General features: G+C 44.8%; 14 protein-coding genes and 8 non-coding genes across 40 annotated transcripts; 16 read left to right on the top strand and 6 right to left on the bottom strand.

Moving 5' to 3' along the window:
• Positions 1 to 6,373: 6,373 nt before the first annotated feature.
• On the bottom strand, positions 6,374 to 7,928 carry LOC100840282 (60S ribosomal protein L10). The gene is made up of 4 exons (XM_003561620.4): positions 7,761 to 7,928; positions 7,159 to 7,660; positions 6,950 to 7,031; positions 6,374 to 6,811 (listed from the first exon to the last, which is right to left on the bottom strand). Exons 1-4 carry the CDS (start codon positions 7,768 to 7,770, stop codon positions 6,728 to 6,730), a joined length of 678 nt encoding a protein of 225 aa, XP_003561668.1. The 5' UTR covers positions 7,771 to 7,928; the 3' UTR covers positions 6,374 to 6,727.
• Positions 7,929 to 22,100: 14,172 nt separating this feature from the next.
• LOC100839973 (acid phosphatase 1) lies at positions 22,101 to 23,798 on the bottom strand. The gene is made up of 4 exons (XM_003561619.4): positions 23,639 to 23,798; positions 23,063 to 23,487; positions 22,740 to 22,946; positions 22,101 to 22,579 (listed from the first exon to the last, which is right to left on the bottom strand). The coding sequence occupies exons 1-4, from the start codon at positions 23,771 to 23,773 to the stop codon at positions 22,399 to 22,401; spliced, it is 948 nt and encodes a 315-aa protein (XP_003561667.3). The 5' UTR covers positions 23,774 to 23,798; the 3' UTR covers positions 22,101 to 22,398.
• Positions 23,799 to 25,667: 1,869 nt separating this feature from the next.
• LOC100830659 (ABC transporter I family member 6, chloroplastic) lies at positions 25,668 to 32,079 on the bottom strand. Of its 2 annotated transcripts, XM_003557935.4 has the most exons (7): positions 31,727 to 32,079; positions 31,553 to 31,603; positions 29,177 to 29,398; positions 28,944 to 29,066; positions 26,913 to 27,089; positions 26,245 to 26,344; positions 25,668 to 26,024 (listed from the first exon to the last, which is right to left on the bottom strand). In XM_003557935.4, exons 1-6 carry the CDS (start codon positions 31,985 to 31,987, stop codon positions 26,255 to 26,257), a joined length of 924 nt encoding a protein of 307 aa, XP_003557983.1. In that variant the 5' UTR covers positions 31,988 to 32,079; the 3' UTR covers positions 25,668 to 26,024; positions 26,245 to 26,254. The 2 variants fall into 2 exon arrangements, with proteins under 2 accessions (XP_003557983.1, XP_010228668.1); XM_010230366.3 differs by having other exon boundaries at positions 25,668 to 26,344.
• A 1,148-nt stretch (positions 32,080 to 33,227) lies between these two features.
• On the bottom strand, positions 33,228 to 34,350 carry LOC100830353 (proline-rich protein 4). Its single transcript, XM_003557934.4, has 2 exons — positions 34,106 to 34,350; positions 33,228 to 33,988 (listed from the first exon to the last, which is right to left on the bottom strand). Exons 1-2 carry the CDS (start codon positions 34,263 to 34,265, stop codon positions 33,543 to 33,545), a joined length of 606 nt encoding a protein of 201 aa, XP_003557982.1. The 5' UTR covers positions 34,266 to 34,350; the 3' UTR covers positions 33,228 to 33,542.
• A 2,404-nt stretch (positions 34,351 to 36,754) lies between these two features.
• Positions 36,755 to 44,632, top strand: LOC100830048 (probable inactive poly [ADP-ribose] polymerase SRO1). Of its 8 annotated transcripts, none has more exons than XM_014897454.2 (11): positions 36,755 to 36,907; positions 39,242 to 40,286; positions 40,366 to 40,607; positions 40,698 to 40,777; positions 40,994 to 41,122; positions 41,220 to 41,315; positions 43,075 to 43,402; positions 43,483 to 43,557; positions 43,651 to 43,860; positions 43,940 to 44,143; positions 44,234 to 44,632. In XM_014897454.2, the coding sequence occupies exons 2-11, from the start codon at positions 39,334 to 39,336 to the stop codon at positions 44,374 to 44,376; spliced, it is 2,460 nt and encodes an 819-aa protein (XP_014752940.1). In that variant the 5' UTR covers positions 36,755 to 36,907; positions 39,242 to 39,333; the 3' UTR covers positions 44,377 to 44,632. The 8 variants fall into 8 exon arrangements, with proteins under 8 accessions (XP_014752940.1, XP_014752938.1, XP_014752939.1 ...); XM_014897452.2 differs by having other exon boundaries at positions 43,630 to 43,860; XM_014897453.2 differs by having other exon boundaries at positions 43,471 to 43,557.
• Positions 44,633 to 48,939: 4,307 nt separating this feature from the next.
• LOC100829737 (probable inactive receptor kinase At5g58300) lies at positions 48,940 to 54,568 on the top strand. 3 transcript variants are annotated; one of them, XM_003557933.4, is made up of 3 exons: positions 48,940 to 49,158; positions 51,880 to 53,237; positions 53,625 to 54,568. In XM_003557933.4, exons 2-3 carry the CDS (start codon positions 51,947 to 51,949, stop codon positions 54,254 to 54,256), a joined length of 1,923 nt encoding a protein of 640 aa, XP_003557981.1. In that variant the 5' UTR covers positions 48,940 to 49,158; positions 51,880 to 51,946; the 3' UTR covers positions 54,257 to 54,568. The 3 variants fall into 3 exon arrangements, with proteins under 3 accessions (XP_003557981.1, XP_024312512.1, XP_024312513.1); XM_024456744.1 differs by having other exon boundaries at positions 48,940 to 49,195; XM_024456745.1 differs by lacking the exon at positions 48,940 to 49,158 and adding an exon at positions 49,224 to 51,805.
• A 55-nt stretch (positions 54,569 to 54,623) lies between these two features.
• LOC100829228 (golgin subfamily A member 4) lies at positions 54,624 to 60,939 on the bottom strand. 7 transcript variants are annotated; one of them, XM_010230356.3, is made up of 11 exons: positions 60,584 to 60,939; positions 60,359 to 60,421; positions 59,402 to 59,845; positions 58,996 to 59,058; positions 57,605 to 57,667; positions 57,394 to 57,456; positions 56,631 to 56,693; positions 56,458 to 56,517; positions 55,984 to 56,121; positions 55,700 to 55,795; positions 55,059 to 55,457 (listed from the first exon to the last, which is right to left on the bottom strand). In XM_010230356.3, exons 3-11 carry the CDS (start codon positions 59,801 to 59,803, stop codon positions 55,059 to 55,061), a joined length of 1,347 nt encoding a protein of 448 aa, XP_010228658.1. In that variant the 5' UTR covers positions 59,804 to 59,845; positions 60,359 to 60,421; positions 60,584 to 60,939. The 7 variants fall into 7 exon arrangements, with proteins under 7 accessions (XP_003557979.1, XP_010228658.1, XP_014752524.1 ...); XM_014897038.2 differs by having other exon boundaries at positions 59,402 to 59,842; XM_003557931.4 differs by lacking the exon at positions 60,584 to 60,939 and having other exon boundaries at positions 54,624 to 55,457; positions 60,359 to 60,547.
• Positions 60,940 to 63,950: 3,011 nt separating this feature from the next.
• On the top strand, positions 63,951 to 78,144 carry LOC100828930 (ribosome biogenesis protein BMS1 homolog). 2 transcript variants are annotated; one of them, XM_003557930.4, is made up of 18 exons: positions 63,954 to 64,195; positions 65,268 to 65,414; positions 65,490 to 65,580; positions 65,674 to 65,792; positions 66,166 to 66,356; positions 66,596 to 66,806; positions 67,782 to 68,019; positions 68,514 to 68,911; positions 69,291 to 69,390; positions 69,559 to 69,737; positions 70,837 to 71,183; positions 71,386 to 71,479; positions 71,581 to 71,799; positions 72,412 to 72,651; positions 73,239 to 73,448; positions 77,028 to 77,294; positions 77,385 to 77,582; positions 77,671 to 78,144. In XM_003557930.4, the coding sequence occupies exons 1-18, from the start codon at positions 64,061 to 64,063 to the stop codon at positions 77,821 to 77,823; spliced, it is 3,537 nt and encodes a 1,178-aa protein (XP_003557978.1). In that variant the 5' UTR covers positions 63,954 to 64,060; the 3' UTR covers positions 77,824 to 78,144. The 2 variants fall into 2 exon arrangements, with proteins under 2 accessions (XP_024312511.1, XP_003557978.1); XM_024456743.1 differs by lacking the exons at positions 73,239 to 73,448; positions 77,028 to 77,294; positions 77,385 to 77,582; positions 77,671 to 78,144 and adding an exon at positions 72,185 to 72,287 and having other exon boundaries at positions 63,951 to 64,195; positions 72,412 to 72,521.
• Positions 78,145 to 79,263: 1,119 nt separating this feature from the next.
• LOC100828225 (receptor-like protein kinase FERONIA) lies at positions 79,264 to 82,858 on the top strand. Its single transcript, XM_003557928.4, has 2 exons — positions 79,264 to 82,201; positions 82,531 to 82,858. Exon 1 carries the CDS (start codon positions 79,504 to 79,506, stop codon positions 82,198 to 82,200), a length of 2,697 nt encoding a protein of 898 aa, XP_003557976.1. The 5' UTR covers positions 79,264 to 79,503; the 3' UTR covers position 82,201; positions 82,531 to 82,858.
• A 4,807-nt stretch (positions 82,859 to 87,665) lies between these two features.
• Positions 87,666 to 93,575, top strand: LOC100827004 (eukaryotic translation initiation factor 2 subunit beta). The gene is made up of 10 exons (XM_003557923.4): positions 87,666 to 87,826; positions 87,909 to 88,007; positions 88,574 to 88,679; positions 88,757 to 88,812; positions 89,149 to 89,200; positions 89,278 to 89,378; positions 89,701 to 89,846; positions 89,955 to 90,097; positions 90,543 to 90,628; positions 93,320 to 93,575. The coding sequence occupies exons 2-10, from the start codon at positions 87,963 to 87,965 to the stop codon at positions 93,395 to 93,397; spliced, it is 813 nt and encodes a 270-aa protein (XP_003557971.1). The 5' UTR covers positions 87,666 to 87,826; positions 87,909 to 87,962; the 3' UTR covers positions 93,398 to 93,575.
• Positions 90,761 to 90,845, top strand: LOC112270233. Its single transcript, XR_002962634.1, has one exon. It is a non-coding gene; the product is annotated as a small nucleolar RNA SNORD34 (small nucleolar RNA).
• On the top strand, positions 91,157 to 91,239 carry LOC112270232. The gene has a single exon (XR_002962633.1). It is a non-coding gene; the product is annotated as a small nucleolar RNA SNORD34 (small nucleolar RNA).
• LOC112270234 lies at positions 92,011 to 92,094 on the top strand. Its single transcript, XR_002962635.1, has one exon. It is a non-coding gene; the product is annotated as a small nucleolar RNA SNORD34 (small nucleolar RNA).
• Positions 92,181 to 92,264, top strand: LOC112270231. Its single transcript, XR_002962632.1, has one exon. It is a non-coding gene; the product is annotated as a small nucleolar RNA SNORD34 (small nucleolar RNA).
• Positions 92,467 to 92,550, top strand: LOC112270230. The gene has a single exon (XR_002962631.1). It is a non-coding gene; the product is annotated as a small nucleolar RNA SNORD34 (small nucleolar RNA).
• LOC112270236 lies at positions 92,638 to 92,719 on the top strand. The gene has a single exon (XR_002962637.1). It is a non-coding gene; the product is annotated as a small nucleolar RNA SNORD34 (small nucleolar RNA).
• On the top strand, positions 92,971 to 93,055 carry LOC112270235. Its single transcript, XR_002962636.1, has one exon. It is a non-coding gene; the product is annotated as a small nucleolar RNA SNORD34 (small nucleolar RNA).
• Positions 93,147 to 93,229, top strand: LOC112270228. The gene has a single exon (XR_002962629.1). It is a non-coding gene; the product is annotated as a small nucleolar RNA SNORD34 (small nucleolar RNA).
• A 196-nt stretch (positions 93,576 to 93,771) lies between the features above and the next one.
• On the top strand, positions 93,772 to 94,665 carry LOC100827920 (photosystem II repair protein PSB27-H1, chloroplastic). Its single transcript, XM_003557926.4, has one exon. It carries the CDS (start codon positions 93,928 to 93,930, stop codon positions 94,447 to 94,449), a length of 522 nt encoding a protein of 173 aa, XP_003557974.1. The 5' UTR covers positions 93,772 to 93,927; the 3' UTR covers positions 94,450 to 94,665.
• A 414-nt stretch (positions 94,666 to 95,079) lies between these two features.
• LOC100827308 (serine/threonine-protein kinase AtPK2/AtPK19) lies at positions 95,080 to 99,525 on the bottom strand. Its single transcript, XM_003557924.4, has 7 exons — positions 99,367 to 99,525; positions 96,767 to 97,757; positions 96,589 to 96,671; positions 96,394 to 96,514; positions 96,128 to 96,301; positions 95,912 to 96,019; positions 95,080 to 95,587 (listed from the first exon to the last, which is right to left on the bottom strand). Exons 2-7 carry the CDS (start codon positions 97,424 to 97,426, stop codon positions 95,288 to 95,290), a joined length of 1,446 nt encoding a protein of 481 aa, XP_003557972.1. The 5' UTR covers positions 97,427 to 97,757; positions 99,367 to 99,525; the 3' UTR covers positions 95,080 to 95,287.
• Positions 99,526 to 103,874: 4,349 nt separating this feature from the next.
• On the top strand, positions 103,875 to 113,377 carry LOC100839667. Its single transcript, XM_003561618.4, has 7 exons — positions 103,875 to 104,359; positions 106,989 to 107,069; positions 107,221 to 107,295; positions 112,179 to 112,223; positions 112,336 to 112,425; positions 112,515 to 112,616; positions 112,736 to 113,377. Exons 1-7 carry the CDS (start codon positions 103,922 to 103,924, stop codon positions 112,916 to 112,918), a joined length of 1,014 nt encoding a protein of 337 aa, XP_003561666.1. The 5' UTR covers positions 103,875 to 103,921; the 3' UTR covers positions 112,919 to 113,377.
• A 5,432-nt stretch (positions 113,378 to 118,809) lies between these two features.
• LOC100826692 (protein ENHANCED DISEASE RESISTANCE 4) lies at positions 118,810 to 122,761 on the top strand. Of its 2 annotated transcripts, none has more exons than XM_003557922.4 (3): positions 118,810 to 119,157; positions 120,167 to 120,408; positions 120,530 to 122,739. In XM_003557922.4, the coding sequence occupies exons 2-3, from the start codon at positions 120,288 to 120,290 to the stop codon at positions 122,341 to 122,343; spliced, it is 1,935 nt and encodes a 644-aa protein (XP_003557970.1). In that variant the 5' UTR covers positions 118,810 to 119,157; positions 120,167 to 120,287; the 3' UTR covers positions 122,344 to 122,739. The 2 variants fall into 2 exon arrangements, with proteins under 2 accessions (XP_003557970.1, XP_024313564.1); XM_024457796.1 differs by lacking the exon at positions 118,810 to 119,157 and adding an exon at positions 119,207 to 119,381 and having other exon boundaries at positions 120,530 to 122,761.
• Positions 122,762 to 130,222: the final 7,461 nt, after the last annotated feature.

Raw genomic sequence — 130,222 nt, 5'->3', positions numbered from 1 at the left:
TAATATTTGGACAGCAATTTAGAATCGGAGGGAGTACTTTATAGGTTGACTTCATATTGTATCTAAATCTAACTACTACATATCCATCATCATGGTTCAAAAAAGCGGTAAGCGTTAAGCCATCGGTGAGGCACCGATCAGAGGAACTACAGCTTAAGCGACGTTAAGCGGCGTGCTTCAATGTTTGCACGGACACCATACGGACGTTCTCAAGAATGCAAATTCTGGGCGCACATAAGCCAATTCTGGGCACACATTTGACATATCAATACTTAAGACTATTGTTATTCTTAAGCTGGGACTCACTAGGAAAATAACTCAACTACTTTCTTCTTGCTCTGCTCTCTACTCCGTATCTATCTCTTCCCTCAAAATAGGGATGTAATAGGGAGCAAATGTTTGCTCCCTGGTTTTCTGGCGCGACGGGTAAAGTTGCCATCCGCAAAGAACTAAGTTTGCCACCGTCACAGAATAAAGTTGCCACCACCATAGAACTAAAGTTGCCACCTCATGGAATTAAATGTTCGCTCCCTAGTCTTCTGGCACGGCGGGGTAAAATTGCCATCCGCACAGAATTAAAGTTGCCACACTCCCAGAACAAAAGTTGCCATACTATAGAATTAAAGTTCCCACGCCGCATAACTAAAGTTGTCACCCACACAAGACACGTGGCACGATCTTAGGCACAACCTTCTTAATCGGATGGCCAGCAGATCGTTCGCTCCGAGAGACTAAAGAACGAATGTTCACTCAATATAAATTCCGCTCAAAATATCCCAATAGGCCACCGCATCTCTTCCTTCTCGGTTCCTCCTACCACCGAATCCTCTCGCAAAATTGCAAAAATCTCTTTGCCTCCGTCGAATCCTCTCCCAACCTGAGGACGAAGTGGACTGGACGGAAGAGGAAGTACCTGAGGCAGTTGTCGATCCAGAGTTCTGGAGTCTGGACGGACAGGGGAAGGGCAGGTCCTCGATCTGGTCAGATGGAGAGGGGAGTCAGGGCGCGTGGAGGAAGAGGAGGGGGCCGTCAGCGTTGGAGAAGAAACGGACCGGCGGCAGCGAAGCATCCAGACTGGCGGCGCAAGAGGGTCTTCACCGGCGTCGCGCATCTCCCGTCCGCCCGAAATTTTCTTTTTCCTCCCTGCGCCGACCCAAATTTTCTCCCGCCACCTGCGTACCTGCCGCCCACATCTCCTGCCCGCCCACGCACCTACCGCTTTCTCAGCAAATTGACGCTTCAGCCCGCGGAAGCGGACGCTCAGTGTTAAGGCGCAATCGGCTGCTTAGGCCAAAATCGAGGCGGAACGCCTCCGCTTCGCTGTTAGCGCCGCTTAAGCAAACGCTTTTTACCGCTTTTTTTAACCATGTACATCATACATGACATCCAATGACCACTCCATGTATAATGATCACACATTACTCATTAGGTAAAAATCATATATGTGTAGGTTGAATTTCTGTATAGAACTACTAATGCAGTTGCACGTTAGGAGTTGTATTGTTGAGTATTGACTGATCTTTACATTATGATACATTTATTATTATTATTTTTACGTAATATCTGGCAAAAAAATCTGACCAATAATGTATGTATTCAGCTCGTTTCATATTTGTAACCAATATCATCATGTTTTTATTCACATATGACACAATCTATGTCTGACTCTCACTCTGACAAAAAAAATATGGTTGGAGATAGAGAGCGAGCATTGCATGTCTTCTATCCATCTATTTCCACCCCTAGACATGACCAACATGATGGATCTAGAGGTAAAATTAACCGATGCATCACTTTGCCATGGGTCGTTGCTTGAGGTAGTTCATGATGCTTTCATATTGGGTCTAACCTAATACGTACATTGGCCCATTTTAATAGTAAGTAGTATTAGAAAATATTTTTGGGCCCGCATTCATGTGCCTGAGGTTGAGTCCATTGGGCTCTGCACATGCAACCACGCAAAAACGCTAAGATCGAACTTCTTTTTCGTTACAAAGAGTCTTTAGAGCAACAAAACCTACTGCTTTTTATGGTAAAAAATAGTCAGGCCCTAACAATTCTTAGAAAACTAATCCCTTGATTCTTTTCTAAGATTTACCAAATTATTCACCCACCAGTCACTTGCCACTTGTGATTGATGATGTGATTTTCTCAAGATTTACTGAACCATGGTGTAGAAATACAATCATTAGGACTCTTCAAGATCTCGTTTGTTGGACCTAAAGTCCTTCCTAGAAAATCCTTATGAATTGAAATCCTACAATACTTTTTCATAAAATTCTACTAATCTAAAGTGACCTAAGGGTACGTCTGATAGTTCTAAGATAACTGTTGGTATGTAGGATGTTTTGGTTATGTGGCATATAATATATGAGATGAAAGAGTGAGGTTGTATGTAGATTAACCAACAACTCATGCACAAGCTTTAACGTAGAATGGAAGAGAAAATATCTACGTTCTCTCACCTCCTATTGGACAACATACATACTCTCTGCGTTTCTAAATATTTGTACATTTGGGGTTGTTCTAAATCAAATTTCTTCAAATTTGATCGATCTTATAGATAAAAATACCAATATATGTAACACCAAACAAATGCAGTATGAAAATATATTTAATAGTACTCTTAATGATACTAGTTTAGTGTTGCACATGTTTGTGTATTTTCGTACAAAGTTGATAATGTTTGAATTAACACAACGCCAAATGTACAGATATTTAGAAAAGAGAGGCACTACTACAAAAACGGTCATCAGTAACAGTCAAAAAAGTGCATCACTAACGGGTGGACGCCCGTCACTAACTTCTTGCCGGTGATGATGGGCATCATCAGTAACGGTCGTTCCACCCGTTAGTGATGATGTCATCATCAGTGGCGGGCTCTTCGCCCATCGCTGATGCTATACCCATCACTGGCAGGCTCCAAGTGAAACCCGCCACTGATAACATTCTCGTGAATTAAAAAAAAAGCAGGCCCGTGGCTTGCAAACTATGGTCGCGGATGAACAAATCACAAAATCATAGGGTATGGCATCTTACAAAATCGGATTGATCACACAAGAACCGGTACACAGGAGAGAAAATGGACAAACAATTAAAAAAAATCTGCAACTGCTCCACGACGGCGATGGCTGCGGTTCCGGCTCCACGGCGGCGATGGCTGGGCGACGCCGGCCAGAGGGCGGCCGAATCCCGCGGTGGTGGGCCGGATGCAGCCCAGCGGAGACGTGTGGAGGCGCGGTGGCGCCGTAGCGGTTGGTGGCGCCTTGGAGTCGGGTCACGGTGCTCTGAGGAGGGAGAGAGAGGAGGTGGAGAGATCGGGAGGGAGGGAGAGAGGGGAGGTGGAGAGATCAGGAGGGAGGGAGAAGAGAGGAGAAGTACGGGAGAGTAGAGGAGGTGGACGGAGGAAGATACGAGATCGGGAGAGATAGGGAAAGAGAGAGAGAGAGAAAGAAGGGAGGGGATCCGAGGGAGGAGATACGCACATACATGACGATAAGAGAGGCCATCGATCCAGTGCATTTTTTCTCCACCAATCACACGCAAGCACACGGATCTATGTTTCTTCAGCTTCCAGCCAGCCACCAGTAAAAAAACAGCCACAGATTGACCTGAAAATTTTGTATTATTCCTTTTAGTGGAATATACAAGTAACTTATTGTATTTAATGACACTAAATTTGCTTATAAGTTTACACATATGGTCTACTTTGTCTGAAAATTGGAGAGATGTCATGTTAAACCATATTACTTGTACTTGCTTCACAAAATATCACATTTTTTGCGTTTGGAAAATGAAAATCATTTTTTTATTGTAAACTCTTTGGCAATATTGTTTGACATGGAAAGATGGACTCTTGTGCCAAAATGGATTCATTATCATGAACTATGACATTGGAATGATCGTGACTTTGGTCATTTGGCTTGAAACCTATAAACATTCATACCTGATAGTGCCAAAAATCATTTTTATAAGCAAAAATTTGTAAACCTCTTTGGCAATATTGTTTGTCATGACAAGATTCACCTTAGGGGAAAAAATGGATACATTAGCATGAACTATGACGTAGAATTGGACAAACTTTGGTCATTTCGCTTAAAACATAAACTTCAACTACGGGAAATAACAAGTTTGAACTACATAGGTCATTTTTGAAATGTTAACATCTGATATTATTGTTCCACTATGTTAAGAAAGAAAAGATAAAACTTTAGCACAAAGCATCACGTTTTTCTGACTTTTTATGAATTAGTTATGATTTTTTCAATCTTCAAAGGTCTCAGGGGTTATCAGTGGCGGGCCTATATGTAATGCCGCCACTGATGTGTGTTTTTGCAATTTTTGCAATTCCTCATCAGTGACGGGTGTGGTACGCCCGCCACTGATGAAGAGTCATCAGTGACAGGATTTTTGCGCCCGTCACTGATGAGGGCCTCATCAGTGATGGGCGCGGGACGCCCGCCACTGATGAGGGGTCATCAGTGGTGGGCGTGACATGCCCGGTACTGATGATGGTCATCAGTGACGGGCATGACCATCAGTGGCGAGTAGGTAAGGCCCGTCACTGATGATCCGTCATTTATGTTGTGTTTTGTAGCAGTGGGGGCACACTTCATTAGACCACTTGTATGATGTATTGCTGACAGAGCCGTGGATATATTTTCTCACAACATAACATACAAATTGTTGGACATGCCCATAGCATTTAGTCTGGTCTACACCATGGCGCTGCATTTATTGCATCGATTTGAGCTGTCAGTGTGCGGTGTCCATGGTGTCCAACTAGAGTCAAAAGAACATATTATCGACTCTAATCATCTTAATCTCCTCTTACATGTTCTATTGAGATCTGAATCATGACCGTGGCCTTGTACTTCACCTTCTTTTTGTCAATATATCGAGACACAATACTTTTGCATTTTCTCAAAAAAAATAGATTCGTTGCTTTCCACATGTGGCATTTAATCGTTGAAGGTTATCTCTCCAACAAATCCTTTACACATGTGGCCTTTAATGGATGACTAGATAGTACATATACATGCAGGAAAGTATTTCCTGACACATTTCTAAACTTCTATACTATTAATTTTCTTTTAAGATGTGTCACATTTCTAAACTTCTTTACTAATATTTTTTCTTTGAAGATGTGTCACATTTCTAAACTTCTTTACTAATAAAAGTGACTTGGTTATGGTGATGTCACGGCTCACAGCTCCCTTCAATTCTCTTCCCCCAAAAAATATATCATGTGGTGCCGCAGCTTTCATCCAAAACAATCTAATCTTCCTCATTATTAAGGAGAGTTTGTAATGGCGGTGTCAAGAACTCCCCTCCCCTTGCTCCTTCAAAAAATCTCATGTGGTGCCACACATTCCACCCAAAACAATCTCATGCTAGTTAAAGAATACAACAATCTCGCACTGGTTTAAAAAAAATGCAAAATAGACGACACAAAAATCTCACACCATGCAAAATAGACGACCCTCCAACCCATTAAAAATATCTTATATGTCACTATTTTCTTTTTTTGCACAACAATTAAACAATATACTTGATTATCTCATGTTTGTTTGTTATGTACGGGCTAACACAAGTATTTTATTCTTCCTCAAATTTCTCTTGCATGGTTTCGTACCGCCTTCTCTTGCCACTCAATAACCACGGTTTCTACGGTGGTAAACATCACCACATCACGGTGGCACGGCATCACCGTCAACACCAGTCGCACCACTATTGAGAGACTCACTCCAGACCTAGTTGTGCGACGATCATAATGACTATAACACATTCATATTTATATACCTACAGGTTTGCAGGATTTTTGTATATGTTGTTGATGCTTTCTATTGCTACAAACAGATCAAAGTATTCGGGTCAAAAAAACACATCAAAGTACTCCCTCCGTCCCATATTAAAGTGTCTTTCTATTACATGTATCTAGACGTTTTTAAGACATAGATACATCCATGTTTGGATAAATTTGTGTCACTTAATATGGGACGGAGGAAGTAGTCTCTAATAAAAATTACCCACTACTTTGATATGAATCAACATTGGTTCGACATTTTATTATCAATGGTCTAATTTGATTGTCTTGTTTATCATGAAACCGCATGTGTGTTACATTTAGCTAGTTTGGATTAACATACAACATCGTCCCCAAGTCACTCTATATATAACATACAAAGTACGTAAAACATTTCATTTAAGTTGTAAAGTTTTAAAGCAGTGTGCAATTTCAGGTGGCTCATAGCTTTACTAATTTTCGTGAAGCTGCAACTGTATTATTTCAGAGTGCAACAAGATGAGATTACTGAACATCTCCCAAGTACCGTGGTGCTATGAACGACTAGTTCCGCTAAATCCTTGGAGCTGTCTGAAGCATTATATACTATCGCATCTTTATTTATGAATAAACCGACCTCACAAGTCACAACACGTTCAAAGACCAATGTATCATCGTACCTCGCTCAAAAAAGGAAAAAGACCAACATATCGGTAAGGCTGGCAGCACACATACACTGGATACCCGTATTATATCAGCGTAATTGTGTACGGACGTGTGTCCCGACGACATAAGTTACCTAGACGACGTACGTGTAGGAGCAGCTCCTGCATCAAAAGTATGGCGTGCGTAGTCCGGCCAGGTATACGAGGCTATATATATCGACGTGACGACGTCCCGTCCGAACAGTACGTAGTGATGCAAGTGTACTTTCTTCTTTCTTCAAACAGATCCTGCTGCAACGGAGGGTGGAAACACCCCTCGACCTGGCTGGCGACCCTCCAGCGACCCGTGCCAAGTCAGCAGCTGCATGTACACAGAAAACGGTTCGCAATATCGCATCAACTATATTCGATCATCATGCTAAACAAAGTTGGTTGATTAAACTCTTGGTCAAAAAAAAAAGTTGGTTGATTAAACTTGGAGAGAACCTGTGATATGTACCTTGGCGTTCACGCCGTCGGGCACGATGAGGCCCTCGCTCCTGAGCTTGAGATACTCTTCGCGCTTAAACTTGGTAAATCCCCTGGTAAATAACGCACGGTTGAGATCGATCCATCCAGCACAAGCATATTTCTCCACGGCACGGCCGTACGTACGATACTGTAAAAATTTGAAAAGACCGACCACGTAAATTAAACGAACGAACGTACCATTTGCCGCTGACGATGACCCTCTGGCGTCCCGGGAACTTGAACTTGGCCCGGCGCAGCGCCTCCTGCGCGTGGCCGGCGTGCGCGTCGCGGCAGCGGACGGAGAGCAGCACCTGGCCGATGTGGACGCGCGCGCACATCCCCGTGGGCTTGCCGAAGGCGCCGCGCATCCCGGTCTGGAGCCGGTCGGCGCCGGCGCAGGAGAGCATCTTGTTGATGCGGAGGACGTGGTACGGGTGGGCGCGGACGCGGAGGTGGAAGGCGTCCTTGCCGGCGTGCTTGGCCATGTACTTGTTGCAGGCGATCCGGGCCGCCTCCAGGGCCTCGCTCGTCACGTTCTCCTTCTCCCAGCTCGCCAGGTGCACGCACAGCGGGAAGTCGTCCACGGCCCGCTTCTTCTGCCCCACGTCGAAGATGCGGATCTTCGGGTCCGGCACCCCGCGGCAGTACCTCGACTTCGGGTACGGCTTGTTCTTGATCTGACGGTAGCACCGAGCCGGCCCTGCACAGCAGCACCACTACACATCGTTATTTTTCAGTTAATTTGAGCATCGTGCATGATCGGTGGGTGTTACGAGGAAAGAAGGGTCATGGTTGCTTACTCCTCCCCATGGCGAAAAGTTGCAGGCTGAGATGACTAGGGAGCCTTGATTCGAAGGAGATGAGGAGGCCAAGTGGTGGGTTTATAGAGGAGGCGGGCAGGACTGAAGGTGGGGTTGTTGCGTGAAGGTTCTCGTTTCTCCGCGAACGCGTGTCGACGAGCGGCCGGAAGGCCGAGGATGCGTTTGCCGTTTGGTCGAGGTACGCCGTGTCGCTAGGCCCTCGACGGGTGTTTTTTTTTCTTTCTTTCTTTTTTTGAGGGAAATGAGACGAGGGTTGAGAAGTACTCCGTACTGTACTTGAATGCGTGGTTGAGATAGCGTGGGCCGGGAAATGGCAGATGTCGGAACGGGCTGTTCTCCGTTGGTTTTTGGGTGTGAACGCTCCAGGCAGGGGCCGAGCCGAATTCTTCGTGGGCAAGCGAAACATAGCGGCAGGACCATGATCTGTTAATACCGTTTTATTTTTTCTAAAAACGCACTATACATTACAGTTTTGCTATCTCTAAATTGCCTGATTTTTAAGTTATAGATAAACCGATTACTCAATCGTTTGATATGATTTTTGTTTTAAGATTTGAAATAGATGATAAGAAGAGAAGGGCAAAATCAGGCGGGGCAACGCTAGGTGAACAATGAAGCAGACAACCGAAACTATCTAATGCCATAGCAAAATTAAAAAAAAAACTCACGGGATACTGGCAAAACACATGTCCGTAACCGGACCAAGCGTAATGGATGTCAGTACACGACATAATCTATCACTATCCAATTTACAGTATAGTATACTGATGTGTTATGATTTTAAATTGATCTAAACAACAAGAACAATCAATATTTTGGTTATCCATATAAGTAAAATTATCTCTACAGTTGCTTTTAGATTTTAATGGTTAGGATTAGCACTGGCGAGCGGCGGTGGCACCCGAATCGCGGAGACGGAGGCGAGTGTTGCAACACTGAGAACTGAATCAATCAAGTCATGTAGGTGATTATTTTTTGTTTTCAAAATCTGAAACTCGCTGGAAAATAGGCAAATATGTTTTTGCCATAGCAAGGCGAATCGCTGTATCCAGATTGATCCTATCGCGTCCTTCAGGCGGTAGCCATGAAAGCAAGTGCAAAGTAAACAAATCCGTTGTAACCAATTAAAAAGAATGCCATACGTCAACTATGAAGGGGGAGAAAAAGAGAATTGAAAATTATGCAAATGTTTGAAACATTGAGACTCGACCACTACTACAAAACAGTCTATATCTCACCGTTACTGATGAAAAATATCAGTGTCGATCACAGCCCGACCGTTACTGATGAACCGAGCGGGGTCTGCCCGCCCCCGCCCAGCCATACATCAGTGACGGTCGCGTGAGACGACCGCCACTGATGTACCATCATTCCTCGCGTGAGACATCAGTGGCGGTCGCTTAATAACCGACCACTACTGATGAGTGATACATCAGTAACGATCGCCCTAACGTGCCCGCCACTGATGCACAGAGCATATCACTAACAGTCGTTCGTGGCCCGGCCGTTACTGATGTGTGGTACATCTCTAACGGGCGGATATACCACGACCGTCACTGATGTAGCCCCTATTATCAGTAACGGTCGCCCAAGTCATGACCGACACTGATGAGCGTCGCGGTTTAAATACGCTGGGCAGAGCCACAGCTGGTCGTGCTGCGCGTCGTAACGGACCAGCCGCGGCCCCTTCTCCAAATCCGGCGAAGCACTTCCGAATTCCACCATGGCCACCGGTGAGCCCAGCTGCAGGTATCCCCTCCCTCTCCCTTCCTCCTCTCTCCCCCGACCGGCCCCCATCTCCACATCCGGCCGCTGGCCTTCAACGACCTCCATTTTTGGAGCCCCAACCTTCCCTCTCACTTGCGAGCTCTCTCTCCCTCCCGAGCTTTCTCGCCTGCCTCCAATTTCTCTCCGAAGTATCCCAATTTCAAATTTTTGAGCTCCGGCCGCCAGCATCGTCGTCGCCCCGAGCTTCTCTCTCCCTTGTGAGCTCTCTCTCACTCCTGATCTTTCTCTCCGGCCTCCAATTTCTCTTTGAATGTGCCCAATTTCGAACTCCCTAACTTCAAATTTCAAATTTTTAGTAAACCCCTTAATCCCCTTGTTAATTATTAGGGTAACTATTTTTATTTGTGTTTTCTTGTGTATTGTGTTGTAGATCGAAGGACCATTCTTGGATATACGCCACGGAAAGAATCAATGCTCGATGGATAACCGGATGGACGATTTTTTTTGGAGTCGCGAAAGGTGATATGGAACGAAAAGGACTTGTGATGATGTGTTGTCCATGTCGCAAATGTGGAAACACATGCATGATGAAGCCTGAAGATGTTCAGATGCACGTGCTGGCATCGGGTTTTGTGAAAGGTTATTCACGCTGGACTTGTCAAGGGGAGGATGCGGTTGATGTCGGTAGCGGTAGGGAAGATGATCATGTCCTGCGGTATGATCTGGCGAATGATTCCGAGGAAGAAATAAGGGTCGATGAGGAGGCTAATGTGGAGGGTGAAGGAGCTCCACGTGGCAGGATTACCGAAATGCTAGATGACCCGTACCTACGGGACCAGCTGGAGGACCCCAAAGATGAGGCATTGTCTGCTCAGTTCAAAAAATTGTTGGAGGACGCAAACACACCCTTGTATGATGGAGCTAGCGAAGAAAACAACATGCTCGAAGTAACGCTCGAACTTTTGAGGCTGAACGCAGCATCATGCTGGTCAGACAAGGGCTTCACGGACTTGTTGAGTTACCTTGCTTCGGTTTTTCCACAGCCAAACAAGTTGCCCAAGAGCACATACGAGGCGAAGAAGATTACATGCCCGCTTGGATTAGATTGCGTGAAACATCAGTCATGTCCAAACGACTGCATGGTATACATTGGAGAGTACGAGAACCATGAGAGCTGCCACATGCGGTGCATCGAGATACAAGAAGAAAAACGTCAGAGCTGGCGAAGACGATGGGAAAGAAGTGATGAAGGGTAGGCTGGCAAAGACTGTCTGGGATCTTACGGCAGGTGGCCGAGTTGAGCGTTTGATGCAGAACATTAAGGACGCGAGGTATCTCGTCTATCATGATCCGGCGCAGGCAGCATTCGATCCTGACGGGCACTACCGTGTGGAGGAACCTGGGGTCCTAAGACACCCTGTCGATGGGACTCAGTGGAGGAACTTCGACACGGCATTTCCAGATTTCGGGGCGAGCCCAGAAACCTGAGGCTCAGCCTCAGCACTAACGGGATAAATCCTTTCGGAAACATGAACAACAAGCACAACACATGGCCAGTGATGTTGTTTGTCTACAACCTTCCTCCATGGTTAATCATGAAGAAAAAGTACATCCACATGTGCATGCTCATACAGGGTCCAAAGCAGCCGGGAGCTGACCTAAATGTGTATCTGCCACTAGTGAAGGATGAGCTAAAGCAGCTTTAGAACCCTGGCAAAGTGGTTTGGGACGCAAACAGGAGGTAGTACTTCACGATGAGAGTAGCGCTTCTGACCTGCGTGCATGACTATCCTGTGAATGGAAATACTTCATGCCAGGTGACACGTGGCTACAAGGTCTATACAAAGTGCGGGGAAAACGCGACATCGGAGAAGTTGCCTTCTTCATCCAAAATTGTTTATATGGGCCACCGAAAGTGGTTGGATGCTAAAGACCCTTGGAGGGATGACAAGGAAAGGTTCAATGGGAAGACGGAGCACGGGACAGCGCCGAAGGAGAAGTCTGGTATGCAAATCCTCGAAATTGTGAACGATCTTGAGGTTGTCCCCGGAAAGATTGCTGCAAAGAAATATAAGGAACCTGAAGGCATCGTGTGGAAAAGGAGGTCCGTATTCTGGGACCTGGAGTACTGGGCACATTTAGAATGCCGCCACAGCATAGATGTTATGCACGTGGAGAAAAATGTATGCGACAGCGTGCTGGGATTGCTGATAAACATTCCAGAGATGACGAAAGATGGACCCAATGCACGGAAGGACCTGGAACTCATGTCTATCAGAAAAGAGTTGTGGAGCAAAGATCAAGTGTCGGCAGCCGACAAGAATGGTTTCGTGACGGTGACCACGCGGTGTCGTCTTGCATGTTACAACTTGTACAAAGACAAGTTGCATAGGATGTGCCAGTGCCTGCAGGGCATTAAAGTTCCATCGAACTACTCGTCGAGCATCAAGCATCTAGTTGACATGAAGAGTCACAAGCTATCTGGCATGAAGTCTCACGACAACCCTGTCATACTCACTCATTACTTCCAGTCGCAATCAGAGGTATCATGGAGCCGCACGTAAGGGAGACAATCATGAAGCTTTCTGACTTCTTTGACAGCATCTCGCAGAAGTCAATCACCGTTAGACGATGCGAGATAGTGCAGGATAGTATGATACAGATTCTGTGCGAACTCGAGATGTTCTTCCCTCAATCATTCTTTGATATCATGGTCCATCTAATGATCCACATATGCGATGAGATCTTGTCCCTAGGGCCCTCGTTCCTGCATAACATGTATGGCTGAAGCGATCCTCCCCCTTACAGGGTTTGATCTCTGTGCTTACAGTGCTAGGCACTGGATCGACTCGCTAGCACACACAGTTTTCAAGATGTAATATCAAGATACAAAGGTCAAAAGTATATTACATCGCATTAATCCAGAATTTAGTAGTAACTTACATATTGCATAACCTCATGGGTTATCTCAAAGAAAAGAAAATCTTGCAGCGGAAAGCAACAGATGCAGGAGTCCCATAACAACTCCACAGTCGAAACATGTTGGAATGTAAACTCGCAACCCTAACATTTCGTACCTCACTCTTCACCTGATTCACCTGCAACATTTAAACGTTGCAGCCACTAGGGGGTCAATATATTGAATGTATTGGCAAGTTCACCAAAAGGGTTATAGCAGACCTAACAAGTATATGCATTATTTGGCAAGGTAGGGGTTTTGGCTATTTGCATAAAAGCATCAATGTTTCATTCTATCATTTTTAAACAAATATTTTTATCACTATTGGACACGGGGTAGAAACACCCATGCTCCTATTAACCTAGAGCACGTTGAGTAGATACATCAAGTGCTCCTACCCTGTTCGAACCATTCATTTTATTTAAGAAATTGGAATGAGTGAGACTTTCCTTACAGCCCCCATATCTAGTTGCTCATAATTGTCCATAACCGGGGACACGGCTAAGTACTTAGTTTGACACTCTCGAGAGGTTGTACACATTCCCCACAGAAATCGACGTGTTAATCCCTTGCTGTCCTCAGGGTAGAGTAGCAAAGGCATCGATTACAGGAATATTCAGACCATAATCACCCCGACCACCTGAGGGACCTACGTTCCCACCAACACGGCTACATCTGCACAATCCCTCGGATCCAGGATCATATGTCTTACATAAATCCTGGCAGAGCCCATATTACCAGGATCATACTTGGTTTATTTTATTTGGGTGATTAACTGATCCTAAGCATTGGTAACTAAAACAAATGCATTAGGGTTTTAAACAAAAAGGCAAAAACAATTGATTAGAACCCTAAATTATAGTTTCATTGGCCTCAGCCAAATAATTTAATTCAAAATATTTATTTCTCTGTCCAATGGGACAGAGACAATAAAACAAAATTTTGGGCACGGGCTTCAATTAAAAAGGATCTCTAAATAATTAGTTATGAATTAAAAGGCATTAAACCCTATTCTGTAAATTGACTGTGATTAAAATGTTCAAATTCAAATTTAAACAGTGCCAACAGATTCTACAGGTCAAGAGCTTTCCAAAAAGGTAAAGTTTATCAAATTTGGCCAAAGGATTTAAAAGTTATAATCATTTGAAGTTACAGGGGCTTTTATGCAAAAGTGCCATTTTAATCTAATCAGGGGTTAAAATTTTATTTTCTTTTTTATTTAAGCAGTGCCACGTGTCAGCTCCTGATTGGTTGGTAACGGTTCGTTTAAAAGAAAAATACGAGATCTAATCTTGGCCGTTGGATCTGGATCGGACAAACGAGGGGAGAGCTAGGGTTTACAGGCGGCGGCGGCGCTCGTCGGAGACGGAGAAGACGGCGGCGCGGCACGGGAGGCGGCGGCGTGAGCGGTTCCGGCAAAACTGGCGGCTCAGGGAAGGCTCCGGCGAGGGCGGCGCGACAAGGCGAAGGCCGTGACGCGCGTTGGGCGGCGAGACAAGGACGGAGCTGCTGCCTAGGACGACAACGAGCGGCGGTGGCGCGACGCGGGCTTCGGCGAGGACGGGCGGGCGGCGTTCGGCTCCTACAATACACCAAACAAGAAACCGCGCGCGTCAAAACGTGCACGAGGTCGATGCGGTCCAGAAATTTGAGGGCACAAGCGGGGAGCCTCACCGGCGTGTCCTCCCGGGGCAAAAGACAGCGGCGGCGGTGTTCTTCGGCGGGGTAATTCGGCGGCGTGGGTGCGTGCGAGAGGGGGCGAGCAGAGGAAAAGAAGAGAGGAGGTGCAGGGCTTTATAGGGGTGAGCTCGGCTTGCTTCGGGAAGGTTGGGATCACCGGATTCCGGAGATGGCGGTGCGCAGTGTCCGGCGCGGCGCGGGCGGCTTTCCATCCGGGAAGATGGACCTGACAGGTGGGCCCCACCTGTCAGTGTCTCAGCGCGCGCAGACCAGCTGGCTCGGTTCAGCTCGGGCGCGGTCGGGACTGGGCCGGTTCGGCCCAAAACGGCTGGGCCGGTCCGGTTTCTTCCCCTTTTTTTTAGCCTTTTCTTTTTCCTTTTTCTCATTTCTTTGATATCTTTTGATTTTGAACTCCAAATTGGTCCAAATAAATTCCAGAAAATTTGTAAAATCATGTTTTATCATGACTCAACTTTTGGGAGTAATTTCCCCTCAAAATAAAATATATAAAAATACATTTGCCCTATAAATGCCTTTAAGGCTATATAACTATTTAAATAAAATAGTTTTTCAACTCCAAATAATTATCCAAAAATTATGGGATAGCTCATATATGCAATAAACCCCTTTTATAGATAAACCCTATTGGTTTGAAGATCCAAAGCTCAAATGGGTGAAAACCCTAGGGTTTAAATTGAAATAAAATCTTTTTAAAGCCTTTTGAGATTCAAATTTGAATTCAAATATGCAATTGTGGAATGATGCTCATAGATGCAATGCACATGTAAGAACTTGAAATTTTGGGATGTTACAATGGCCCTGAACGATACAACAGGGTTCTGAAGCGCTATGTTCGTAACAGATCGCGTCCGGAAGGTAGCATCGTGGAAAGCTTTAGGGCCGAAGAGTACATCGAGTTCTGCACGGATTGGTTGGCCGATCGGAAATCAATAGGTGTTCCCGAATCACGGCACAAGGGCAAGCTCAAAGGCGAAGGTGGCCTTGGACATACATTCCTTAATGTCTTTGGAAGAGGAAGGGAAGCTGACTTTGAAAGAGCACATTTGGTTGTGTTGCAAACTGTCGATTGCTGTCGGCCTTATCAGGAAATGCACATGAAACAAATGCGAAATGAAAACCCTAAAAGAGGAGAAGTCTGGATCCACTGGGAGCACAATAAAACATTCGTAGCATGGCTGAAGAATTATTGGTACGGCAGGGAGACGACCAATGAATCTGAATAGACGGTTGCATGTTTGTCACGGGAACTTACTTACCACGTATCTACTTGGCAATCATATGCGATCAACGGCTACAACTTCTACACTGCATCTTAGAACCATAAAAGCACGTATCAAAATAGTGGTGTAGTCATGACTTCTGAGACCGCGACCGACGACAACAGCAAAACCAAAGCGTTCTTCGGCATTATCGAGGAGATCTGGGAATTGGAGTACTCGATCATAAAGATCACAATGTGCCGTGTAAGATGGACCAAAGGTGACAAAGAAGAAAGTCACTGGTTCACGACGATGGTGCTACCTCCTGAGATCCCTCGTGAACAAGTTGACGTGAAAAAAATCCCGGCAATAGAGGAACCATGGGTCTTTGCTAAACAATGCAAGCAGGTATTCTACGTAGACGACCTGGCAAATAAAGGCCGCGTCGTAGTAGGAGGAGGGAGAAGAAGCATTGTTGGAGTGGACAGAGTTACTTCACAAGAAGACTACGAAGGTTTCCATGATCCGACGACCGCCGCAGATGACGAAGAAGCGGAACGCACGATATTAACGAGGAAAAGGAGAGGGAAAAGACAGTGTGATGGGAACGAGAGCGAGAAAATACAACAAAAACCCTACCTCAGAAGCACTACTGCGAGGAGTCAAGTTATGACTTACCGAAGGAAGGAGAAGGCCTAATAGTCACATTGTAATGTACTTGTACTGAATTTGAATGCAAACTTTGTACTAAGTGAAATTATGTGTGATCGATGTACTTTTGTGTATGCATGTGATGAATTTTTTGAATATAATTTAGCACAAATACTAGACAAATGCATTAATATATATGCTCATAGGAGAATAATGCTCATATTAAGTGTGTCAAATTAGTTGTTGTCATATATATGATAGGAGAATAATGCTATCATATATGTTGTCGTATATATGCTCATAGGAGAATAATGCTCATATTAAGTGTGTCAAATTAGTTGCTGTCATATATATGATAGGAGAATAATGCTATCATATATGCTGCCATATATATGCTCATAGGAGAATAATGCTCATATTAAGTGTGTCAAATTAGTTGTTGTCATATATATGCTCATAGGAGAATAATGCTATCACATATGCTGTCATATATATGCTCATAGGAGAATAATGCTGTTTATATGATGGTATACATGCTGCTTATATGATATACATGCTATATATGATTTTAGGTTTTTTATATGCTATATACATGCGGTTTTAGGTGTTTTAAATGATATGCATGCGGTTTTATATGCTATTTTGGAGAATTGAGTAATGAATTGTGGGCTCGACCATCGTGTCGGGTCATTGGAGAAGGGGCTGGCCATCGTGCCGAGGGGGTACATAAGCCGGTGGGTTTTTTATGCAGGTTTTGAGCTCCTAGTAGATAAAAATTGCTAGTTTTTTAGCACAGGTCATGCCGAAATTTTCGGCCGATATATATTTGATGGTTTTGATGGCATAGGTACGAAATGGGCAAGAGTAGCTAGAAATCAATTCTTGAGGACGTAGCTCTTGAGGAGGTGTATCGTGTCCATGAAGAGTCTTTATCCGGAGAGCAAATTGCTAGCTCTGGCGGCGATCCTAGCTCTGGCGATCATAGCTCTCGTTCAAAAGAGCAAGACAACGAGCGATGGGTGGAAGAGAGTAACCCGCAGCCAACTGCTTTTACGTCTAAGAAGCCAATGAAGAAGACGCCGAGGGGGAGCTACAACTTGAAGGAGTTTTGCTACGTGGTCATCCGGCATTCTGACAGAGGCCGCCCGGAGTCGCCTGAGAGGGCACAGCAGGCCTTCGCAACCACCTGTGGAGCCGTTGCACGTAAATATTGCAAGATCACCGACGAGTGGAATGACATCTCCGAAGTCGTTAGAAACACGTGCATGGCGGACATTGAAAGGAGGTTCCAAGTCAGTGACGAGTGGCGCTAGCGATTTCGAGCGTACATCAACATATCAGTGCGGAATGGTCTTGCTACTTGGAAAATCACCGCTAGAAAGTGGATGGACAAACCCTATGCCATCATCAAGAAGAAATGGCCGTCGATAACTGATGAGGCCGAATGGGAAAAATTCAAGAAGGAATCGTCTGACCCTGCTTTCATTGCGAAGAGTGAACGTATGAGGGCGTTGCGCGCGAAGAAGCCATTGAACCACATGCTAGGGAGTGAAAGGAAAGAGGGGAAGAGTAAGGTCTGGCGCAAGCAGGACCGAATTCTCGAGGCGGCAGGCAGGGTGCCTCCAGTGCATAACATTCTGGAGGATAAACGTGCTAGAGAATATGCACGTCAGCATATGACACCAGAGGAGTGGGCGGGCATTGAGCCAATGCAGCCGCATGTTAAAAATTTGACAGTAAGGGTTCACGTGCATTAATTTGTTTTCGGCGTTAATTATGACACTCATGATCCATATATACTCACGTTGGTCCTGTCTTATATGATAACAGGAAAATGCCCACAAATGGGAGGAGACCAAGAGGTCAGAAACATCCGCCGACTCCGTGCAGAGCAAGAGGTGGGAGTCGGCTGTGACCGCCGGCTTGCAAAAGGCTGAGCACACGGCCGTGTACTAGGGGAAGGCGAAGGGGCTTGCTATGATCATTATTTCCCGCCTGCTCCGAAGCGAAGCAGGGTCCAGAAAAAACTCCCCGCTTCTGCTGAAATAATAGAACAAGCTAAGGCGGAGGCGCGAGAGCAGGCATCTATGGTGTGTCAAGAGGTGTTAAGAGAATATGCAGTGGAAGCCGTCCATCATTTGGTGTCGGCATTGGCCAAAGACCACCCCGCCCTTGACACCATACTCGGGGGAGGAGTGGACGGTTTGAGGAACCTCCTTCCTCCTCTTCCTCCTCTTCCCCCGCGAAAGAGCACCCCGCTGAAGAGCAGCACCGCCTCCGACACACGTATGGAAGACGATGACACCTACACCCCAGGTTACAGCCCGGTTCCTAGCATGGACAACCCCCCCCCCCTGCTAGCCAACCGGACCCAAGCGAGGGCATCCGGGATAACGATCCGGGTCCGAGCGACAACATCCTTGTAAGCATACTTTTCAAACTCTTTTTCACTCCTTACCTTCATGAATAAAGATCTTACACACATGTGCTTGGTATCTCTTTACAATCAGCACCGGCCCTCTTTGACTCCATCTCCCTCCGCCCACAAAAGTACTTCTCAATCGCCGCTCGGCCTTTCCCCTAGGATACTGCCTCCTGCCGATGCCGGCGGAGATGAAGAGCGGGCAATGTCGATGCCTCCATAGCTTAAAGATAGCCAGACCATAGGGTCAGCACAGGCTGGAAACGTCCCTCCTATCTTCTCTCTCTTGGGTGCCGTTGAGTCCATGGGTGGCCGCAAGATTGATGACAAGTACAAGGCAGAGGAGCAAAAGGATTGGGACAATAAGAGGATGCATAAAAAGAGGGGGCGCGGCGGCAAGACCAGCAAGGACTCCTCAAATGTCAACCAAGATGAGATGCACTATGTGCCTAACATAACTAGAGTGTGGGAAGATAGTAGGCCTGACATTCTCATGAAGAACCCCCGTCAAGGCCACAGATTCGAAGAAGGATCCTATTTCGTGGCTAGGGAGTTTGACCGGGTGCTTATTTACTATCCTGGAAGACCGATGCTCACCAAAGCTTCCCCGCGTGTCGTGTCCAGAGAGATGCAAGAGCTTCATCAGTTCTACATGCAAGCATCAGTTGGTTCTCAGCAGCATGCCCAACAAATCAATGTTCGAATCCCACGAGACTATGGCTTCTTTGACCAAGAAACTAGGGGCATTCAGGAACGTCCTATAACCTTTGGTGTGGAGTTCAACGAACTGTTCCACCTCTTCAACCGCCAAAAGCTTGATACCAACCTCTTAAGGCTGTGGTCTGCCTACCAAATAAGGGAAATGCGGCGAATGTAGGTCAAAAAAGTAGCCATTCTAGACCCTGCGGTGTTCAACTATGATGACATCGGTCTAGAGCCAGAAAAGGATCACTCAAGAACCCTGGCGTCTAAATACTTGGTGGCATGTCTGGAGAAATACGCTGACCACGACTTTATCCTCTTCTTTGTTAATTTGGAGTAAGTTGAATTTTATATATGGAACCGTTTGTTTTTCTAATTCAGTCTTTCTTATACACCCTTAGTTACTAAAGTTTGTTTCTTTTGAAAACAGAGACCATTGGGTGACAGTACTCATTTGTTTGCCTTGGTCCGGTGTGTACTATTTTGATTCACTACTTCCGAAGAAGGGTGTTCGAGGTCGCTACTAGAAACCCATCAAATCACTCATTAACACTGCTTGGAAAGTTGCGAACAAGGGAAAACTAGCTGGTTAAGGCTATAAAGACGAGCCTCACCACAACCACGGGTTCCCTTGCCAGCAACAGCCGCCCGGCACTGTGTACTGTGGGTACTACTGTTGTCACATCCTTATGGAGAATGCCAGCATGTTCAAGCTTGAGTGGAAGGGGTCAATCGCGGCTGTGGAAGAGTACTGGCGGCCCCGAATGACAATGGCACACCGACCTAAATGGACCGTGTATAACATTCAACGGGAGTTCGGCCATCTCATCAACAATGAGGTGATCAAGCCTAGTGGGGACTTCTACGAACGCGTGGAACAAGTGGTTACTAGGGTTCACCCACAACAATAGCTTCAAACTTGATTTTGCTATGAAATTTTGACACTTTGTAATCAATGTCGTGAAGTGAGATACATTTGTATGCTTTATATGCTTTAAATGATGCGGCTTTATATACATTTGTATGCTTTAAATGATATGGCTGTGGTTTTAATTCGAAATATATGTGATGTGTTGTGTATTTTCTGTGTATTCGAAATATATGTGTTGTGTATTTTCTGTGTATAAATGATGTGTATTTTCTATGGTTTTAATTATTATTTTAATTACTGAAAATGTATCAGTGTCGGTCGCTCGCCCGACACTGATGGGACAAAGCGACCGTGACTGATGATACTATCGTCAGTGACGGGCGCGGAAACGTGACCGTCACTGATGATGGGTATCATCAGTAAAAGTCGGGCCGCCCGCCACTGATGATTGGTACATTAGTAACGGTCGTTGCGACCGTTACTACCGTTACTGATGATGACCATTATTACTGGCAGGAAGTTAGTAACGGCCCCGCCCATTAATGATGCTGTTTTTCGACCGTTACTGATAACCGTTTCTATAGTAGTGGACTGAAAAGCCAAGACAGAATGAGTTACTTCAACTTATGCTAAAAGGGGATAGATTTGGAAAAAAAATTAGCAAAGAAAACAACGTGGCGCAAATGCTAGCAAGCACATCAACACATTCGGCTTCCATACATCCACAGGTACACCCGTCACCGAATCCATTCATGCGTCAACATCCGTCGGCCGGGAGCAGCACCCTCACAACAAAAGTGCTAGCGGAAAGCCAGTCTACCAAAGGCGCACCTAAATCCATGACCATGATCGCAAACTGGACACCTGAAGTCCAACACCTCTTGGTACCAGCCACCGGGAGGAGCAACAAAACCAGAAACAACATGGCAAAATAAGGGAGATTTTGTGTCAAACATATTTTTCAAATTGTATCTGTTAACAGATACAAATTGGGGTAGATAAAAACCAAATACTTATTGCATCATCTATACAAAAAATAATTAAGGATAAAAGAAAATCTAAACATCTATAATCGATGGCTAAAATGAAACTCTTCAAATATCTAAAATGAAAAAAAGAACAAAAAACACATATGTTATCTCTAGAAGCTCAACAATTTTGTATTGCAGACGATGTTAATAAATAAGTGATGTGGCTAGATCTCGGGTGCCTGATTTTTAAGAAAATTCTTAAATCTCAGTTGACGTATTAGAGACTTTGGATTATTACCCTCTTTCCGTCATTTGTTCCGAATCTTAAAGCACAAATTATATCCAGTGGTTCGGAAATCAATTTATCTCTAACTAAAAGTCAGTCAACTTGGATATACAAAACAGATAAATAAACTCTCTCGCGCAAACATGTACTCCCTCTGATCCTAAATTCTTGACTCAAATTTGCTCAAATATGGATGTATCTACTCTTAAAAAGTGTCTAGATACATGTAATATTTCGACAATAATTTAGGATCGGAGGGAGTAATTAGTAACTAATCTACAATATATTGTATAATTAATTTAAAACCAATTTAAGCATTCATATCTATATATTTGGTAGGTAAAAATTATAACATGTCAAATATTTCAAGAAAATTACACTGAATAATTCCATTACAAAAGCATAATTAAAATATCATTTTGTTAACAACCGCTAGTTTGAAATGGATGATAAGAAGAGAAGGGCAAAATGAGGTCTACGTAATGATCCAACGGTTCTGATTTGTCAACTTAGATTTAATTTTTTTATTACAAATTAGGCAACTTAGATTTATATTTAGTCACAGCATATACCTTATATACACAGATCCTCAGAAATACACACATGCAATTAGAAATACCATACGAAAGCATGCATGTCTTTTCTCATAGTTGATGGATACGTCTTACTGAAAGAACATGCCGGTTAAATTTGAAAATAAATCAAGATAACTGCGAGCACTCATGCCAAATATAAAACTTGAATCTAGGTTGACTGTTTCCGTCACAAGAAACAAACCACGTGAGATAGGCTCAACCCATTTTTGGTTTTGTTTCTGGACGCAAGGGAATTAATACCGTCTAGTTCTTCATTCCATCATTGTTCACAACGAGAGTAGGCAAATGCCCTTGGAGCTACATCGGCCGTTCAGTTTACAGGACCGTCGAGTCCTCCTCGACGAATTAGTCAGGATGGACATAACGCCGGACGTTCGACTCGCACGTACTCTCTCCGATCCTAAATTGTTGTTGAAATATTAAATGTATCTAAACGCTTTTTAAGAATAGATACATTCATATTTGAGCAAATTTGAGTCAATAATTTAGGATCAGAGCGAGTACGTCTGTAATTCCTTTTCACGGACATGGTCAGGGGACGAAGTACATTGGGTTCGGTATCTTGAACACGCGGTCGCCGACGTTCTCGCCCTGCAGGTCGCTCCACTGATCCCCAACGTTGCCGCGGATCCTGTAACCCTCCTCCTCCGCCAGCTGCTTCCTCATCGCCGACTTGAACACCGACGAGGGCTGCCCTCGGTATTCAGGAGTCCTGCAAACATCATACGGTAGCCACGGGGAACGTGAGGTTACAATTAACATAAAGCCGTTTAATTGACCGGCTCCGAATTGCAAGCAACTGTTAACAATGTGTGCTTAAAATCAAAGGGATTCGAATAACAAGAGGTGTTTTATTCGGGGCTAGTACGTACCTCATCATGAGCCTCTCGTATCCAGAGAACCCCTGTGACTCCAGATTTTCGGTGGTGCACGAGCCCAGGGTCTCCTCGTCCCTCCCAGAGAGAAGGAAAACCTTGAATCCCTTGTCCCGCAACGTCGCGAACAGCCGGAGAACCGCGGGTATCCCCGGGCAAGCCCCTTGGCTAGCCCAAGTCTTGAACGCCAAAGGATCGTACGCCCTGAATAGAAACAGATCCTCGCAAAATCATTCCCAAAAACTTGAACCCTGCAGTTTCTCATCAAAATGAAAATTTTCGCTGGAAAGCAGTCGATCGAGTGGCGGCCGGTTTCGTACCCGAAACGCTTGGCCTCGTAGTAGAACAGGTTGGAGAGGCAGGTGTCGTCGATGTCGAGGACCCAGGCGTCGAGGCCGTCGTCGGCGGGGGGCGTGATCTGGTCCACGTAGGCGGACACCTGGTCCATGACGCCGTCCAGGTCCCTGCCGTACTGGCCACGCGTCATGTAGCCCGTGACGTAGCCGACGCACGGCGCCGGCACGGTGCGCCACCCCCTCGCGTTGTTGGCCTCCACCATGACGCGCCAGCTCAGGCACCTGCCGTCCTCCGCCGCCGAGCTCGGCCAGAAGCAAGGCGGCTTCGTCCCGTAGGCACTGCCGCCGACGCCGAGGGAGAGGAGAATCAGGAGATGCGGCAGCAGGACAAGCGTGAGCAGCAGCCGCTGAGGAAGCAGCGCCATTGTTGGAGCCATGTACCGTGGCCACTGCATGCGACAACGATAGAAAGATCGAAAGATTGAGTTGGCACACGTACTACGAGGTACCAGAAACACGCCATCTCGGGTTCTTTCCAGGTCACGGTCATGTTCCGTACCCAAACAAAAGGAAAGAATTAAGGGGAAATCGTAATCTAACCTGGATCTGCGTCTGCCAAGGCAGACCGATCGATGGAGACGTACTGCTGCCTGTCTGTCCGAGTACCGGGCAGCCGGTTTTTGTGGGTTTTATAGGAGAGGAGGGAATGAAGCAGGAAATTAAAGGTTCATGCATGCTTGCACAGCGGTATGAGTCATCGTCCAATGGAAGAAGAAGATGGGGAAAAAAATATGGAATGATTACGCCATGGAATGCATGCGACCTGCTTTGGTGTTAGGTTCGATGGCCAAGAGTGAGTCGTCCACCTCAGGATCGATGATGCCCGGCCCACTTGCACCGCCAGCGCTCCAAGTGCGGGCCACGTCGGCGGTCGGCCCAACCGCGCCGCCACTGCTTGTAAAGCAATTGCCAACGATCGTGTGATTTACTAGCCACATGGGCATGGCTGCTCTCTCTTTTGATTGATAGAGTAGCAAAGAGACGCTAGCTGATGATGTCGTTGCTGGTCAACACAAGCGCTGACAAACCAAAGGGAAAGCCGGCCTCTGCTAACGGCACGCACAAACATACATGCCTTTTTGCCAGTGCCGGCAATGAACATGTACACGGACGGCCCCACGCACACGACAACAAAGTCCAGTGCGGATCTAGGAATGGAGCATCACGAGTGGGAAAATGCTAACGGTTCCGAATTCACTTTTGAGGCCTCCTCAAAGTAGATTACCACGGGACAGTGTTCAAACATCCAGACTGACGTCGAAAGAAGAATATTGATAAAACCCGCCAAGAGTTGACTCGCAAAGAAGAGACTAGTGAGTTCTGGCATGATAGGTTGCTCAACGCCACGGGAGAATCCCATTCACTATGAGTGAAAGTCCAAGACCCAACTTGCAAAAGATCAAACGACACGTACAGCTTCTTCGTCTGAGACCATGTCCCTCGCTGAATAGTTGATGGGTGAGGCTGATAGGCTCGGTCGGCGTAGACAGTTTTCGTTTTCGTTTGGCGATGCCCAAACATTGTTTTAGCTTGGTGGCTTGCTTGTTGCATTGTAAGTTTCTTTTTTTATCTTTGCCTTTAATCAACCAAGGTTTATGTGGTTTTCGCCTCGATTTTCTTTTCACAGTAGGCTTACTGTGTTCTCTATAAATTATATATCATGTATTTACTGCCAATTTTCCATGTAACATACGAACCAAGCACGCAATGCTACCGCGTTGATCTAATATTCTAATGTTTGACATTACGAAACGATTAAAGAAATCTTTCCACTGTACTTCACTCCTATCAAAGAAGCAAATTAAAACACCCGGAACATTTGACCGACTTCCAGAATTATCCAGAATGCATACTTGATTGCGCCATAAACAAGACCAAAATCCACCACCAGATATTATTGTATTGATTGCACCTTTGTGCAAAGTCAAGACCACCTTGCACAACCAGCAAGGGCGCCGCCACCAACTTGAAAGATTCGGTTCTTAATGGACGCGTTAGCAATGGACAATGCAAAGGATGCGTTGCACAGGAACGGCTAAGTCAGTAGCCACTCACCCATTAGTGGCTGCTGGATAAAGGATAATAGTCTATAGCACCTGCCTGGATTGCACCTAAGATAATAGTCCACCACTCCCAATAAGTAAACCACAGAATTATATTGCTAGGAATAACTGTACTTAATGGAATAGCAAATCCAGGAGCTTCCTACCGTCAGTGCACTGGCACATTGGCCACTTAACAGGTGGTCAGCAGACTGAGAGGGCACTTGAACCAAAATATTTTGCCCGGGCACCAAAATGTTAAATGTACGTTGCAGTTCATAGTTCATACTAGCCAATGACATCTCGAATCTTAACTAATACTAGTATCTTGAAAAAATAGACAGTAACTTAGGACGCGTACAAAGGAAACTGCTTAAACATGGGCGGTTAGGCTTTTCAATAGCAGAATGAACACAAAGAGATAGCTATCTAGGCAGGGCTCGCAAATTAGTTAGAAGGCTCAAAACGTGCTTCTAAATTCGCAGGAAGGATAAATCTTGGTGATCAGAGACCAGAGAGGCAACAAGTGATATTCAAAACTAACTACAACTGTAGGGAAAATTCAGATACAAATTTGTTGGCCGTATGCACATGCAGGATGTTACCCTGCATATAACTATAATAATGTATAAATATTGTAATGCAAAAAAATTTACAGGGGAAAAGAGAAATATAGCTGGGGGCAGTTGAGAACTCCAGCGCTGCACCTCCAAAAGATGACATGTCTGGCCAAATGGGCACTAGCTCAACAATTTCACACAAGTTATGCGTTTTACTTCCAGGCAGCAGGAGTGCTAGGTGTAATAATACTGATTGCATGGAGCGCAACTAGTGACCAATCTGTCCTGACAAGTAGACTAGTGGCTGGGAATTCAAACATTGACCTACAAAGGAGTATCTAAAATCAGCCAAATCCATAAGAAGCTGGAACGTCTTTGCACAACCTGAACCAACCTACATGTTCCTTTCACCATTTGTCTCTCTTTTATCAGGAGGGATCACATACCATATGATGTTTACCATGAAGATGCATGGGTCTTCATGTCACCAGAAAAGCAAAAACAATCTCTCAAAGAAAGAGAAAAGAGTGAGCAAAAGAAAAACCTTATTCACGCTATACAAAAGTAGCGATTGATTTGAAACCACCCTCGTTAATGTGGCTCGCTAGAGAGCTGTCACCTGTCTTCACTATCTTGCCGCTCTCCTGGAAGTTACCAATCAGAAGTTTGAAAACATCAACTTACTCACAGCACTGCTCCAACATTCTAAAAATTTGGGGTGCAAAACATAGAAGGATTGCCAAGGTGTAAACAGTGTTTTAATTAGCTTCTTAAGATTATACAAGTGACCATGTTCATGTTTGCTACTCCCTCCGTCCCATATTAAGTGACTCAAATTTGCCCAACTATGGATGTATCTGTGACTAAACAGTGTCTAGATACATGTAATAGAAAGTCACTTAATATGGGACGGAGCGAGTATATATTTACAGTCATCTGGAGTGGAGTTTTTTTATCAGTAAGTGCTACAGTTGTTTGAATGCTAGAGTGAGAAGAGAAACAGTTAAATATATGTAGAACCTGGTGTAACATCACATAGACAAATTTAGTCTTTTCTTTGGCACTAATCTCTAGAGAATGACAGATATTATGATCAGGCAATTGCGAGTCCAAATATTTACATGAAAGAAAAGAGAGGGTAGGAAACATTAAATGCATTCGAACAGATAAATGTACTGTCAAGCAAATGAAGTATTTGGCTGTGTGACTTACCATGATGTGAACGTAGCTCGGCTTAATAAGATCCAAAAGGCGTTGATAGTGTGTAATCATCAAAACGGAGTTTTGGGGAGACAAGAGCCCATTCACGGCATGTGCTACATCTTCAAGCGCATCAACATCTAGTCCTGAATCGATCTCATCAAGGAGGGCTAAATCAGCCCCAACAACCTAAAATTACAAACAAATACCATGAATCAGAGGTGGAAATTTATTGATGAAGTACATAACCAGATGGATAAATTATGATTCCTGATTAAAATGTTCAAGAACCATTCTCTCTATCAGAGTGCTGACCACAATTGGGAAAAAGGCCTAGTGAATCTCAAATAAACACACCACTGAACTTGGTCTTGGCATCAGATATACACTTCATATAGGACATGTTTAGAGCTGAAAATTTATGCATGGGGACACAAAGTCTGGCAGACAAATCTAGAATGATTCCATTTGATAGGAAAAAACAGAAGAGTTTAAATAAAAAATTCCTGCAGCAAGAAGAGATCCTACATAATTAGCTCCACCAGCTTAGCGTATTATGCCTTCAGACCAACTTCATGCTGAGATCAAAGCACTGAATTGCAACACACGATCATGCTGAAGCTGTGAAGGAACACTTGGTTTTCAAAACAAATACCATAGTATAAAACACTAAATGTGTAAAGACATACACTTTTTACTCCCAAATACCATGCCATTTGCTTGGAAATATACTAACACCCTCTGGATTTATATAAGTTTCTAAAGATTCTAAATGTGTAAAGACATACGCTTTTTACTCCCCAAATAGAATACCACGCCATTTGCTTGGCAATATACTAACACCCTCTGGATTTATATAAGTTTCTAAACATTCATCTCTACTGGAAGGTATTCTTCTCTATTATAACTAAGAACTATGTGTGCTACTATTCTATGTTAGTCATTTGTGGACCCTCATATGTAATATGTACTGCTGTGATGCCGTCCTATGTTTGTTTGACATTATTTGACAAGTGTAGCTGCTTAGATTTGGCCAATTATTTATTATATGAAAGCTTTAGAGCACAAACTGATACGTAGTTGTTTCCCTTTTGTAGGTTTGTCACCTTTAAGTCGAAGATTATACAAGGATTCAAAGACAAGGAATCAAGGTAATTTGTTTTCTGTTCTTCCTACTATTTCTACTTTTGCATTTTTACTGGCTGAATATATAATTATATATATACTATAAAGTATAATGGTCGACCAATCAATCTGTCTGAAATCCGATTAATCGCTAATCCTTACCTGACCGAGCTGTTACCTATTATCAATTCCAAACAATGCTATTATTTCTTTCTCATATCTCTGTTGCCGTTCTTGAAATCCAGATACATGTGTTCAGCCCTCATACTGCCAGCAACCATCGCCCATAATTGCAGTCATGACTGATTTGAAGTTTTGAACCTCACCAATGGAGAACGCGATCTAAGGATCCCATGCGTGGCCACCTCCTGACTTATTATAGTCATAACTTCCATGGAAAACATTGCATGTGCCATGCAGTGGCTGCTACCGTGTAGCCCACATGGGCTGCCATGGGATACGTACTTTTGATATCTTCCTTTAGGAGTTTTAGCTAAAATCGAAGCAAATGGTCATATCGGTATGTTACCAGTCCAGCAAATCAAACAAGCAGTGTTCTTCTTCGCTCATCGGATTGATTGATTGAACTCATTAACTTGCAAGTGTTGAACAAGGCTTCAAAGTGGCAAAGTTCATATAGTCGGAATTACCATTCATCTAGTGAATTAAAAAAACTTGCTAGTTCAGCTTTTCTTAATACCCAATGAATACTTGGCCTGGTAGCTACTTCTTTCAACATATTGTATTTACTATTAAGCATTGCAAGCTCAAAACACTCATGATTTCCGTTAAATTAGGAAAATCTTGGTATATGAAAGTTGCAGTATTTCATAGATGGTACACAGAATTGTGATATTTGGACATGGTAGCATATAAATGTTGTAACAGCCAAACCAGATAGCTTCGTAGTGATCTTACAGAAAGTTGGAGTATCTCATTGCGCTTTCTTTCTCCACCACTAAACCCTTCGTTTACATTGCGGTCAAGGATCTTTGGTTCCATCTTCAAGGCCTCCACTTTTTGTGATACAACTGAATAGAACTGCATGATAAAGCAAATAAATGTCAGAGTTGTACTTATCTTAGAAACTAATTAGCAACATATAACACCGCATTACAGAAACTTTAATGTTGAATCTAAATTGTTCAAACCTCAAGAGGCCCCAAAGCTGGAAGACCATTCTTCTCTCTGCGAGCATTTAACGCCATGAGCAAAAAATCATAATTACTCACTCCAGGAATCTCAATAGGCGCTTGGAAACTCATAAAGAGGCCTGCAAGAGATCTTTCCTCTGGCTCCATGTCAATCAAGTTCTCACCCTTGAAGAGAATGGTACCACCAGTTACCTCATAATGTGGATGGCCAACAAGGACCTGCAACGGAAGGTCACAACAGTCAAATGAATATTTAGATAGGAGAGCGAGAAACATGGTAAATCTCTTGTGGTTTAATCAGGAATCCTGGGAGATGCAAACACGAGAAGGGATCTTTGCACGATTATCATGGCAGAACTACTAATAGAATTTTGCAACGCCAACAGAGCTCATTGAGTATTTAAGGACTTGATCTCCATGAAGCTGGCTATCCCAGCTACACCTTTTTCAGCTGCGCCTGAACTAATGAGGGTGCCTCAAAACATCTTGTATAAGCAGAAAATTTGGTTGGTTATTTTAGCAAGGAAAAAGCACCAGGGTTTCCTTTAATAACTGGTAGAGAAAATAATTAAATATCCTCTTATCGACTAGATTTGCACGATGCTAAAACAATCTTGCTTGAGAAGATTCAGGAAAATATAAGAATTATGGATCCACAGCAAATCTGTAAAACAAGTACTACCAAGAATATCAAGTTCAGGTGTCAAATTGCATATTCTTGCCTGGAACAGTTGGAAGGAAGCTTTGGACTGGGAACAAGTCCCAGGCTCACCGGGAAGGGGTTAAATGAATCTGCTTTCCCAATTTTCCTGTCTTTACGGCCAATTCTCAACACGATAGACACTAATGGGAGTTATTAACACATCTTGCTGATGACAACAAATAATTTTCTCTTTCCATCCATGGGGAACATTTGTTGGAGGAAAGTGGGCCAGGATAGCAAGCCAAGATAAACATGGCAATTACCAGAATCAAGCGACAGATTGAGGTTCTAGCAGGAAAAATAAGTAACCATAGGGAACCCTTGGCACATGATAAGGGGTAGAACCTTTCTGCACTCGTATATCAGAACTTGGTAGACTTTTATTGTTTCGGACGAAAAACTCTTATATCAGATCTTGGTAGACATTTGTTGTTTTGGATGAAAATTTAAGATGGTCTACTGTAAAAGCCTTAGTGTGCAATCTGTCAAAATAGGTTGATGTATGTGTCTGGTTAAAGGAGAACATCCGCTCATTGTTCTAGAAGGGGTGGTATGTAGGATGCTACACAAAGTAATGGATGGGTTTTGTTTTATATCTGAGTAGCTCTAATTTCTCATTGTAAGCTGTCTCTTTTCAAGTCTAAATGTCTTCTAGATTGGTGCCTAAAAGGTTTGTCAGAAAAGGGCTCTCATATGTACAACTTATCCAAAAAACAGACATACAAGGCATAAATCTCTCGTAAATCCATAACACTCCCAACTAAGAAGGTGTTCAATTTGAGTAATCACCACTTCCATCATGGGTTGGTCTATCATTACATGATGCGCAAAGTTTGGTGGAATGACTCAATTCTTCATTTTGTACTTGGCTTGCACTCTCTCCATATCAAATTTTAGGGCAGATAAAGAAACTCCAGATACCAAGGAGGGGCCACATGCACTATGTCCCTAATTTGTCAACACAGATCTCTTAATTAATCTCCACAAATCTCCTTGCTTCACGTGTTTCACCTGCTAGTCCGCGCATATCATTCACATGTAACAAGCAAGTATTTGGCCTCGATCACCAAAACGGCTACATGCATGCTCACTTAGAAAAGGAAATGAAGCGGAAAGGCTAATAAGCCATAGAATTTGGCAGGACTTGGAAAAAAAATTATCTGCCCTCGAAATTTTTTGATATCGAGGGAGTACTTATCAAGGGAAAGGTAGTGATGGACTAACCAAACAATGAACCTAGAATTGGATTGTACATTAACCATTTGATTCATCAAACCAAATAACACCTAAGAACCCAATCGTAGCTGCCATACTGGAGAAGCCACACCTAACTAAAATGGCAGGGTTTTTTGTTTCAAGCAAAATCTCATCGCAAGAGACAAATAAAACCTAAGAACCCAATCCTAGCTGCCATACTGGAGAAGCCACACGTAACTAAAACGGCAGGTTTTTTGTTTCAAGCAAAATCTCATCACAATAGGCAAAACCGGTGCGATTGATCAATATATGGTGAAAACGAAATTGCACTCTTCAATTTGCCATTTTGGTTCTTGATCCTGACAAAGCTGCCTCCTCCATTCGACGGAAAAGTCTCAAACAGGCACATAAATGTATATAGGCAACGATTTACAGTCGAGGCAAACGTGGACGGATTAGCATTAGGACCTAACCTTTGTGAGGGTGCTCTTGCCGGAGCCGTTCTTCCCCATGATCGCGTGAACCTATCATCACACGCAGACAGAAACAAACACAAATCAACACCCCCAAACCTTACGGCACCAATCAAAACACTGCCCCCGCAAGCCTCCAACTCTTCCAGACCCACACCACACAGCGACACGAACCTCGCCCTCGTGGATGGTGAGGTCGACCCCTTTCAGGATCTGCTGCCCGGTCTCCTTCACAGAGGCGGTAAGACCGCGCACCTCGAGAAGCAGCCTCCCGGCTGACTCAGCCGCCGCGGCGGAGGCCGCGAGCGAGAGCCGCCGCGGCCGCAAGGAGATGGAGGTCAGCGGCAGCTGGCGGCGGAGGATGGGGCGGGATGACGACGGGGAGAAGAGAGGGGACGAGGAGGAGACGGCGGCGGCGGCGAACGGCGGCGCCATGGGAGGGGGGAGGTGCGCGCGTGAAGATGCTTTGGTTCGTGGCGGCTTCGGATGACGGACGGGGTCAGCGGGCCACCGGCGCCGTAGGCACAAGGCAATTGCGTACTTGCCGTCCTCGAGTCGAGTGCTATTATCTATGGGCCTCACTCGGCCGGCGGCCTGTCTACGACCAACCTCGCTATGGGCCCTCTTAGGCCGCACGGTGATTCCAACCGCGTTTCTTGGTTAAAACCCATCTACAATAATAAGAGATTCTCAAAAGAAAATCTACAATAATACAATAATAAGAGTTAGTGTCAGCAGTAATATAAATGATTTGTTATATGTTATGCAATGACCACAATGTTAACTCTTAGGTGATTTTTCTTCAAGAAAAAAAACTCTTGGATGATTCTTAGCCATCCCCTTAAAACAGCACATGATTCTTAGTCGATTCTTTCTGCACATCACCAAATTCCAAATAAGAGTCGATTATGAGTCATCCTTTGCAGATGTCCTAACGGTTCGGATGGGGTGCAAGATAGTAATTTGTCCCCATTTTTTTACCATCTATCCTCCCTCTCTCTCTCTTCAAACTACTAGTGATGTTTACTCATATATGTATGTCAAAAATAGCACTAAGAAATAATGAAATGAAAAAAAAGTGACGGACAAATGGAAATTACCATTGGCTACTATGATATTTTAGTTCATCTACATTTGTCCAAACAACATCCAAAATAGGAAAGACAAATAGGAGCTCCCCCTGGAGGTTCTCTTACTTCATTGGGCGTCATGGCGGCGTGCTGGTGCATACGAGCAGACTGTTCGGACGATAGCGACACTTGTGATTTTGGGTAGCTTCTCTGCACCTCGGGATGTTCTCAGCTAGGGCGCCTCGAGCTCACTGGCTGCAACTTTTGGTTGAGTCATCTCCCGGACGCTCCGAAGCACAAAACCTGGTCATCTCTACGCGAGCTATGGCCTGTACAATCATAACTTTGTGTTGGAGATATGCCCTATAGAGGCGTGCAATCATCTGATGATGATATTTTTTATGTATTTATGACTAAATGTAATTTTTTTTGAACATTATCACTCATATGTATCAACAAATTAATACGAGATTTGCTTGTGAAACTGTATATTCTATGATGGTGTTCTCGTAGCTCCTAGTCATGCATTGAAGTTATTTGTCCAGACACTGAAGTTATGTGGACACATAAACTGAACTAGCAACACAACGGGGGGTGATCACTAGTTTGAAGAGAAATATGGAAGCACCCAAAAAGGTTTACACTTACATATTATCTCATTAAACAGGAACATCTGATACACACACTTAATTGTCACAACAGAAACATCTGATACAACTCGCAAAAAAAGAAAAAAGAAACATCTGATACACACACTTAGTTGTCACAATATTTATTCTCCATCCAGGAACAAACAAGGAAACTGGAAGTCGTTCAACTGACGATGTAGCACCACCAGCGAGGCAGTACCGAGGCGGTGGGCATCCTTCAGCGTGTTGTAGGGAAGGGCGACATTACGAAGTGTGCACGCGCAAACGATTTTAGTGGTAGATCGGAGTACTCGGCGATGGTGGTGCGCTACCGTACTCCGGCGACGGTTCTGGCTTGGGCTCCGGCTTGGGCTTGGGCTCTGGAGCATCGGGCTTCTTGTGGAAGAAGTCGAAGAAGTCCTTGATCGGGTCACAGAGGAATGCCGATGTGCACGCGGTAGACAACGAGTAGTGCGTCTTGCCGGCGACGGCGACAAAAGTGTTCTTCTCATGGACGTCGCCGTCGTGGTCGCCCTTGGAAAGTGGCATGATCTTGGACGGAGCCTGCCCGGGGCACGGCGTGTTCTCCTCGCTGTGGAGCTGCGCGAAGCAGTCGCTGCTGTGGAGGTCGGTGTCGAGGGGGATGCTGAACGCGCCGGTGCTGTCGAGCTCGCCGACGGCCTTGCTCTCGTACTCGCCGTTGTCGTCGTTCTTGCACTTGATGGCTACTTGAAGACCTGAACACATACACGCACACACGCATATGGCATCATTAACAACAGCCACCACGGGAAACAGGCAAACAGCGAGCTGCATTTAGCAAGTGAAGGATCAATGTGCGTGTATATACTTACCTTTGAAGGCATCCTCAGCTTTCAGGTTCTTCCTACCGCAGTCAGCACACTTGGCTAAGCCGACAACGACTGACGCAACATCTGCAGCGTCCACAGCGGCAGCGATCGCGATCAAAATGGCGCAAACAACATAGATCAGGCCTCTTGGGGCAGCTCCCATGGCGCAAACACGTACGATAGATATAGCAAGCTATGGCTACTTGTTTGTGTTGTTTGTATGGGTGAAGACTGAAGAGCCAGGAAGAGGCTATGCATGCTTTTATAGTTGTCGATCTGCACTGGTCATACAGCTCGCTCGACCCGACGTGACATGATTTCGAGTGATTTGATATGAAAAAGCGAGTTAACTTTTGGCGCCGAATTTACAGGTCTGCAGTTAATGTTGACCATTGATTTGATCACCCACCGATCGATCGATATAATGCATGCAGCCCTCTACCAGCAAAAAAAAGCCCTAATCGAGGAGTACATTGTATCGTCCATTCCACACCTCCGATTCATGGTATTCCGCAAGCAAAGTTTGCTTTCTTGTAGTAGCCCCTTATTAGCTTAGGTGCAAAATAAATTGATTTGTACTGCACTTAAGTACTTAACAGTGCTTTGCTTTACAAAAGGGGCAGCACTGCAGCAGTACGTTAAAATAATTGCTTATTTCCAGCGCATGCCTTTATTTTTCCTCATAAAACGAGCTAATGCGTAGGTGCAGCACTGCAGCAGTACGTTAAATAATTGCTTATCGCCTTTAATTTTTCTCATAAAACGAGCTAATGTGTAGGTTTTTCGAGATGTACCCTTTATCATTTTGTGTCGAACACTAGATCATGATAACGTGGCCGCGCTTGTCCATTTTTTGTAGTAGAAAACATGAAAGTCAAATTGTTTAGAACGACCAACACATTTTTGTGAAATGATTTCACAGAGAGGAGAAAAGAATGGTAACAACTCACGCAAAGGGGTTTATATATGTATATATATATTTAAACACACACACACACACCAAACAATAAATAATAAATAATGTTTTTTTTTGGAAAAACGGTATTTTCGTCCATAGTTCACTACAACAAAAATTGAACTCATCAGTAAAACAAAGTTAAAACATAATTTATTAAAATCTGAACTAGCTACAACATATATATACTATCGTTAGAGGATGACGCAAAATGTGGGTAAAGAAAAGACAGTCGAGATAGTTGTGAGCAATTGTACATGGACATAAATGGTAAAATGAACAAAAATACCTAAAAGGGTGTTCTATATGAGGGTAAGAAGCTACATCTCCCAGATGCAAAATCATGTCGAAACGCCACACACATCGACTCCCATGGGACCCGTCATCATCATCGTAGGTGATGCTTAACCTACCACTGATGTCGTTGCCTCCTAAGGCGCTCTTATCGAACGTCGTCCAAATGCATAGCTTGACCCTTCATCATCGTTGTTGCCTCTCATTATTCATAATTAAAGTTAACTTCATTATAAAAGACGTAGATACAAATCCAAAAGACCTGAAGAAATGCACATCCAACAACGATTTATTAACTTGTTTTAGATTAATCCGAATAACAAACAATTTATATGCAAGTTTGTACTCTTTGTTCATCTACGTATTCTTAAATGTGTGAAAGCTAATCTAATTAACTTTCTGATCAAATTGATGTTTGTGTCGAATGTGATTAAAAAATAAAAGAAACTGAAGCTAAATTCGAAAAAGTCACATGCGTTGTACTGAGTATGTGTATCTCAAAGAGTTGGTCATAACTGACTTGACACCTTGTCAAGTGCAGCATTATTAACAGTTGATCCGACTCAGCGAGATTTGCAGGAAAATAAATGTTCCATCTCGCGTGAGTGCAAACAGTAGAGAGCTTTTCAACTGCATCACCACAAGAGATCCAATTCGCTGCTGCTAAGTTGATTAGATCTGCGTTGCAAACAGTGTTGTAAAGAAGTAAAAAAACACAATTCATGGGCCGTGGTTCAAAGAATGAGGAAAAAAAACTTCACGTTGAAAAAAAATACACTTCATGAGCAGTGATTAAAAGGTACTCCCTCCGTCTCATAATTCTTGTCTCAAATTTGTTTAAATACGAATGTACCTATAGATACATGTAATATTTCGACAAGAATTATCGAAGGGGGAATAATTATTAAACTATTTCTTTTTGGGGGAAATTGGTTAAGAGAGACCGTTATTCTGTGGCCTTTGCCCAAACACACTATCCGAATTTGGATTTGTCCAGTACCATTACAATTCTTGGACCACTTGCTGAAACACACCGCCCGTCCAAAAGTGGAAAGTTGACCTTTTTTGATTGCTCATGACTTACTTCGAATGGTTGTTTTGAATAGTGTTTTTTTTCTAATGAAAATTTTGACCCTTTCAGTCGGTACCTATGTGTCAATTTTGGACAAAAAAATATATTCTAAACAGCCATCCCAAGCAAAAAGAAACGTGCCGGTCAAAAAAAGATCAACTTTTCGTTTTTGACTAACGGTGTGTTTCAGCAAATGGTCCAAGAATTGTAATGGTACCGGACAAATATGTTTGGCAAATGCCACGAAATGACGCTGTCCGTGGCCGATTTCCCCTTTGTTTTTTTACGTGGGCCGGAGGGCCCGGAGCTCACTTTTTCTTCGTTATTTTTTCTGGCCCATCTCGCTGCCGACTTGCCGAGCCCCCAAACCCCGTCGCTCGTCTTCCTCCTCGGCGCTCCAGTACCCATCCCGCTGCCTTGCGCCCCAGCCCCCTCGCTCCGTCGCTGTCGCTCGTCTTCCTCCTCGGGCAAGCGCCGCCACCAGGTTGATCTCTCCTTCGATTCTCTCGCTCCCGGCCGTTTCTCCTCCCATAACCTCACGAATGGATTCCGCCCTTTAGCCCCCCGTTTCATCTCCTTAATCTCCCCCAATTCGTAACTGAGGCAAAAGAATCAAGGTAGGGCGGCTGCCCTACCTTGCCCTACTGGGTCCTCCGCCCGTATTCTAGATCCTCCCCTGGCCGCGCGGCTGCTTGTGCCGCAGCGGCGGTTAACAGATCAGAAAGCGAGACTAGTTCACTGCTGCCTCCGATTGATTTTCGATTGGGGAACGTGGAATAGCAGCTGGTTGGGGACTGGATGAATGGATTTTGGGGGAGAGGATTAGGAGGGAGTTAGAGAACAAGGAGTGGGCTGTTTGGTTGAAATGGAACTAACAGGCCTTTTCGAATTATTCGATGTATTTCACAGCATATATGTATGTTATACATACATAATCATTTTTTTGCCATAATTAGTGTGTCTACAGATGTACACACTTGTACCTTTGTAGCTCTGCCCCTGCCGCTTGGTGACTGCCGGCAGTGACAAGAGATGCTGGCAGTAGATTATCGTTTCGAGGGAGCTAGGGTGGCGGGAGCGACCAACTGGTTGAGGGGATTTACTCAGGGGGGGCAAGCAGAAATGGTGAGAGACCAACCCTCACTGTCTCCATCTCCCTGCTCCCATGTCGCTTTCAGGGTTTATTTCTGTTAATTCCATTTATGAGAAGTGTGCTCCACCTGCTGATTGTATAACACATGCTATAGAATCTCCAGCACGGACCAAATTTGGTTTTATTGGAAGATTGGTGTTGTGACCCGCGTGTAATCTCATGTCAATCCTACGGAAATAATTTCTTGGTCCACAAGTAGTTGTATGTGGGGATTATTAATTATAGCATAAGGCATTGGTTAAATTGAAATGCGGTGTTACCTTTTGTGGCTTAATATTGTAGAATTAGTTTTTTGTACATTTAGTCAAGGCTATCTTGTTCGCTACGGTACTTAATCACTTATAGAGAAGGATATATTCGTTCACCAGCAAGGTTCTGGGATTCGACGCGAGATATCTGAATTTCAAATTTCTGTCAAATTCAATCATTTCAGTGGGGTCGAAATAGATTATACCGGTAAAAATCAGATTTGAAATTGTTTGGATGGAGAGGACTGCTTGTGATGCCTAGGGTTCCCATCGGCAGCAACCAATGCTGTTGTTGCCGGCTGTTCGGCGAGCCTCCTGCAGGCAAACACTCTCTCTCCATTCCCAACTTTCCCCAACTCCCGCATCCTGCTTTTCTCCTTTACTATCACTTCCATCATTCCCATCTGAGCCGACGTCAGTGGTGTTGGCATACCGACCACTGGTGGTGGTAAGAGGTGCTGTCGGTGGATTTACAAGAGGTGCTGGTGGTGGATTACTGTGGTGAGTGAGCTACAGTTTCAGGGGCGGTGAACTGGTTGGGGATTTACTCAAGGGGGCAAGAAGAAATTGTAGGAGATTCACCCTGATTTTTTTCTACTCCCTGCTCCTGTGCTACTCTCGGGTTGTGATTTGTATTAATTCCATTTTCAGGATGTCTGTTCCATCTGCTGGTTGGGTAACACACACTGTAGCATCTTCATCTCTGACTTCATTTGGTTTAATTGGATGATTGTTGTTGTGACCTGCCCGTAGTCTTATACACCTACGAGAATGATTTCTTGCTCCACAAGTAGTTGTATGGGAATCATTAGTTATTGCATAATTGGATGTTTGGGGTATTCAGTTAGTTCCAGTTTATCTGACATGTTTCATTTGCTATGTTATGGCCTGCAAGTGGCTCTATGACCATATTAGCATTATTGTTTAAAAACGTTACTTAATGGCTTAATATAGCAGAAGGAAGGTTAAGTTGAGAATATCTTATTTTGTTAAAGTATATATTATTATTTATACAACAATGATTTCTTGGTTAGCAAACAGTTCTTCAAAAAACAAATGTTGTGCAAGAAATTGCTCGAATTGAACTGCCATTTGTTCTTACTGACAGAAAACTCTGAGTTAAGTTTTTCGTCCGAAGGCCGTCTACGTTAGCAGCACTCAGTTTGTACTCTATATACTCTATAAATAAATTGTTATGACTAGGAGGCTAGAAATGAACTATCAAATATTGTACTTGTTTCTGTAAAAGAGCATAACTGGTTTTGGTCCTTCACATATCAATACTTCGTTTTTTGTCTCAAGTACCACAAATTCAAGTGTGCTTCTATAAAATTCATAAGATGCAACTTTTCCTGCATATATATTCTTGAACTGTGTGTTTTATATGAGAGGTACTCATTCATTTTTCCTCATACAGGATCATTCTCTATTGATCAAAAATGAAGTGAGACCTGTGAATTGTGTACCATATTAGCGTTAGATCTGTTCTGGTAGTAACCAAGTCAGCCCATGGCATTGTCACAAGAATCCAAATCCTTGTGCTTGAAGCGCAAGCTCGTCGATGACTGCCTGTCAAAAGAGTGCAAATCTCGTCGAGTCAAAGTTGACAATGGACCTTCAGCTGATCCATCTGCTAAACGATGCAAGTGTTGTTGCACGCGACCTAACCTTGCCAGTGACTGTGTCAATTACCTGAAAAGTGGAGTTCCCAGCCGTATCGTGTTTTACAAACAAGGTTCTTGGTACAATTTTCCTGAGCTAATAATGAACTCCCTGATTGAAGAATTCAAAGGGGGGAAATCTAGTGTTGTGACTGTTATGGATGATGAGCCTGTTCTTGTTGATTTCTTGTCGATGACCCTCGTCAACCTAAAAACCAGGAAGCAGCGATCTGTTGCATGGTTTGATGATACTGGAAAAGGCTTTTTTCCTTCTCTGTTCTTTGATGAGCAAGCTGATGAAATGGCCAATGTCACCTCAGGTAATGTCGAAGGCAATGCACAGGGCATAATGTTGGACAAGGTTGTAAATTCTCCACCTGAAGTGGTGAAGCAAGTTGTTCTTGAATCTAGCCCTCCAGTTCCACAGAATCCTTCCACTGCAGACGTATTGCGTAAGAAGATCACATCTGTGGAAAGAGGAACCGAAGACTTTTTGTTTGTTCAGGATCTTTTCCTCTCTGGTCTGGGTCCATTTGCAACACCAAATAACATACTTCATATCCACCGCTACGCACCGAATGATATCACTGCACAATGTCGACTTCAAGCTTTTGAAAGACAAATGAGTTGCACCAAAGAAGATCGTGGTGATTCAAATGTAAGATATGGATGGCTTGGATCTACAAAGACTGACATAGTTAGGATTCTGATTCATGGTTTCGGTACGACTGGGAAACCTACTGAGAAGGCATGCTTGAGCGCTGGTGTTTATCTCTCACCAGAAGATCGAGCCTTTACTAGGTGCGTTGTCTTAACTCAAATATTCTGACCATTCATTTTGTTAGTTAACATTTTTGCATCATATTTTGTTGGTTGGCAGTGTTGGTCTTTGTGATGTTGACGAAAAAGGGGTGCAGTACATGTTGCTGTGCCGAGTGATATTGGGCAACATGGAAGCTATCACGCCTGGATCACAAGATTCTTTCCCAAGTAGCGAGATATATGATTCTGGCGTTGATGATTGCTCAAATCCGAAGTGCTACGTTATGTGGCCATCTCATCTTAGCACTCACATTCGCTTAGAGTATCTTGTTAGTTTCAGACTTCCCTCAAAAGTTCGACGTAAGATGACTAATAAGTATTAACACCTTTATCATGTCATGTCGAGATAAGTGGAGTGAGTATTTGTCTTTTTGCTGCACTTATTTACAGATTATTTACTTGGCCTAAAGGGTTTATGGTTTCAGCCATCACCAAAGGAAGTTCCAGTGGATGTTTCTACTCTTCAACCTGTAAGGCACTTTAATTTTTGTCACTTGTCGTTTCATTGCCATGCTACTTTTCCAATTGAATGGATTGTACTGATCATAGTCTGAATAAAAGCTTGTTCTTGTAGAAGTCCAGCTTTGCTGCTCAACATTTTACTTCCTCTGCTTCTCAAAATGACTAATATTTTTAGCTTCAGTTCACAGTAATCCAATTATCCAACCAGACCGATCTGTATGCAGATAATGGGTGGAACTGGTGAAGCACCAACATCCCCATGGATATCCTTCAAAGTTCTGTTTGCGATGATTCAAGATAATATATCATCTGTAGCTAGGGAATTGCTCTTCCATCATTATGAAGAGCTGAAGGTACTATCTAGTCACCAAGTTATGTCATGTCTATTTAGCTGTGCTTTGTGGTTGGTATGATGGGAAATTGAACTTTTCATTTTCTCCAATTTGGCAGGAAAATGAAATAAGTCGTGAACAGATGGTAAAGAACATGATAGTAATAGTTGGAGAAAAGCTGCTTCTAGAAACCTTGAAGAAACTTCATTACTGTGTAAGTCTTCTGTACTGTTTTTGTTCTTCCTTTTTTAAAGTCTGTACTTGTGTTTCTTAGTGTTTTAGTGCATTTCCACACTAAGGGTTCATTTGGTTGCAAGGTAAATAAAATCCAGTGCACCAAACTCCCAGCGTTGAGAAGATCTCCCACCTGGGAATTGCCATTTGGCAGCGAGGGGGAGAGGATGAAATCCTGGACACAAATATCAGGAAAATTTGGGATTTTTAAAAAAAATATCCCAAATAATTCCGAAAATTTGCGGCATGTCACAGGAACTTCTAAATTTATCATATAACAGCACTTTCTCAAGAAAATTGAGATGAATCTCAACAGTTATTAAAAAGAATCAAAGTCATAATTTCAAAATAATAAATCGTTCATTACAAGTCCATAGAAAAATATGTATTTCGGTCTGAATAACATGTTAGTTTTCCATTCAAGGAAAACATTTCATTCCTTTGATTGATAGATGACAAATCACCCTTTTGCTGCATTGTTGCTGGAATGCAGTCACCCTACTAGAAACCTCCACTGTCAGCTTCTTTTGAACCGCTCCATGTCCTGTTTCAAGAAAACTACAAAGCTGTAAATTTTCTGAAAGGTGGATGATCAGCAAACTGGATTAGAAGTAGCCACCTGAAATAATAAGTCAGCTTTGCATCACAAGCATGGCTATGATTAGAAGGATACTTGTGGCTGCCATCAGTGTGCCTCCTCCTTGCATGGCCTTCTTCTACTCCTTCCTCTAATCCTTCCTCCTGCGCCTCCTCTCCTCACCAATAGGATCCTCTGCCCCAGTGCCTTCTCCTCAGATTGATCCTTGTCTTCTGGATATATTGACAACAAATTAAAAGAAAACCACGAAGAAAGAAGCATGTTCGATCAAATCTCTATCACTCAGCTTGTTTTGAAATGTGAACAATTCATCACTCGGATTTAAGAAAACTGCAAAGCGACGAGTTGTGAACAAATTCATGAAAATCATTAGTCTCAGGAGCAGGATTGGCTCATAAAACAATAAAAGCATTCTATCCATACAACGATATAATGTTCCAGTACAGTGGAGTTTTGATGATTATACGATCACACTCTTCTTTTGGAAAGTGTGTCTTGCAGGGGTTCTCAAAATTAAAGAGAAGAAAACATGGACTGATAAAGAAGAATATTTGAAAAGCATTGGAAATTCAAAAGTAGTGATGCCATATCTGAACCATGTTCCTGCATATATTATCAACATTCTCTGAAGATTTAGCTGGGTTGCCAATATATACTACTGCAATAAATACGCTGGGGCTGCATGAATACCAAAGAAGAATTCAAGCGATGAATTTAGAAAGGAAAAAAGAATACACTATTAGATTCCTACTGGCACTTTCATATATACAAAGTAATTTCAGTTAAAGCAGCGGCACTGGTTATAAACCAGAGAATAGTAGTGTAGCTTGATGTGAATTCTTAAATTCACCAGTAGTTCACGTTTCTAGAACAATTTGAGTTCCATGGCAAAAAATGTAAAGCATGCTAATTCTACCCATGGCCACACCACATCTAGCCATTTCATGCACGCAATGAAGATACTACAAGTACTCCCTCCGATCCATATTAAGTGTCTCGGATTTAGTATAACATTATACTAAGTTAGTACAAAATTTGAGACACTTATTATGGATCGGAGGGAGTAGTTATTTAGTTAATCAGCTTAATTTGCTGGTACAGTTTGTCTTTAGCATCACCATGTTCTTTGATTCTGTTGCAGCCATCATTGTGGTATAAATCTTCTATTGAAGTAATATCCGGTGATCCTGTAAGGACAGCAGCAGAAGATCCTGCAAGGACAACAAAAGGACAAATATCCTTGGATCAAAAAACCAGGAACTGTGCATTAACTCTTCGTAACCTTGGTGATTCACATGCACCAAATGCTCTGGCTGGAAGTTCCACAGCTCTTAGCAATAAAGGATGTGATGCTCTTGCAGTAGGCATGGTGCTCCAAAGCTACGATTCTTTGACACCAAGCAGTGTACCAGAAACATCTACTTCTGCTGGTGCCATATGTCGGACTTCGTCTAATCTGGAACCTAAAGGTAGGGATTATCCTATACAAATAGTATCACCTGAAAACTCTGCAAACCATTGTGCCAAAAAAACCTAGATCCTTTTGCAGCTAGAATGGCGCCTATAGTCCATGATGGACTTTTGAAGACAGCTTCTGGAAAAAATGCATGTCTTGGTGCGGAAGGTTGTAGTTGTATTGCACCAAGCATGAGACCTTCTGGTCATGCTTCTCTAGCACCAACTAACGCCTCAAAAGGTCATGTGATTGTTGCCCCAGGTCTCAGTCCCAAGGGCTCTGAATCTCTTGGACCAGGTTTGGCACTTGGAAATTCCAAATCTAGAGGTGTGAAAGGATCCAGTTCTGTGCGGAGAAGAACACCTGAAGGCCAGGAATTTCTTTCATTGAGTATTGCACCACAGTCACAAAGCCCGGTACTTCATTCAGTTAAGGACCATGGTGGCGTCGCAGCTCCAGTCCATGCACCAGGTAAACCTCTATACTGTGGGTCCTATGTATACTGATTCTTGCCTACCAAATTCTAATCAAGGTGTTCGTTATGATGCAGGACATGTAAATTCTCCACCTTTGAGCACTGTATGCTGCGATTCTCTAGCACTGAGTATCGCATCAAAAGGCCATGATCCAACAACATCATCAAGTAATAAAGAGCCAAAATGCCATAGAGCTCCAACAACTCATACAGTGTCAGAATCCCAGCACTCTCAAGTGCCGAGTGCAGCCACCAAGGGGCATACTGCTCCCACACCAAGTATGGTGCCTGTAAACTCTGTTACGTTGGATTATTATGGTTGGCGTCATTTCCTTTTTGCTATAGCTGATGCTTTTTCACTAATTGCAGTAACTGGGGAGCCGAAAAACCAGTCAGCACAATTTGAAAAGCGCAATAAGTCACCTGGACCAATCCTTGAGCCTGGCAGCAATATTGCTCAAGCGGCTGATATCCTCATTGCCCTGTCAACTCCACGAGAGAAGGGCAATTAGTAGAGCAACAGCCATTGTGCTGATGACCCTTTGGTTCCCGTTTTGGATCTATATCGTTGCACATGAATGTACCAATTTCATGTGCGGAAGCGTAAAGCTGGCTTGCCGCTGTACTCGCGGGTACTTATTTAGGTCAGTTGTAATGTAAACCAGTGGGATCTGCTAGTTTTGCTTACTCTTTAGGACATATCAATCAGCCTGTCGACTCTGAACATAAATAGTTTTTACCTGTGGAAGTTTGCTATTATCTCCGGTATTTCCAGTGGTGGTTGTAATCTCTGTGATTCTTAGGGCGTGTTAGGCTGAGTTCGGAAACAGTCCGCTCCCCTGAAACTCCGTAGATCCTGCTTGTCCGACCGATTCCAGCGCCGCGCATGGAGCGATAACGTTTGGCACCGCTCCGTTCTTCTGTTGGGCTGAAAGCCCATTAAGCCAACGTGGCCTAGCCTATCGTTGCCTCCTCTGAGTGTCGCCATGGACTGTGGCCTTGCCATCCGCCGCTTCTTCTACGATGCAGCAGCCATGGACCTCGTCTCCCATGTGGATGACCTCCTCACCGCCGGTTCCCACGACGAGTAGAGCATGGGTGGACCTCGTTGCCCTCACCGAGTCCGACTGCCACCATCATCGTCGCCCTCGCGGCGGAAGAACTTCGTGGCAGCGGATCGGTTGCGGATCCGGCGAAAGAACTGTTGCGTCGCAAGGAGTCGGCGAGCAAGAGGCTGACCAGCGCGGTGCGGAGCTGCTTTAGCGCCGTCCATCGTCGTGCCTCGTGCTCTCCTCCGCGCGCGTCCTGCCACGACCCCGACCGCGGGAACCCAGCCTTCGCCGCCCACATCTCCATTCCCAAGCTAGCATCCTCGTCGTCCTCGTTGAGTCCGACTGCGGAGAAGGCCCTGCCGGCGGCGTTGGCATTGGGCGAGGTCGTGAGGGTGGGGCGAAGAAGGGGATCGGGAAGAAGACCAAACCGTTTTTTCTCACTTGGCGGTGGCAGACAGCCGTAATTTTAGGCTACTCCATGTTTTGCAATTTCAGAAATCTCCAAAAGAGATGCTCCGAGTTTTACACGGCGAATTGGATTGGCTTCTCAGATCTAGCTTGCGGAGTTGAGGTGTTCGGCACTGCTCAACGGTGGAGTTTCGGAAAGCTGGAAGAGGAGTTCCAAACACACCCTTAGTTATACCATTTCATCACACAGGATAGGAACTGAACGAGGGTTCACGTATCTCATGGGCCCGAGTCACAGCCGCCCGTCGGTGCCATCTTCTTTTCGACCTCTGGCCTGACCAAATCGCTTTGGAGGCCATGGCACACTGAAAGTAATACGCTCTTCATGGTCCAGCCAGGCACTGCTTGAACAGTAGGTTTAAAATGCTTGGTCCAATTCTTATCCCAAAAAATAAAATGCTTAGTCCAAACGAAATTCTCCAGCCTGTTCGAAGAATAGGCGAATCCCTACCTTTAGGTTCCACTCCTATACGAAATATCGCCGGTCTAACATGACTACTTCCTTCTATCCATAAAAAGTGCCGGAGTAGATTATAAGTTTCTCATATTTGATCATGTCATGTTATAGCTCTAACCCATTATAGTCTGGCAGCACTGGTCACTAAGCAACGGTAGGTGCCGTTTTAGGACAATGTTACCCTGATTATGCATGAAAACCGTTAGCAGGTTCCAGGGATGTGTGCTGCTGATCACAGCTCTGCGCGGCTGCAGCCAGAGGCAGCCGGTTCTTGCTTCGCCCGTCCCGCTGTAGAGAAAGGATGGGCCAAGAGAGCGAGCAGGCGTCGAACTGGCCCGGTACGCGATGTCGCGACGCTGACTTGCTGACAAACTGCAGGTGCCATTTTACTGTGTTGTTTTCCTGATTGCATGCAAAACGTTAGCAAGGTCTATACCCCTCTGAAGATTGCAGCCATGCATGCCAGCAGGTTTTGGATGGGCCTTAGCCTGCATGCATGCCATATTTGTTTTGTTGCGAGACCAACAGAATGATCTTTGTGATATGAATGTGCTGCTCGAGTAAGAAAACAAAACAAAACAAAACTGTCAGCTCAGTTACTTGTTTTCCCACTGCCGGGCCGGCTATTTGTCGTGGAAAGCACATCCGCGATCGGGCGCCTCTGCTCTGTTTATCGGTGCGTGCTAGCTACTCTCTCTTTTCTGTTACAGAGCATTTGTTCTTCACCACCAAATACTATTCTCTCTTTTCTGTTACAGAGCATCTGTTCTTCACAAGTAATACGATTCTCTCTTTTTTCTTTCTATACAAAAGAGACGCATGGCTCGTAAATCATCACGGGTGCACTTTGTAACATCTGAGCCCGAAATAATTAGCGAATTTCAATAAGTTGTGTGGGTTGCAGAAACTCTCTCTCTCTCTCTATGTGCAGGCTCATCACGTGCCGATCGACTGCTGAGTTTGGTCTCCTCACCTTAGGCACAATTTTCTCGTGCGCGACTGAGGCTTCCTCACTCGTCTGTCCTGTTCCAGTTCATGGCCTTTCCGTCTCAACTTCCCAGCCATCCCTCATTAAATCAACTTGATTATTCCTTTACCGCCAAAGTTGGAGAAGAGAAGATTCCATTGTCCTATTGTGGAAGGAGCGATTATTCTTTTCCACCATAGTTGGAGAAGATCGCAGTGCTCAACTACGAAATGAGGTGCAATGGAATGCGATGGCGACAAACGCGCGCGATGGAGATGGAGGGAAGACACATAGCAGGGTCGCCGGGGTGTACGAGAGCATGAGGGCATCCACGGTCTAGATGCCAAATGCTGCGGTCCTTAGAGTTAATTTTACTCTTTTTTTTACGCAAAGAGTCAGTTTTATCTGAGTACAAAGTACATGTTGCAACAAGGCGAAAACAATTTGACGTGCGTGGCTGGCAAATAGCTAGATGCACTCATCATAAAACAAGAATGAGAAGAAAAAGCAGTGCCAGTGGTATGATGTGAGCCATGGATCAATCAGCCAAGCAATGTTTATCCCGGGCATCCCATAAAAAGCTGGACACATGCATGCATGGGCCATGAAGCTAGTCATCATTGAAACCCTGTCTCCCGCAATTACCTCTGCATCACGAGCTGTTGACGACGGATGCCTGCCTGGTCTCAGACTCTCGGTGGCCTGGTCAGGAGGCGCTGCACCGCGTTGGGCCCGGCAGCTTTCACACTCCTCGATCCTTTTTCCCTGCTTTATAAGCTTTTCCGTTGATGCAACCAAAATCTTAACGAGTAAGAAACTAGGGAAACCCCCGTCCGTTCTTCGTGCCAGCGACAGGTGGTGGCCGATTCGTGCCACAACACAAGAGATTCGTGCGGTTTCTCCGAGATAGGAGAGTTCCATACGGAAGTGGCAAAAATACAGATGCCAATTTTTTTGGTGTTGACAAAATACGGCTCGTGATTTCAAACCAGAAGTCGTGAGCGCGCAAATTGCACATTCTACGGGTTATTAAAAGGACTTTTGCAATTTTTTTTTCAGAATTCACGACCTACTCGGCTGATCCTTTGCGCATAGGTCTTAATTGGTTGTTTGGCTAGTTAAGCTGATTCTAACTGGTGGGACACACCGGTCAGTGCCAAGTAGGCCCAAGGGACATGCCACAGTGGTACATCTTGTCCCTGTTGTACACGCTACCGGCGGCGGCTCTGCCGCACGCTTGGTCTTGGCCGGCACGTCGAAGCCTAAACCGCGACCAGCCTCACCGCGGGGCGGCGTTGCGCCTCGTCTCCAACCACCTGGTGTCCCCAGGTGTCGCAGCCACAGGTCCCACCGCGGCAATCCTTTCTGTCGTCTGGCGCGGAAGCCGCTTCTCAAGACGTCTTGCGTCCCGCACGGTCATCCTCGTCGCCACCGCGCATCCGGTCGCCCCTTCGAGGACAAAGGCTCATGCCTCGGTGCATGCCCGACGAACGTGACGAGGTCATGCTCGGGGGACAAGGGCGATGATCTTGACAATGACGCTCATGTAGCGCAGGCTCTCTCTGCACATGCTGCCGCCGATCCTGTAGGCTCATTGAAATGGAAGGCTGGACTCGCGGCTGCGAGGATGGCCACAACGGAGGCGGTTGCAAGGATGGCCGCGGCCGGACGTGCGTCGACCGCAACGGTGAGGATGGCCGGGTCCTCAAGTGAGAGGGATGAGGTGGAAGAGGAGGCCACGGGACGAGGATCGTCGCCGCAGGCTTCGCGTTGGGCCAACTTGGCACTGGCCGATGGACCCCACCGATCAGAATCAGCGTAAACGAACTAAACAGATTATTAAAACTTATGTGCAACGAATTAGACGAGTATGTGATGAAATATGCAAAAATTTACAAAATTGTCTAGAACGCTGGATTTCCTCGTCGTGAGCAGGGGCCCAGACCCCAGAGAGCTCTGTGCTGCAGTTACACCCCGGGCCGGGGTTTGACTATGTGGGCCCCTCGGCGAGCAGGGGGGCAAAACGGTAAAAGAGCGCAGCCGCCCGCCGGCAGCTGCAGCGAGACTGCGAGGAGGAGGAGGGGCGTGCCGCTGCGAAACAGTTAATGCGGCCGATTCTCAAAAAGGAGGAAAAGCAGTTATTGCGGCTGCCCTCTGGCTCTGGTGTCAAGGCCCCCTCTTCCTCCAGTCCTCCTCCGCTCCTCGTTTTAAAACTCCCAGTCTCCTCACTCCCACTCCGAGCCGCCCTTCTCTCACTGCTCTCTGCTGGTCACCATCGGCAGCGCGTCCATCTCTCTCTCTCTCTCTGCTGGTATCAGGGGATCCCTTCCGCCGCGCTAATTAACCGGAGGTACTGCGCCGCTAGCTCTTGCACCTGTGCATTTGAGGTTATTTGTTTCCCTGGTATCTTTTCGTGTACTCAATTTTCTGCTTGGTTGCTCCTCTAGAGAAGATATGTAGAGCTATGTGGAGTAGAGCTGTAGAGTAGAGAAAGAGGATTGGTTTTCTGAGTTCGTAGTTCTTCCCTTCTGCAACCGGTTCGATGAGGCGTTTCTAGAGATACAAATGGGTCACCATTAGGGTACCCTTTAATCCTCTCTAGTTTGAACAGCTGAATTGATTTTCTAAAAAAATTGATGTGATTTTGGAATTTTAGTTTGTTTCATTGATTGAACCAAGTAGGGTAGTAGGAGTAGGATACCCTAATGGTGACCCATTTGCATTTTCTAATGGCCGTTACTTCTCCTCCCGATTAATTGTACACACTATCAGTTCTAAACTCGATTTTCTTAATTCACTGCACTAGGGCGTTTCCTCCCGGGTTTTCTGAAAACAACTAATTTGGTGGTTCATTGCTACAGTACATCTGAGGTTCTCGTACGACCCAACAGACTGATCCGCAAACAGTAATACTTATATTGAAGGACTGCACGAGCGTTAATGAGTTGCCAATAAATGAGCGTTAATCTTTTTGCTAGCAACATTTTATGTTTTTTTTCCTGGTAAAATAGTGGACCTAGCAACAGTAACAACAAGAATGCCATGATGCCTTCTAGCAGCACACTTGTACTGAGCTAACCATTCACTGAAGCCGTCTAGAAAAGCGAAACAATATGTTACACACGGTGACACTAGTTTTGATGAACTTTTAAGGTGGGGGTGGAAAGGCGTCAGCTCTGAACCATTGCAAAATCATGTCCCGGGCATTGGTTTTTGGAGGACTGACCACTACTCAATTGTTCTATGAAATTAACAATATGATACATTTAACTGGGTACTCCCTCCGTTCCATAATTCTTGTCTCAAATTTACCCAAAAATGGATGTATCTATTCCTAAAAAACATCTAGACACATGTAATATTTCGATGAGAACTATGGAACGGAGGGAGTAGTAAGCAATTGTGCGCCAACCAATGTCTAGTATACTAATTAAGTAAACAACCCTGCAACCCTGGTGGCGTCCTATGGCATGTGCAAATCTGAACACATACAAGCATCTCCTTGCCAGTGCCCCACCTTCCGTAGTTCATATTTTAGTTAGGCTAGTGTGGTTCAGATTTGCCTTTATATGTGAGTGAGACAACTTTTCCTTTCACCTTTCTTTTGTTTAATTAGTGGGATTCTCTGAGCAAGCGGCTTTTTTATAGTGGCAATTGCCTTGCATACTTCATTGTGCCAGGTTTCGGTACCTTGTGCAACGTTAAGGTAGCTGTATGTTCTTTTATCCTGGATGAATAAATTTGACGTGTTGATTTCACTTAATAGTGATTAGCTAAAAACTGACAGTAAGGTTGCTGCATGCAATCGTTCAAGAGTTGGCTCCTTGGACTGCGAGCTTAAGCGTGCTGTCCTTTACTGTAATATAGCCTGTCTTAGTTAAGCTGAGCCAACTTTGGTAGTGTTCCATTCGAGAAAATTCTTACATGATGTGGTTTGCCAGACTAGTGTTAATGTGCTAGATTAAACTTGGTTTGTGGTAAGCATGCTTTAGTGTTTCACTCAAGAAAGTTGTATGTGATATGATGTGCTCGTCTTGGAGACCAGTATTGATGAGCTTTAGCTTCCTTCTTGTACCCCCTTTCTCTGCTTTATTGATGACTTCTGTCTTTACATCATTACATGTCGACCCTACAATTATTCCAGTTGTTTTTTACTTTAGGTTGTTTCATTGTGTTACTTTTTAATCTCATGTTTGTGTTGCTTTTGAATGGGCACCGTCCTTTCGAAGTATAATGCATGTCCTGTATGTTGGTTAGCTGCTATTGATTTGTTAATCCCGTGATTTGACAATGCTTCGTGGTAATAGGGAATCAAACTCTTTAGTGAATAAGAAGGCTCATTAAAGTGCCTTGTTGATAAGATCCCTTAGAGGGAAAACAGGCAGGCTTCTCTCGTACATATTTTCTAATGATTCACACTGTCTGATTTCCTTCACATTATTTGACCCTTTTTTTTGTTTGAGAAAAGCAGACTGCACTAGCTTGGAACAAGAGTTTATAAAATTATCAGGCTTCGATAGGAATTTCCTTTATCTTTTGATAGTGCTTTGGCTTTTCATGGCATGACCACATTAACCCCTTGTGAGGGCAAGGGTTGTGCTTCCTCAGTCCTTGATATGTCTTCCACAGCCCACAGGCACGAAGTGTCTATACACAAGCACATGGAACCATGTTCCCTTCTAGGCTCAGCAGTTAGCTGGCGCAAACACATACACACATCTGATGAGTTATGACATGTTAAAGGCACTTCGAGTTACCAGTGGCAAAGGTCGAGAACTGGATTATTGGGTTCAATCCTTTGGACAACTGTGCAATTTTTCACTAATAAGCCAAGCAAATACTCCCTCCGTCCTGAAATAAGTGACGTGGATTTGCATAAGAATCTATACAAATCCACGTCACTTATTTTGGTACGAAGGGAGTATTAGATTAGTGAAGGAATTAGCTATGTCATTGGGTTCATTTGAACCCATCGGTTCTATACCAGCTCTGCCACTGTGAGTTACGTTTGAAGTTGGTTCTTTCAGTTCTCACATTTTTGCACTAACATTTCCAATTTCAATTGCGGCAGGATTGAATATTGTTGTGACATAAACAGGTGACGCTATTTCTCATTTAGTCACATTGATTGAGAGGTTATGGGTTATCTAAATCTTAGAGGTTCTTTGCTACTACTGCTCCATCTACATCTGCTGCTATCACTATACATCCCACTGGTTACGGCAGACATAGCCTCTGAGAAGGAAGCTCTTCTTGTTTTTGCGTCTGCAGTCTACCATGGAAACAAGCTCAATTGGGGTCAAAATATCTCAGTGTGCTCGTGGCATGGTGTAAAATGTGCAGCGGATCGATCACGTATATCTGCCATTAGGGTACCAGCTGCTGGGCTGATTGGTGTAATTCCTCCAAATACTCTTGGCAAGATTGCCTCCCTCCAAGTACTAAGCCTGAGGTCTAATCGTTTGAGTGGGAGCCTTCCGTCTGATATCACTTCACTTCCTTCTTTACGTTCCATATTTCTTCAGCACAATGAACTGTCAGGATATTTGCCTTCTTTTTCCTCTCCAGGCCTTGTTACCCTTGACCTGTCCTACAACGCCTTTACAGGACAAATGCCTACAAGCTTGGAAAATCTTACTCAATTGTCTATCCTGAATTTGGCAGAAAATTCTTTTTCCGGACCTATACCTGATCTCAAGCTTCCAAGCTTACGACAATTAAATCTGAGCAACAATGACCTTAGTGGCTCAATTCCTCCCTTCCTCCAAATATTTTCAAATAGTTCATTCTTGGGGAACCCTGGACTGTGTGGGCCGCCTCTAGCTGAATGTTCCTTTGTTCCTTCACCAACACCCTCACCACAATCGTCATTACCGTCATCACCAACATTGCCACGTCGTGGGAAGAAAGTGGCTACTGGTTTTATAATTGCAGCTGCTGTTGGGGGCTTTGCTGTATTTCTGCTAGCTGCTGTGCTGTTCACTGTGTGCTGTTCAAAGAGGAAGGAGAAGAAAGTAGAGGGAGTGGATTACAACGGCAAGGGGGTAGATGGTGCGAGGATCGAGAAGCATAAAGAGGATGTCAGCAGTGGTGTCCAAATGGCCGAGAAGAACAAGTTGGTTTTCTTGGAGGGATGCAGTTACAACTTTAACTTGGAAGACTTACTCAGAGCTTCAGCAGAAGTCCTTGGCAAGGGGAGCTATGGAACCGCCTACAAAGCTTTACTTGAGGATGGCACTATTGTGGTCGTTAAGAGGCTGAAAGATGTTGTAGCAGGGAAGAAAGAATTTGAGCAGCAGATGGAGCTCATTGGGAGGGTAGGCAAACATGCGAACCTCGTGCCTCTTCGTGCTTACTACTACTCGAAGGATGAAAAGCTTGTTGTTTATGAGTATGTTACTACTGGCAGCTTTTCGGCCATGTTACACGGTATGCCAATGTCTACCATTGTTCCATTTTTTAGGTGATGTGAAATTGATTTGTTTGCAAACTAGGAATCTAACAATCCATTATTAACATATGTCATAAACATGTATATCTCTGAGCTCGAAAATTCAAAATGCAAAATAATGACACAGCAGTCATAAGCTATGGTGTGTAGTAAATAATAGTATTGAGCTGCATGACTGAGAACTTACCTGCTGAAGTTACAATATTGCGTACATATGCATGATCTCCATTTTCTTTTGTTGGTTTGGATTCTGACCAAAAGCTTAGCCTAAAGTATTTGTACCAAGAAATACCACTTCTGTAGATGGTGTAGCAATGTTCATGCAATCCGTTGATATTAGTTCTCATTAAAGTTCTGGTGAACAGGTATTAAGGGTATTGTTGAGAAGACCCCATTAGACTGGAATACCAGAATGAAGATTATACTTGGAACAGCATACGGAATTGCTCACATTCACGCAGAAGGCGGCCCCAAGATCGCCCATGGCAATATCAAGTCCACCAATGTCCTCCTCGATCAAGATCACAATACTTATGTTTCAGACTATGGGATGAGCACCCTGATGAGTCTCCCAATCAGCACCTCCCGAGTTGTTGCTGGATACCGTGCTCCGGAGACCTACGAATCCAGGAAATTCACCCACAAGTCTGATGTCTACAGCTTTGGTGTTCTCCTCATGGAGATGCTGACCGGCAAAGCCCCACTCCAGTCACAAGGGCAGGAGGACGTCATTGATCTACCGAGATGGGTGCATTCCGTGGTTCGGGAGGAGTGGACCGCTGAAGTGTTCGATGTTGCGCTGATGAAGTACCATAACATAGAGGATGAACTGGTGCAGATGCTCCAGATTGCCATGGCGTGCACATCACGGTTCCCGGAGCGGCGCCCAACAATGGCAGAGGTGATCAGGATGACCGAGGAGCTCCGGCAATCCGGTTCAGAGAGCCGCACCTCCTCCAATGAGTACCTCAAGGATTCCAGTCCTCCGTCGGCATAGCGCTGGTGGTCTGTATGTTCGTTCTCCTCCAAGTTGAATCCATGGTTTCTTTAGTGAATCTGAGAGTTAATCTCCCCAATGTAGCTGAAAAGCTCAAGCACTGGCATGTATTCCAGGCGCAAGTGCTGCATCCTTGCAACTGTACCATCATTCCATGCACAAGTTAGTTGGTAGGTGGTTAACCTGTATCTCTTTTTTTTTTGAACTTCTGTTGAGCTGTATGCTTAATACTCCTGCTGCCCACCGTGGTCATGACCTCGGTAATTGGTAACCAGAAATTGTTGCTCTGGTAAATCTTCTACATTTTCTTAAGTACCGCGTGCTCATAAATCATTTAAACAACATAAAATTGGACACGAGCAATAGATCGAGAACAGTGGTACCGATTGATGGCATAATAATACCAGTATAACATCAGCTAATGCGTATACTATTCCCTGGGGTAACAAAATTTGAGATGTTAATAGAGAACTTAAATCTGGCCAGTACAACTCACACGGTCGAAAAGGGATGTGGTATATTAGGGCCATATTACACAGCCCTTCTATTGGGGACAAGAACTTCTCACGCCCCTGATAAAATGACAGGGGAGGAAGAAAAATCGGGAATGACATGAGCACTACAAGCAATCACCAGAGCTTCAGTATCCCGACAGAATTCAATGGACGCGTCCAAATCATTCCTTGATATCTTAAAATTATGATGAACTTCTAATGGCTTACTGAAAGAACTATGTCAGCAGAACAAAGAGACTCCGCTTTCCAGCATTCAGATCACAGGTAGTTCGATGGACATATGTGGGTTACTTTTGGTCCACCAAGTCAGCGCCGCTGACATACCTAGCAACAAACGAGATCAACCGGAAAGGGGCGCCAACAATTGGAGCATCAGTAAATGGAACCTCAGCTGTCTCATCCAATCCTCGTGGCTGCAGATCATCCTCATGAATTTGTATATCATCCAATGGTACTGGCATGATTTCTTCATTGATTCTTGGTTTATCAAATCCTTGGTGTGCATTCTCATGAATAAAGCCCTGGTCAGCACTACTGCTGGTTGCTTCTGGAAATAGCAACGAAGTTTCGTCTGGATGATTACTAATATAGGCAATGCTAGAACTGTTGTTGATATGACTATGGTTATTCTCTGAAGTAACCGTCACAGAACTGTTCAGACCTCTATTGCCAATCAATTCGTTACCCTGCAGGGAAAAACATTGGATGTAAGCAACGATGAATCAATATTTGTATGGTAAGTTACATTCCCAACAGGAAAGTGGGTGGTTAAATTGTAATCACCAGGAATGTATATTCATGCAAATGAACTAACTACATGTCCAGATAAAATATTAAATGGATAACAATAAGCAGAAGTTTTTTTGGTACAGTGAATCCTCAAGAAAATGGACAAGGATTCCCTCATAGTTGACCAAAAAAAACTTACTTCATTACTGATCAAGTTTGTAAAATCAGTGGTCTGGTTATGGAGAAGCGAACCAGTCAAGTCTGTTTGATGATCCATCACCTTGTTTTCAGGGACCTGCATTATCATTTCTCAGTTATATACATTAGCCTGAATGTCAATAAATTTATAACTGAAAGGTAAATAATAGGAAGTGATATTTCTGCCCAGAAAATTTCACTGAAGGTGTATATACATTCAGTTGCAGATTGGCGAAAATCAAATGGCAAAACGATCACTAGAGGGATGTTCTGCACAAAGAATACCTCTTTACTTATGGAGACTTCACTAAGAAAAATCTTTGCTTCAACGGCTTGTAGTCTTGACTCCAGTTCATATATGCTTGTTAACAAGCTCTGATTTTCCTCAACAGTAATTTTTGAAGCTTCATCCAACACCTTCACCTGCCAGGCTTTGTTATTAAGTAATAATATCAGAATATATATGTAAGTAGAACTGTGTACATGCTACAGGTGGAAATCAGACAATTGAAGCTCCAAATCCGAGATTATTTAATACCAACAAATGAACAATTTTTTTAAGAATTAGAAGTGAAATACATATGTTGTAACACCTTTCGGAAAATAAATGTTGTTTTCTCAGGAGAAAAATAACTAATGTTTGTCAATAAGAATATAAGATACAGATTACATAACATAAGTATCTTTAATGATACATTTTTCTCAACCAACTAAACTAAAGAGAAATAAACAGTTCAAGACAGACTTCGTAATTCTTACCTGCTCCAGCAGTGCTTTGTTGGTCTCCTCCAGCTCACTTAATCTTTCTTTAAGAGAAGTCTGAAGAAAAGAAGCAACATGCAAGTAGAAACAGAAAAAGGAAAGGAGTGATAAGCAATCTAGAAACAGAAAAAGGGAAGGAATGATATGTAATCTAACTATCTATGCATTACCTCCTCATGAGTTAGGACAACATTGGCATCCTCTATGCAGCTGACTTTGTTATCCAAAACTTCCTACATGAAGTTCCAGATAAAGATTATAACATGAATGGTAACAGAAAAGGGAGAAACACATTAGTTTCACTGTTTAAGCAACTTTAAAAGTTGGGCCTAGCTAGCTATTTACTCCCAACATGAAGGGCCAGGAGCCAAAGACACCACACATATCAGTGGTGATGCAAGTTTGGGCTGGCCCAACATTAAATCTAGTTAGTTTGCTTCACAATAAGCATTGCTGGAAGTGAACTACGAATTGAGTGAACGAGCTAAATATCAGGCTTTGCAGTCCATGGCACTAACTTAAGAAGCTACTCCCTCTATTCCAAAATACACCTCCTATAGATTTTTCTCATTTGTTCCACAATACACCTCATTTTTCTCTTGGTACCCGCATCCGGCCAATAACTACTCACATTCATTTACTATTAATCCAATATGAATGGTCAGGCAGTAAAACCGAGAGCTACCCTGATCCAAGTGCACAAATTTATAGGAGGTGTATTTTGGAATGGAGGGAGTATTAAAGATGATCCCGTCATTTTGGGATGGTCACCTTGTAAAATGGAAAAGGTACTTCATCTTATCTCAATTGTTTTCTATCATTATCAAAGCATAGACTCAAACTAAAGTTCATCTTTGGGCTTCGATCTCCTATCCAACAAGACTGGCACATAGATAGACCTTCTCAAGTAAACAAATAAGGAACATTAAATACCTCCTTTTTAACGAGCATATCATGCCCATGTTGTAGAATATCAAGCTTTTCCTCCAAAAGAACCTACAGTTAAAACACAATGTGAGGTAGGCAAATTCAATTCATTTCACACCTACAAGGCAAAAGAAAAATTAGACTCTAGAAAGTAAGATAAGTTCCCCAGCTGCATCCATCAAATCAAATGGGGGTTGCATCCAGGCCATAAATATACCTCATTCTGTGCATGATAACCAACTTTGTTATGCAACTTTTCAAGTTCGATCTCCATCATGTTCTGCAGGATAAAAAACAGTGAAATAGTATTTCGTCTGAGATGTTCCGGTACTGCAAAATGCATTTTTTTAGTGAACCCGTTGAGCAATTAAATCACATAAACACACGTCGACACGGACATAAAATATTGAACCAGAGAGGTATAATTTCTAACTACTTTGACATGAATGCGCCCAGAACTAAAGTAATGATGTACAACTGAGGAAAAATGGGTGAATAAATTACAACATATTCTTAGCAGTAATCGCAGGGGTAGTGCTGTTACAATACAGAAGTCTCATTTCCGTCATGAGAGCACACAAACTGAGTGTTGCCCTACATACTATTTTGATTAAAAGGCACAGCAGGTCCTTAAACTTGTTATGATGGTTTAAATAGGACACAAGACTCCAGAAATACACAAATGCTGGTTCAGCCCGCTAAGTTACGCACTTCGACCCTTGCTAATGTGGCAAAAGGAGGTGATGGGAGAAAGAGGCACAATGAGGTGATGGGCTTGGAGTACAAGAGCAGCCAGGACTGCTGAATCCGTTACTGTAAACCAATTGGTGTTTGTGTATTTGTTTGCTCTTGTTTCACTTTTGTGAATTTCGACAGCAAAGGACCACGTGCAAGCTTACGTGAATGCACATAGGGACAACAAGCTCCAGATGCCACAAGTTGGGCGTGCAGCCTCAGTGCAGTCATGGCCACAAGATTGTCACCTGCTGAGACTCTGTGGCCAAGCTGGTTGAGAAGATCTGCGCACAATATGTTTCAGAGACGCCTAAGAGGAGAAAGGAGATAAGAGACGAGGGTGTAACATGAGAGATTTGTTTCGGGGAAGGAGGGGGAAACAACAATATTCGGAAGGGCTTAAGTGCCAACTCAGTGGTCAGAGCTAGGGAGGTATAATTTGGACCTCAACTGAATCACTTAGTTTGGGGACTCATTCCGCAATTCAAGAATTTAGATCTACTTGCACCATCGCAGCAAGTTCTTAGGGGCAGTTTGGATCATGCCCGAGTGAGCCTCGCCAAAATTGGCACGTCAATGATTTGGCGGAGGATTTTGCCGCCGCCATCTCGCCGCCGCGCGGGCGCAGAAAACAGAACACACTGACCAAATAATTGGCATGGTTGCAAATTTCTGGCGCTGATCCAAACGGAGACCCTGCTAGCAGTCAACGACCAAAAAATTGGTGTGGTGAGCAGCGGCTGCAATCCAAACAGCCCCTTATGCATCCTACGGTGCATTTTACCCTAAAACCTTCGAGCGAGTGTTAACTATTCACGTACCAAACAAATGGTTCTGATCAATCTGTAGACAACAGACGGGCGCAATACATACCACTTTTTTAAGCCATAAACTCTTCTCGTCTTCTAACTGCTTTACTGTCCCGTGCAATTTATCCTGCAATGGCAATGTGAAAATAGAAAAGCGTATAATATTGAAAAACTTCAGACATAAAAATTCTTGATGTATTAGCTAAATGACCAGCACTACAATGAAAAATAATCAAAAGAGAGAAATGCTGAGCAGAGAGTGCTACTAAAGGAATCTAAGTAATAATCAATGATGAAAGAGTCAGGATCTAGCAACAAGATTGCAGAAATGACAATAGAGGCATTCTTCTTTACGGGAATAAATACATATTAAGCATAATCAGGATATCCTCTCCATGGAGAATTATCAAACTGGAAATGCAAAAATTGAGAACATTGATAGTGCAGTTATCCTTTACAGAACAACTTACGAGCTTTGCTTCATAAAGTCTATCTTTGTCAAGTTCCACACTAGAATCTGACATCCCAATACTCCTCTGATCTGCATAGACTGTATTACCGAACTTCTGGTTCTCCTGTGTCATGGTAGGTTCAAGATTCTCGTAACACGGAATCACCTGACCAACAGAGGATATAGTTTCATCAACATTTGCAGCATTCTGATTTGCCTGTGGATGATTCTGGTACTGCGGAATTCCCTCTCCAACACTGGACATTGCGTCATCTGCATCGGTACCGCTGTAATGGTCTTTTGGGGCTGAATCATGATTGTGGCTCTGAGGAGCAGCTTCTTCAGCAGTGGACGTTGCATCACCAGTATTCCTCCCTTGGTTTCCCTTCTTCTTCTTGTTCCTCTTCTTTTTGCCATCCATCTGTTGCTTTCAAGATCAGAGCTTCGATACTGTTTGTACCTACTACCATGACAAAAACAACGAAAAATAAACTTCCTGCTAAATTTGTTGAACAAACTGTTTTATCAGATAAATTATGTATGCTACTTTTGGTTGAACAAGACATATTATGTGTGCATAAATTTTGTATCCTATCAAAAACAATAGTAAAATTTTGTGACTCCAATAACTAAATCATATTTATTACCATAAAGAATCCCCTCTATTTAACTAGGGGGCAACACAAGCCCAGAGATGTGCAAGGAAAAAAAATCTCGGGTCGTAATTTCAGAAAGCTAGGCACATATGCTCGTGGGCAAGTCTATATGTAAGTAATGTATTGATATAACACAGAACTTCTTATTCAGAAACGACGGCACGATACATCGCCGGAAGCAGATTCTGCGAAGAGCATCTAGCTTGACGACCAAAAGGAAACAAAAGACTATATTTGTAAGTTAACGAGTTCGACATGAAAATTACAAGTGGGGCGCGGACGGTAAAATCAGGAAATGCCGGTGATGCGTTGATACTAACCCTAGAAACGCCGCCGCTTCTGCTCGGTTCGGATTGGGGAGCTCGGGGATCTGGCGAAGGAGGCTGGCAAGGGAATGGGTTAATTAGCTAGGAAGATTACGGTGGAAGCCTTTGTTTAATCACTCTAGAGATCTGCGCTACGTAGCCTGCGTGGGAGGGACTAGTATATGGAGCAGAATGGGTAATCCGGAATTTCGGGTTCGGGTTCCGGGTAATCCGAATTACCTGGAAGATGGAGATGGACTGGAGAATTTGAGCTTTCCCGACGCGACGGACGGCGGGGAGGGACGGCGGGGGGCTCGGCGGGGACGGGGAAGAGCGGCGCGGGGGTCGACTGGGCCTGGGCAGGACGACGCGGGTCGCGAGGGGCAGTGGCCGCCGACGGGGCTGGACAGCGCGGGGAACGGTGAGGTCAGCAGAGCGCAGCGATGGGAGTGGACGGGCGCCGGAGCTAGAGGAGGGCAGCGCGGGGTCGGCGGGGCGCCGGAGCTGGAGGAGGGCAGCGCGGGGAGCGGCCGGCGGTGGCTAGGGCAGCGCGCCGTAGCAGCCTGGCAGGGTTAGGACGGCACCGGGCATCCTCCGATGCGAGGGAGACACGAGAGTAATTTTTTGCGGTGAAAATGGGCACGTGACACAGTTATTTCAGGCCTTTGCCAAAACATTACAATTTGATGCTCATTGGTTACAACAAACCGTCTGATTTAAAATAAAAAAATTTGGCTTCCTTCACAATAAATTACCAGTGTATTTTCCCCGGAATTTTTTCCCAAAACATGTGTGTAAGAGCTTGCACTAATTGATTTTAACCTTAATGATCGACTTTAGGTTAAATGTTGAGCAATTTTGTAATGTCCAAAATTGATACCAGCTACTGTCTTTTGGGGCCAAATTTCAATTACTCCTGCCATCCTGCCAAGCAAAAAACGTTATCGGGAGGAAAAAAGTCAAACTTTTTCCGTTTTGAGTCAGGCGGTGTCTTGGCAAATGACCACAAAATTGTATTGATAATGGGCAAAGGCATAATTTGTGTTTCGGCAAAGTTCAAAAAATAACGGTGTTCTGCAGGAAATTTTCCCCTTTTTGAGAGAGGGACACAAAGTCACAAAATACTGATACTAGAGTACTATCGTGGGTATTGGGTGTTCCGTTCTTTTTATTCAAATCGGGCACTGAAATTAAAACCCTAAGAGCTCGAAGTAGTCTGTGTTTTCATGCACAACTGAAAATTATGTTCTGTTTCCTAACTTCGGCTTTAGGTTTTTCAGATCAGGAATTCGAGTATCGAGTTGAGGTGGAGAATTCATAGGCTGTGGCCAGATGCGTAATGGCCGATGGATTGTCGCTCCGCCGCAGGTGCACATGTTGCACACGCGACCTCTCAGTTTCTTTTGAGTCCTCGTTTGGCAGCAGTGTGTTAGAGTGTGTTGGGGAGTATTTTAGGGAGAGTATTTGGTGAAAATACACCCTTCACCAAATACCCTGGAATACCCTTCATTTTAATAGTCTAGCGCCCCTTCTCGTCACGACAGATGGCAGCAGCTGCGCTTTTGTTTTTAGCCTTAGTTTAGCTACTCCACCATCGACGTTGATCTTGAACATGCCCACAGGTGGTGGAAGCCACCGCGGGGCGGCAGTGGCGGGCTGCAGCCATGCACGGACCGGTGGCCTTTCATGTGAAACCTGAAGCTCTACCATCAACTTTTGAATAAATTCATGAACAGAGACCAGTCTCTGAAAGATAGCTTCGTGGAAAACTTTGCATCGCGCCGACCAGATTGCCCACAAGGTGAGGATGATCTGTGCAAACTCCGCATGGGAAGTGGTCTCAATGAGATGAAACAACCACTTGCGAGCATCATGGCAAAGTGATGTGCACATATGTTCAGTTAGTTGCTAATCAACCAGAGCCCATATGCACCTTGCCATTGTACAATCAATCAAAGAATGGCGCCATGAGTAGTTCGCAGCATGACAGATAGCGCACACAGCCATATCTGACATGTGTTGATGCTGCAGTACATCCCCAGTCTGTAGAGAGCTTTGTGCGAGCCGCCACGCGAAAGCATGCACCTTGGAAAGAACCTTAACTTTCCATACCCGAGTCTAGGCTTTCTCTGATTTCAAAGAACTCAAAGCAAGCCTTCCATCCAACCAATCTTTCCTTACTTTCCGGGTGGAGACTAGGCCTTCCTTGCAACCAATGTTCAATTAATCTATTACTATCTATTAAACTGGAGTTGGTGGTGATTGCCATGGGTGCCGTACGTCAAACTCACAAATATTACATATGTGCCACCGCTCCCCATCCTTTCTTCTTGCCGTCCCATGATTCCCCCTTCTCTCTCTACCCTCCCTCGATCTAACGCAGGTGCCTCCAACCCCCAATCCCACGTAGTCCGCGCCCAAAGCCGCGCTGCCCATGCCATGCCCTGGCCCTGACTCGCAGCGGGGCGGACGGCGGACGGAGAGTTTTTAATTTTCTTCTTTCTCTTCCACCTCCGTCGATTTCTCCTCTTCTCTTTTCTCCCCTGGCACCTCCACCTTTCTTCCCTAGACCGCCTCCTATGGTCCATAGGTCTGGTCACCCCTGATTCGTGACTTACTTCTCCGACGGCGCCGCCCTCCTGTCCTGCTGCCCCAACGCCGATCTGCTCCAACTCCCAAAGCTCCCCTGAGAAACCGCTACCCCACGTTGACCTGCAGCAAGCTCCTGTCCGACCCCTCCAGAGAGCGCCTAATGCTCCCTCCAGCGAGCTCCTGTACCGGCCACCTCCACTGAGCTCGTGCCCTGGAGACCATGGAGCTGCGCCGCCACCCGATCTGCTCCTCGAACGCCAAGATGAGCAACGCTGGTGGAGTTCTCGCCTTCCCTATACGTCCAACCTCTAGCTAATCACCGGTGCCTAGCCGTTTGGATCTTGCTTTTACAAGTTGCAGCAAAAAACTGTAAAGATTTTGCTTGCATTTTCCTTATTCGGACGCATACAAAAGCTTACTGGTGATTTGTTGTTTCCCTACATAAGGTGTCTTTCCCCTTATTTACCAAGGAATTTGTTGGCTGTATATTTTTTTTCCAACCTACCAGTATCTTGTTTGCAAACCTAAGGAAGAGTACTCTAGGATATTTTTTTGGTCATATATTTAAACACTATAAAAAAATGTACTATGCACTATAAAATGTCAAATTCGTTGAAAAATCAGCCATGTGCAGTAAAAATAGCTATTAAACATGTTGCTTTCGGTTAAAATGGTACAACCAAAACTTAGAATTGAGCGTGGTGTGTGGCACTGTGGTGACCCGTTGCAATGCATGGGTATCTTACTGGTGAAAAGTAATTCCGGACGGAGGGAACAACAACATTTTCGAACCTGAGGTGGCAAGCTTTTTTTTTTTTAAGTGGAGCCCGAGCTGGCAAGCTGGACGTCAAACCTAGCCAAGGCTACAACCCACAGTTTCTTTCAGCCCGTACCAGGTAACTTTCTCCAGCGCGTATGGTAGGGTCAGGCCCAGCTCACGTTGCCACCGAGAACTTGCTCGGCCCAGTCACGGACTCACCAACGTCGGTCTTTACGAAACTACACGCAGGCGCCTCCCAAAACCCTCGTCTCGCACTCTACCCCTGGCCGTTTGCCACCGCCTCCCTCCCTCTGGTCCGCCGCCGCGAAACCCCCACCAGCCAAGCCGACTCGAAACCCACCACCATGGCCCCGGTGGAAGCCGGCGTCGAGCAGCCGCGTAAGGCGCATCGCGTGGCTAAGTCCGGCGCGAAGGCGCGGAAGAAGAAGGGCAAAGGCGCCGCCGGCGACGACGATGGAGGCGAGAGGAAGAACCCCAAGGTACGGCGATACCGGCGGCTCTCTCTCTCTCGGAGAGGGCTTCTCGGCGCTATTCGTGGTATAGAATTTGACGCGTTGGCGAACATCCTATCCGGGGTGCTCCAGTGTAGTCCTTGGTGACCGTATCTTTTTGTCAGTGGGGATACATATGAGGCGGTTGCTTGTTAATCTGGTAGATATTTCTTATCACGAACGAGTACCCATATGCAGAGGTTGATATGTCTTGTAGAAGTTGATACGTTAGTAAACCAGGCATGTAGACTGAATCAAGTAAGTAATGAATTTTCTTGTAAGGAGCAGTAAAGTGACGCTGGTTGTGTTCAATACAGTCTTGAGCATAAAATGCAGAATTGTTGATGACTGGCCTTGGACAAGTTCTTGATTTCTTTTATTAGGAAGCTACTCTTAAAATCATTATCCATTTTTGGTCTTTCGATTTTGCAATAGTTTCTGCTGCCTTCTTGAAGTAATCTGTGGGACTGGCACTTCAGTAAAATTATTGTCTATTTAGTCCTTTGTTTTGCAATAATTTCTGCCATCTGCATGGGGTAAACTTTTTGGACTAATCAAATAGTTTCACTAAGGGCGTGTACAATGGGGTGACGTCAGCCTTTTCTTAGCGATGCCACATAGGATAAAATCTGACGTGGAAGAGAGAGAAATTAAGAAAGGTACAAGCCTTCTCTTAATTAAGAGATGATCTCTTCACAAGAAGGATAAGGCAAAAAAAAGGCAAATTCCCCATTGTACTAGATTTCAGCTTTTCTTAACATTTATTTATTTAATTTTATTTATCCAACTATTAATTGTAAGATAAGGCAATAAGAGATGACCTATTGTACAATATGTTTTTTTGTCTTTTCGAAATGACGTGGAACACATAAGAAAAGGCTGTCTTATCACCCATTGTACATGCCCTAAGAAAAATACACTGGTAGAATGTCCGAACCACTGATGGTGCCTAAAACTGGCAACAGCTTCAATAACTATAGTATGTTTTGCCTTCTACAATATTTGGCCTATCTTTTTTTGAAGCCTTATTTTAATTAGACTACTGTACTTCTCCCCACAGGCTTTTGCCTTTCGTTCAGCAACAAAGGCCAAGCGTCTACAATCTCGATCTGCAGAGATTGAACAACGCCGTCTTCATGTGCCAATTATGGATCGCTCAATTGGTGAACCACCTCCATTTGTTGTTGTAGTTCAAGGGCCTCCACAGGTATGTCCTACCTTCTTCATGCAAGTAATGCCTCTGTATCCTCCTCTGATCATTATTTTACCCCAAATTTATCAGGTTGGAAAGTCACTGCTGATAAAATGTCTAGTAAAGCACTACACTAAACAAAACTTATCAGAAGTCCGTGGTCCCATCACGGTTGTTTCAGGTCAATGAATCTTCTGCATCCCATACATATAAAACCTACACATATTGTTCTTCTATTTAACCATATTATTGTGAATATGTATATTTGCTACAGGTAAAAGCAGGAGGGTACAGTTCTTGGAGTGTCCAAATGATATCAACGGAATGATTGATGCAGCTAAAATAGCAGATCTCGCTCTGCTGCTTATTGATGGTAGTTATGGATTTGAAATGGTATGTTGTCAAAGTTGCTATTTATACAAATATTCCTAGCTTACTATGTACCTAAGCAGGCCTGTTGTTTAACAAACACCAGGACTAATGACAAAAATATGCTTTTTTTCCTTTTAATTGCACCTTAGGAGCACATCCCCAATGCGATTTATCCTTATATGTTAGGCTAAATGCTAAGTTGATAAGATATCCTGTACGCTGTTTGGTCCTTTTTTTCATGGTCTAGTGTACAACAGCCCCTCTGGATTTCACATCGACTGTGTTAACTCCTACAGATTGGTGGGGCAGACCTATTGTTTTGGTCTGTGTTTAACTGTTAAATATTTTCTATCACCATTGTGCTAATGCTACCCAAATGAACCCTTGTTTGCAGGATACATTTGAGTTCCTTAATATCATGCAAGTTCATGGATTCCCAAAGGTGATGGGAGTACTTACACATCTGGATCAATTTAAAGATGTAAAGAAACTCCGGAAAACTAAGCAGCGCCTTAAGCATCGATTCTGGTCTGAGATAAAGGAGGGAGCAAAACTATTCTACTTGTCAGGTCTCATTCATGGAAAGTAAGTTTAAGTAAAGTTGGTCTTTTTTTGTTTGGACTCTTAATTATAGTGAAATAACTGGAAAGTTGATCCATGCTTATAGCTGTTATTCAATTTAAGCCAATCTGAGCTCACCACTGCAGCTTCGTGATGCAGTTGTACATTAACCTGAAAGTGTCACTTTCCTTTATCATGGATCTGCTACCATTTATACTCATTTAGCATATGAGTTCCATAACATAACATATTTTTCCGTGCAGATACACAAAGAGAGAAGTCCATAATCTTGCAAGATTCATCTCTGTTATTAAGCCTGTCCCATTGAGTTGGAGAATGGCACATCCTTATCTCTTAGCAGATAGATTCGAAGATGTAACCTCGCCAGAAAGTGTGCGCTTGAACAGGAAATGTGACAGAAAAATAACGCTATATGGTTACCTTCGTGGGTGTAACATGAAAAGAGGGACCAAGGTACATGTACACATCTTTTATTTCTTTCGTCATTGCTGAACTTGATTTGAATTAGGGATTGACTTACTGTGTGCCAGCAAAGACCTATATGTTTCATAACAGGCAGTGTTATTTGAATTCTTATAACTTCGTTCCATGATTTTGAGTTAATAGATGAACCCATCAACATAGTACATACTCAAACTTAGCTAAATTACTCACAACCTGAGGCAACGAATAAGGTATTACTCCCTCCTTTTCACAAAGGTTGTCGTATTTGGTTTCGTTAAGACAAGGCTTTGACCAATTTAACTTTGGCGAATCTATGGAATTTTCTAGATATTTTTGTTCAGTTTGGACATGAGTATGGAATGAATATGAATGCATAGCGCTATTGAAAATAACTGTGATCGGCAATTCGGCATTGCTCAATCTGTTTCACCACATTTTTGCAAAAAAAGTGTTTGTAGTTTATTAGCCTATCTGACAACCAGTTTAATTCAACTTGAGCACCAGCTGAATAATATACACAGAGCTTTCATTCAATCACATGAGCCTCAATCTTGCAAATGCTCTGTTTTCATGGTCTGCTTGCAACACCAGATTTGCGTTGAACTTCTAACCAGCCACACACCTTTTGCTAGACCTTATGCTATAAACAAGTTGTGTGCTTTCTTATAGTAGAAACCAGCATTCCTAAGCTCTACTTTCAACTGATGATAATTCAAGTGGTCGAGCATTCTATGAAGTAGTTATATCCTGAAAATCACATATTAGATAGTCATGTTACTTGTGTGATATCTTGAGGGGAGATATCAGCGAAACCAGATACACAATTTGGAGGTGGTATTCAATTGTTACACCTAAAAATGAATTGCACTTTACTTTACCTCACTTAGAAGAATATGTGTGCATATTTATTGTTACCTTACTTTTCCTGCCTGATATCATTTTTCTAAATTCTTTGGATGCTAAGACATGTTACAATTTATGCAGGTGCATATTACAGGAGCAGGTGATTTCGTCTTGTCTGGTGTGACAAGTTTGGCTGATCCTTGCCCTTTGCCGTCAGCTGCAAAGAAGCGAGGACTACGTGACAAGGAAAAGCTGTTCTATGCACCTATGTCTGGTCTTGGGGATCTCCTTTATGACAAGGATGCTGTGTATATCAATATCAACGATCATCTTGTGCAGTTTTCAAACACTGATGAGAATGGTGCATCTAGAAAACAAGGTACTGCTAGAATATAAGCTATCAATACCTGAAGCTGCCCCCCTCATTCATTCACCGTGTTGCTTGCTATTGGAGTTCATGAAGTATGCTTTCTCAGGATTCTACTGTTTTTATGAAAGCCTCATGCGCACACATCTCTGGTTGAAAAGGATATTAGAATGCCCAAACTGGAAACCTAACCTAATTAACTTCTGATATTTTTTCTATTAAATCATTAATGGTTTGGCTTTGAAGTGTTTTTCAGGCTAGATTGAAAAGAAATCTTAGTAGAAGAGAAACTTATGCTAGTGGTCCAGTTAGTCATCCCGTATTGGTGGGTGCGTGCACGAGAGAGTTAGAGGGAGGGAGTGGCCTATAGCTATTATAGAGCTGCCAAAAGCATTTAACTAAATGTGCTTGTGTAACTTTACTTTAATAAAATTATCGTCTCTAATAGTTTTATTATTCTTGCTGTTCTTCATTGTTTGCTGGTCTGCTTGCCTGTTATGCTACAGGGAAAGGTAATGATGTTGGCGTGGCGCTAGTAAAAACTCTTCAGAACACCAAATACTCCCTTGATGAGAAGTTGGAGCAGAGTTTTATAAATCTCTTTGGTAGACGCCCTGCTGCTCAGTCCGAAGACAGTGAAAGGATAAGCAATGTCATCTCTTTAAAACATAATGACCAGGGAGATACTAACGTTTTGGATCAAGTAGGTGGTAATAACATTGGTAATGAAGACACCTTGGACAGCGAGCAGTCTTATTCTGAGTGCTCTAGTGATAGTGAAGGTGACAATGATGATGGTATCCAACTAAGTGATCATGGGGTTGACTTGAGAGAAGAAGTGGAATTTTGCAATGGAAGATTGAGGCGGAAAGCTGTATCAACTAATTTTCAAGATGATGATGAGGTTTATCGTTTACCCTTAGCATCAACTAATATCAAAAAATAGTTTTCCCCTCTTATTTTGTGTTACATTACTTAGTTTATGATCCTTTTACTTACTACCAAGGATTTATGCCAAGAAATATTTTGACATAGGTTCGTATTAGCTGTTCCTAAGTTGACCAGTGCAGGCCAGGAATTCTATTTGATTAAATAGCAAAAGTGGCGTCTCTTTGAGCATGAGCTAGTTATTTTATTACTTGCTATAGCAATTCAGGTGGTTTATCCGACTCAGGGCAAACCATGACCACCAACTTATTTGTTTATAGGAGCAACGATATATGGTACTACAGATTTTCTATCTGAAGCTTTAGAAGTATTTTTAACCTTGGTTTATCTTATAGTGTTCCGATGAAGATGTTAGTGGTAATGAAGATTCTGGAGATGACCACGTATCTGAAGGTTCTATATCATCAGATGGTAGTGGAGAAGCTCCTGATTCAGGTACCAGTTTCACACACTTATTGATGTCTGTCATGTCTTGCCTCCTGCACCAGAAAACCCACACATCAGATTATTTATGCTAATTCCTCTGCTGAACCAATTTCTTAGCAAATGAAGCACTGTCAGTATTTTGTTTTGTCATCTCAATTCTGAACTTTAACATTTTAGATGATGAAACTGAAAACACTTCGAAGTGGAAAAAGTCCTTGCTTGCTAGAACACTTTCCAGACGAAGTGCCAGTCTAATGCAACTTGTATACGGGCAACCTTCAACAGCAGTGGACACTAACCGTGTTGAAGAAGATAGCTCAGATGAAGAAATTTTCATACCAAAAGGGCAAAAGAAGGTAATTCTGCTTGCATATAGGATAATTTATTATCTACTATTTAAAAGTAAGTTTGGTGTGATCCAAACAAATCTAGTTCTCCAAGATATTCATGTCAAACGCCTAGGAAATAAGTTGGAAACTTATCCCCTAATGACTCAAAAACCTTCGATGTCCTGTGAATATCCAACAAAAATATTTTTTCTTTGTTGAAGGGCAACATGTTGGTTTTAGACAAGAGAAGATAATAGCCACAGCACCATACAATAAGAATGGACGTTGAATATTCATGCAGCAATCTATTGAGCATTTTTAAAAATGAACCAAAAAAGTTTTGTTGGAAACAATGCTGCAAAATTTAATTAGAGAAATCACGAGAATCCTGGGTTTGCTCTTGTTCGTTGCCTTGTATGTGGAATTTGTTACCTTATCTGTTGCCTTACGTGTGGGAGTTATTGGCTCCAGTGGTGCACATTGAGGAAATAGTTATGTTTGGGTGTGAGGTAGGGGATGAACCACCACCAACTGCAAATTATTAGATAATTTTATAGGTGTAGATATAGTTTTGGTTTAAAAAAGGTTGATAGATTTCAGAGTTTACTAAACACTTGTTATCCCTAATTATACTATAGATTTTTTTTTCATATCATTCTTATAGTTCCCCTCATCATAGTTTGTGTAAAGGTGAGAAGTGCTAATACAAGTTCGTGTGAGCATTTTCCCTTTTGTCTTATGTGTGCACAAAGTTTTACATATCGGCTTTAGTGGTGCGCATTAAGGAAATAATTATGTTTGGGTGTGAGGGAGGGGGGTGGGGGCGGTGAACCACCAACAACTGCAAATTAATAGATTGATATGGTTGAGAAAAAAGTTGATAGATGACAGAGTTTACTATACACCTGTTATCCTTTATTATACTATAGGTTGAATTTCATATCATTCTTAATTTCTTAGTTCCACTTGTCATAATTTTTGTAATGGTCAGCAGTGCTAATACAAGTTCGTGTGAGCATTTTCCCCTTTGTCCTATGTGAAGTTGCTATAGTGCACAAAGTTTTACATATCATGCTAGTTTTATTATTGGTGTGAAGCAATGAATGTCTTCTTTTGTGATTTACAGCAAGCAAAAAATGAATTACCAAGCTTTGATGATGTTGATGCTGAGGATTACTCCAAGTTTTTCAAAGCAGAGCTAAATGATTGGTCTGATGAAGATCTCGCCAAAAGCATCCGTGACCGTTTTGTGACTGGAGATTGGTCAAAAGCTTCTCTAAGAGGACGCGAAATAGATGAAAATGGAGAAGGTGATGAAGAAATCGATGGTGATTTTGAAGATCTGGAAACTGGTGAGGTACACAAGAGCCAGGCCGCTGAAAATGGATCAGGGAAGCCAGGTGTTCAAGATGAACTAAAAGTTGAAGAACTAAGACTCAAGAAGCTTGCACTTAAGGCAAAGTTTGATTCAGAATATCCTTATAACATAATCATCTTTTCCTTCTCTATTTCTCAGTTTTTGTCTGATGCACTTTTGCTTGCCTCCTAGATGGGCGGATTATCTCCATTGTCTCTTTACTGTGACAGGTCACTTGAACTTGTTGGTTCGTTTATTTGTTAGATTTAAAGTACATTACTGTTCTTTTTCTCGTTTGATTCCTTAACTTAAACCTACATATGATGGTTCTGAGCTGTCTGGTGAGCAAGTTGATGAGGACAGGAAGAAATCTAAAAGAGACCAATCTGACGGAGGGGGCTATTTCGACAAAGTATGCAATAACATGCTCTGCGTGTTGTTTTCTTTGAAGGTCTTTGATGAGATCCAAAGTATTAATATATCTGAACTCAATGCTCTGCGTGTTGTTTTCAGTTAAAGGAGGAAATTGAGCTGCGCAAGCAAATGAATATATCTGAACTCAATGATCTAGATGAAGACACCCGAGTAGAAATTGAAGGATTTAGGACTGGTACTTACGTCAGATTAGAGGTACATGGCGTGCCATTTGAGCTAGTTGAGCATTTTGATCCTTGCCACCCCATTCTTGTTGGAGGTATTGGGCTGGGTGAGGAGAACACTGGATATATGCAGGTCAGCGAATTTTTAATTTGCTCCCGGTTTTTCTAATCAGTAGTTTAAGAAACTAATTTGCATTGGAAATGCATCATCAGTGCATATGTGAAGAATATAATCCAATTATTCTTTCGAAGGCTGCATGCTGTGACAGTGGTTGGTCTGACTTTGGACAATATGATGGTGCAATACAATGTTCTATATAATAACTATAAAATAACGTTACGTGGAGCTTCTAGCATTTGATATTTACTTCATGTAGATATTACCATGGCAATCAGAAGAAAAAAGAAATATATCTGGACTGATTATTTAATGCCCTGGATTATAATAATGCAGATTAATCAAATTCTAGATGTTATAGTTAATGCGGTTGTCTAATAAGTACACTTGCATTTCCCAGTTACGGAGTTTTATGATAATTACAAGTTGTGCTAAATCCGCGCCAATTAATATGGAACGGAGGGAGTACAATCCAATTTTCAAGTATAAGGATGTGCATTCTAGTATGTAACACAATCCTTGAGATCAAGTTTTGGTAAAACTGTAGCGTAATATTATGATAATTCGAGTGGCCATTTCCATCATTTTCTCAGTGGATCACATATACCTTGTTCGATGTTCATGCAGGTTAGCTTGAAGCGCCACAGGTGGCATAGGAAAGTGCTGAAGACAAAAGACCCGATTGTTGTCTCAATTGGTTGGAGACGTTTCCAGACAACTCCTATATATGCAATAGAGGATCGGAATGGTCGACATCGCATGCTCAAGTACACGCCTGAGCATATGCATTGCTTTGCTATGTTTTGGGGGCCACTCGCTCCACCAAAAAGTGGTGTACTGGCAGTCCAGAGTCTTTCCAGCAATAAGGTACATTCGATTATCAGTTTATAACAGTCCATAGATGATTAGTAGCAATTCCTCAGACTAGTGTATCAGGTATATAGTATATTCCTTCTAGCGAATGGAGATCCCGATCACAAGTGAATATTATCCATGTAACAACCACATTTTCTTGCATGTTTTGGATAATTTATAGATTTCAATAGCTTTAAATGGAGTGATTTACGGAAAAAATAAAAAACCAAGGCTATCGCAGGTGCAGAAAAGTCAGTGATAACAGCCTGGTGTCATAATCTTCTAACTACAACCAAATCAAATATATTCTTCAATTTTGGTGTTGTCAAGACAAAAGTTGAACTCGTCATTTCTCTAAAGATGTTAGGCACTGTGAATGCCATGGAAAGCTAGTCCAGAATGGGCATCATCTTAGTGGATGGATATGTTCAATAATGTTTAATTTGGCAATTAAAATGTTTGCGAACTATGGTACATATTGTCACATTGTTATTTTAAGTTTTTAACATGTATCTCTGGATCACGTTCCTGTTTTAGTAATTGTCATTTTTAGGTGTATGCACTGATATATTTTGCAACGATGCTTGCACATATTCCAGGTACCATTTAGAATAACTGCAACAGGCTGGATTCAAGAATTCAACAATACTGCCCGAATTATGAAGAAGATCAAGCTCACAGGCGCACCATGCAAGATATTTAAGAAAACTGCGCTAATTAAAGGGATGTTTACATCTGATTTGGAGGTTGCTAGGTTTGAAGGTGCAGCCATTCGGACCGTAAGTGGAATCCGAGGGCAAGTTAAAAAGGTACATAAAATGACTTTCTTGTGTAATCAGTAATTTATTTCATCTTAGGATCGATGAATCTAGTCATCTAATTTTATGCCTGCACAATTTCTTTACATTTCTACATCTTTGCAACTTTGGTCTTCCAAGGACATTAATCGGCCCGTAAAGTGGCTTAACCAATACTCCTTCTGTTCACATATACTCCTCCGTTCCATAATTCTTGTCGAAATATTACGTGTATCTAGACGCTTTTTAGAAATAGATACATCCATTTTTGGGCAAATTTGAGACAAGAATTATGGAACGGAGGGAGTACATCGCTTTTAAGCTGTTAGCACAAATGGTCAAATACTAATAAAGACATCGGAAAGGATGATGCTAGCCCACGTTATTAACTTTGTTCGCGATCGAAGTGGATACTCATGTAACTAATGCATACGGCTAGTCATTAACTCTTACTAATAGCCAATGGCATAATAGGAATTGCCATGGCCAGTTCACCTCAGTATTCTAGAACGCCATCTATTCTTCTTGAGCAAGAAAACAACTCTAAAGTTTCGTACCTCTGTTCGTAAATAGGCGACTTACTAGAACACGTGCAGTCAAACTTCTCTAACTTTGACTCGTATGTACTCCCTCCGTCCAACAAAGGATGTCTCAACATTGACCAAATTTGAATGCATCTACACACTAAGTCATGTCTAAATACATTCAAATTTTGACAAACTTGAGACATCTTTTGTTGGACGGAGGAAGTATCAAAAATATTTGGTTTCATCGTTTCAAATGAATATCATTGGTTTTGTCATGATTTTTTTCATAGTGTTACAATTTGATAATTTTTTATTTGCTATTTCATGTGAATAATAATGGTCAATGCAGCTTATTGGAGACCATGTCCATTTCCAAAACGTCATCTATTTATGAACAGAGTGGTATTTACAAACATAATACATTTGTAAAATTGAAGTGAAAGAACTTTCTGCATCCCTGAGACGATTAGGGAAGTCTGAATTGATTCTCCCCACTAGGGTGGAGCCAGGAAATATATGTGTTAGGAGACGGGAGGGGGGGGGGGGGGTGTGATATTTGGAGAGCGGTGGTGGTGATTATATGAAAACCATCATGCTCCATTTATTTTTCGTTGGAAAATGGTAATGCTCAGATGAATTAACATAGTACAAAATACACGTTTCCTTGTCCTTAGTCGAACCACACGTTTGAATGACATGTAGTAAAACTGACCAGTATCATCTCATAGGCTATGTGCCTAATGTTATTGCTAACCTCTGAGTTTTAGTAGTTCTTAACAAGAACCTTTTAGCCTTTTAGGAATGCCAATGGAAGTAGACAACCCTGGAAAGATATGTGCAAACAATCTACAATCTTTTTCTATGCTGTCCTGAATCATGGTCTTGGAGAGCTTTAATGAGGACGTTGGGTAATGCTTAGGGACAACTAGAAGTATTATGCCCACAACACCCTGATTATCATGCAAGCTTGTTGCGGACAACTCCTTAGCCTTAAAGGCATCCTCGAAGCTTATGGTGAATCCACTGGGCTTTGTGTTAATTATCAAAAATCTTGCCTCCTCCCATCAACACCCTGGATGATAAAGCTTCTAACATGGCTGGTATTCTTTGATGTAAAGGCCGCTTTCCCTTTGACATACTTAGGTCTCTCTATGGACCTCTCCAGACCTAGAATTTGTGATTTTGCTCCTCATATTGATCGCATCCTGTTCTTCATTTTTGTTTCTGGGTGGTTGTATTATTTTCACCAAAGCTGTCATGTCTGCCCCTTCCCACCTTTTATATGTGCACTCTCAAACTTCCAGAGGGTGTCAAGAACACGATTAACAAATCCCATCGTATCTGCCTTCGGGACAAAATCTGCGCTCTTGGGTAGGCCTACATCTCTGACTGCTTGGGACAAAGTGTGCTTGCCGAAGAGCAAAGGGGGTATCACTAATCTTTCAGTCCAAAAAGGCCCTTCTTGTGAAGTTCCTCTATAAATTCTTAAATAAATGTGACACTCCATGGGTTCAGTTGATCTTGAGGTTGTCCTCCTTAATCTTATCGTCACTTTCTGATGGAAGAATGTTTGCAATGTTTCTAATTGCTTGACACTGTTCTGTTCTGGTCTGATCCTCGGTATCACATGAAAATCTCTGAGATGTACCCCTGTTTGTACTCCTTTGCTTTGGATGGCTTCTCTTCACTCAAAGATGTGTTTCAATGCAGAGAGCGTTACACCTTTTTCATCTCCCTCTTTCCTCAAGCTTTTTATTAATTCTTGAATTTCAGAACTGAGAACTCTCATCGCTTTACAACCTGTCAGCCAGTATAAGGATTTGTGGTCCTTTCAGTGGAAGTGGGGTAACCGGGTAACGACTTCTCTAGGAAAATTTATGCCAATGCATTTCAACATATCCAACGCTGCACTCTCTGAACTTGATTTGGAAATCCAAATGCTCCAACAAGCTCAAAGCCTTTGCCTTGTTGCTGTTCAATGAAGAACCCAACTAAAGATTTGCCTCAGAGATGCAGTTTATATCCAGGGGGCAATCAGTTCGTGTTCTTTGCGATCTCAGTAATCCTGAAGACCGTGGTCATTTATTTTGGCAATGCACTTTTAGCATGTCATGGTGGATATCCATTGGCATTCAACTACTCTTTATGATCGCAATGCCCTTTTAGACGAAGTCAAATCAAGCTTCAACAAACCTGTTTTCCGAGAGTCTTTCGTCACAGCGGCCTGGCATATTTGGAAGCAGCGCAATAGGAAATCTTTGACGTCATTTCCTGGCTGGATTTCCTCCTCCCTTGAGTAGCTCCCCCCTCTCTTTTGAATATTCCCTCCCTGTGTACAGCTCTCATGTGCTCCCCATATCCAAAAAAAAAACTAGGACGAATTTGAGGATTGAGGGAATCAAGGAGAATTTTCTCCCAACAAGGCCAACCATAGTTCAGCATTTAGTGGATGTGCAATTAAGAATCAATTCGGCAACGAGTAACGAGGACATTGGACGTGTGATGGGAGCTCAAGGATTAATTTGTCCTTCTATTTTTGGATCTCTCAGATTAAGATTTGTCTTTATATTTTTCTATGGAGTCATTATTTTCCTGATTAATAACCTTTTACTGCTGGGGCCTCCCCTACAATGTTCCCCTAAGAAAAGAATTAGAAGCATTGTGTGCTCGTACAATCCATCCTTTTCTTCTGTGTACTGTGTACACATGGACTAAGGACGAGGTGGGTATAGTTGTTGTTTTTAGTAAAAGGTTATTGTCATAGTTTGGATTTTGGTAAGTTAACCAGGACTAAGGACAAGTTTAAGTATTAATCATGTCTCTAAGCAAACTAGTAATATAAGGACAAGTCCTCTATGAGGACAGATGCCATGTAGGCACCCCCCACCATATATGTTTATTAGTGGAATGGGATCTTATTTAGTTTAGATGCATGCACGAGTAGCTTCTCTTAGGTTTAGCAGAGAGGAAACTTATCTCAGTCTGGATTATGAAAACCCTGAAGCCGACAAATTCATGACTTTTCTTGTAGTTCAAATATAAATAATCTTCTTGTTCACTACAGGCAGCAAAGATCGAACCAGGAGATGCGCTAAGGAGAAAAGGCGAAAGTACGGAAGGCATTGCAAGATGCACATTTGAGGACAAAATCCTTATGAGTGACATTGTCTTCATGCGTGCATGGGTCAATGTTGAAGTTCCCACCTACTGTAACCTTGTGACCACTTCTCTACAACCACGAGACCAGATGTGGCAAGGCATGCGAACTACTGCTGAGCTGCGGAGGGCACACAACTTACCCATTCCACACAATAAAGACTCGGATTACAAGGTTGTGAGCGTTAATTCTTTCTAAACGGCGCTTCTTACCTTCATATGTTTTTTACCATCTCTCTCACATGTTATCATGTCCATTGAGCAGAGCATTGAGCGGCGAGTGCGGAAGTTCAATCCTCTAGCGATCCCAAAAACATTGCAAAGTTCGCTTCCTTTTACAACTAAGCCGAAGGATAGACCCAAGAGTAAGAAGCAACCAAACAGCATACCGGAACTTATGGATCTTGATGAGAGGAAGAAACATGCAGCTATTCAACAGTTAATGTTGCTGAAGCATGAGAAGGTAACAAACATGTTATGTGCATAATAGCTGATTCAAGCTTCAGTTGTTTGTTCTGATTGATGCTTATTACCTGATTGGATTTCTGCAGACAAGGAAGGCAAAAATAAAAGACGTGCAGAAGAAGAAAATATTTGAGGCAAACAAAGCCAAGACCGAACTGCAAACAAAGAAGCGGCACAGGGAAGAGAGGCGCGAGAGATACAGGGAAGAGGATAAGAAAAAGAAACGAGCCCGGAGATAGGTGGAAAGAGTACAGCGAAGGGAATTATCCCATAAATACGGTGGCGCACCAACTAGAGCGCCTGGTTGGAGATGCCTGTTAATCACTCGTACGGAAAGGAAGGCTGGGGTGATTATGTGTAACTTCATGTAGTGATACTATTTTAGGCAGAGAAGAGTATGCTGCTGTGGAATTTTGTTCTATATAAGTGGCCTAACTTTATGTTAAATTGTCAAGCTCAGGGACATAAACATTGGCCAATTTTGGTTCCTGGGCTTGTTTTAATGGCGGAGCTGTGCTGGCATTTGCTTGGCTTTATTGCTATCATTTTATGCTTGGCTACATTCTGCTCCAGTCTGCGTTATTGAAACGATGTCTATTTCCCTGTAATCCGATGCACTGAGCAGCAGTTAGTCAGGGCAGCTCGTTCGTCCTTGGACTTGATCAAGTACTAGTAGTATTTGTACTTGGGACTGGCAATGAAGGTATTGCGAAGAGCACGGCAGCCAAAACCTAAAGAACAGGACCACATTGACGTCGACGGCTCTCTGTTAGCTACTAGTAGGACCACTAGACAGTCGCAAAACTATAGTTGCATCACTCATTTGATAGAGATTAAATACAGTGATCTGTGCTGGTTTACCAACGCTGTGCTTAATTAATTCAAGTGTGTACTGCTGCTCCGTATAATAAATCGCCGGTCCAGTCTTGATCCTCAGACGGAGGAGACGAGAGACAACACACGCAGCAGATGAGAAGAGACGGTGCGCGTCACGATTTCCCTAACTCCTCTGCATGTTAGCGGGGCCCACGCACGCCTCCTTCCTTCCTTCCCGCAGCGTCGCCGTCTTGGACGGCACTGATTGCGCCGACCCCGACGGTTTGGCTGGCTGGCTCACAGCTTGCATTTGGCAGCAGCAGCTGCAGCCTCAGGCTGGCCGCCGCGTTCCTCTTCCACTGACCCCGCCGCACTCCCTGACTTCTGGGCCCGCAGCCCTGCTGCACCCTAATTCTCGGCTGTCCACATCAGTACCTCACATACAATGCCGCGTCGTCTTAGGTCTGGCTGGCAACTCTCTCTGACAAGTAGGGCCCTCGCACATGGCCGCGGTTCCCACCACCGCGTCGCCGAAACGCTAAAAAGAAAAGGCCCCGTGGGAACGGGCCAACGGGGAAGGGAAAATAACCCAAAAACGAGACGCGCGGCTGCTGAGCACGACAGTTGCGAGCTGTCTGTCATCCACCTCCCACCACCACCGCCACCCCACGGCGCGCAGCACCCGTCACACTGTTGCGTCGGACCCACTCTCTGCGCCCCACACGGTCAGAGAGATAAACACGGCACCGCTTCCCACGGCACACGTACGGCTGCAGCGGGCAGTAGTACGAGTAAAGTAAACAAGCAAAGTTAAACAAGCGCGGTAGATTTGAGCGGAGTAGGTCGCCGTTGCCGTTGCTGGCCTCGCTCCTTAATGCCGCACCAGTAATCCCGAAACATCCCTCCCATTCCTTAACGCCTGCCCTCCTCTCCACCGCGGCGTCACTTTCCCCTTTCCTTCTCTCCTCAAATCTCACCGCTCTGCCGCTACGCTCCTCCGCGAATCAGTCCCCCAGATCGGCGCCGAGGTGGTCGCCGTTTCATGGGCGATCTGTGAGCCGCTGCAACAAGGAGGGAAGTAGCTAGCTACTACAACTGACGCCATGGGGAGAAGCCCCAGATGTGTGCTCCTGCTCCTGCTGGCCGCCTGCGCGGCGGCGCTTGTGCCCGCGGCGGGGGCGCAGGGAGGGGGTAACTCGACCGCGCCGGCGCCCGCTGCGGCGGGGAGCGCGCCCTTCGTGCCGCGGGACGACATCCTGCTCGACTGCGGCGCCACGGGGAATGGGAACGACACGGACGGCCGGGAGTGGGGCGGCGACGCTGGGTCCAAGTACGCACCGGCGAACCTCGGCTCGGCCATCGCGGGGGCGCAGGACCCCTCGGTGCCGCAGGTGCCGTACCTCACCGCGCGCGTGTCGGCGGCGCCCTTCACCTACTCCTTCCCGCTCGGCCCCGGGCGCAAGTTCCTCCGGCTGCACTTCTACCCGGCCAACTACTCCAACCGCAACGCCGCCGACGCCTTCTTCTCCGTCACCGTCCCGGCCGCCAAGGTCACGCTCCTCTCCAACTTCAGCGCCTACCAGACCAGCACGGCACTCAACTTCGCCTACCTCATACGGGAGTTCTCCGTCAACGTCACCGGCCAAACCCTCGACCTCACCTTCACCCCGGAGAAGGGCCACCCCAACGCCTACGCCTTCATCAATGGCATCGAGGTTGTCTCATCCCCTGATCTCTTCGACCTCTCCACTCCAGAATTGGTCATGGGTGATGGCAACAACCAGCCATACACCATGGAAGCTGGCACTGCTCTGCAGACCATGTATCGGCTCAATGTCGGAGGCCAGGCGATCTCCCCCTCCAAGGATACGGGCGGGTACAGGTCGTGGGACGACGACACGCCTTACATTTGGGGTGCTGGTGCAGGGGTGTCGTACCAGAACGATGCCAATGTCACAATCACCTACCCGGACAATGTGCCGGGTTATGTCGCACCGACAGATGTCTATGCCACTGCTCGGTCAATGGGGCCGGACAAGGACGTAAACTTGGCGTACAATCTCACCTGGATAATGCAGGTGGATGCTGGCTTCTTTTACCTTGTGAGGCTCCATTTCTGTGAGATACAGTCCCCAATTACTAAACCCAATCAGCGGGTGTTTGACATTTACATCAACAATCAGACTGCCATGGCTGGCGCTGATGTGATCTTATGGGCGTCTCCAAATGGTATTGGCAGTCCGGTGTATAAGGACTATGTGGTGAACACAATGGGTTCCGGGACTATGGATTTCTGGGTGGCTCTCCATCCTGATGTAACGCAGAAGCCGCAGTACTTTGACGCTATTCTCAATGGAATGGAGGTGTTCAAGTTGCAACAGAGTAATGGGAGTCTTGTGGGGCTCAACCCTGTCCCAAGTGCCGAGCCATTGGTGGATGGCGGCTCAGGGAAGAAGAAATCAACAGTTGGGCCTATTGTTGGTGGAGTAGTTGGAGGTTTGGCAGTTCTTGCACTTGGATACTGCTTCATTGTCATATGCAAGCGTCGGAGGAGAGCAGGGAAGGATGCTGGCATGAGTGATGGGCACTCTGGCTGGCTTCCGCTGTCGCTCTATGGCAATTCACACACTTCAGGCTCAGCCAAGTCGCACACCACGGGGAGCTATGCTTCATCTTTGCCATCCAACCTGTGCCGCCATTTCTCTTTTGCAGAGATCAAGGCTGCAACAAAGAACTTTGATGAGTCACTGATTCTTGGTGTGGGTGGATTTGGTAAAGTTTACCGTGGAGAGGTTGATGGAGGCACAACAAAGGTGGCTATCAAGCGGGGTAATCCTTTGTCTGAGCAGGGTATACATGAGTTCCAGACTGAAATTGAGATGTTGTCGAAGCTCCGCCACCGTCATCTTGTTTCGCTGATTGGTTACTGTGAGGAGAAGAATGAGATGATCCTGGTATATGACTACATGGCTCATGGAACTCTGCGCGAGCACCTGTACAAGACCCAGAATGCACCACTTAGTTGGAGGCAGCGCTTGGAGATCTGCATTGGTGCAGCTCGTGGGCTTCACTACCTTCACACAGGTGCAAAGCATACCATCATCCACCGTGATGTGAAGACGACAAACATCCTCCTAGATGAGAAATGGGTCGCCAAGGTTTCAGATTTCGGTCTGTCCAAGACTGGGCCATCGATGGATCACACACATGTGAGCACAGTTGTCAAGGGCAGTTTTGGTTACTTAGACCCGGAATACTTCCGCAGGCAGCAGCTCACTGAGAAATCTGATGTCTATTCTTTTGGTGTTGTGTTGTTTGAGGTCCTTTGTGCTCGGCCTGCCTTGAACCCCACACTTGCAAAGGAAGAAGTGAGCTTGGCGGAGTGGGCATTGCACTGCCAAAAGAAGGGCATTCTCGATCAGATTGTCGATCCCTACCTAAAAGGAAAGATAGTTCCACAGTGCTTTAAGAAGTTTGCTGAGACAGCTGAGAAGTGTGTTGCTGATAATGGCATTGAGCGCCCTTCGATGGGAGATGTGCTTTGGAACTTGGAGTTTGCCCTACAGATGCAGGAAAGCGCAGAGGAGAGCGGAAGCATTGGTTGTGGGATGTCAGACGAGGGCACTCCCCTCGTGATGGTTGGAAAGAAGGATCCCAATGACCCGTCAATTGATTCAAGCACCACTACAACCACAACTACTTCCATAAGCATGGGCGACCAAAGTGTTGCGAGCATCGACTCTGATGGGCTGACGCCTAGCGCGGTCTTCTCGCAGATCATGAACCCCAAAGGGCGGTGAGGTAAGAACTGGATATGTTTGTCACCCTCCAGACCTAATTTATTCGTTCATCGTATTTTTCCTGAGTTTATGCCCTTGCTGTATGGATTGGGAGTCAGAGAATTGTTTCATATTAGATATTTTGTCTTGCCTTGTATTTTTCTCCAGCACTGTAATGACTTTATATGCTTACTGGCTTGTATTGTACCACCGCTGCTACGTGCTAGGACCCAACAAAGTAATAATTATGAGAGAGTGATGTGCACGACCTTCTCCTTTTTAGCTGCCTTCATGTCATGTCAATTTTCAAATCGTGGTGATTGACACTGGATCGTTCTCCTTTATTTCCAGAGCAAGATACTCTGCGTTTTGACAAAACCCATTTGTACAAAAGCTGTGGACACTTGGCATTGTAGAGGCGTGTCATGGATATCATTGAAGAAAGCTGTTTTCGTATTGTGTTCAACATGCTGTCTTGATGTTGATTGTTGCAGCAGTTGTGCTCATGCATATACCCGGGGCTAGGCTGTGTTCCATGTATTTGTTTTAATTGTAAACTCAAAATAGTTGATGTGGTTGAGCTGTGCTTCCATCAGTTCTATGTAATGCCATTATCTGGACACCAGTTGTCGGTTTACTTACAGTTGTATAGTGTATGCTTGTTAAGTTTCTGGATCCAGTGTGCTGGCCACGTTTTCTTCTCTGCAAAATATGTCAATCGATCCAGCTGCTCGTCTTCCCTGTCGTCGGTTGATTAATTTGCTTACAGTTGCGTACGTCTAAAGAAAGAGTGGAATCAAATAAATCTAGGCCCAGCTGTGCTGTCGAGATAATGAGGACTTTAATATGATTCCAGAGTCCAGCGAAGAAAAGAAGAATTGGAAGATGTTCGGAACTTCGGATCATGTCGACGCGTCTCCGTCGTAAAATCTCCCGGTGAATGGACGCCATTGTTTCCCCGTTTCGTTAGCCCAACTGTGCATTTTCGGAAAACATTGATCGATGATGCTGCGAAACCTCATATCATGTGCTTGTCTTAGAATTCTTGGTGCGTCTTTCATGGCCTATCATATCATTCATATGTCCGTCAGTTTTCTTGACTAACTTTTCGGTCTACTAGTAGTAATTTCTTTGGGAACCGGAATCTGTTGTGCCCGGATCATACAAGGTTGCCGAACTCCCATGATCCGTTTTCAGAGCACATACAACCGTATCCAGCTAGAGCGAGCTATCATCGCAAGTTGTGTCACGAACCACGAGGCCGGTGATTACGAACAGTTGTTTATAAAAGTTTTTTTTTTCGTTGTTGTTGCATTTGGAATCTTGCTGTAGTACGTGCTATCCAGCAGACATCAGACCTCATCTTTCTTGCAAGGAATCAGTCCTGTTCGCATGGAGAAAGGGAAGGGTATTGCCTGGGTCCTGAATTCCTGAACTGTCCGACCGTTTCACCTTTCAAGTGTCCATTATTTACACGCAGTTGTCCAAGGATCAATTTGCAAGTGAGTAGGTGGGGCCAAAACCTGAACTCTGAAAGTCATCACATCGTTATCCTAGAAAAAAAAACAAAGAGCATGGTAGAGGTAGGAAAAGGAAACCTCTCGCCCCTTTTTCTTTTTATTTTTTTAAACCCCATCATTCTGCTCTATTGATTGCGAATAATAGTTACATCGTTCACAAGTAAAGACCAAATAAGATCTAGAGGGTCGTCGATTCGATACACAGGTCCAATCTCTTCTCTCTCTCTCTCTCTCTAAATTGTGCAAAAAGTTCTGATTCTCCGCCCGTTTTCCTTGTCTTTGACAGCCAATTTGGCATCGCGAGACAAGAGGAACTACAGATCAATATCTGGCAAATAGAATGTCACCTTTTTCGTGAGGTTTGGTGTCCTTGTGGCGGCATCCTGGCCGTGGAGACGACGACGTATGGAATAATGGTCTCCCGGCTTCAACACTGTCCCGGCGTAGTCAACATGGTCAACACCATGGAACTTGTGGATCTCGCGGTTTGTACTTTCGTTATTTTGGTCCTTTTCCTTGTTGGTTCGACAACGAATCAGCGGTTCCACAACATATCTTGCAAGCTTGTGTGTCCTCGGCCAGAGTACGTTCAACAATCTTAAGTTCTCATCATTTGGGGTGAGCGACTCATGTGGCTATTCAAAACCTATCAGGTTATTTCAGCTTGTGCAATTGTACACCTTTGGTCTTCTGTAGTTTCATCACCAGAAACATGTAAAGCTATCAAGATACGGATAACGGATCTAGCAATTTTTACTTCGAAGAATCTTGATGTACCATTTTTGTTTTATTAGGGATCTTTCTTGTCATTTTTTAATTCGGTTTTGTCTATCATTTGTACTATATACTAAACCTTGTGGAATCACTTTCTAGTGAAGTACCGGACAGTGTGGTCGATCCGATGTGCGGGACCAGTCTCTTCTCCTCTCTCTCTCTCTCTCCCTCTCTCTCTCTTATATCTTTCTCTCTCACAGTCGCTCTCTCCCGAGGGCGGAGGCAGGAGAAAAGCATAAAGAGGGCTAAAACGGTAAATACAATTATCAGGGGAGGAGGCAAAGTATAAAAGTATACAAGTTATAGCATGAAAAGAGAAGGGGCATAAGCAGAAATATTAAATCTCAGGAGAGACTGCCTCCCACCCGCCGCACGCCTCCCACCTGCCTCGGCCCCCTCGCCCTCCAGGCCGCGTGCGAGGAAGGAGGCGTCGGCCTCCTCCTCCTTCTCCTGCCCGTGCGCAAGGAAGGAGGCGTCGGCCTCCTCCTCCTCCTGGTCGCCGCCGGCCACCGCCTCCTCCTTTTGGACACCTCCTTCTCGTCAACTATGTATGTTGAAATTGAATAAATAGATGTTGAAATTGGTTGAATTTGGGTTCAAATTGTACGAATTTGGGTTGAAATATGAGATATCAGGGAAATGGGGGCTGTGATTTGGGGGCTATTGATGGAGCATACACTAGTTTTGGGGACCCTACTTATTGAGGCTGGCCCCTATTTGCATTTTTAGGGACTCAATTGAGGGGCTATTGCTGGACATGCTCTTATAACTTTTGAAGAGTTGCCCACTTCTTGAAAACTAGATGATGCCCGCACGTTATTGCGGAAATTTTTAGTTAACATAAAGAGTATTCAAAACTGAAAACACATAATAAAATCTTACATTCTTCACTTGGATAGCTTGATGGAAGCAGCATGCATGCATGTGCAAAAGTATGAGTTTCCACTAAATAGGTGTGAACAGATTAATTATGTGATGATGTGACATGCTTGCGTGTTTAGAAAAATCAAGTAGTGGGTTGCTTCTACTTAGATATAGAAGATTAAAAACTTAATATTGTTGAAAGCAAAGTGTTCAAGGATGGAGGTGAAAGATCGGTATGATCGTTTAGAAGGGGGGTGAATAGTCGACTAACAAATTTTACTTTTTATTTTTCTTTTGTTGAAAGATACAAACACTTAATCTTAGGGTTTACTAAATTCTCTAAAGTGAATGCAACCCTAGTATAAAGTGCAATAGCCGAAGCAACAATATCACAATTAATATTACAAGAATGTAAAGGGTGAAAATAGATACCACACAAAAGACGAAGATTTCATCGGAGTTCCAACGATTGGGGTAGGTGTACTTCTCCGCTTGGAGGCGTGCTCTACCTCAAAGGTAGAGGCGTCACAAAGAGTCACTCTATTCTCCTCTCACAACACCACAAAGGTCAGGTGAGCTCCACTAGGGGCTTCCTTGGGGGCGAAGTCCAAACACCTACAACTTTGACCGGGGCTAGCTCCACAACTTAACTAGAGGATCTCAATCCAATCCCCAAGCTCCTCACACCAAGGGAGAGCTCAACGAAACCGATTCCGTCTAGGGTTCCCAAATACACAAGAGAAACGAAATCCACAAATGAAACAAAGGAGAATCAACGTTTTGACTTGGTGAAACACCAGATCAAGATCTTCTCCTCTAATCCTCAACGAATCAAGAGTTGGGAGTGGCTAGGGAGGGAGAACTTGGAGATTGAAACTAATTGTGTTCTTGGGGAAAGAAATGGTGTTGTTTTGCTCGGGCCAGGGACTCGTTGGGGACGAAGGGGTATATAAATGGGGTCCCCAAAAATCGAGCCGTTAGGCACAGACACGGGACAGGCCGGAACTTCTGGGGTTCAGCCGGAAACAAACAATCATCGGAAGTTCCGCATATTCCAGATGCCCTAACCGAGAGCACCGGGAAGTTCGGGCAGAAGTTCATGATCGAACCACGTCCGCCGTCTGGGAACCTGGAATGCCAGTAACTATATTTTGAACTTGGGTTCTTCTCTCACCTTTTTGGGTAGGATTTTTAGTGGGTGCAATTTTGTTTCAAGAGGCACGCATCATTTACAACTCAGCAAACAAAACGATTTTTTCATTGTTAAGTGGTTAGATGTTCCACTTTTTTATCTGATCCATTTATTTAGGGTTTAATGGTTAGGTTTCGAAGTCTTAAAAGTTTACACTAAATAGAGATTTTGGCCCGGTAGTTCTCGATTTGTAGTGGGTTATGGGTTTTTTTTTTTTGTTTTTTGAGAATCATGGGTGTTATTTTTTTGAGAGGGGGTTATGGTTTTCTTTTTTACAATCACTTGCATCTTTATCCAATCTAGAAAATCACAATCACTTGCATCTTTATTCAATCTAGAAAATCATTACAAGTGAAGTGCTTTGGATCGTAGACACGAGAAATTACAAAGTAATCCCTGAAGCTAAGAATTACAATGAAATCGTTCGAAAGCATATTTTCCACGGTACCAATCTTTGCAACACGAAGTACTGTCTGGGCTTCAGCAAAAAGACTGCGATTAGACTGGAACAGCAACATCGCCGCTCGTAACCCTACACGAACTTTACTACCTTCAAAGATTTTTAGAAGCCTCTTGAGTCGCCAATCTACAAAGATGAGAAGTCGTGAGCGTTGAACGTACTTGGATCGGGGATGATTTCCTAAAGTGCAGGCCGTCGAACCACATGATCTTCACCGGAACCTCAAAGAAGGATTCCAAAGTCACAGAAGATCAAACCAACAAAAGCATCATGACACACTAGCAAAAACTCAACAAATCCAGATGAACGGATTTGCGAGGACACAAACTGTAAATCCACAAGATCGGACACATCGAATCTGCGGTGAATAAAACTCTCTGAACCCGTGACACTGTTTGATAAGACACCGTCGCAGTACAGGAAGAACCAGAATAACTTTATTCTTGACGGCATCACACCCTTCGTCGTAACATTGCCATTAAAGACCACAGAACTCATAATTGTTACTGGATACATCTAGGAGGAACCGAACCCGAACGAAAACGGTGTACTTTAGATCAAACCCTAATTTTTCTCCATTGCTATCCGGGCGGCGGATCTAGGCTTCCGTATTACAAGGCCCAAAAGGCCCAAAAGGCCGCGCCTCTAGGCTTCCGTTGCCAGCAAACTGAGAAGCTACAATCCTCCTCTCTCAAAAAGAGAAGAAAAAAGCTACAAATACGGCCCATCGTCTCTCCTCTGAGATAAGGCAGGCAGAAGTGAGAGAGAGAGAAAGGGAGAAAAGCTACTGAAACCCTACCCGGAGCCCCGCCGCCGCCGTCGCCTCTCGCTGTCGCTGTAAGAGTTCGAAACCCTTTCGCCGAAAAATCCATAGCCCCCACGTGACTCGATCTGATCCGGCTTGTCTACGGCCGTCTAGGTTTCCAGTCGCCACGCCGCCAGGAGAGAAGGGGTGAAGAAGACCACCGTCACCATGGCGGACGAAGAGCAGATGGAGAAGAAAGAGGAGCAAACGGAGGTGAAGCGTTCTCCTATCCCTTTTGCTCCGGCATCTGTTTCGACGGATTTGTACTCCGTATTTGATTTGGGCGTTGAATAGATTGCCCAAATGATGGGACGGGTAGAGCTTCCTGCGTGGTTCGGTCATGAATCCGAGACGATGGGAGCTATTTGCCGTCGATTGGTGTGCTTCGGTTGAACTTCTCATATCGGGAAGAGCGGATTAAGCTGCTAAGTACGGTTGATGTGTAGCCAGTTCTAACATTTGCGCTGTTTCGTTATGCTCGGCAGGGATTTTAAAACCACAGTATAATTTTTTAGTATTCTGATTCGTTTCATGCACGAGAAAGTTATGAGGTTTAAAGCCGTGTAGGGTGCGTGCGGAAGCATGATTCACATTAGAGCTTGTACAACACAAGTGTTTAAGTGGGTGCTTAGAGATGTTCTTTTTTCTTAATCAGAGTCAGAGTGCTTACGGATTGGGAAGATGTGCCTTGATTTTGTTTCATAGATCTGTGTTGTCGTGCTTCCTTTTCTTATGTTTTCGAGTCCGTGCTTGTTGATAGTGTTTGTATTGTTTTGCAGATAACACCCTTTGATCCAACTAAGAAAAAGAAGAAGAAGAAGGTTGTGATTCAAGATCCATCTGACGAGGTTGATAAGTTGGCTGAGAAAACTGAGAGCTTGGCAGGTCTGTCCAATATGCTGAAAAAAAAATTACTCATCCGATGGCCATTTTTGCTGATATTTCTATGCTCTGTTCTTCAGTCACAGAGTCTGGTGAGCCAAGCTTTACAGGATTAAAAAAGAAGAAGAAGAAACATGTGAGTTCTCTTACTGTGTTGTGTCTTGCTTATTTTTAGAGCTCTCAAAAGAAGTTGCCAAATGTCTGTTATTGTATTTGATTTTATAAATCAAGTTAAAGTTAGATAGACTGTTATTCCATGATCGTTCTATCACATGCATCTCATAAGTTTTGTACCACAGTAATATATTTGTTTGTGTCAAGGAAAAATATGAGACAGCCAAAGATTATAAGGAGGGCCCAACCAAATGAGATGTCAACAGAGCCTTAGGCTATCAGCACTTGGTTGCAATTGTTGTTAGAGTAACGGTGGCCTTTTGTAATTGGCTTCAATTTACTAATGTGATAATTTCAGGTGGAACTTGATCCATCTCTTATTGAGGCTGGAGATGGTGAAGACACTCTTGGTAAATAATTGAGTTGCTTAGTAACTTCATTTTCCCCTTGTTGCATCTGCTGCTATATCTGATCATGTATTGTCCAGATGATCAAATTGGAGAAGACGAACAAGGAGAAGGGATTGTGCTTGGTGGTGCAACCCAATATCCATGGGAAGGAACTGACAGAGATTACACCTATGAAGAGGTACTTGGTACTTCATGTATTATGATGGATCACAAGTCCAAAGATAAATATAAGATATACTATATTGCTATTTAAGTGGCACCTTCTTCTGTGATCACCTGCAGTTGCTTATCTCCATAAGTCATATTTAGTGAGCTTAGCTCAGTTAATATTGAAGAGCATTTTTGTGTTATTTTCCGTTTGTTTCTTCATTTAGCTGCTTTCTTTGTTGTTTATTCTGTACATGCTGCCAGTTCAGAACTAACATATGGTGCTCAAGTTTTACTTGTACTCAAATATGTTTTTGTTCATGAAACCTTATCGTCGTTCTGTTTGGTTTTAGTTGCTTGGCAGAGTCTTCAATATCCTGCGTGAGAATAATCCAGATCTTGCTGGTGATAGACGAAGAACTGTCATGCGGCCCCCTCAAGTTCTTAGGGAAGGCACAAAAAAGACAGTTTTTGTGAATTTCATGGACTTGTGCAAAACGTACGATTCCCTTTGTTTTCGCCGCACTTCATTTTGCCCCTTTGTAGTTTATTTTCTGTTGAATAATTTGATCACGGGCTGATTGTGAATGGTATTTCCTCTTTCCAGAATGCACAGGCAACCTGAACACGTGATGACATTTTTACTTGCTGAGATGGGAACAAGTGGATCGCTTGATGGGCAACAAAGGTTGGTTATCAAAGGAAGATTTGCTCCGAAAAACTTTGAAGCAATACTAAGGAGATATATCAGTAAGTTTCCTGATTATTTCATAACTCTGGTGTCTGCTTTTTTCATTGGAGTGCATATCTTGTCTTTCTAGGCAATAATCGTAGTAATGAACTCAAACCGCGTGCTGCATCTGTGTTACGAAGAAATCATAACCTGTTTCTGTTATGGACAAAATATCATAAAGTAGAAAATCTTGTGTTTATGTAGCTAAGTATGGGTCTTCTGTAGTTATGGACAAGGATTGAGGCATCACTTAATTATTAAATCTATGACCCTCTATATTCCCCTGTTATCCCATATACATACTTTTTAGTAAAGAAAATGTGACCACCTTCTGGCTTCTGGTTTTCTGTGAAATCATGTGCTGAACCTCCATCAAAGTTTTTCTATATTCTAATTTCCATGCTGTTTTTTATTCGCAAAACTCACTGATTCTCTTCGTTGTGGCAATTTCACTTGCTCCAGATGAATACGTCATATGTAATGGATGTAAGAGCCCAGATACCATCCTATCTAAGGAGAATCGGTTGTTCTTCCTTCGCTGTGAACAGGTAAATTGCTGCTTATGGATTAGTATACCAATTATTTCTAGTTTCGCATGAAGGAAATGTTTCTTGGCAATTGATGATTCTTTTGCCTCAAATGCACCTCTACATTTTTTTCCACTTTCTGTTGGCTTGCTTTTGACAGTCCATGATGAGTTGCTGAGTATTGCCTACATTGTTTGACAAATATTTTTGTGATAATATTGCAACTTCTGAGGCTTAAAAGCACTACTATATGTCCTTTGTGTTCTCAATCATTCTTTGTAGCAAAATTTGGTGTTTCTTACATTTATATTCTGTTACTAGTGGTTCCTGGTCTTGTACCTATGATGAGTGGCAAACTTACCTACATTGTCTTCTGTGAAACTTCTGCAACATGTGAGGATGGAAAATTGCCATTTATTTGGATGCACTACAATTTAGTTTTCTTCAACTCTCTCCGTCCCTAAATAAATGGCGTGGCACTTATTTTGGGACGGAGGGAGTATATATATGAGGATTGTAATAGTATAATAGTTTTGCACTTTTGGAGTTTCTACCTATGATGAGTTGCAAACTTTTTTGCCTACATTGTTTGACCAATCTTATGAGAAACTTCTGCAACGTCTGAGGATGGAACATTCCCATTTATTTGGATCTGCCGCAATTTAATTTTATATAAATGAGGATTATAATAATATATTAGTTTTGTACGATAGAGTTGTGTTGATGAGTTGTATGCATTGTTTGATAATATATTGTGATTACAATTTCAATATCTGAGACTTTAGCGGTTCCAGAGGCCACCCATTTAACATTTATTGTTTTTATAGCTAGAAATGGCATTATTTTTGTCTACATTCCATTACTAGTGGTTCCTGGGCTTTCATCCTATGATGAGTTGTGATTTGTGAACAATAGTGCCTACTACCTCTGTCTTAATATAGAAGGCATATTAGGTCTTTGACCAGGGCTTTGACTAAGATTTACTTAATTAATATACTCCCTCCGTCCCATATTAAGTGACTCAAATTTGTCTAAATATGGACGTATCTATATAATAAAATACGTCTAGATACATGTAATATTACAGCATTTAATATGGGATGGAGGGAGTACAGTTTATGTGAATTGATATCATAGTAATCGTATTCAGAAGTACTTGTTTATGGTTATGATTTGCATCACATAAGACACATATTAATAGGAAATCTTAGTCAAAGGCTTGGTCAAAGGAGACCTAATATACCTTCTTTTTTTAGGGTAAGGTAGTACATTGCTTGAACACTGTTATGAGAAACTTCTTTCAACTTCTGAGGATGGAACGTTGCCATTTATGAGAATCGCTGCAATAAGTATTTGCTTGCCGTAGGTTTCAGATTTATTATATTAGTTTCTCACTTCTGGAGTTGTTCTGATGATGAGTTGCAGAGTTATTGCCTACATTGTTTGATAATATCTTTGTGATAACAACTGCAAAATCTGAGGCTTATGCATTATCTATTTCTGTGCTGCTTGTGTCTAAAAAATGGTCTTATTTATCTTTACATTTGATTCTGTTACTAGTGGTTTCTATGTTTTGTACCGATGATGAGTTGCAATTGTATTGCCTACATTGTTTGACCAATCTTATGATAAAATTTCCGCAACGTCTGAGGATGAAATATTTTCAATTTGAATCTGCCGCAACATTTATTTTCTTGCCATAGATTTTAGAATTGTTATACAGAGTATTAGTTTCTCACTTCTGAAGTTGATCTGATTATTTGCTGAGTTATTGCCTACATTGTTTGATAATATCTTTATGATAACAATTGCAAATCTCAGGCTTATGCATTATCGTTGGTGTCTGTTTTTGTGCTGTTTTGTACCGATGATGAGTTGCAATTTTATTGCCTACATTGTTTGACCAATCTTATGATAAAACTTCTGCAACGTCTGAGGATAAAATATTGTCATTTACTTGAATCTGCTGCAATATTTTTTTTTCTTGCCATAGATTTCAGAATTGTTATATCAGTTTCTCACTTCTGGAGTTGTTCTCATGATGAGTTCTAGAGTTTGCCTGCATTGTTTGATAATATCTTTGTGATAACAATTGCAACATTTGAGGCATATGCATTATCATCGGCCTTCTGTTCTGTGCCATTTCTGGCTAAAAATGGTCTTATTTGTGTTTATAATCCAATATTGGTGGTTCCTGTGCTTTGTACCTATGATAAGTTGCAGTTTTATTGCCTTCATTGTCTGACCAATCTTATGATAAACTTCTGAGACGTCTTAGGATAAAATATTGTCATTTATTTGAATCTGCCGCAATATTTTATTTTCTTGCCGTAGAGTTAAGATTTATTGCCCTTGTGAAATTCTTGTTCTGATGATGAGTTGCGGAGTAATTGCCTGCATTGTTTGACAAATATCTTCGTGATATTAACTGCGACATCTGAGGCTTAACAGTACATAGGTCCTTTGTTTTCGCGATTATTGTGTGATCCTGAATGGGTGTTACTTCCGAGTACATTTCACCACTGGTGGTTCCTGGCCATTATACCTATGATGAGCTGCAAAACTGTATTGCCTACATTGTTTGACCTAGCTTATGAGAAACCTGCAACTTCTGAGGATTAAACTTTGCCCTTTGTTTGAATCTTGCCTTAATCTTTTTCATGTTACGCCCTTGTATAATCCTGTACTGATTAAAAAATTTACCTTTATCAGTGTGGATCGTCAAGGTCAGTCGCTCCTATCAAGACTGGATTTGTTGCCCAAGTTGGCCGTCGGAAGGCTGGAGCTTAAGTTGGCTAGTGCTTGGATATTCCTTGATCGTAAACTAATTTGCCGATTTACTATAATTATTGTCCAGTTTTCACTGTGTCTATCCCCTTTTGTGGATTTGATTATTTCCTGTACCCTGAATGCTGCTGTGAAATTCACTTTTATCTGAGAGGATCTAAGTTTGCGGCCTGTTGTCTCATTTTTTCCGTGTTCATGGAAAACAGTGTCGTTCATTTCATACACAGAATTACCATTTGTTTGTATGAGGGGGATGCGGTCGACATTTTTTCTTTTGAGGCCAGGTCGACATTTGGAAGTTAGGATGGCCAAAAACGTGTTGTTGCCGAATACTCCTACCACGCAGCCCTATCAACAAAACAAAATCCTGTGAACCCATAGACAGCCTTACAAGAAAACAAGTCGAGATAAGAGGATAAGCCGACGTGTCGCCTCTTCCCAGCCCTCCTTCCTGGCTTGCTCCCTCTTTGGCCCAAAGCTATCAAACGGCGTCATCCCTCCTCTCAGACCAAGCTCACGCACGACAATACGACATGAGGCCGGCATCGTCTCCCGTCCCTGCCATGCTCGCCGCCCCTTCAGCGGCGTCCGTGGCGAAGCCCCTCCCCGCGCCTCGCTCCAACAACAGCATCACGGCGCAAGCAGCAGCGAGCAGGCGCGACGTCCTCGCCGGCAGCGGCCTCGGAGCGGCGCTGCTGCTGTGCGGGGCGCCGGTGCCGCCGCAGGCGCGCGCGGCATCGGACGACGAGTACACGAGCGAGACCAAGGAGGTGATCGGGAAGGTGCGCTCGACGATCAGCATGGACAAGGCGGACCCCAAGGTGGCGGACGCCGTGACGGAGCTCCGGGAGCTGTCCAACTCGTGGGTGGCCAAGTACCGGCGCGAGAAGTCGCTGCTGGGGCGGCAGTCGTTCCGGGACATGTACTCGGCGCTCAACGCCGTGTCCGGGCACTACATCAGCTTCGGCCCCACGGCGCCCATCCCCAACAAGCGCCGCACGCGCATCCTCGAGGAGATGGACGCCGTCGAGAAGTCGCTCAGCCGCGGCCGCTGAACTCAAGTCGCTCCTGCTGTGCGTTGTTGGCGTTGCGTGTCCCCCCGATCCGGATTTTGAGCCCTCGAGGAGTCTATGAATTGTTTGTTTTGAACTAATACCACTTATGAATCGGCTGATCCACATTGGCTAGAAATACTCTTTGTAGCGAGTAACCTGGGATCGTTGATCGATCTCTGTCTACTTTTGCGTATCAGCGTCTCCCTAGCTTGTTCCTTCCTCCCTGTTATTACATGGTCACTGGTAACAGCATGGTAAGTTGGTAACGGATCGACGGACAGACAAGCGGGTGCCCGGCGGCGCATTGCGTTTTTTGGCAGCGATCGATGGCTGGGCAGTGTTAACTCTACCCGGCCCTCCCAGACTATACCGTCTCGTGCTCCTTTTCTCCCGCAAAAATAAATAATCGTCTCTTGCTCCTTGCTTGGCATGAGCATCCCAGAATTCCTGGTGCTATACACAACACCGGGACGCGCTAGCATATTCAGGCGGACGACTCAAGACGAGCTAACAGGGCTGTGAACAACACGATGAGCTCATTTGTTGGCCTCGCATTGTCAACGACTGAAGGCCCGTTTTGGGAAGAAACAATTTGATGCAGCGTGTGTTCTCTTCTTTACCTGAGCGTTATTGACTGTTGAGCCCTTTCTTTACTCCTAACAAGAGATACATTATCTTAATGAAGATGGACCTCTGTAGACTAACAAGAGATAAATTGTCAGTCTCAGGCGATAGACAAATGAGCCTCCTAACAAGCAAACAGATTCATTTTACTGTCTTGAGCAAGGAAAAGATACTGAGATTTCATAGTTTATTCATTACTGCATAGAGTAGTCCTTCAGCCTAGAGGACTCGGCCTTTGAAGGAATGGCGCGGGCCGCACGTAACTGAACCCCAGGAAGTTACTGTCTGCAGCGACGGGGCTGGCCACCGGAGAGTCCTGCACGGGCATACTCGTCCAGCACTCGTCGAAGTTTGCGATGCAGGTCTGACCAGCAACATTAGGGCAGAAGCTTGGCTGGATCTGTCGAGCCTCGAGTCTCTTCCAGTTTACTGACTTGAACCACTTGTGGTTCTTTATTTCGTCACTGCCGCCTGGTCCACTTCCAAGTCGCCTGCCAGCTTCCTTGTGCAGTAGCTGAAAAAAAAAAATCAGGGTGTTCAGATAGATTTTGGCCTTTCAAAATAAAACATGAAGCTAGGTGAAATTAGCACCAAGGCATACAGGTTTCAACCCAACTAGCAAGGGAGCAGTCATGATTAGGGCCAGGCTTCACTACAAGTATACATGCCCGAATTTTTTTTACCAGAAATGTCCGAATTTTTTTACCAGACTAGGGTATTCTTTATCTTACCAGCTTTCAGGCTAGGGTATTCTTTATCTTACCAAACTGGTTGGTCAACAAGCAAAAGACAAATTGCACAAAATACATGAGCAGAAACGTGAACATAGCAAACTTACGCCTTTCAACAGAGAATGGACTTCACTAGACAAATAAGCCGGAAGTTTCATCTTCTCCTTCACGATCTTCTGCTGAATTTTGTCCCTGTTTCCACCAAAAAATGGGGGCTGCAACATATTGGAAAAGAATAAGTACAAAAATACACAAATATCAAGTACATACTCATCTGCAATACAAATGTTTCAAAACAGAAGGATCCATCTCAAACAACTCACCTTGCCCGTAAGCATCTCAAAAAGAAGGATCCCCACGCTCCACCAGTCTGCAGCCTTATCATGACCTCGGCCCTGAACAATTTCTGGAGCCATATACTCCACAGTGCCACACATTGAGTTTGATCTAGTGTTTTCATCAAATTCCTTTGCCAGACCAAAATCGGTCAGCATGGCCTACAAACAAATGTCAGGAAAATTTGCCACTGGCAATCGTAAGATGACGACAGCAAGAAGTGACACGTGGAGATATATAAACGGAAACTTACATGACCATGATCATCCAATAAGATGTTCTCAGGCTTCAGATCTCTATGCATAATCCCATTGGCATGAAGGTGGGATACAGCAGATACGATTTCAGCAGTATAGATGCGCGCAAGTTCCTCCCTACCAGATAAGTAGTAGCTCAGTTAAAGGATACAACTCAATAGGTGTAATGATAAATCATGATATTAAATTACCTAAACAAGCCCTGTTGGTAAAGCTGGAAGAAGAGATGGCCCCCATTCACAAAGTCCAGGACAAGGTAAAGTCGGTACTTTGTCTGCATTCAAGTATTGGTTTTAGTATTTCCAGAGCATAGCTCTAGTAATAGAGAAATATATATACAGAAAATCCAGAGAAATGGCAATGCCCTACCTGAAAGGAGCATCTCAGCTGCACCACAAAAGGATGATCAACTTTTGTCAGTATATCTCTCTCGGCTTTCATGTACTCAGCATGGTTCTTCTCCAAAATCTTGTCCTTCCTCATGACTTTCATTGCATATATTTCAGAAGTACCTTTCTTTCTCACCTGATAGACTTTGCCAAATGCCCCTTGGCCCACAAGCTTCAAGACTTCAAAGTCATCGAGTCCAACAACCTCGTTCTCCTTTTTTGGATTGGTTAGCTCTTCATCACTAAGTTGATCCTGATTACTTTCCTTTTCTTTAGAAAGACACTCTAAAAGATCTGGCGTGCTATCCGTCTCATGCAGTGTAAGCTTACTAAGTGGCAAGGACTGGCTAACAAGTGAGGTTGGACCAACAAGAGAATGAGATCGCTTGGTAATGACTACAGGATCATTGTATACCTCATCACTGGACTCAGCGAAAGGTGCAGGGCTCTCTGGAGTGAGAATGCTTACTTCTGTGGGTGTCTGGACTGCCGTGGCACCAAAAACATCATTAAAATCAAACTCAATATTTTCAGGAACTACAACATCTGGAGGCCCTTTTGGCAGAATTATGGTCCCTGTGAAGAGCTTGGGCCCCTGTGCATGAGTTGTTGTAACAGAATTTATCTCAGAGGAAACCATCTTCAAGCGCCCGAGATTCAGCAGTTTAGGGTCTTGATGCCACGGAAGAATTTCAGCGACCGGTAGCTGAGTGACTCTCGATTCTCAAATTACAACAAAGTCTTTATGAGGCAGCTCTCTCTAAGGGAGGTTCCCTCCAGAGATACCCAAGACAACGGAAGATGCAGGGCTGCGAACAATGGCCTTGAACAAGTGGAAGTTCACGGAGACAACAGGGAAACCAAGGAATCCTGGGAGAAGGCAAGGTGGGAAGCTTCCGTTGTTTCCCGATGAACAGGAAACTCTGGATGCCACTGTTCTTCCTGAATACATGAGATCAATTGTCTATGGGCTGCAAGCAGAACGAAAATATAGTTAACTTCACAAGAAAGGAAGCTTGTGCTAAGAAGATTAAAAAGGAAAGAAAACAAGAGTAAAGAAGAATGTCAGGATAGGATGGACATTGACTACTGCCCAACTGCCCATGCATGAAGGTGGTCATGGAATTCAGTACAGCACGCACAACCATGAGTGGAGTGGAGTAGAAAGTTACAAGATGGCAGAAGCAACATTATGATTCTGGGTAAGCTATCATAATACAATCTACAATAGTAGGTAAAAGGCGGGAAAAACAATCACCAGCTGGCAAGTGTTTTCACTGGAATTCTATGTTCCAGTACATCGCAACTAAGTATCACTTCATAATCTAGATGGAAGAGCATAAACCTAACCAAATAATTAAACATGCTGATAACTGGGGTAGTGTATAATTCAATCCGTATGGCACCCTTAATCAAATATTCTTGAGAGCAATTTGCTATTGACCATAAAAAATGGTTTTTCAAAGAGAGGAACAACAGTGTTCCAAAGTTAGCCCCAAAACTGCAGCGAGAACCAAACAGATCTCAAACTTGAACTCCATTGTCAGAGAAACGTCCACCCTTAGTCGGATCGTGCCTATCCCAACATAACTTCTACCTAAAATGGCATCAATATCTCTCAGGATGCATGCCAGAGTAAAGGGAACAGGGAACAAACATATTGGAGAGCTCACAAAAGATTAACCATGCTGATACGTGAGGTACTGGAGGTGGAGGGAACTTGGGGGATATTCGAGTAAGAAACCATGTATAATTCAATGCAGAGGGCACCATGTTGCCTTAATCATCAAGGACTAACGTGTTTTCTTAAAAGTAATTTACTATTGGCCATTTGGCCGTTTGTTCTAAATTTGACATTTGGCCGTAAGAAAATCCAAATTTCCTCAACGGTATTCGAAATTTAGCCCAAAAACTGCCACGATAACAAAAAATAGGCCTCTAACTCGACTTAACCCCTATCGGAGAAATGTCCATCCTAAAGTCGGATCTAGTGCCTATCCAAACATGACGCTTAACTAAAATTGACATTCAAATCTGCCAAGAACGGGGTGAATGCAAAAAAAAACGGGAACAGGGAATAATCAAACTCACTGGACAGCTCACGAATTTACATCCAGTAACGCGTGTCCAGTTGTCCACGAATCCTCTCAGTTTACATCCAAAATATAACCCTATGAAACCAAAATTTCCCAATTTACACGCGCCAAAATACACTACCGCGGAAACTCAAAACTCAAGTCTTTAGCTAAATCCCAAATCGACACCTCCCCCTCGAGCACCATAGATCCAAAGAACGCAATCCGGTACAGATCTAACAGACGCACAAATCTGCGCCGTGCAGAAAACACAAAGTGCGCAATTGGAGGCCGCAAAGCACGCAATGCGCAGCGGTCCGGTCACCAATTCCAGAACGATAACTGCACTCGGGAAAATCGACGAAACTATGCGTAAAAGAGGCGTGTGCGCGAGGGGGACGAACGCCTCGGGCAGCGCAGACCCACCTGCCCGGGCAGGGGAAAAGGATGGAGGGGAGCAGAAGAGGAGGGCGCGAGAGAGAGGAGACCGCGACGACGGACGAACCTTTGCAGAGGGTGAGGGGGGACGGCTGGAAGCGGCGGCGAGTGGTCGGCGATCCCCTGCGGCCGCGCGGCGAGGGAGCTCCTATTATAGCTTGGGCGCGTGGGACGCGGGGCTCCCGTAACCGTGCTGGGACGCGTGTCGCGGTCGGATTGGTGGGCACCGAAACGGGATCGCGCGGTGGGCTGCGCGATGCTTGTTGGCTACTGGCGAATATGCTTGCGATGACAAGATGGCCCGCCAGTTGGACTAGGCGGGACCCACTGTCATAGGAACTGGGCAGGAAGAGGGGACGCACAAAAGCAAGTTTTTTCTTCTTAATAGTTTGGCGCCAAGGTTACTTCGAGTTTTTGGCTTTGGTTTTGCAGTTTTGCTCCGGCCAAAAGACTGAGCTCTGCCGTGTGGATAAGTCCATGAACGAGGAGGCATGTTGTGAAAGTTGCGCAAAGAATATTGTTTTCATGCATAATGTGTCAATAGCTGCTCCACATGTTTTATGTTTGCATGGAAGTTTTGGTGTTCAAATCAGGGGCAATGGATTAATATTTGGATATGCAACGATTACGTGCAAGTTTTGAGAACCAATTACTCGATTGATTGACCGGATAGATAAAGATGACATGGAGATAGATTGATCGATCGAATAGATAAGGATGACATGCAGATAGGTTCTAAAATGAGGTGCATAATATTCATACCGATGATATTAATGCCCGGTATCCAGGAATATATTGTGAGAGGGTGCAAACAAAGAGCAATTAAGACGGGAAGGGGCGAGATATATAGAAACACTTCCAATTTCATAATTTTCACCAGAACAAAAATGTTGTGGTCAATTTCTTAACAGGTGAGACCTGCAAACAAAAAAAATCTTAACAGGTGAGCACTGATTCCGCTTTCTGGATATTGGACAAGGTATCTTCTCAAATGGTTCCACACTTCCACCCAAATTTGAAATTTGGGTTTGCTTGGTTCATCGGAACAAAGGGATTAGAAAACATCTGCATATGTCTACTTTCTGTCCTTAGCTTCGCATAGCTAACATCTCTTTCTACTTACCTCATCTACTAACCGAGAGTTAGGCTGCCAACAAAGCAACCTTTTTTTGGATTAAATGGTTTCTTTATGCTGAGATTGTTGTGAAATAGAGGTTGCCTTAAAAATACATTATATATGCCAAGTAACTTGTGAATGTCGTAGCTACAAAATGCACTAGCATACCCAATTGTTTGGAAGCCAACCAAGTAAAAAAAAAAAGACAATTTCCTGTAGGCTGGCCGAAAACATTGCTTAGCAAGTTGAGGCTAGAAACGAATCGGAGCCTCCTTTGCAAACGGGGTGCTGGTTCGTGGAGACGAAGAAAGTAAACCAGAGCCGTGTGACCTTAGGGAACGTGTGAACCTGGGGGACCCTGCTAATAAGCATCCGTCGCCGTTACGTCCGGGCAAACCACTCGTTTTCTAGGGCTGCACATTTTGAACGGGTTCTTTTTCTTATCTCCGACACTCCTTTTGATTTAGATGGACAACGACATGGCCTATAGCTATCAGGCAAACTAAAAATAAAAAAGGGCAACCGGATAATATTTTTGAGCCGCCCAGGCGTTCAATGCATTTTCTTTGCTTGTGGAACTCCATCAAAATGCCTTTTTGGCCATAAGACAGCCAATCACTCAAACCAAACGCTTAATCGAACAAAGCAAGGCAAACCTATGCAGCTTGCTGGTAGTAGTTTTTCTTCTTCTTCCGTTGATACTTGTTTTATGGCGTCCGCCAGTTCTACCCAGACAATTCAGTTATGCATATAAAAATACGGTAACTATGTAGTGGAGCGGCTACAGCTTAGGGGTGAGGCCCCTTTTTTTTTTTAATTCCAATGCTCCATTACCAGCTCTAATTTATTTTTATTCCAATGCTCAATTATCAACTCTTATTATTTATTTATTTATTTATTTATTTATTGCCTACTTTGAGCAACATGGGCATCAAAAACCTCTTTCAAAGTTATGGAAGCAAATACTATTTGCCAATCACAAAATTGTTGTAAAACAAAACATCTCCATATTTTCTATAGTTTTGCTATTTCTAAGGCGACTGAATCTAAGTAGACGGTAATAACCTTCTGATTTAACTAGTGAGATGCGTGAAAGATTCATACAAGCACGAAAAACAGAAACTCGTAATCGAATAACTACAATAATCAGTTGAGGAATAAGGGCATCTTCAATAGCAAGCCGTTACTAATTTCCATCTCTCTCCTCTTTCTTTTGTTTATTCTCTTCTTTTTTTCTAATGGACCCACATGTCATTCTCTTTTCATTCTTGGATCTGTGCACAAGCTGTTACTTCTGCAAATAAGAGCAAGAATAATAGTGGGCTATTAGTTGGCTACAAGAATTTAAATACTATATTGGTGCTTAGTTGAAGGAAAGAGAAGAGAAGTATTTAAATTCATGTTAACTGGCTACATGTGCCTCTAGGCACACCGTGAGACTGTAATTGCAGACATGCTGTTAATACATGCTAGTTATTATATTATTTAAATATAACATGGCAAATCTTACAGCCAGCGGTAGGCTAAACTATTAATCTTGCTCTAACTAGTACTGACTTTTTCTCTCCATCTATCCGTTACGTAGGACTAGTAACTGACGCGTTCCTTGGCTGCTGGGGGTGGCCCGATCCTTCAGTGAGAAGGATAACTACGGTCTGGGGCAGAAGTAGACGTTGACGACCCGACTATACGGGCCACTAGACGGTGCGCCTTAGCAATCGCTACACCAACTCCTTGTGCTTATTGACGGAACCGAAGGCGCCGTCAACCGGCCTGAACACGAAGTTCCAATCCCTGCTAGCAATCGAGAACAAGCAAGAATCCAGATAAGACAATCTGAAATAGCAAATATAGACGAAGTACAACAATCTCAAGGAGACGAGTAACAAGGTGGGTTCCGTAGCGGTTCTCCAGTAGGTCTAGCCGACACTAGTGGGAATTCGAAGTTGCAGCAATGGCTAACTTATCTAAACAAAAACCAACCAGCCAAAGGGATGGTGGATGCACTTATATAGAGGAGGGGAGATGGAAAATTTTAGATCCTAAGATGGGATGGGCTGTGACATGGCCTTGGGCCCATTAGAAGTGCAAGTGGCAGCCCAAGCATCTCTTCTCTTCGCATGACTTTAAGTGGCTGCAGCTTCTCGTATTCTTCTGGTAGTTACTGCACCGTTTTTTCTTTCGCATGCGTGCCGTCATCCTCGAAGTTCGACTTGCTCCCATTGCTCGTGTCACGGCTCGGTTCTTCATTTCTGTAGTAAAATAAAACCCTTATATGGGACGGGCCGTAAATCCTACGTGACGACGACCAAGTCAACATTCCACAAGCACGAGTCAAAGACACCTACGTGACGCGGACAATCCTACGTGACAGAGGAAGACTAGTCAACGAGTCAAACCTCTCATGCCATAGTCAAGGGGTCAAATGAGTTAGAGTGGGGGACAAGAAATGTGAGAGGATGGGGCCCTTGGTCCATGGTAAGCCCTACTTTCCTCACATGGTGCACACAAAAGTTATGAACCAAAGGAGCTACTTTTACCAGTTTGCCTCCACTTTTCTCTCTCCCTCAAGAGTAGCCATGGTCATTTATCATGGACCCCTAGGCTATAAATACCCCCCCATGGGGGCATGTATCATTCACTCTCAATTTGAATAAACTCAAGGAAAGAGGGTTAGAGCCTCTTGCAAAGAGCTCTAGTTTCGAGATCCGGGAAGACGTGTTCGGCCCGGACTCGAAAGAGAAGGGGTTGGGTTAGAGTTCCGAGGGTATCCTAACCTCGATACTTGGAAAGACACGTTCGGTCCAAGTACGAGGCGGCCCCGACGAACCTCTCGTCAAAAGGTGTCTTGGGAAGATCCGCTCGGCCCAAGCCCTCGGCTAACAACCCCCTCGAAGCTTTTCCTAACATAGGATTAAATCGCACCTGCAGAGTAGACCGAACCTATTCAAAAAATATCGACGTGTCAACTTGTCCGAGTGTACGGCGACTTTCGCTATAAGGCCGGTGTACACGCTCTATATTTATACCCGCACTTGTGCCATCGAGCATTGACACCCCTTACTCTAATTGTTGTCAAGAACAACAACAATTTCTAATCAACATAAGAGCATCTGATTTGGGCATAATCATATTCTCATTTAGATTGTTCATAGAAAAAACGAAAGTATCTGACTATTGAGTTGGCGCGCACGCGCACGAGTAATTGATCCTTATAATGCCACGGTTGCATCTGTGAAATGGATGTACTCGTCAGTAACTGCTTAGTAACTCGTATTGGACATGCCCCTAATTATACCCTTCCATTTTTCCTGCACGTTTTCTTTCTGAAGCGACAGACACATTTTCATTCCGTGTTCTCCGCTACTTTTTCCCATGGGCTTTCTCATTCCTGTACACGCTACTTTTTCCCATGGGCTTCCCATCGGCCCAAACCTCACCCATCGTCTCCTCCGATCATCTCCGACTTCCTCACCATTCAATCGTGCTACTGCTATTGCCAACAATGTGCTCCTGCGCCCCCCTCCCCCATCCACCTTTCAAACCCGCGCCCCCGGCCCCTTCAAACCTAAACCCAAAGCCTAACCCCACCTCTGCGCACGGATCAACGCCACTACGCCGCGCCCTCGTCGCGCGCGCGGCCGCGCGGGACGGCGCTCCGTCGTCCAGCTTCGACTTCCTCGCGCTGAAGCGGGAGCTGGAGGAGGAGGAGGAGGCGGCGGCTGTCGTAGCTGTGGAGCCGAAGGATGGAGGAGGTAGTGGAGGGGACGGTATTGTCAGTGAGGGTAGTGGCGAGAGGGAGGCCAAGAGGAGTGGTAGCAGCGGGAGGAGGACAAGGAGGCAGATGGCGAGGCGGTCGGGGCTGCTGGCCAAGCAGGTGATCAGCGTCAGCTCGGCGCGGAGCCTCGGGTTCGTGTCGCAGCTCTGGGTCGACGCCGCGTCGGTACGGCCTGCTGCTCCCTGCACTTGTTTTCGTTTTCATAACCTCGTGTTGGTTTGTTACTTCTGCTGTTTTTGCGTCTTCAGCTGTCGCCATGTATCATCATGACCAGAAGACAAATTTTATACTGTTTGGATTGGCCTTAACAGGGCATTAAACTGTTAATAATCGATCTCGCGCAATATGTGAAGTTATCTGTAAAAGTTAGCGCCATTAGGAAGCTGCTAACTCCGTTTATGCGGTATTTGGACTCGTCTCTCGTAAATCAGATCAATTAGCTGTGGATGTTTGCCATTAATGGTGTGATCTGTGTTATGTGAAGGGTCGATTGCAGCTTTGCTCAGGCAATTTGTAGGGCCCAAGTGCCCAACTATTGTTTCAATTAGCTAATTCATAGGCATTTTTTGTATCTTTTATTCCGGTGGCTGATTTTTGTGTCAACCTTGAGTGACGCATAAGCTGTGTTTCTGTGACACTGAACTTCGTAATAAAATGGCTGTGTGCATCGATTGATGCAGAGGCCGGGGTTTCCCCCCTTTTCGAAAAAAAAGAAAAAAAGCTAATTCAATTGAGCAGAAAATGCTTGTGAATTTATCAATGTCTAGAAATGCCACAACCTACAAACAATTAATGTACATCTTAACCCAAATGCTAATCTGTGTTTTCAACAGGAGTAGTTTCCTTGTTGACCAGATTTTTTATGTTAGGAGGGTACAATAAATGAACAACCCCAGTTGGCGGCTTGAGTAAAAGAAAAAGGGTTCAGGTTCAGGTTTTGGCCTAATGTGTCTTACAAGGCTTTGACCTAGGATGATTTTCAGACACCCAGGTCCCAGCTAAGTGATCGGAGCTGCTCGTGAAGCAGGTGATTCACACCAGCGCAGCGTGGAGCCTTGAGTTGCAGCTCTCCTTACAGGCTGCTTCTAGGTGCACCTGCTTCATGTTGCCTTGAGTTCATGTTGTAGTTCTTATTTTCTCTGTTAGCACAATTTTCTGGCTGCTAACGACACCTCTCCCACACAATGTTTGGATCTCTCTCTCGTAAATAAGATCAACTAGCTGTGGATGTTTGCCTATAATAGCATAAACTGTGACATGTCAAGGGTCAGTTGCATCTTTGGTCAGGCGATTTTGAGTATTTCAAGAGCGCCCGTTTGGTATTATGACTAGAGAATGCTAAAATGTTATTCTTGCTATTAGAATTGAGCAGAAAGCATGTGCGCCCAGCCATTCACACATTATAGTGCACTCATTTCCTGACTTTATGGTTTGGGCAGCAGATCATCATGAACAATTTCAGAAGTATTACATTTAAATATGTGTGAAATGAAACAAAGAAGACAAGTTTGTTGTGAATAGAAGTATTTGTCTTATTCTTTTCATTTGCCAGGTTTTTTTTTCATTTTTTTGCTCTTAAAAATTTATACACAGGCATAGTAATCGAGGGCGATTTAGCACCCAAAGTCCCCAAACCGAAGGGTGAGTGTATGAGTACACCATGATGGGTGGGTGCATAGATTATGATGATGTGTTGCTATGAAGATAATTTAAAAGGCTGAATAAAAAGGCATGATGCAAACCATGTACATCTTAGCGCAAATTCTAACATTGTCTCCAAATCTGCCCTTGGCCAGCTCCAGCTGTAGGGAAGGTGATGTATTGTCCTTGCTTGCCTATGCTGGATTGCTAGGTCAGGAGGATGCAAGAAATGGACACCACCGGTTGCGAATGCGGGTACAAATAAGGGCTTTGTGTTCAGGTTTTAGCCTAGGTGTGTTGCAAAGCTTCATCATTCATCCCCCCCCACCCCCCCTGTAGACCCATTTTTCTAGTAGAATTCACAGAGAGCTAAACCACACCTAAGACCATGTATTTTGCTTTAAATAAAGGAAATTCCCTGCTTACCACAGCAGCTGGAAAACCATGATTTCTTTTTGCCATTGATGACTTACAAGACTAATGAACCAGTAGGGTCTTGATTCCAACTTTTACGTCAAAATAAGAACTTCTATGACAGTACAAGAATTCATACTTCTCAACTTATCACACCTCAGGCAGTGAAACTTCAGCCTGCTCGTCTGTCAGTATCAACCATAAATATCACCTGGATTTTCTAGCTCGCCTCATCCTGGGGCCAAGCTCCAATACCCTCAGGATTTGCACCTGCACCCGAGAAAGAGCACAGACACAGCAAAAGTAACTTTGTGAGTGTATCATTTGGTGTTGGTGAATATTACTGCTTGTCACATTAGTTCTCCAAGTATTGACATCCTGTAATAACACTGCAATGAAGACATCCCTGGCATTATGGGTCTTTATCCCAGTTTACAATCATAGATTAACTGATTAAGTCTTGTATAGAATCTAGTTTACTGTCATAGACTCATAGGCTCCACTCCACCTTCCTCTTCTTCCTTTTCTTTTGGAATGGACCTTACCTTTTTTTGTTTTTGAGATAGTTCTTAGGATTAGCATGTCTGAAGAAAACATTTTCCTAGTAGCAGAAATACTGTAGTCAATTGTCACAGTTGAACAGGCTTTTATTCCGAGTCAGACATTATTCCTTGTTAACAATTGATTTTTAAGACTAACACCACCTTTTCTTGATTTTGTTTTTTTCATTTTTCTCCAGTGGGTAGTTTCGTTGGTTGAAGTGAGGCCAAGCTTGCTTTCAGGAGAAGCTGAGAATTTCCTTTTTGAGGATATTTATCAGGTAGGACTCAAAAACCTTATTTTCTTTTTTATTGTACGTTTTAATTCTTGTTATCCACCTTGACACTACAAATTTTATATTATTATCAAAAGTAAAGCAAAAACTTCGGTTTGAATGATATGTAAGGTACTCATACTATTTTCTTTTGTAGGTAGGAGATGTTGTGCTTGTTGAAGATGAATCTGTGTTTGAGAACGAAGTTAAGCTAGTTGGACTACACAGCTTGGTATGCTACCTACCTTTCTAAATTCGAACAACGGTTCATGTTTCTGATTTTATTGTATGTATTTTAAACTAAGACATCAGTATAAAATCCCTCTGCACAAAAACATACGTCACTTTGTAAGTCTCAAACCCTTTTTCATTTTAAAGTACGGTCCGAACTGGTCATTCATCATGACACCAACATGTCCCGGTCACAGATTTCATAACTCGTTCTAAAAGCCTATCAGGGAAGCCCTTCATCATAACTAAAACATCTTGAATAGAACTCCAGTTAACCTTGTCATAAGCTTTTTTGAGAACTCGCTCTACTTAGATCTATTAATCTCATGCAAGGTTTCATGTAAAAGCACTACACCATCTAATATGTATCTCCCTCTTGCGAAAGCAGTCTGTACAAGTGATACAACCTTATCAGCTACCAAAATGGCTATATTGTTCATAACTTTTGTGAAAGATTTTAAACAGGACATTCTATAAACAAATGAGTCTGCATAACTGGATTCTCATCACCCTGTGACTTAGCAATCAAGCTGCGAATGCCATAGTTTAGTCTAGACAGATCAAGTTTCCCATGGTAAAATCTATTCCTCTGATACTAAATTCTTGCCGTGGTTCTAGTTCAAATTTGAACTAAAACCATGACAACAATTTAGGATCGGAGGGAGTATCATATAATTAAAACAAGAGGACAAGAAGCCAAGCCACCACGTTCGTCCACATAGGCTAAATAATCTCCTCCATTGATTCTGTTGTGGGTCCTGGTTATAACATCTACGATTTAAAGATGAATAGGAGTATAAAGAAACAATATTTAGTACTTCCTCCGTCTCATATTAAGTGACTTTCTATTACATGTATCTAGACGTATTTTAGTATATAGATACGTCCATATTTAGACAAAATTGAGTCACTTAATATGGGACGGAGGGAGTACATTACATACAGCAATACTTCAACGTCTTCCGGCCCTGATACACGAGCACAGTTAGACAACAAGTACAACATGGTTTCCAATTAATCATGAATATTACAACAACGTTTCCAACCATGCAAGCTCACACAAGCGGAATTAAGCAACGACTAAGCACAGTTATAATAATGCATGCTCACGGCACTTGAAGGGCAAAAAAATGTTTACTTGGAGAGATGCAGTACGTTTTAATTAAGTTCAAAAGGTTCCAACAATAAGAGAGATGTTTTTGGAAGCAGATTAGAGCCAATCAAGTATGTTAGTTCTCGACTGGAAGTTAGATGAAGAAAAGATACTCCTGGCTAGGTAGCAATCGATTGATAATTGTAATAAAAATCTAAGTCAATAAATGAGGAGTCAGATATTTACCGAATTGTCAAAAAAAAAATCCAGATAAAACCAAAAGTAAAAGCTCAGTTGGTTGAGACGTAAGAAACCAAACAATGATTAACCATGATATCAAATAATTAACCAGCAGAGAAATAAGTCTAGCCGCGCAAATGCGTCGGTCATCCCGCTAGTTCATAGAGAAACATGAGTTCATTACAAATCAGATAGCAAAACCTTTGATAGAGCTCAATGGGAAACCCATGAGGTCTAGTAGTTTTATTGTGTTCCATCTGGAAAACATTGTACATTCTATCTAATAAACTCTTACCCACATCGTCTAGGACACACTCTACAGGTTCTTCCAAACTAACATTAGCATCAGAAGCAGCAGGACCAAAGAGTTTTGTATAGAACCCATTAGCATAAAGCAGTATATCTCTATCCCCTTGAATTAATCCTTTTCCTGCTTCAGGGAAACGATCATATTCCTCCTCTTCGTGCCACTAGCTTGGCTTTGAAGTACGGAGTAGGAGGTTAAGGAAATCCCCTTCCAACAGGTCTTTCAATTTATATCTCTGTAACCACTCGATTTCATCCTCCCTAGTAATCTTATTAAGTTGGGCATCTAAATCCTTTACAGCCTATAGTTCTCAGCAGTGAGGCCCAACACCTCACTTTCCTTATCTATTTTGTCTACGCTTTCCATTAAAACCTTTTTTCTTTTTTTTTTTCTGCTTCTTCTATGGTTAACCCTTGTACCAACCCTCATAGTTACAGTTTCAACCTTTTAATGGTATCCCAAAATTTGTACTCCTATTCTGCCACCTATACAGAAAAGGTCTACCACAATACTGTTCCTTCCAGATCTTCTCCGCAACCTGAGCCAGATCCTCCCTAAAAAACCAGACAACTCAAACCTAAACAATCTGCCAATTTTTTGTTTGATCATCCTAAGTCCATTGCTAACGCAGCATGATTACAAATCACCATAGGCAAAGTTTTAATATAGAATTCAGGATAAAGGGCCTCCCATTGAGTGCTTACTAAGACTCTGTCCAACTTTTCAAATACTGTTCCTGATATTTCTAGGCATTCTTCCCTCCATTCTTTCCATTATGCCCCCATGACCATTGCTCTCATGGATATGTGGATCTATTGACTACCCGGTCAAAGAAACCCTAGCGCCCCGCGAGCCGCTCCTGCGACTCACGGGGCGATACCCCGCCGCCACCCCCATCCTCCGCCCATCCCTCTCCCTACCGCTGCCGTCGGCGGCCGCCGGCCGGCCCGCGGCGGCGGCAGGGCCTTCCAGCCGCTGCCATCCCATCTCCTCCTCTCACCCCTCTTCCCTCCCCTCTCTCTCTCTCTCTCGCACTCGCGGTGGCATGTTTCCGGCGACGGGGGCCAGATACGCGGCGGCCTGGGTCCGGCTCGCGGGTGCTAGCACGCGGTCCTCGCGCGGCGGCTTGATTCTGGCGGTGGTGGCCCGGTCTGCGGCGGCGCAGCCACGACTCCGGCGGGAGGACTCTAACCAGTGGCGGCGCGGGCACGAGGGCCAGATGCGTGGCGGTCTGGGTCCGGCTCGCGGAGGTGCTGGCACGAGGTCCTTGCGCGGCAGCCTGATTCAGGCAGGGGCGGTGCGGCCGCGACTCCAGCGGGAGGGCTCCGACTAGTGGCGGCGCGGGCACGACTCCAGGTTCGTTTTCTCGGTCCTGTGAGCGCCGCTGCTGCTGGTGCTGCGTTGTCGGTTGGACAGTGTGCCCAGCATCGCCAGGGTGCTCCGACGTGTGTCGCTGCTGTTGCTGGGCGGCAGGCCGTGCTTTCAAGGGTCTGGTTGGAGGTTGCGGGGGGTCTCGGGAGATGGCTCAGGAGGCATGCTTGGTGCGCGTTGGCCGGCTTGGCTGGCCACACGTGGTTGGCCGGTGCCTGGAGGGAGACGGGTGTTGGTGTGTGGCCTGATGTGGTCGCCGGCGTCGCGCTGCAGGTTGTGCGGTGCGCGCCTCTACGCCCATCCGACGGCACCCCGTGCCTTGCAGCTGGCACTTCGCCGAGCTCTAGCTTGGGGTGTTGTCGTGTGCACTGGTAACTGCAAATCTGGGCGTTCCTGCCGCGGGTCTGGGTTGGCCAGTGCACAGGCCATTTGGGCCATGTGCCAACTCCTTCCGGAGTTGGGATTGTGGCCGGTGCGTGCGCCATGTTGTGCGGCGTGTGGTGACCTTTGATGGTTGGACGGTGGGCCATCCAGGTTCTTGCACTTGTGCGGTTGTCGGCGCTGCTTAGACTTTGCTGTGGTGCGGGTTGCCGCGGGTACTTTTGTTTTGTCGTGGTGCTCCGGGCGAAAGCCTAGCCTGACCTTCTTTGGTGCCGACGACGGCGACGCTCTCGGGCGTCGTTCCCTCCTTGGTGGCATCGTCGAGGAGCCTCGACCAACCTCCATCCCATGTGGTCCAATCCTTCGGGTGAAAACCTAGATTTGGCTAGCCAAATCGGATGACGGCGGAGTTGTTGACGTCGCTCCCTTGTTGGAGGTGTTGTTCTTGGAGGATAACACTTGGCTGGAGTATGTTCCCACGGAATATGCCTTGGCTCTAGCTAGCAGGCCTTGGGTACACTGGCATCGGGCAAGTGCACTACCTTGGACGGCACGGTTAGTGGTTAGCGGAGGATCCTGTGCTGCGACATCTTGGTCGCATGGGTGCACTCGACGGGTATCGACCGACGAAGCCTGACGTTTGTTATGACCAACAGGGGAGCGGTGAGATATGACGGCGCATTGTTCGGGACGAGCGCGACGATCGGCGACCCGAGGCTTCTGCAGTTGACGAGACGCCTCACGGGCTTGTCTTCGAGTTCTGTGAGGCCGGCGGGCCGCGGCGCCTTCGCTATCCTGTTCTTTTGTGTTTTTGGCATTTAGGCCTGCGGTTGTTTGGTGGCGTGGTTGTAATGATAATTTAGCGGTCGTTGGTCGTGTTCTTGTTTTGAGTGATTGGTTGTGTTGGCCTGTTCTTGGGCTTGTAAATACTTTCTTTCTATCAATGCGTCGAGACGCAAGCTTTGCGTTTTCTCGAAAAATATGTGGATCTATTTCCCAATAATTTCTCATTGGAGAGTGAACATGGGATTTGAGAGAATAGTTAGGGTGCCTAGGAGCAAAACAAGGGTATGATAGTTATTTTAGACAAATACATATGCTTTGTCCCCATGGCCAAAGTAATCTGTATTGATGTCACGCTATGAGATAAACTTTATGCAGCCTTATAGAAAGGGAATATTCTTCTCCTTATTTGTTGGAACCCCTCGTAATGCAGCCTTCTCTCCAAAGAATAGTTCATTGATCTCAAGTTCTTGACAATACTAGTGTAGGGCCCGTGCGATGCTACAGAACTGCAAAGAAAATAGTGAGAATGCAACATGCCAAAGTGCATTTGTTTGGGATCTATCATCAATTATATGCAACAAACAATCACAACTTCTATATAATGACCACATAATAGCGAGGATGTGTGGTTTGTAAGTAGGAAAGATCAGAACCGTGAAGTACTTATATTCTTCGTTATTTACAGTTCTGCAACATCAATATTTAGGTTGGCTACAATGTTATAACTTCCAGGGGGCGCAATGTCGGTAAGGTGAGTCTATCTGGTCTTCAAGAGAGGTTATCTGCATGAATTTCATTTCTCATTTGCATTTGAAGAGTTTACTTAATTTTGATGTTTTTAGGCTACCTTTTAAATCATTTAGGTCCGTGGCTTCACCTTTGACGTCAACTCAGGTGCTATGGAGTCTCTTGAGCTTGACTCATTTGGTCTTACTATTGTCCCTGCTAGTCTGGTAATTTGACTGCTCCTACTTGTCATCTTACATATAAGCTTTCTAAATTCTCTGCTTCTATCTCAGTATACCTCTTACTTCCATTACAGGTAAGCACATACTGTTTATTTGTTGAAGATGTGCTTGATATAGTTTCCGATACAATTGTTGTGCATGAAGATGCAGTATCTCGAGTTCAACGGGTAACACAGGTCTGCGTTGCTGATTATTATTTTTGATACAATGATTCTGCTTAAAATACACCTGGAGATGATGTCATAATGGAAGCAGCAACCTTGTTGAGTGAGGATACTCTTTAACTGAATGTCAGGGCATCTGGGGCACTCAAAATATCCAACGTCCTGGAGATCAGACAGGTCAGTACTCGAGATACGGAAGGCGAAGAGCTAGGACTGTTAAGAGACAAAACAGTCAGGGCAAGTCCATGGACAGAGAACTCCATAGGAAAACGAGGGATGCAGAGGATGAGTGGGAGCTGCCAATGGAATATTGACACGACAAAACACTAGCAACATTGGCTGCCTCAGAAAGAAAATCTGCCCCGCTGTTCAAGTTAGTGCTTTCTATGCCCCCGCAATAGGATATGCCACGGTTGTACATATTGGAGGATCACGAGACGGAAAGGAAATAATTGGCCATCTTTGGCGTGCTTTGGCTTGGTGGGTTAGTGAAAAGCGAGTATGTCTGCCGACCTCGGACGCCCTCGTTCTGGCACCAAATAATTCATTTGTGGGGAGTGTCAGGGCCCTGTTGAATTCATTTCTCATGTAATGATGAAGCCTTTTTTGACTTCGCCTGACACTGAAGTGTACATGCGGCTAATCATCTAGTGATGTGCTACCACTGGAGACTGGACGACAATTATAGTCGTACATATTAGTATATCTCTGGCCAGAAGGTCAAGATTCCTGCTTATAATTTTTCCAAAAGAAAAACTGTTTGGTTTATGAAAGGGAGGTTCTGACTACTTACCCACTGATGTGTTCTTTTCTGTTGCTGTGCCTCTTAACTAGTGAAGCAAAGGCCCCTGCGAGACCCGGACGCTGGCTGATCTGATGTGGTTGACCGACTCGCGCGTGGCGTGTTGTGGAGTGATGGCTGGCCTCAACCCTGGGACCCTGTATTTTATTTTATCCCTCCGGCGACAAACCGGGACGTCTCTTCTTATCAGCGTCGTCCCCACGAGCAAGTACTTCTTTGTTTCAATCTGCGGACTGGATCGATGCATTGCATGACAGCTTTGACACATTTATCGGCACCAGTTTCTGCCAGCCATATTTAATGATCCCCGACATTTTACACGGCGCAACCCGACGGTGTCCATCAAAGATCACTCGTCACCGCTCAACAGTGCTGCTACGGATGCTATGCTATTCTACCTCGACCCGTTCGTTATCTGAATCCAGACGGTTATCGCTGATCCATGGAATTACTCACGTGCCGGTGCGCATTGAGGTACAGGAACTCTCTGTTTTTTTTTTTAAAGGTACAGGAACTCCTGATGCAGCTGTTCATGGCTAAACCAATAAGCCGTGTGGTTTCGTTTCTTCTTGCTTTCGCTTCTTAATCCGCCGTGAAGTCGCCTATGTTTTGACTTCTGCAGGACCTGCTGTTACTAACGACCAAGGAGCAGAGGACCATGGATGACAAACGGACAAAGGTACGTGGAGGCTCGATTCTAGAAGTAGCCGCTCCATATCACATGAGCTCACCTACCTCCTGATTTCTCGCCGGCCTCCTGATTTCCCAACCATATGATCAGTCACGAGTCACAGAGCCACATGACTACTGTCATGTACTTTTCCACGATGCAGTCTATGCTAGCACTAAACCGTCCACTGAAATGGCAGCGCCCGTTCTTCGGCATCACACACCCAACAGAAATGAAAAATAAAATGCAGTACCGTAGTAATAATTCTCTCTCCTATCTCCGTGTTTTTTCTTTTCTTGGCAATACTTCTGTCTCCGCGTTACATGCCATTTGAAACCTGGGACCAAAGGGTGGACGGAGCTTTTATAACCTTGCTTTCTATAGCCCCAGAAACACCTTTTCTTTTCTCAAACCTACATCCAGATAGTGTCATTTTGTGTTGAGAGAACATGCCGAGGAAGCGTAAAATACAGTATGTGTTTGCCTGTCCTTCAGGTATGTGTCTGGCTTGTCTCTGTTTCGTGGATCTGTAGCTCTCTGATTTCATCTTTTTTTTTCTGGCCAAAGTTGGATGACTTTCACGAGGTCGTGGCTGCTGCGTGGGCTATCCCCACTCCGAGTTCATCTCCTGCTTTCGCCCTGGATGCCAAGCTCCCTAATGTCTGTCGGACCTGCAGTCTTGGAGTGCCGAGCACGTTGGCGCCATCCGCCTCCAAATTGACTGCGCGGTGGAACTTATTTTCCGTCTTGAGGTTGCTCAGGAGCGCCGCTCCCTCTCCCCGTTGGAATCTTGGCTTCGCAGGAGCTTGAAGCTCAAGTACTTAGCCTTGTGTTTGCTGCAGCGTACTATTGCCCGCCACAGAGCTCGGATCACTTGGTTACGTGATGGTGATGCTAATACTAGCTATTTTCACTTCCATGCGGGCGCTCGCCGAAGGGGGAACTTTATTGCGCAGCTCCATCGTGGCGGGCAAGATCTGGTGGACTAGGATCGCATTGAGGAGGCGATCACCTCCTTCTTCGAGGAGGTTTTTGATTCCCTGCTATGAGGTCGCATACCCTGAATTTTGAGTTCCTTCAAGTGCCGCACATGGACCTGTGTGCCTTGGAGGAGCCTTTCATGGAGGACGAGATTTGGGCTGCCATCCGGGCTATGCCTCACGACCGTGCCCCTGGTCCCGATGGCTTCACCGGTCTTTTCTTCTCCTCTTGTTGGCCCATTATTAAGGACGATGTGGTCGAGCTCTTCCGCTGGCTCCATCGGGGCGAGCGGGCGGGTTTTCACAACCTAAGCCACGCACTCCTCCCTCTCATACCCAATAGCTTGGTTCATGGAATCGCCAAGTTGGTTGCGAAGGTGTTGTCTCTCTGGCTTGCGCCTTTTCTTCCATCTTTGGTATCCTCGAACCAATGCGCGTTCATTCGTGGTCTGGCCATTCACGACAACTTCATGATTGTGAAGCAAATGGCTAAGTCGCTGCACATCTCCAGACAGCCCACGGTGCTCTTTAAGCTGGATATTGCCTGGGCTTTCGACTCCGTCTCTTGGGCCTTCCTGTTGGATCTTCTCCGACACCTTGGCTTTGGTCATGCTTGGTGTGATATCATCTGCTTGCTGCTTTCAACCTCTAGCACTCAGATTATCATTAATGGTCGTCTTAGCCGGGAGGTGGTCCATCGTCGTGGCCTACGACAGGGGGATCCCCTATCTCCAATGCTCTTTGTCATTGTGATGGACGCTTTCAATAGCCTCCTCCTTGCGGCCTCTCGCGAGCGTCTTCTCTCCCCATTTCAGGGTGTACCCTCGGGATGTCAAGCTTCTTTCTATGCCGATGATGTGGTTGTATTCGTCAAGCCCACGGTGGAGGATTGTACCATCCTGTTAGACCTCCTTGAGATCTTCGGGGAGGCCTCCGGGCTTCGCTCGAACATTCTCAAGAGTTCAGCCACTCCCATTCGTTGTTCTCCCGAGGAGATCCAGGTCGTGTGCCACTACCTAGCTTGCCCGGTTCAGGAGTTCCCCATCCTCTATTTGGGAGCTCCTCTCTCCATCTCCAAGCTCCGTCGTCAAGATTTGCAGCCCGTTCTTGACAAGATGGATCGCAAGCTGGCGGGTTGGCGTGCCGGTATGTTGTCGAGGGGTGGTCGGCTTGTCCTTGTGAAGTCGGTCCTCTCGGCTATACCGGTTCACACCCTTTTGGCCATTGACACACCCAAGTGGTTTGGCGATGCCATCAATAAGAAGCAGCGGTGTTTCTTTTGGAAAGGTCGGACTGATTCTCAACGAGGTCATTGCGCGGTTGCTTGGGCCAAGGCTTGTCTCCCGACCCATCTTGGAGGCCTTGGTGTGCGAGATGCCAACTTGGTTAGCACTGCCCTTCAGCTCCGCTGGCCCTGGTTGCAGCGCACCGAGGTCGGGAAGCCCTAGGCTTCCTTCCGCATCCGTTTCAGCCCACAGGTACTTGCCCTCTTCCACGAGGCTTGTAGCTCGGTTGTGGGAAATGGTCGTTCCACTCTTTTCTGGACAGATAACGGATTGATGGGAAATCAATTGAGTTTCTCACCCCGGTTGTCTTCTCTGTTGTTGGTCGGAGGGTCACCCGCACACGCTCTGACGGATGGCCTCGGGGAGAGCGCGTGGATTCAGGACATCTCCGATCCTCTCAATGCCCAGGGCATGATAGAGTTTCTCCAGCTCGCCGACCTCTTGGCAGCCGTGGTCCTCTTCCCAGGTCGAGAGGACGTTCTTCGCTGGAAGTGGTCGGCCTCTGGGGTCTACTCCGCTCAGTCCGCGTTCCTTCACTTCTTTGAGGATCGCCCGACTTATCCACCTTGGTCGCAGATTTGGCGTTGTTGGACTCCGTTAAAGTGCCGAATCTGGGTTTGGCTTGCCTGCACTAACCGTTGCTGGACTGCCAATCACCTGGAATGCCATAACCTCCCTTTCAATGCCTGCTGCCCTTTGTGTGATCAGGAACCGAAATACCATGGCCCACCTTCTCATGGGCTGTGCCTTCACAAAGGCGGTCCTTCATGAGGTGCTGGCGAGGGTTGGAGCACTTTGCTGTCTCCCTCGCCCCTCTGAGGACTTGGTAGCTTGGCTCTCGGCAGGGGCTCGTAGACTGCAGGGAAAGGTGAAAGTTACTCGGTCGCTCCTTAATCTCACTCTTTGGAGGATTTGGAAACTTCGGAATGCTTGCATTTTCGAGGGAGCCACCCCGGTTGTCGCTCGGCTCGTCGAGGACATCTTTGTGGAGGCGGACTTGTGGCGGGCCGCTGGTGCGCGAGCTCTTGACCGCCTCCCCCTCCACGCGCGTCCTCCAGATCCTAGCCCTTTCACCACCCTTGTATCCTTTTTCTTCCTTTTGTTTTGTTTTGCCTTTTGCGTTTTTTCTCTTTTTTGAGCCTTTGGGCCTTTTTGTACTTGCGCTTCTTGCGCCTTCTTCTTAAGGGCGAGCGGTGTGTTCGAGATATTTCATCTTTTTTCTTCGAGAATGTCAAGGTCATATATTAAAATCAACCAACTCTTACAGAACCATCTCTAAAGTAAAAGAAAATTACACGCAAGTTCTTGTAAGTAAACATCATTGCCTTCCTCCTGCACTCGCCGGTGGCGCGTCGTGAGCGAAGCTAGATGCTGCTCCTCGACCTCCGAACCACGTCGGAGCCAGGAAACCATTGTTGACGTAGCAGCCGGGAAGTCACCGGTCGGAGCCAGAAGACGCTGACGACAGTGAACTGAGAAACAGACCACCGTCCTGAAGAAGAAAATGACGATGAGGGTTGGATGACCATCCCAAATTCGGCCAGACGGATCCGAGAAGACCTGGTCGCACTAACTCCACGATGAGATCAAAGTTGGCAAAGTCTCATCGATCGGAAAAGGAACCAATAAATCGAAACGCATAGACGACCTGCAAGGCACGATCACATAACCAGATACACCACTCCGGAAGAGTAGCGACCAACCGTCCCGCACTCCTCAACGCCAGCGGCAGGAACATCGTCGACGAGGTAGATGAGGAGTCGAGAAAACCTTATTTTTAACCCGCACAGTGACGCCATCACCATCATAGCTCGGCTGTCGGTTGACAAAACCCTAATTTTGAAGAGCTCCTATAACATCAAAACGTAGAGGAAGCGGCCAGGAGACGAAGTCAATCAGGATTCTGGGCCGGCCGCGCTGGCCGGGTGGCGGCTAGGGCACTCCTATCGTTTTTTCACAGAAACAATCTTTCTGATTTCATCTCTGGAATGAGATTGAGAGGCTATGCTCCTTTTCCGTTCTCCAAAAGAAAAACAGACAATTACATGAAAAACGTAACGGAGATAAACCGAGAAAAGAAGCAGCGCCTACAGCTATCAGCAGGCTGGCGGGAACCGCGGAGACAGCACGCGTGGATAAGGGCGGGCGGCCCCCACACGGCGTCCCGGCACGGCAGCATCCGGAACCACAAGTTGAGAGCCCAACGTGGCGGCAAGGAGCGGCGACGCAGTCCACCGGAGAAACCCGGGCGCCTACCCACCACCACGGCGCGCTAGCGATAACGAGCAGCCAAAGCCGCGGGAGTCAACACACACATCCCTCCAGCCGGTCAGCCTCCCGGGTCATTCCGTTCCGTTCCGTTCCTCCCGTTATTATACCGTGCACATGTTTGACCACTGACTCTCTTCCTTCCTTTCTCTCCCTCTCCCTCGCTATCGCTCTCTGCTGCTGCTGCTACGCGCGCGTTACGAAAGTCTCCCCGCGGTGCGCAGCTCCGTTCAGACTTCAGACCAGAGATTAGGGGAGCATTAAAGCATCCTACCAGTCAACCCCCTCTCCAGTCCTCTTCCTCCCTGTGCGCGAAGAAGGGAAGCCTCCGTTTTTATTTATACAACGGAGTACTCCATAGTTCCGGCTGACCTGACTAGAAGTCTAGCGGTGAACGCGTGCTGGAATCCCGAGAACTGGAGTTGGAGTTCCGGGAAAGAAACAGGGAGAGAGAAGACGACGACGGGTTGCACAAGTCTCCGAGCCTGCATGATCCGTTGCGGCTGGGAAGAAGGAGTGGTGGAAAGAACGAGGAGGAACGGGAAAGGTGAGTTTTCTTGGCTGCTTCCTCTTCTGCTCATTTCCCTTCTTCCTTCAGTCTTCTGGGTTATTTCCTCGTGGATCGGTGGTTATCAATCTGTCCATGGGAGTGGAGTTTCTTATCCGATCTTTCCCTCCTTCTCCTCCTCTCCTCGCCCTCTCTCTATACCAAGGCGGCTTCATGACTTTCTAAGGCTACGAGCGTGGGCCTTGAGGTGTTCATGGTGCTCGGTATGTCACGAGTCGCTTCCGTTGTCGTTTTTGCGTTGTAGGTTGCAGCTCTATGACATACGTATAAGAATCTTCTGTGTTGTTTATGGGAGATCCTAATTGGAGTTCTATTTTGTGCTATACTAGTAATAATTGTTCTGTGTTACCAATCAGCAGTCATCGTCATGAGAACATTAGTTCAAGTAGATTATTCTCAGGGACCATTCAAGTAGATTTGCTACTGCAGATTGCCAGATTAAGAGTTTTGAAAGAACTGGGTTCTCCCATGATCTCATAGACAACAGGACAAAGGGGTACAAACAATCAGTACCTTTTGTAGTCTGCTCCCTCCGTTACTAAATACTTGTCGCTGTTTTAGTGCAATAGCGACAAATATTTAGGAACGGAGGGAGTAATAAAAGTATTAAAATAGCTTTAGTTTTTTTTTCCAATTTCAAAAGATTCTCAGCAAACTGCTCCTTATTTAGCTGATAGGCCAAATGTGCCTAATTGCCTACTGATTTCAATCTTTCAAGTGCAAAGGTAAAACTGCCACGGATGTGCCAATTTTTTCCTTATATTTTATTCTGTCTTGTTTGGGAGCTATATCATTCGCATGTGGCGCAAGAATTGTTACAGGCTTACAGTACCTTGGGCTTTATATTTGTTCCCATTTGAGCTTCTAGATATACATGTTATGCATGCTCAATGGACGCCTTTTACGAACACATTTTAATGCTATTAATCCAACCAAGAGTTGCTATTATGCTAGTGAGACTGATGATTATCTTCTTGAACGTTTGCAGATGCAGGATTCAGGTATTAGAGCATAGAAGAACTTTAAAAGCATTGTAGTTTTGTGGTAACTGGTATCTACAGCCAGGTGTTCCTTTTGCTTTGGGTGATGTCCTTGGCCTTTCTTGTTTGATGGCAAGTGCAAACACCGGAGGATTTCGCCTCGTGAGGTGCCCAAAGTGTCTTAATATTCTACCAGAACCTGCCAATGTTTCTGTCTACCAGTGTGGTGGATGTAACACCACTCTTAGAGGTAAAATTTCGAGGATACACCGGCTGATGAAATTTAATAGCTGGGTAGTTTTCATTCCTGATGAATTTTCTTATAAGTTTATGAGGAATTGAACTTTTTTTGCGCACCTGTGTTTGTGCAGCTAAAGTCAGTGTCAGCAATGCACAAAATGTGGCCAAAAAACAAGTCCGGCAAGACTCTGACAATTACTCTGTTGTTACCTCTGTGAGCAATGGTGTGTCGCCCGAAAACAAAGATCTGGGTTCCATTGTTGCTGACGTAGATGATTCCTGTACTCCTGATGCTCCAAGCAACGAGACCGAGTGCGAGAGCAATGTCAAGGCAAGCAATGAGAGTGGTGGTGTTATGTCAGATGAGAAGAATGCCATGGAGGTTACAAATACTGAGAACAAGGAAGACCGTAAATCTGATGGCAGGGACACCAATGAAGAAACGGAAGTTCCTGCTCTCCAGACACACCCGAATGGGAATGACACACATACAGATTCTGATGAAGAGGAGAGCAACACTGTGGAGCGAAGTGCAGAGAATCCTCCTTCAAAAAAAAGTGCAGATAATCCAGAGGCTTGCAGAGTAATCGAAGTCAGCCATATGGAGTGCAGCCTGAATACCTCTGAGCACAACAAACCGTTATCCGAGGATCGAAAATTAGTTATAAACTTGCCAGAACCTGAGAATGGAGCATGCCAAACTGAACCCGTGACAAACAAGAGAACTAAGCTTGTAAGGGTGCAATCTCGGTCTTGTGATCTCCGAGATAGAGTATCAGTTGACTCACTTGATTTCCAATCTTCCCGGACTTCATTCCAATCAAAAAGCTTCCGGGCAAGTGAACCCCTCCAATCAAAGATAATGAAGACAGTGGATGATCTGAAAGGTGACCTTTGTGAAATTTTCAATGAACCTTCAGATTGCAAGCCAAGGACACACCCTCCACATCCTCGGAAACAAGATGGCTACATGCCCCATGTAGCCATCACATCCAGTCTACCCCTTACAGCTTATCATCCTGCTGCCAAACATTCTGGCCATGCATCTCGCCTGAGTAGGTCTGGCCAAGTTGCTCCCCATGACCATGAGCAACCATTACCGCGATATCGTCGGCACAGTGCCTATTCATATAATCACACTGGCCAAATGGAAATGATGCGGTGCCCTCATGAATGCTGCCATAGCTACCGGCCACCTTGTTGCAGCTCCTGGAAACAAGAACGTGCACTGCATAAGCCACCTGTCAAGGAGATAAAGAGACGGCCTCCCCCGAGAAATCTCTGCCGGCCAGTCCTACGGGGCGCACCATTCATCCTTTGCTCGAACTGTCTCAGGCTGGTCCAGCTGCCCACCGGTTTTGCCGTTCCAAGCAGAGGAACACGCAGGCTGCAGTGTGGCTCCTGCTCACAGGTTCTCTCCTACTCCTACAGAGACCCAAGCAGAAAAAAACTTCAGTCACCATTTGGAGGGGATGAGTCCAGCAGCACAGATGATTACGAAATCCACCAGGCAGCTGATGACTTCAACACTGGTGCCCATCAAGCAGACCCATACTCCTACTCAGAAGAATATGGTCAGTCAGCTGGTGCAAGCTATTCTACTGAGGACGAACAACCCTTGCATGTGTCAAGAAACTCATCTTTCAACACCATGGATGAAAGAAGTGGCAAAGAGTCTAAGCTTCATAGATTGATGGGGTACTCTTCAGCGAGTGAGTTGATGCGGCATTCCCCTGATCTCTATGAGAGTTTCAGCAGAAGAACGCCTAACATGAGACCACATGACATGAAGGGGAAAGGCGTTTGCGTGACCGACGATGATTCAGCTGCAGAACATACTGCAATGAAGGGATCAAAAGCAAAAGAGAGAAGTGTAGGCTTGCCATTCCAAGGAATGCTGAAGAAAGGCATTCATGGACTGGAATCTCTGAAGTTGAGGTCATAGCGAATTTGACTTCGTTTTCCAGGATTTTGGCGAGTTAGGAAAGAAGCATACACTCAGGTTTAGTACTCCCTCCGACCGGTATTACTTGTCTCAAATTTGCCCAAATACGGATGTATCTATGTGTAAAAAGCATCTAGATACATGTAATATTTCGACAAGTAATTCTGGCCGGAGGGAGTACGTTTTTTGTGATGCTGATAGGTAGGGTGACATGTATTTTAGTAGCAGTTAAACATTCTAATCGGTGTGTGAGCTTGCTGTGTTCTTTTGCCATTCGTCTGTCCACGAGGTTACTTGTTTGTCAAATCTGTGTGCTCTTTGATGTGTGTATAGCTTTTCGAGTTCAAACACTCAAAGTTGTGATTGTATAGACGGACGAATTTGTGCTTTCGTTAATTCTTGGATTTGTTGGCTTCAACACTGACAAGGATTTTCTTTTTCATTTTGATTACACAAGAGGCTTTTAGCAAGACTGACTGATCCGGTCATGAAGTAACTGACGCACATCGTAAAACCAAACCGACCACTGGAATAGGATTACACGCAGAACTGGTGTCTGGAGACTGGAAGGCGCTGGCAGTCTGGCACATATACATCATACACAGAAGGTAAAGATGGTTCGGGGTAATGCAAACAAGCTTCGATTGCTTTAGAGTATCCCGACTTCCCCAGAAAAGCGAGGGGTGGACTACAAGAACCGCTGTGGAGTAGGAACGTATCATAGAGCATCAGAGCTCATGTTTTGCATCGAAATCAATCTTACGGTTTACTTCGTGACGAAGTTCATCTGTATTTTCGCTGCTTAGTGCTGAACCGTGCTTGTGGTGCGTAATGTTTTTTTCCCAGCATTGCTGTATTTGCCTTTTGCTACTTGTTTGTTTTCGTCGTGTTGTTTGTGACAGGCCGCGGTTCGGCCATGCGACAGCAAGAGAACTAGAGAAGTGTTTGGGCACTGCGTGCCATACTGCGTATCACCCATACTTTTTTTTCTAGCTCGACGTATCATCATTTATAGAAAGGAGAAGCTGCCTAGAGGCAGTAAAGGTTTACAATCGTTTTACAATTATCCCGTATCTCTCCACATTCCTCCCTCTAACGCGTTCGGACTCGCCCCGTATTGGCTAGTGCCGCTAAACAGATTAGCCAGACTCCAGTTCCTGAATTCAGTAGAAATAGCCTGGAGTAGCCCGTCCCGGTCTGGTCTGGAGTTGTCAAACACGATGCAGTTCCTATGCTTCCACGTCTCCCAGCAGATCAAAGTGATCGCCCTGGCCAAGTCTTTCTTCTCCTTACCAGCTAGGTTGATGTCGGCCCACCAACTGGAGATGGGGCGATCCTCAGAGGGAGTCCACTCGTCTTTCCCCCAGAAAAGAAAGAAGCAATGCCAGATATCTCTCACGAATGGGCATCCCATCATCAAATGATTGATGGTTTCCTGTTGCTGGTCGCAAAATGGGCAAGCAGCTGGATGATCCATCCCTCGCGACTGGAGCCGATCCGCGGTCCAGCATCTTTCCCTGCAAGCCAGCCATAAGAACACCTTGCATTTGAGAGGCGCTTTGGATTTCCAAATAAGGTCGGAGCCGGCCCAGTGTTCCCGACCTCCAAAGAAGGCCGCGTAGGCAGACTTGGCGGAGAAGGTTCCGGTGGGGGACCATCTCCATCGAAATGTGTCATCTCCGTCGTGCCGATGAATGCCGTTCACCGTGTTCCAGAGCTGGAAGAACTCTTGCCAGTATTGGGCCACGACGCCCAGGTCCAACTGGCTCGCCCATCGATGATTTTGAAGAGCGTCGGCCACTGAAATGGAAAGATCAGCTCGGCGAACCGCAGGAAGCAGATTGGGGGCCAGATCTTTAATTCGGGCAGAGGAGAGCCACGGATCCGTCCAGAAAGAAGTGTCCTTGCCGTTGCCGACCACCGCGGACGTGGCCGCCTCGAAAATTTCCTCCGAGAGGGAGGGAGTTTTCGGCACCAAGTCGCTCCAGGGGCGGTTGTGATCGCTGCGGTGAAGCCACAACCACTTCGCCTGTAACGCGATGTTGAGGAGTCTGAGATTGGGAATACCCAGACCCCCGAAGTCGTATGGCGCGCACACTTCCCGCCAGGCCACCAGGCAGTGTCCTCCAGAAACCACCTTCTTGCCTTTCCACAAAAAGCCTCGACAGATCTTCTCGATGGCAGAAATAACCTTGACTGGGATGTCCAGGGCCATCATGGCATATACCGGGATAGCGCATAAGGTGGACTTGATCAAGATGAGGCGCCCTCCCATCGTGAGCATCGGGGCGCGCCAGCCCTGCAGACGGTTGCCCACCTTGTCCACGATCCCTTTAAGCTGTAAAGCCGAGGGCCTGCGGATATGGAGAGGCAGTCCAAGGTAGGAGCAAGGGAAACCAGCGTTCCGGCAGAGATGGGCTTCGACGAGGAGGATCTAATAGCGTGGGCAGACGATTTGAGGAGGTTGACCTTAAGTCCGGCCTCCTCGCCGAAGTCGTGAAGAAGAGCCGAGCAAGCAAGTAGGCGCGATAAAAATCGCGATGTCGTCCGCGAAGAAAGAAGAGCGATGGCGCAAACCGCATTCAGAGAGAAGGCCGGCCTCAGTAGCGGCAGAGAGCATGGAGTTGAAAATGTCCATGACGATGACGAACAGCACGGGGGACAGGGGTCTCCTTGTTTCAGACCGCCAAGATGCTGGATTGGATCACCTGGGACTCCATTGATTAGGATTTTGGTAGTGGCAGTACCCAAGAGATCCCCCATCCTGTCAAGCCATCTACTACCGAAGCCTCTGTGTAGCAGGACGTCAAAAAGAAACGGCCATTGCACCGAATCGAATGCCTTCGTGATATCTAGCTTGGGAAGAACAGAAGCTCGTTTGACACGATGCAGATATCGAGCAGAGTTTTGGACGAGCATGAAGTTGTCGTGTAGATTGCGGCCTTTTATGAAGGCGCTCTGATGTTGGCCCACAATCTCCGGCAGCCTGTGGGACAGACGATTAGCAAGCACTTTGGAGATGAATTTGCCCACCGCGTGGTTCAGTCTAATGGGCCTGTAATCCTTGATGTGGGCCGCGTCTTGTTTCTTGGGAAGAAGACAGAGGAAAGCCTGATTCACAGTTTCGAGCCCACTGAAACGACGCGCATGGAATTGGGCGAAGCAAGCCATTAGGTCGTCCTTGATGATGTCCCAGCAACAATCGAAGAAGTTGCACGTGAACCCGTCGGGGCCTGGGCTCTTATCGTGCGGAGAAGAACGAATAGCTTCAAGGATCTCGTTCTCGGTGATCGAGAAGTCCGAAGAGGGGATGTTCAGGAAGTCGAGATTGAGAGAAAACGGCCGTTCTCCGGCAGTGCCAATGATCGATCGGAAGTAGTCAGCTGCCACGTTCGCTTTCGGCTCATGGTCAGTGAATATCGAACCGGGGTCATCAGCGAGCTGAGAAACGTGGTTTTTCCTCCTCCTGTGACTAGCGTTAACATGGAAGAACCTCGTGTTTGCGTCCCCTTCCGCTAGCCACAGGATCCTCGAACGTTGAGAAGAGACCTCCACTCGTCGTGATGTTTCAGACGAACAGCACGATCGCTTCATGTCGGCGCGTTGTGATTGTGCAATATACTGTGAGATTTTCGTTCAGAAAGCAATGCCGTCCGTCCCGAAAGGCCAAATTTCTCTCCCGGAGGAAACGGCGATTCGTTTCTTACTGCTTTCTCTTCATGACAGAAGGAAGGCAAGATTTTTGCGACACGCACGCAGATCGATAAAGCTGCAAGTTCGGCAAGCCATCCCAATCGCACTTGTGTGGCGGCAAACTCGCACCACCTGCTTGGATGTCTACAGTTGATCGCGTCGGTCTTTGTCAGGGAAGAGTCGCATTCATCATACCAGCTGATGAGATTACGTGAAAGAAACCTTAAAAAGGATCAGCCATGGCTAGCTTAGCTAGATATACATACATGGGAAACACGTGCTGGCCTTCCTTGGGTACATACACACAAACAAATCATACTAAGTAAAAGCACTTTTCACTCGGGACAGGAGTTAGGCGCGACTTGCTTGTCACTCCGGTAGGTAGCTAGGTGTCGGTGGCGCACTGTTCCCACGCCATCGATCAACCGTGGCGCGCCGCACCGGCACCGGCATCGTCGCGGCGTTGCTTGAGGTCCCTGAACACCCGGGAGCTCTCTTCGAAGATGTGCGCGCGGCGGTCGTAGTCCGTGGGGCTCCGGCCCTCGCCGTCGCCCCCGCGCATCGCCTCGTGCTCCAGCAACTCCAGCTCCTCCTCCGGCGCCAGGAAATCGCCGTCCTTGTCCTCCTCCTCGGCAAGCTCTGCTCCATCGTCTCTCCGCGCCACTAGTACTACCGGAGGATCCGCCCTGCCGTCACGCTGCGCGCGGAGTAGGACCGCCGCCGCCGTGGTGGGACTCACAACCCCGGCGGCGGCAGCAGCAAGGCTCGTCGTCCGAAGCCCATTAGCGACGAGCGCGCATGGGAGCGGCAGCGCGGCGGTGCGGGGACGAACGGGCTGCATGTTCGGTCGGTGCACGATTGAGGCGGGCACGTCAATACGTGCGTGACAGTAGCACTAGTTGGATAGGATCAGTAGTACGTTTTTGCGTTGGTGGGGAGCGGGAGATTCCGGGGTACACCTGGGTTTTATGCGAGGGTCGAAGATTCCCGACGTCGGCCACCTCGAAGCGTGCGTGGAGGGGTCGCGCGACGCGTGGAGCCACGTACCCCGGGTTCGCGTCGCGTTGGGCGTTTGCGTCGTCGGTACGGGCGGGCGCTGCAGCTGCGCTTGTCGGTTCTGGGCTTTTTGGCGGTGAAGTAAGGCGCTCGTCTCGCTGTCTATCTCGGTGGGCTGAGGACAGAGCCTCACTGCGATTCCCGCAAGGGATTTCGCCTCTCCGACCCGCACAATTCCGTTCCGACTTCTCGTTGGCCGCCCCGCCGGCCTGGGTGCATCGTGTCCGGGTGATGGAATCTGGCTGCTCCCGCTCTGCTCTGCTCGGCCGGGCGGGAGGTTTTGCTATGAGCTGTTGCACGTCGTAGCTAGGTGTCACGTTGTTTTTCGATCAATCGTGCGCAGCATTACGGTATCTCTGGTTCACATGGGGTGGTGGCTGCTAACGTGCCGTTGACAAACTTTGAGAAAGGGAGGAGCTACAGGGATCAAGCAACTCTATGATCTACTGTCCTTTCCATGAAAAAAAAAATGCCCGACCGAATCTTTCTTGCCCGGCCGTTCGGACTTCTGAATGTTGTTGGATCGTGATGTTCACCCGACGTAGCAACTTGTGCACACGTTTTAACTGTACTGGAACGAAAGGAGCAAAACCTAGGATCGACTCACGTGACCCTCAAGGGGGCCTTGCGTTTTTTCATATGCTGCTCTCAACTATGTCCGGCGTAATTACCAACATGCATCGGTGGACGGCCATCTCTACGGTCGAATTTGACCAATGAAACGACGTATGGCCACACACACACACACAATCTTGGCTATCTTCCTCTTTTTCTCTCACAATCTTGGCTATCTTCCTCTCTCTTTTTTTCTCTATCGGAAGCATTTCTCTCCTCACTTATTCTTCTTTCCTCCTCTCTTTTTAACCGTTGCCTCCAAAAGCAAGTAATAATAGAATAGATATTTTTTACGGTACCTAAAACTCCACGTAGAATCGTAGACACGTGTTTGGCATAGCTCCGGCTTTACAGATATGGTGAAACTGGTTATTCTTCTTTCTCACGGAGAACCAAAATTATCTGATTTTACTAAGCGAGAGAAAAAATATATTCAATTTTGAGTTCATAGTTCATGTTTTAGACTTTGTTGCCAATTGAGTGACAAAAATATGCATTTCTCCATAGATAGTTTGAAACCCGAGACGCAAAATGTGTGTGCCAACGTTTGCACGGCAATCCACTTATGCTTGGTGCCTTCGTGGATAAGTGAAAAAAAGGAGAGCGAGATACAAAGAGACGCGCCTTGCAAGTAGTTGTGAACCATTAGCAATAAAGGAATGCAAAGGGGAGCGAAGGAAAGATGAGGTCCAGCCAGTGGGGCAAGTTTGATGGGTCCCACGAAATGGCCTCGTCAGATCTCCCGCGACTTGCTTGGAATCTTCCGCGTCTCCCGGCTATCCCGCTCGTGCGATAAATCGGCTGATCAGTTAGCATAAGCTTTCTTCTCTCCATGTTTAAACGGAGTTTCAGCTAAGATGGACATAATACCACGATGGATTGCATTACTTGCGTGCCAGATTAAGTCTAGTCCCCAAATATAAATGTTTCAACAATTGGAATTGGCTGGGCATCTCGAGTGGCATCTCACTTTTAGTTGGATAGAAAGATTAGGAGGATCCAGAATTCTAGATCCACTAGTAGAAGTTTCCATATGGGATCAAGGTTGGAGAACCTCAAGCAAAAATCTGTGCCGCATTTGTCAAAGGTGAGTTCGGTCGATGTGTGAAGATGGGGAGTGGTCCCACGCATCAACTTGCTCTGGAACAAATGAAGAGAAAACAAACACCCTGGAAGCACCCCTAGGGGCTAGGGACATCAGAATTTGACCACTTGGTCACCTGATTAACTTCTTTAGCTTTGCCGTAATCGGTAGGGAAAAATCTAGATACATAACCCTTTTGTGTTTAGGGAGCAGACCGGAAATACTACGTATATGTGGACGAATATATCCTTGCCATCTTTTCCTGCCTCAAGTCATAACACAATGGCATACCTCCACTTTACCCATAAAGTAATGTCATATTTAGACAGCTCAAGCCTATTTTTCGTATGTCTCTAAATCGTACACCTCATAGTGGCGTATGGCTAAATTCTCGTAGTATGATGGCAAGTATAATACAACACGGTCTTCTGCTCCCCTCTAAATTGTACACTTTATAGTATTAACTATCTGATGTGGTAATTACATGGTAGTTTGTCAGAGAAAAGCATGAGCGAGGTGGGAGAAGATAAGATACTCCCTCTATTCGTGAAAGAGTGGACGTTTGGCTCCACCACTTTTCCGCAAAAGAGTGTACATTTGTATTTTGGCGATGTAATTACAAGGTAGTGTGTCTATGCCTCGATTTCAGTTGAGCACAACTACCTAATCCCCTCCAGTCTCCCCCAAACGACCCGACCCAATCCCAAATCCCCATCTTCTTCCCTAACTTCCTCCCTTCCTCATCCAATCGCAGATTCCCGTCGCCCCAGCCTCCAATCGAAGCCCGTTGCCCTCGTCCCGGAGTATTGGCGTCCGGTCCTTATAAGCTGACGGGGAGCCTCTCGTGCATCCCACGGAATGAGCCATGGCGGATGGGGAAACGGGTGGAGGAGCAGGTGAAGCTGCCGTCTAACTAGCCATGGCTGGTAGGCTCTCCAGTGGTGTGAATCAAAGCATGCTCATTAACTCCTATGGCGTGAATTGAAGCATTACCTAAGCTGGTAGGCTGCAGTAATGGAGGAAGTAGTGGTTTCTTTCCAAAAGGCTGGTAGGCTGATGTGCCATGGAGGATGGCCTGCGTCTCCTTCACGATCCAAGGTGTACAACTTAACAAAACTAAAATTGAGGCCTAAATATGCAATTTCTTAATATTATGAGTAGGTTTCACTTGACATCTAAAAAATAATACCAGCGATACCATGGTGTAGTTTACTAGACAACCGTTTGATCATCTTTTTAGACGATGTAACAGACACGGGCACGAGGATATTACGTATACATATTTTAGGCATGAACCAAGCTTAGGAAATGCGATGATATGATCGTATATCATTCAAAGGACAGAGGAATGAAAAAACGTGCGGAACTCATCCGTTACAACAGGGGAACACGCAAAGAGTTTCTTTTCCTATTTTAGAATTTCCGTTTATC

The sequence above is a fragment of the Brachypodium distachyon genome, chromosome 1 (assembly GCF_000005505.3).
Source record: "Brachypodium distachyon strain Bd21 chromosome 1, Brachypodium_distachyon_v3.0, whole genome shotgun sequence".
Lineage (NCBI taxonomy): Eukaryota > Viridiplantae > Streptophyta > Magnoliopsida > Poales > Poaceae > Brachypodium > Brachypodium distachyon.
The sequence above is the reverse complement of the archived record's forward strand: the minus strand, read 5'-3'. Positions and strand labels throughout refer to the sequence as shown.

What these genes read in the sequence shown, in the direction of transcription:
- LOC100839667 (XM_003561618.4), top strand. Translation starts at nt 103,922, where the DNA reads ATGTGCTCCTGCGCCCCCCTCCCCCATCCACCTTTCAAACCCGCGCCC. An exon ending in GGGGGCGCAATGTCGGTAAG is followed by an intron (nt 112,224 to 112,335) that starts GTGAGTCTATCT and finishes TAAATCATTTAG; the next exon opens with GTCCGTGGCTTCACCTTTGA. An exon ending in CTATTGTCCCTGCTAGTCTG is followed by an intron (nt 112,426 to 112,514) that starts GTAATTTGACTG and finishes CTTCCATTACAG; the next exon opens with GTAAGCACATACTGTTTATT.
- LOC100826692 (XM_024457796.1), top strand. Translation starts at nt 120,288, where the DNA reads ATGGCAAGTGCAAACACCGGAGGATTTCGCCTCGTGAGGTGCCCAAAG. An exon ending in ATGTAACACCACTCTTAGAG is followed by an intron (nt 120,409 to 120,529) that starts GTAAAATTTCGA and finishes GTGTTTGTGCAG; the next exon opens with CTAAAGTCAGTGTCAGCAAT.
- LOC100827920 (XM_003557926.4), top strand. Translation starts at nt 93,928, where the DNA reads ATGAGGCCGGCATCGTCTCCCGTCCCTGCCATGCTCGCCGCCCCTTCA.
- LOC100829737 (XM_003557933.4), top strand. Translation starts at nt 51,947, where the DNA reads ATGGGTTATCTAAATCTTAGAGGTTCTTTGCTACTACTGCTCCATCTA. An exon ending in CTTTTCGGCCATGTTACACG is followed by an intron (nt 53,238 to 53,624) that starts GTATGCCAATGT and finishes TCTGGTGAACAG; the next exon opens with GTATTAAGGGTATTGTTGAG.
- LOC100827308 (XM_003557924.4), bottom strand. Translation starts at nt 97,426, where the DNA reads ATGGTTTCCTCTGAGATAAATTCTGTTACAACAACTCATGCACAGGGG. An exon ending in AGCTGAGATGCTCCTTTCAG is followed by an intron (nt 96,672 to 96,766) that starts GTAGGGCATTGC and finishes ACTTGAATGCAG; the next exon opens with ACAAAGTACCGACTTTACCT. An exon ending in TATTGGATGATCATGGTCAT is followed by an intron (nt 96,302 to 96,393) that starts GTAAGTTTCCGT and finishes ATTTGTTTGTAG; the next exon opens with GCCATGCTGACCGATTTTGG.
- LOC100829228 (XM_010230356.3), bottom strand. Translation starts at nt 59,803, where the DNA reads ATGGATGGCAAAAAGAAGAGGAACAAGAAGAAGAAGGGAAACCAAGGG. An exon ending in AAGTCTCCATAAGTAAAGAG is followed by an intron (nt 55,796 to 55,983) that starts GTATTCTTTGTG and finishes ATGATAATGCAG; the next exon opens with GTCCCTGAAAACAAGGTGAT. An exon ending in CAAACTTGATCAGTAATGAA is followed by an intron (nt 55,458 to 55,699) that starts GTAAGTTTTTTT and finishes TTTTCCCTGCAG; the next exon opens with GGTAACGAATTGATTGGCAA.
- LOC100830048 (XM_014897449.2), top strand. Translation starts at nt 39,334, where the DNA reads ATGGCATTGTCACAAGAATCCAAATCCTTGTGCTTGAAGCGCAAGCTC. An exon ending in ATGTTTCTACTCTTCAACCT is followed by an intron (nt 40,778 to 40,993) that starts GTAAGGCACTTT and finishes ATCTGTATGCAG; the next exon opens with ATAATGGGTGGAACTGGTGA. An exon ending in AGCTCCAGTCCATGCACCAG is followed by an intron (nt 43,861 to 43,939) that starts GTAAACCTCTAT and finishes GTTATGATGCAG; the next exon opens with GACATGTAAATTCTCCACCT.
- LOC100840282 (XM_003561620.4), bottom strand. An exon ending in GTCATCGTCAGCGGCAAATG is followed by an intron (nt 7,032 to 7,158) that starts GTACGTTCGTTC and finishes GTTATTTACCAG; the next exon opens with GGGATTTACCAAGTTTAAGC. An exon ending in CCGACGGCGTGAACGCCAAG is followed by an intron (nt 6,812 to 6,949) that starts GTACATATCACA and finishes GTGTACATGCAG; the next exon opens with CTGCTGACTTGGCACGGGTC.
- LOC100830353 (XM_003557934.4), bottom strand. Translation starts at nt 34,265, where the DNA reads ATGGGAGCTGCCCCAAGAGGCCTGATCTATGTTGTTTGCGCCATTTTG. An exon ending in AGCTGAGGATGCCTTCAAAG is followed by an intron (nt 33,989 to 34,105) that starts GTAAGTATATAC and finishes GTATGTGTTCAG; the next exon opens with GTCTTCAAGTAGCCATCAAG.
- LOC100827004 (XM_003557923.4), top strand. Translation starts at nt 87,963, where the DNA reads ATGGCGGACGAAGAGCAGATGGAGAAGAAAGAGGAGCAAACGGAG. An exon ending in AAAAGAAGAAGAAGAAACAT is followed by an intron (nt 88,813 to 89,148) that starts GTGAGTTCTCTT and finishes TGATAATTTCAG; the next exon opens with GTGGAACTTGATCCATCTCT. An exon ending in GAGATTACACCTATGAAGAG is followed by an intron (nt 89,379 to 89,700) that starts GTACTTGGTACT and finishes GTTTGGTTTTAG; the next exon opens with TTGCTTGGCAGAGTCTTCAA.
- LOC100830659 (XM_010230366.3), bottom strand. Translation starts at nt 31,987, where the DNA reads ATGGCGCCGCCGTTCGCCGCCGCCGCCGTCTCCTCCTCGTCCCCTCTC. An exon ending in TCACCATCCACGAGGGCGAG is followed by an intron (nt 31,604 to 31,726) that starts GTTCGTGTCGCT and finishes GTGTGATGATAG; the next exon opens with GTTCACGCGATCATGGGGAA. An exon ending in CAGCTTTGGGGCCTCTTGAG is followed by an intron (nt 29,067 to 29,176) that starts GTTTGAACAATT and finishes TTTATCATGCAG; the next exon opens with TTCTATTCAGTTGTATCACA.
- LOC100828930 (XM_003557930.4), top strand. Translation starts at nt 64,061, where the DNA reads ATGGCCCCGGTGGAAGCCGGCGTCGAGCAGCCGCGTAAGGCGCATCGC. An exon ending in GTAGTTATGGATTTGAAATG is followed by an intron (nt 65,793 to 66,165) that starts GTATGTTGTCAA and finishes CCTTGTTTGCAG; the next exon opens with GATACATTTGAGTTCCTTAA. An exon ending in ATAAAGACTCGGATTACAAG is followed by an intron (nt 77,295 to 77,384) that starts GTTGTGAGCGTT and finishes TCCATTGAGCAG; the next exon opens with AGCATTGAGCGGCGAGTGCG.
- LOC100828225 (XM_003557928.4), top strand. Translation starts at nt 79,504, where the DNA reads ATGGGGAGAAGCCCCAGATGTGTGCTCCTGCTCCTGCTGGCCGCCTGC.
- LOC100839973 (XM_003561619.4), bottom strand. Translation starts at nt 23,773, where the DNA reads ATGCATGAACCTTTAATTTCCTGCTTCATTCCCTCCTCTCCTATAAAA. An exon ending in TACGAGGCCAAGCGTTTCGG is followed by an intron (nt 22,947 to 23,062) that starts GTACGAAACCGG and finishes GTTTCTATTCAG; the next exon opens with GGCGTACGATCCTTTGGCGT. An exon ending in TACGAGAGGCTCATGATGAG is followed by an intron (nt 22,580 to 22,739) that starts GTACGTACTAGC and finishes TGATGTTTGCAG; the next exon opens with GACTCCTGAATACCGAGGGC.